Source organism: Marmota flaviventris, chromosome 2 (assembly GCF_047511675.1).
Source record: "Marmota flaviventris isolate mMarFla1 chromosome 2, mMarFla1.hap1, whole genome shotgun sequence".
NCBI classification, from domain to species: Eukaryota; Metazoa; Chordata; class Mammalia; order Rodentia; family Sciuridae; genus Marmota; species Marmota flaviventris.
Genome location: NC_092499.1, coordinates 5640699 through 5783042, shown reverse-complemented (window position 1 = coordinate 5783042; position 142344 = coordinate 5640699). Strand labels below are relative to the sequence as shown.

The window sequence follows — 142344 nt, the reverse complement described above, 5'->3', positions numbered from 1 at the left end:
CTTTGATGAGGCTCAGACATCCAAAAAGACTTACCTCCTTGCGTTCCTAGAACTGGGCCTTCATCTCTAACCTCTGGTAAAGCTCAGATATCCAGAAAAGTTAACCTCCTTGAAGTTCTAGAGCTGAGACTTCAGCTTCAGCCTTTGATGAGGCTCAGACATCCAGAAAGAGTTACCTCCTTATATTTCTAGAGCTGGGACTCTATTTCCAACCTCTGATGAACTCAGATGTCCAGAAAGAGAGGCCTCCTTGATGTTCTAGAGCTGGGACTCCAACTTCATCCCCTTATGACACTCAGATGTCCAGAAAGGGAGTCTTCCTTGATGTTCTACAGGTGGGACTCCAATTTGAGCCTCTGATGAAACTCGTATGTCCAGAAAGAGCAACTGCATTGATGTTCCAGATCAAAAATTTTATTTTAAGCCTTCAGCAAAGCCCAGAGGTCCAAAATGATAAACATTCTTGCTATTCTAGAACTGTGACTCCAGTTTCAGCCTTGGATGAAGCTCAGATGTTCAGAAAGAGGGACCTCCTTGAAGTTATAGAGCTGGGACTCCAACTTCAGCCTTCAGTGAAACTCAAATGTCCAGAAAGAGCAACCTCTTCAATGTTCCAGATCCAGGATTGCATTTCAAGCCTCTAGTGAAGGTCAGAGGTCCCAAAACACAGACCTTCTTGGTGTTCTAGAACTGAGACCCCAGTGTCAGCTTCCAGTGAAATTCAAATGTCCAGGGACAGTAACCTCCTCAAAGTTCCAGATCCAGGTTTGCATTTCAAGCCTCTAGTGAAGGTCAGAGGTCCCAAAACACAGGCTGCAGCTGGAACCTCTGGTGAAGTTCAGTTGTCCAGAAAGAGGAACCTCCTTGATGTTCTAGAGCTGAGACCCACATCCAGCCTTTGAAGCTCTGATGTCCAGAAAGAGGGAACTCTTTAATGCTTTAGAGCTAAAAGTCCATCTCAATCCTCTGATGAAGTTCAGATGTCCAGAAAGAAAACTTCTTGGTGTTCTAGAGCTGAGATACCATCTCCAGTTTCTGACAAAAGCTCAGATGTTCAAAATTGGTGAGAAAATCTGAAGGCTGTGGGCTTTCCTGGGAAGCATGAGGTGTGGCCAGAGTTTGACTTGAGACTGGTTGGGGCAGAGGACACTATGCTCCACATTGTGGCCTTTGATGTTCTTTTCTAGCGGGAGAGTTGTGGACTGAGAACAGGAAGAGTATGGAGCATAAATCATGAATTATAGATATGGTGCTTTGGACAGTGTCTACCCAAGATCAAGTGATGCTGCAGCGAAGATCTGTTTTATGGCTTTTAGTTGTACTGGACTCATGGCTGGCCACACTCCAGTCTGGACCCACAGGACTGCCAAGTTGGCCAGACCCTGGAATGTAACCCAAGCTAGTTTTTGCGGCTTAACTCTTCTCCCAGAGGAAGGTGCTAAACGCCCACTCGCCAGCTTGGTGTGAAGCTGTAACCTCGGAGCTGGTGGTCAGATCTAGTCGCCTCCTTCTACCAACAGAAGTTCACCAAGATTGGAACTGGGGACAGTGCCAGACCATCATGATGTGTGCGAAGACTACATAAGCAGCAAAGGAGACCTCTCCCGATACGTGGGGACTTGGACACTATCGTCCCAGGTAGAGCCGCCACTGTGGGTTGGTGGCCTGCTCCATGCACTCTTTCTTTATCCTCCAAAAACTTGGTTGACACAAGACCGTTTGCTGGGCTTGAGAGATGACAATTAAAGAATAAGGCCAAAACTATTGCGTTGTTCCGAAACCATGAGAGGTCATGGATGAGTCAAAGTAATGAAAAATGTAGATAATAGGAGGATGGTGTCTTGAATATTATTCTGGATGTGTGAACTTTGCAAGCTGTGGACTGGGGGCTTCGTGAGAATCTGAGCTTGTCAGTTATGCTATTCCTACATGCTTCAATAACATGTCCCAGAAAAAAAGACTTATTTTATTCAGCTTGTGTCTGGAGGAAAGGGAGCCGCTACCAAGAATTCTTAAAAAACACTCCTAATGATGCCAACATCATTTTGGTGATATTTCCTGGAAATTCATTAGAATCTGGAACTCCACGCACAAGAACTTTTTTTTTTTTTTTTTTTTAATGGCAACATGAGACCTGGGATGGAACGAAGGAGAAACGTCATCTTCAAGAACTGCCTCAGCCCACTCCTACTCTTTGTTTGGCCAAGTTATTTTGGTAGATTTCCAAGAAACGCCAATTATTAGAATCACTCGTCGCTGATTTCCTAGAAGTCCCCGCAACAGATTCTGAAGCCAGATGCAAAATGGGTGAGCTCCGCTTGTGAAGCTTGTGAAGAGCACGTGAAGTACACTCTATGAAGTCATCAGCCGCAGGGAGCAAGGGTCAAAAGGAGAGGTGTGGTAGCTCTAGGAAGAAGGCAGACTTCTAGACCAGGCAGAGCCCTTAACTTAAGGTAGAGTGGCCCCGGAGTAGGATGCAGCCTCTCCCTGTCTGAGAGTCTGGGGGCCAGGCCCAAGCCCAGTTGGCCTCTGACTCTCCCCCAGAGCCTCAGTTTCCTCACTGTTTACTCTTTTCTTCTCCAACCTGTTGGGGGAAAGGTTCTCTCACAGGTGTGGAGTCACCTGTGTTTGTTGCTCACCTGGACTCCATGAGCCATGGGATTTGGGGCCAGGTGGTGGGCTCCAGGTGATTAACTCCAGGTGAGGTGAGCTTCATTAGGGTCGTCACTCAGTAAAGTGGACTAGTGACTACAGGGGGAAGAGAAAACCACGGCTTTCCTTCTAGAAGGGGCTGAGCCAGGTCCCCAAGTTTCCCCAACATACCCAGCTCAGTTCCTGAAGGAACCAGGGAATGGAGATGCTTGGGGCCGCAATTTCTTCCAAGGACTATAATTTTCCACACTTATTCCCACTGGTGGCCGCCATGTCATAGCTGGAGCTAGAGAGAGGCAGGGGCTGGCAGGGTATGTGAAGCACTTTCTCCTCTCCCCTCCAATGGGGACTGTTTTCATGTGCTACCGCCCCAGGAGCTACTGCTTCTAATTGTGCCCCCCACTTCTCAGAGGGCACCTCAGGCTGCACGCCCGGCCTTCGTACGTTTGAGTCTGAAGTGGAAATCTGGCCTAGTCTTCAGAGAATCCAGTCTGAATGGCAGCAGCTGTTCCTTGCCAAGGCCGGGCCCATGGATGTCTGGGTGGGTGGAGGTGGGCTAGGAGGATGGTGGGTGGGGTAGTCGAGGGCAGGCCAGTGGCCAGCTGACCAGGAGAATCAGGCCCAAACCCAATATTACTCACTTAATCAGCAAAGGAAGGGGAGCCCACTCAGCCTATGGACCCAGGGCCCTCTCTCAGCATAGCCCCTGTGAATTGCCCTGGGGGAGGGAGCTTCTCCCGGTCATCTAGTTCAGCTCAGCAGGCATTTATTGAGCACCACCTGTGTGTGGCATACTGTGGCCACACTGTTGAGGGGTAGATGGGCAGCAAGGTGCATACAAGGTAGGGTGCAGGCAGTACCCCAGGGGGTGCCCCGGGCCCAGGCTCTTGGAAGAGGACTGTGGGAGGGGGAGGGAGCTATCCGGGGGTTCCGGAACATTACCTATATACCTGCACTTTACAAAGCACTTTATCTGTTTGCTTGTGTTGGTGGAGTGAATGGAGATGCTTGTGTGTGGTTGGTGCTTGCTGGTGCCCTATGTCAGAGAAAGAGGTCCCAGGCCTGGAAGGGTCATAGGCCAAGCAGGGGGTCCCGGGTGTCCCGAGGGGAAATGGGAGCCCTGTTTCAGAGACCAGGAAGGCCATTTTCTGAGACTACTGAGAGGAAAACCCCTGGTGCATCCCAGACCTGACCTGGACCTGGACTAATTAGCCAGGCTGGGACTTGTCTCCCTGTACTTAGAGCAGGGTGTGACCTTCTGAAGGGCTGGGCCTTAAAGCCCTTGCAGCCTGGTGCGCATCACCTGCAGAAGTGCTACTCTGGAAGGTTTCTGTGACCTGTGCCCCGTGTTGGGGTTAGTCCCACCCCTTTACCCAAACTCCCGAGCCCCAGCACAGAGTGGTGTCCATGAATGGGCTCCTGTGCCCTCCAGCTCCTGTTAGCTCAGGGGGTGTTCTGGGCTCCTGCCCAGGGAGGGCTCAGTGCAGAAGGGTCCTGGCCTGTGTGGATGGTGGTGGAAGAGTGCCTGTGTGTGTGTGTGTGTTGGTGCGTGTGCACGTGAGTGTGGTCTGCCCTCATGTGTTGGTGTGTGCGTGTGGGAGGCAGACCATGGAGAGTGCTGTGAGTGAGAGGGGAGAGGTTCTCCCCAGCCCCAGATGCCCCGAGAATGCATCCACCCTTGTCCACAGCCCAGCTCCCCACAGTCTCCCCTGCCACAAGCCCCCTGTGTCTTTGTCCACCAGCCCCTCTGTCCAGCTCCTCTACAGGGGATAGAAGAGTGGCGGTCTTGGCCCTCCAGCCCCTACCTTCACGCTGCTTGGTAAGGCAGTGGGAGACAGACAGACCTGCACTGCTGCCACCCCCCCACAAGCCTTGGCACCCCCGCCAGCTCTGCCCAGCCAGTTTCTCCTTCCTGAGAACTGAGCGGCCTCCCCCACCCCGCTGCCCACCACTTAGCACCTACCCCCTGGCCTGGGGTTCTGACCAGCTCCCAGCCCATAATCTCCAGTTTCTGGGGAAGCTCTCAGGACAAAAATGGGTTGAGCAAGGTGCAGGCTGGGTCCTGTGCCTGCCTCCCAGGTGCTGCCTGGGGTGTCTGCTCCTGTGTGGTGCCGGCACCAGGAACCTGAGGACCGGAGTGGCCTCCCAGACCTTGGATGCTGCATCACGCCCTCAACAGAGCCTGGGACATGGATGGCACCCGTGTCCCCACGCAGTCTGCCAGCGCGCTGCACTGTCCGCTTGGCCTCCAGGTGAGTTCCTGCACCCCGCCCGCCCCCTGACCTCACAGGTGTTGCCAGCCAGGGCCTGAGACACCAAGTCCAGGGTGAGACGTCTGTCTTCTTGATGCATGTGAGCACTGATCTGAAATGAAAAGTGTCAAGATCGACCTGAGAGTGTTTCTGAAAAAAAGTCTGTTTATGCCAGATGGCCTTGCCAGTGAGGGTTAGAGAGGACCCGTCAGTGAGCTTCTGAGGTCTTGAGAATCAGTCGCACATCATCACTGCACCTCTTTAAATTCACGCAAGTTTGGATGCCAATTTGGAAATGGGCTAGGGTGAGGGGGAGTTACGTGGCCCTCTGAATTTCCACTCTGGGATCTGCAAACAAAATAAAATCTTGGCCAAAGCTGGACGTGGTGGCGCACGCCTGTAATCCCAGCAGCTTGGGAGGCTGAGGCAGGAGGATTGAAAGTTTAAAGCCAGCCTCAACAACCTGGTGAGGCCCTGAGCAACTTATCAAGACCCTGTCTCTAAATTAAAACTAAAAAGAGCTATAGATAGTTAAGCACCCCTGGGTTCAATCTCTGATATATTAAAAAAAAAAAAAAAGATTTGCCAAGCCCTGTTTAGGGCATCTGCTGTTCCTCCCTGGCAGGACTCTCAGGCTCAGAAATTCTGCTGTCACAGTGTTGATTTCTGTCAGTGTAAGAGGGTGGGAAGGGGGTGAGCTGGATGTGTTCTACCTTGACGTTCAGAGGCTTCCAGGCCCGGTTTTTGGCCCTGGCCTCCTCCCCACCTCTCGTCTGGTGTGTGGGGGTCCATCTCACGCATGTCTGTCACCATGGACTCCATCATCACGGCTCCCATCACTCCATGTGGCCTCTGTCAACCCAGGCACAGCATCTCATCAATGGTGGTCCCAGCCTCCATCACCCACCTCACCTCCATCCTCCTCGCCTCGGGCTCATTCTGGCCTCCAGGGCCTTGTACATGGTAGGCTTTCATTCATTCGTTTGCACATTCGGTGAAGGTCTACTGTGTGCCAGGCCCTGTGCCAGGCATCGTGTAGATGGACGTGGCCCTTGGGAGTACACACCTCGGGGAGACGCACGCCAGATGGTGGACGGCAGGAGAGCCTGCACCAGGGCTGCACGGGACGTGGGTGCAGAGGAGGCCACCTGACTGTGGGGAACCGGGTTGGGGGTGTGGGCTCAGATGAGGACCTGCCCGTTGGGGCCGGCCAGGAGAGGTCCCATGGCCCCTCCTCCTGCCCTGATGGTGCCTGCTGTCCCTGCTGTGGTGCAGGAGCTCAGGCCCAGCGCCCTGGCCCTCCTGGGTTGCTGCCAGGGTTGTCGCTCCAGGCCCCTGGCAGGACTCATGCTCCCCAGGGCCTCACCCTTGTGCTCTGCACCCTGGTCTCTGGTCAGCCTCCTGGCTGTCCACTTTGTTGGGGGTCCTTGGGCTGTTAAAAATGTATTTGGGGATGTAAAATGATGGTGTGTATGATGGGAATGCTCTGTTACCATGAATGTCTTTGTTTGACACAGTGCTGGCTGTCTGTGTCCATTTTGGGGACTTTCTAGGTCTGGTGCCCGTGAAGACCTGTTGGGGAGACTGGGCTCAGATCTGTTCACGGTCCTTTAAGGGCTTGGCTGGGGGACTGTGTGGCCTCGGGGGTCCCGGGCGGCTGGTGGAAGGCACTGCTGGGGGGTGAATGTTTGTAAATTGGATTGTTTAGTCGCATGTTTACTTGATTCTGAAGCACAACTGTGTGGCATGTGGCAATGGCATGTTCTCTGTGGGCTGAGGTGGCCCCTGGGAGGGGAACCTTGGCTCTTCCTAAAGGTGACCCCACTCCCGGGCTCCTGTCCAGTCAGGTGCTGCACAACCTGCTCACGTGTGTGTCACAAGGAGCCTCTCACTCATGTCAAACTGTGTCCCTCCCACTGGGGTACACAGGGAGACCTTCCTCCACCCTGGGACACACAGCACCCTGGCTTGTGTCACACTACCTCCTCCTCCACTGGCAGGTCACTAAGAGGAGCTCCAAAACACACGTCACACTGAGACCCCCTCCACTGACATGTCACTTAGAGCCCCTCCCACACACATCACAATGAGCCCCTCTTCCCACTGGCATGTCACATAGAGACCTTCCCACGCACATCACACTGAGGCCCTCCACCACTGACATGTCACTTAGAGACCCTCCCCCACACATGACACACTGAAACTCTCTTCCACTGGCACGTCACTTAGAGCCCCTCCCTTACACATGTCACACTGAGACCCCCTTCCACTGATGTGTCACTTAGAGACCCTCCCCCATACATGTCACTCTGAGACCCCCCTCCACTGTATGTCACTTAGAGACCCTCCCCCAAACACGTCACACTGAGAACTCCTCCACTGGCATGTCACTTAGAGACCCTCCCACACACATATCACACTTAGACCCCCCTCCACTGGCATGTCACTTAGAGACCCTTCCACACACATGTCACACTGAGATACCCCTCCACTGGCATGTCACTTAGAGACTCTCCCCCTCACTTGTGACACTGAGTCCTCCTCCACTGACTTATCACTTAGAGATCCTCCCACACACATGTCACACTGAGCCCCTCTCTCACTGGCATGTCACTTAGGAACTCTCCCCTACACATGTCACACTGAAGCCCTCCTCCACTGGCATGTCACTTAGAATACCTCCGTGACACATGTAACACTGAGCCCTCCTCCACTGACATGTCACTTAGAGACCCTTCACCACTATGTCACACTGAGCCCATCCTACATTGGCATGTCAATTAGAGACCCTCCCCACACACATGTCACACTGAGCCCTCCTCCAGTGACATGTCACTTAGGAATCCTCACCCACACATATCATACTGAGCCCTTTCACCATGGAAATGCCACTTAGAGACCCTCCCACACACACTGAGCCCCTCCTCCACTGGCATGTCACTTAGAGACCCTTCACCACTATGTCACACTGAGCCCATCCTACATTGGCATGTCACTTAGAGACACTCCACACACATGTCACACTGAGCCCTCCTCCAGTGACATGTCACTTAGGAACCCTCCCCCACACATGTCATACTGAGCCCCTGTACCACGGAAATGCCACCTAGAGACACTCCACACACATGTCACATTGAGCCCCTCCTCCACTGACATGTCACTTAGAGACCCTCCCACACACATGTCACACTGAGCCCTCCTCCAGTGACATGTCACTTAGGAACCCTCCCCCACACATGTCATACTGAGCCCCTGTACCACGGAAATGCCACCTAGAGACACTCCACACACATGTCACACTGAGCCCTCCTCCACTGACATGTCACTTAGGAACTCTCCTCTACACATGTGTCACACTGAGGCCCACCTCCACTGACATGTCACTTAGAGTACCTCCATGACACATGTCATACTGAGACTCTCCACCACTGGCATTTCACTTAGAGACCCTTCACCACTATGTCACATTGAACCCCTCTTCCACTGACGTGTCACTTAGAGACCCTCCCACACACATGTCACACTGAGCCCCTCCTCCACTGGCATGTCTCTTAGAGACCCTTCACCACTATGTCACACTGAGCCCATCCTACATTGGCATGTCATTAGAGACCCTCCACACACTTGTCACACTGAGACCCTCCATCACTGGATTGTTACTTGGAGACCCTTCACCACATAGGTCACACTGAGCCCCTCCTACAGTGGCATGTCACTTAGAGACCCTCCCACACACTTGTCACACTGAGCCCTCCTCCAGTCACATGTCACTTAGGAACCCTCCCCCACACATGTCACACTGAGCCCCTCCTCCACCTGAATGTCACTTAGAGACCCTCCTCCACACATGTCACACTGAGCTCTCTCCTATTGACATGTCACTTATAGACCTTCCCACACACGTCACACCGACCTGTACTCCATTGAAATGTCATTTAGAGATTCACCCACACAGGTGTCACACCGAACCCTCCCCCACTGACATGTCACTTAGAGACCCTCCCCCACACATGTCACACTGAGCCCCTCCTCTACTGGCATGTCAGTTAGAGACCCTCCCCCATACATGTCACACTGAGCCACTTCTCCACTGATATGTCACTTAAGAGACCCTCCCACACTCTTGTCACAGGAGCCTCTTATCTACTCGTGTGTCACTTAGAGCCCATCTCCAATCATGTCACACTAAGACTCTTCTCCACTGATGTGACACTTAGAGACACTCCCCACGCATGTCACACTGAGCTCCTCATCCACTGACATGTCACTTAAAGACCCTCCCACACATGTGGCACACTGAGCCCCTCCTCCACTGGCATGTTACTTAGAGACCCTCCCCTACACATGTCACACTGAGCCCCTTCTCTCCTGGTGTGTCACTTAGAGACACTCACATACACCTGTCACTCTGAGCCCTTCCTCCACTGTCATGTCACATAGAGCTCCTCCACCACACATGTCACTGAGCCCTGCCTCCACTGACATGACACTTAGAAACCTCCAACACAATGTCACCCTGAGCCCCTCCTCCACTGACATGTCACTTAGAGACCCTCCCCCACACATGTCACACTGAACCCTTCTCCACTGACAAGTCACTTAGAGACCCTCCCCCACACATGTCACACTGACCCTTCTCCACTGACATGTGACCTAGAGACCCCCCACACGTCACACTGAATTCTCCTCCACTGACATGTCACTTAGAGAACTTACCCCACACGTCAAACTGAACCCTCCTCCACTAAGATGTCACTTAGACACCCTCCCACACACTTGTCACACTGAGTCCCTCCTCCTCTGGCATGTCACTTAGAGACCCTCACACACACATGTCTTAGTGAGACCCTCCTTCACTGTATGTCACTTAGAGACCCTTTACCACATATGTCACACTGAGCCCTTCTCCACTGACATGTCACTTAGAGACCCTCCCACACATGTACTACTGAGCCCCTCCTCCACTGACATGTCACTTAGAGACCCTCCCACACATGTCACACTGAGCCCCTCCTCCTCTGACATGTGACTTAGAGACCCTCCTTACACATGTCACACTGAGTCCTCCTCCACTGACATGTCACTTAGAGACCCTCCTCACACATGTCACACTGAGCCCCTCTCTCACTGGCATGTCACTTAGAGACCCTCCCACACCCGTGTCACACTGAGCCCTTCTCCACTGACATGTCACTTAGAGACCCTCCCCATACATGTCACACTGAGCCCCTTATCCACTCATGTGTCACTTAAAGACCCTCCGCCACACATATCACACTGAGCCCCTCCTCTCTTGGCATGTCACTTAGAGACTCTCCCCCACACATTTAACATGGAGCCCCACCCCCCCTGGTGTGTCACTTAGAGACCCACCCCTACGCATGTCACACTGAGCCCTCCTTCTCTGGCAGGTCACTTGGAGCTCCTCTCCCACACATGTCCCACTGAGCTCCTCCTGCCCTGGCATGTCACTTAGAGACCCTCCCCCACACGTCACACTGAGCCCCTTATCCACTCGTGTGTCATTTGAAGCCCCTCCCCTACACATGTGACACCACACCCCTCCTTCACTGGCATGTCATTTGGAACCCCTCCCCCAAAACATGTCACCCTGAGTCCCTCCTCCACTGGCATGTCATTTGGAACCCCTCTTCCACACGTTACACTGAGACCCTCTTCTCCACTGGAGTGTCACGTGGAGACCTTAACCCACCATGTCACACTGAGCCCTTTCTCCACTTGTGTGGCACTGTGAGCCCTTACTCTACTTTTGTGTCTCTTTGAGCCTCTCCCTCACGTGGGTCACACTGAGTCCCTCCTCCACCATATGTGCCACCGAGCACCCCTCGTGCTGGTGAGTCCGCTGAAGCCCTTACAGGATCATGTGCGCAGTCTGTGCCCTCACCAGTGTGCCTGGGCTCGTCCTGCCCTGGGCGTCACACCCAGCCCTTCCACACTCACATGGCACATTGGGGGCTTTTCTACTGTTCCTCACACTGCAGTCCCCTTTTGGGTTGGAGCTCCTGCCCCACTCAAGCCTTACCGGTGTCACTCCTGCTCCCTTCCCACTACATGGGACATGGACTCCCTTCCCCCATGGGCCACATGGACCTTGACCCCACTGTGTCCCAGGGAGCTCCTTCCATTCACATCCTCATTGGGCCCCCCACCTGGTGTCATCCTAAGTCACATGGAGCTCCTCTCCCGTATGGTGACATGCAAAGCCCTTTGCCATCAGTGTGTCACTTAGCACTCCCCTTACACATTGCACTGAGCCACCCACGAAAGTGTCACCAAGGCTTATCATCACATGGAGCTCCTTCTCTACTTGTGTGTCACACCAGCCTCGCCCCATGTCATTCTGCACCCTCCTCCACTTGTCACTTCTCTGACTCACTGACATGCTATTCCTCTTTGTACCCATGTGTCACAGGTAGAGTTCCCAGCACCCACAGGTGGCACAGATTCTCTCTGCTGTGATTGCCCCTCCCCTGCCCTTGCACCCCAGGGAGCCCCAACTCCACCCTGGCACTGTGCACCTCACCCTCATGTGTCACGGGTAGTCCCTCCTCTGTAGGGGACCACTCCTGCCCTCTCTGCCACTCTGACCTTTGCCCTGCATGTGCCACACAGAGCCATGCTGCACATCCACCAAGGGCGGAGCCCTGCTTGGGGAGTGTCCAAGGGAGACTCCATTCCCTCCCATCCACTGATGTCACTTGTGCCCTGCCCCTGGGACACGCCCAGCCCTCCCTCCCCTGCTCAGGTGTCCCACTGCATCCCACCTCCACTTTCCCATGGAGCCTCCCTTGACTGCGACACTGAGTCAGCCAGGAGTCACATGGGCTGCGCCTCCACTCACGAGTCACATAGGTGCCACCGTGAGCCCCAGTGCTGGTGTCCCACAGCACCCTCACTTGCCCTCATGCACTGTGCTGACCTTGGGAGGCCACGAGAAGCCCCTCTTCAGCAGCCTTGCACAGGGTCCCCTCAGGGTGGCACACGAGCCCTCCCCTCACATACGGGCCCTCTCCTCTCTGTGTGGCTCTCAAACGTCCTCACTTACCCATTGGCCACACTGTGACCCTCTGCCACCATGGGTCACACAGAACCCCAAGTGCCCCATGGAACCCCCTTTCCACTAATGTCACCAGTGGGTGACACTGGGCTCCTGTGAAGTTACACCGAGCACCTGAGTTGTACACCCCACCCCCACAGGAGACCCAGCTTCACTGTTTGTCCCTGGAGACCCCCTCTATCGGGCAGAGCCCCTCTTCCTCCCGTGGGTCACCCTCTTCCATCAGTATTTTTTGTCTATGTCCCTGACATGGACGCTCAGCACCTCTGCCATGTGTCCCACCAAGGGAAGTATGTCATCCTGGAGTCCCTTCTCCATCCCTGTGTCACATGGAGCACTTCCTCCCACCCATTTATCACTGAATTCCTCCACCACCCATGTGTCAAATGGAGTCCTACCCCTGCTCCGGTGTCACGTGTGTCACAGAGCTCCTCCCACACTCAGGTCACATGGAGCTCTCATGTGCAGCCTTAGCCGGGTCACACATGGGTCTCCACCATGTGACATGCAGAGCCCCAGACACGTCTCAAGCCCTCCCACTCCCATGTCCCACTCCCACCAGGTACTCCACCAAGTGCCACCTCCCCAGGTAACACTGAGCTTCTCTGTTGGTGACATGCAGGACCCCACCCAGGCAACCCTGTCTCCCGAGCTTGGATGGCACAGCCATGTCACTGGGCTCCTCCTCGAGCCGACACCAGGAGCACACACTCGTGGTTACACTGAGCTGATCACCCCCTTGGCCGTAGGTAGCACCCTGACGGGCCACACAGGACCTCACACCTCCATCTCTCACAGCGGGCTGGACGCACCCAGGTGTCACAGAAGGCTCCTCCCCAGTCCTGTGGCAGGTAGGATCTCCCACATCCAGTGTCACATCAAGTGAGTCCTCTCCCTATGTGATACCTGGAGCCCCTTCCTAGCATTGGTCATATTGAGTCCTTCCTAAATCCTGTGTCCCAGGGAGCTGTGTGACCATGAGCACCCTCAGCCCATTCAGTCACACAGAGACATCCCCAGCATGTGGCACCCGGAGAACCATCCTAACAGGTCACAGGAAATTCGCTCTTTACGATGATCACCTCACCTTCTCAGGGGTAATGCCAGGATACGGAGAAAGAGTTCCCTCCAGAATTAATGTGTCACCGGGACCCTCCCTACTCCTGAGTCACAGAGTCTCCTGGGTTACACTAAACCTCCCCCAGTGTGTCACAGGGACCCTACCTACTCCTGTGTCACACAGTCACCTATGTTATAGTAAACATGTCCCCTCATGTGTCACAGGAACCCTCCCTACTCCTGTGTCACAGTCACCAGTGTTACACTAAACCTCCCCCTAATGTGTCACAGGGACTCTACTCGACTCCTGTCACAAGTCCCCTGTGTTATATTAAACCTGTTACCTCATGTGTCATAAAGGACCCTCCTCTACTATTGTGGGCATAGTCCCCTGTGTTACACTAAACCCCAGCCCCCACCAGTGTGTCAAAAGGGACCTGCCCTACTCCTGTGTCACAGAGTCACCTGTGTGACACTAGACCTGTCCCCTTATGTGTGCCAAAGGACCCTCACTGTTCTGGTGTCAAAGAGTCCTCTAGGTTACAATGAAACTACCCTCATGTGTCACAAATGACCCTCCCCACTCATTGTGACATAGTCCCCTGTGTTACACTAAATATCCCCCTTCATGTGTCAAAAGAGACCCTTCCCTAGTCTTGTGTGACATTGTCACCTTTGTTACACTAAAACCTCCCCATGTGTCCCAAAGGGACCCTCTCTACTCCTGTGTCTCAGAGTCACCTGTTATATTAAACCTGTCACCTCTGTGTCACAGGGACCCTCCCAATTCCTGTGTCATAGAGTCAACTATATTACACTAAACCTCCCCCCTCATGTGTCACAAAGGACCCTCTCCTACTCCTGTGTCGCACAGTCACCTGTATTAAGTTCAGCCTCTCCCTTAAAGTGTCACATGGACCCTCTACTCCTGTGTCACAGTCACCTGTGTTACACTAAACCTGTCCCCTCATGTGTCACAGGGACTCTCCCTACTCCTGTGTCACACAGTCACCGTGTTACAATAAAGCTGTCTCCTCATGGGTCACATGAACCCTCTATACTCCTTCCTGTGTCACAGAGTCACCTGTGTTACAATAAACCTGTCCCCACATGTGTCACAGAGGATCCTTTATTCCTGTGTCACAAAGTCACCTGTGTTACAATAAACCTGTCCCCACATGTGTCACAGAGGATCCTTTATTCCTGTGTCACAAAGTCACCTGTGTTCCACTAAACTTCTCCCAAATGTGTCACAAAGGACCCTCCCTATTTCTGTTCACAGTATCACCTGTGTATACTAAATCCTCTCATGTGTCACAGGGACCCTCCCTACTCCTGTGTCACCGAGTCACCTGTGTGACACTAAACCTCCCCCCTAATGTGTCACAGAGACACTGTGTTATAATAAACCTGTCCCCTCATGTCACACGGACCCTCCCTACTTCTTCCTGTGTCACAGTCACCTGTGTTACACTAAAACTGTCCCCACATGTGTCACAGGGACCCTTTCTACTCCTGTGTCACAGAGTCACCTGTGTGACACTAAACCTGTCCCCTCATGTGTCACAGGGATCCTCCCTACTTCTGTGTCACAGAATCACCTGTGTTAAACTATACCTGTCCATCTAGTGTTGTGTCACAAATTCACCTATGTTAAACTAAGCCTGTCCCCTCATGTGTCATGAACCCTCTACTCCTGTGTCACAGAGCCACCTGTGTTACACTAAACCTGTCCCCTCATGTGTCACAGAGACAAAGAGTCACCTGTGTTACACTAAACCTCTGCCTAATGTATCATAGGGAGCCTCCCTACTCCTGTGTCACAGTCACCTGTGTTACACTAAACCTGTCCCCTCATGTGTCACAGGGACCCTCCCTACTCCTATGTCACAGTGTCACCTGTTACAGTAAACCTGTCCCCTCGTGTATCACAAGGGACCCTCCCTGCTCCCGTGTCACAGAGCCACCTGTGTGACACTAAACCTGCCCCTCAGGTGTCACATGCATCACATGCGTCTCCTGCCCCTGTGAGCCCCTCCCTCTCCTGTTACGGGGCAGTTTCTCACAGCACTCATGCAGCTTCCCCGTGTCACAGGAGTCTTCCCCTGTGACCAGCAGTCCTCCTTAACCGGTGTCCCCTGAGACCCTTGCACTCTTTTATTTAGCAGGTCCCCTCTTTTCCAGGGTTCAGAGTAGCCCTTCTTTCCTTTTTGTCACATTGAGTGCCTTTGCATGCCACCTGAGGCCCTCCGTTTTCATGGTGACACTGTGTCATGTTGGACCTGTTCCTCTTCCTGGGAGTGATTCTCATATCCTGTCCCCATGGCTATGGGTCCCTCTCCTTGTCACCAGACGTCCCTGCCTCATTCATGGTCCACACAGGACCCTTTCCCTTTCTAGGTGGCACACGGAGCCCCTCTGTTATTCATCTGTCCATGTTGCATCTCTGTCAACCCTTTGTCACCCTGAGCCCCCTTTCATGTGTCACACCAGTCCTCCTCCACTCACATTTCACACTTTGTCCCTTTTCCCTCCCCACGTGTCCCCTTAAGCCTTTTGTGACACTAAACCCCTCCCACATGTCATGGAGGCCCTCCCCCCCACATGACACGCCTGTCCCTCCTCTGCATGTTAGAGAGGACCTCACCTACATCATGGAGGCCCTCCCCCACACGTGTCACACCTGTCCCTCTGCATGAGAGAGGACCCCTCCCATGTTATGGAGGCCCTCCCCCACACGTGTCACACCTGTCCCCTCTGCATGAGAGAGGACCCCTCCCATGTTATGGAGACCCTCCCCCACACGTGTCACACCTGTCCCCTCTGCATGTTAGGGAGGACCCCTCCCATGTCATGGAGGCCCTCCCCCACACGTGTCACACCTGTCCCCTCTGCATGAGAGAGGACCCCTCCCATGTTATGGAGGCCCTCCCCCACACGTGTCACACCTGTCCCTCTGCATGAGAGAGGACCCCTCCCATGTCATGGAGGCCCTCCCCCACACGTGTCACACCTGTCCCCTCTGCATGTTAGGGAGGACCCCTCCCATGTCATGGAGGCCCTCCCCCACACGTGTCACACCTGTCCCCTCTGCATGTTAGGGAGGACCCCTCCCATGTCATGGAGGCCCTCCCCCACACGTGTCACACCTGTCCCCTCTGCATGTTAGGGAGGACCCCTCCCATGTCATGGAGGCCCTCCCCCACACGTGTCACACCTGTCCCCTCTGCATGTTAGGGGGGACCCCTCCCATGTCATGGAGGCCCTCCCCCACACGTGTCACACCTGTCCCCTCTGCATGTTAGGGAGGACCCCTCCCATGTCATGGAGCTCCTTTAGCACGTGTGATACTCAGAACCCCTTTTCTGTCTCCCCTCTCCATCTCCCACCCCTCCTCAAGGCCAGGAGTCCTCCCAGGGGCTCTTGCAGGTCCTGCGTCATCAGGTCATTCATCAGCATGTCACCTGTGTGGTGCTTGAGCTGTGCATGGACAGGACAGGTTCTAGTTTTGCCCACTTCACTGTCCTATACCCATGTGCACTTCAGCCACCATTCAGCCACCTTAAAATGCACAAAGCAGTGTTTTTAGTTTATTCGCAGCTGTGTGCTCCCTCGCCACGGCCAGCGTGAGAGCTTTGCACTACCTACGCTCAGGGACCCCGAGTTGTCCCCCTCACCTTCCCCTGAGCAACCACAGAGCCACTGGCCATTACTGGGACACAGTCCTGCTGGGCTCCAGGAGTCCCACGAGGTCTCTGGGAAGCCCGTCATACCCATTTCCGTTTCCCAGATGCAGACGGTGTGGGCAGGATCGAGCCCTGGACGTCCACTCAGCTCCCAGGCCAGCTCCTAACCTGCCCAGCCCCCCTCCTGGCCTGGCTCTGCGGTCTCCTGGGGCCCTGTGTGGTGCCCAGCCAAGGGAGGCTGGGGTCCCAGCTGCAGGAGGCAGGGGTGGGCATGTGCCACAGGGCCGTGGGTACCGAGCAGTGCTGCCTGGACCGCTGTCCCTTGCATCTCTGCCCTCACCACCACTGTCGGCTCCTCCCTCACCTGCTTTCCAGGTGCGCGTCCCTGCAGGAGAAGGTTGCGGCTGTTGTCAGCAGTTGGGGGGTGAGAACGGCTCCATGCAGGAGGTGACTGCTAAATTCTCCAGCTCCTAGATGGTGCCTTTCTTCATCCCCTCCAACCACTTGCCACTGGGGACCCTCCTCTGCATCCTCCGCTGCATGGGGACATGTCCTCCAGCTTGCTCCTGTCGGGCCTGCTCTGCGGACTCTTCTCCCTGTCTTCCACGGCTCTCTGAGTTCCTGGAAGGAAGGGCCTGGCCTGGGCCTTCTTTGAGGGCCCCTCCTTGGAGGAGAAGGCTGTGCCCCGAGTGGGACCCTCCTTGGGGCTGGGCCCAGGGTCACCCTCTGACTCTGCGGCCACGGGCAGACAGGGCAGAGGTGGAGTTGGGCCAGCCCTGGGGCTTCTGGGATGGTGTTCCCACAGGAGCTCTCTAAGAAGACCCAGCTCACGGGACAGAGGGGCAGATTCTGGAGAGAGGGTGCCCCTTGTCCCCAGGACTGGGGGCAGGGCTGGGACAGAGCAGGCCGCCCTTTGACCCAAGAGAAGGGTTGCCTTGAGGGGCCTCTGCCTCTAACCAGGACTTTCCATGACCAGGAGGCAGAGGCCCCTCATAGGCGGCCTCTTACTCTCTTCTTGAACAACCCTTCCAGACACGGTCCCCCTCCTCCCGGACGTTCCAATTCTGGGTGCCCTAGCGGCTGTCCGCAGCCACCCTGTTCTTGCTCTTGTGCCAGGCTGGCATGTCACCTGTGTCTTCTGCATCCCCTATTAAGAGGTGTGTGTGACCCAGGTGACCCACTCCCAGCCCCTGGGACACCAGCATCATCAATGCATTAACTAGCCACGCAGCCAGCTCAGGACACACATGCGTGCCTGTGGCAAGGCCGTGCTACTGTGTGAAGCTGCTGCTGTGGGACAGGGGCGTCCTGCCCCCTCGCCCTTCGCCTCCCACCTTCTCCCCTTTTCTTCTCTGCGCCTCCTTCACTCCCTCTCCCCACCCCCCCTCCTACCTTAGCCTCGCGTCTTCCCTGGTGTTGGGTGGACTTAATGGTCTCTAAAAGAGCCCAGGCTGGCGCACAGAGGTCCCGATGAGTCTCACTGCTTGGTCTCAGGTCACATTGGATGGCCATGAGGTGTGACTTGAGGGCCCATGGGCCCAGCTGCAGGGTTTGGGGCGGGCCCGTGGAGTGGGGTGGGCCGGATTCTGTGCGTCACTCTTTTTTCATGAAGAGAGCAGAGCTGAGCCAAACAGGTAAGTGGGGAGGTGACCTCCTTCCTCTGCTCTGGCCAGAGTTTTGGGAGCTTCCAAGGCTCCAAGCCCCTGAGTCAGGGGCTTCCCATCTGACCCCTGACCACTTGCAAGAAGGACAAGCCAATCTGGGCCTGATGGTGCGCGGGCGGGGATGGCTGGCAAGGGTGTGCCCGTGGGCTCCCAAACAGGCCCAGTGTGAGCCCAGCCTGCAGCCTGGGTGGGGGAGGCATCTCGTGGAGGGGACAGGTGGGCTGGGGATGGAGAGGGAGGGTGACAGGGCTGGGGGGCTGCCAAGCATGGGCCTTGGGGCTCTCCTTCGTCTCCTAGATGCTGTCAGCACTGGTGGGGGTGGGGGCTGCAGTGACAGCAGCCGGCCTTGAGCTTCCTCTTGTTTTTGTGGTGGCCGCAATGTTGTTGAGTAGCGTGTCCTTTAATGCCGATTTTTTTATTTTTCAGGACAGGAGAAAAAAGGTTTGTAATGCATGTTTTTTTTTTCCTCTTTCCTGGAAGATGGGGACAAAATAACCTGGTACTTTTCCTTTGTTAGTGGAGCTCTGGGCCTGGGCTGTGCCCTGTCTCTGTGAAGGAGCCATCTCGGGTTTGGGAGGCAGGGGCTGCTCCTGTGCAGGCCACCCCTGTAGCTTGTGTGTGTGTGTGTGTGTGTGTGTGTGTGTGTGTGTGTGCGTGCCTGCGCTGTCCTTGTGGACAGGCCTGAGTGGGCATCTGGTCCCTTCAGGGCACTGACTGTTTGGTGATGACTTCTGCGTGGCTTAGCCTGTGAGGTGGTCCCACTTGGTTCTCTACCTTCCAGGAGCTAAGCAGGGAGACATGGTGGTACTCACAGGTCCTCACAGCCTCTGGGTCCCCAAGGGGTCACACCAGGTGACTTGAGGTAGAGTGCCTGTGCTGGGGTGGGTTCCACACTGGGACCTCAAGCTCCACTTCTTGGTAGCAGATCTTGGGACCCTCCCCCCTCCGCCCTGCCAAGAAGAGTGTCATCTGGGAACGGTGGGGGTTTTAGGAAGCGACCTGGGTGACTGTGTCCCCTGTTTGATGATGGGAGAGCAGGTTGCAAGATACACAGCCACCCTCTGAGGTCACCCAGCATATTAGGGTCAGGGCCTTCCGTGACCAGGTTGCTAGGGCATGCTGGAGTTCTCACAGCTGAGCCTTTGACCTTGACCCATGGTGCCTGCTTGGAGCTGCTGCCTGGGCAGGGTGGACAAACAGGAGACGTGTTCTGGAGCTCTGGGGCTGTTGTGATGTGAGCTGTAGGTGGGAGTCATTTGCTTGGCTGTGACCATACGTTGCAGGGGCAGAATGGCCCAGGATGATAGGGCAAAGGCCACCAAATCTCAGTTTTAACTCTGTCCCCAACTATTTTCAGCTCTCTCTGAGCCCCACTTCTCCAAGCTTGTCCTGCATAAATGGCACTAGATGGGCAGGGGGAGTGGCATGTGGGCTGTGCCCAGGACTTTATTGGTGACCCTTCTGAATTGTTACAGAACCCTCATGGGTCTGAATGACAGGTGGGGAAACAGAGGTCAGCCAGTCCAGCAGAGCTGGGGAGGGGGCACTGGCACCTTCCTAACCAGACAGCAGAGCCTGCCTGGAGGTGAAGCTGAGCCCCTGACCTTAGGCCTGGGGATCCTGACCATGATCTCTGGGTGTTGCTGTCAGGGGTAGATTACTCAGATGAACGGGAGGTGGCAGCCAGGCACCCCAGGGATTGTGAGGGCACAGTGAGTCCAGTAAGGGGCCAGGGGAGTACGGAGGGAGTGGATGAGCTTCCAGCACTGACCTTGGGCTCCTGTGGGGTGTTGTCTCTGTCCAAGGACTCCACACGCAGGAGGGGTCGCACGTCTCGGTGCTGCAGAACTCCTTGTGCCTTGGCATTCTTCTCGGGGACAGAGTAGGGTCCCATCTGTGAGGCCGCTGAGAACTTGGCTCAGGGACAGGTGTGTCAGGCCCCTGCAGTGCTCTGACCTTTGAACTTGAGCTCTTTGGGTGGTCTCTTGGGGCTTACTTAGGGGCAGATCCCAGGTCAGGGCCTAGAGAGCAGAGCTGATGTCCCTAGAGTACCAGGGCCCTGTGCATGGAACCTGTCTTGTCCCCCTCCCAGGGCAGGTCTGGGCTTTGCTGGGAGTGGTCCCAGTTTCCTACGCCCTGCCTTCTTGCAGGGTTCCCACATGAGGAGGACCAGGGTGGGCTGGGCACCCCTAAGAGTGCAGAGGCCCCTCCTGGATCGGGGCCCTGTGCCAGGTGGTGGGGTCAGTGTGTGCTGGATGTGGAGTGGTGAGTCTGAAGCCAGTGCGTGCCACCAACCCCTGCTTTCCTGGCCCTCAGGAGCCTCTTTCCCTTTCCGGGCAGTACAGCCATTTGCCACTTTTAGGGCAGGGGTCCCTTTGAAATGGGGCTGAGGTGTGAGGCCAGGGCTTGCTGGCCCTCTGGGCTGTGGGCACTGATTACCCTCATTTCCCCTGTGGCTGAGGGGCCTTGGTTTCTGGGCATCCCCGCTCTCAGGCAGAGGCTGTACCCAGCACTCCTGTCCCTCGTGTCCCCTCCCAAGTGCACCTCCCTTCTTGGAATGAGCTTGTGGGGTGAGTAGCCATGTCCACATGGTAGGAGTAAGTGCCCAGGGCCTGGAAGGGGACACTTTTAGGAGGTAGAAGAGGGCTGCTGTTGTGTGTTTCATGGGGGCCATTTCAGGGGACCCCCTCCCCCTCACTCCACTTGCTCTTCCCCCATCCATCTGCCACCTGCAACCGCTCCTGCCCCCCTCCCCCTCCTGCCTGACTCCCCACCTGTCCCCTCCCATGCCTGTCTACCCTCCTCCCTCCCTTCCCACCCTCCACCTTTTAGAACAAACCACAAAGTCAGATCATCTTTTATTCTGCTTTATTTTGGGTTGGGAAGCCGGTGGGGTGGGAAGGTGTGGGGAGGGCGTCCTCCGTGGCAAGAAGCGGGGTCTGGTTGGAGCACTCTTGGCTCCTCGGCACAGGGGCAGGGTGTCTGGGGCCTTTCTCCGTCTCTCTCGGGTCCCCTCCCTCTACTGGGGGCCTCTGGGCCCTGCACTGTCCAGCTGTGAGCATTGGGAGGGGCAGGGAGTCCATTCAGTACGGCTGCCCGCTCCGGTGTCCCCTGAGTCTCGGGGGCCATCAAGGTGGGCAAGTCCATCTGGTAAGTAGCACTGGCACGTCAGACACTCCTCGGAGCGGCTCTGTCCAGGTAAGTCCAGAGCTCAGGGTCAGATGAAGTCTTTAGTGTCGAGGGAGCCGAACCAGACGGTGGGGGTGGGCTTGCTTGCGGGGTGGGCTGGGGTGGGGGGAGGCACCTGCAGGACCTCGGGAGGCCGGGAGGGGGTGGGGTGGGGGCCCAGGGGAGCAGGAGCACCGGTGGTGGAGGTAGAAGAAGTCAGTGGAGCACCCGAGGTCAGTGTCCCAGGATGCACAGGGGGCTGCGCGCCACTCCGGGCGGGGGTCCCTGGCATCTGCTTGCTTGGCTGCACCCGCTGTGCCTGCTTCTGCTTCTGGCCTTGGGTCACGGGTCATTTCCTGCTCGTCACTGCCCTCTCCTCTCGTGGATGTCAGTCCCAGTTGTGGCCTGGGACCTGGAGAATCTGGACGGGGTTGTGTAGCCCTGAACTGACTGGGTCACTGATGACTGATAGTCCTTTAGCACAGATGGCGTTGCTGGTTGATGAGTCGAAGGAATTTTGCCCTTCACAAGTGGGTTCCCCTTGGGTCAGGAGTGGCAGGAGGGGAGCTGGATCCGAGCAAAGCTGGCTGAGGCGCAGGGAGCCTGGTGGAGACTGCAGGGTGCTGGTTGGAGGAGAGGGGCCTCCTGGCTGGAGAGGAGGTGTTTTCAGTCGAGGTCAGCGTCCTCGAGGTCGGGTAGCTCTTCCAGGCTTGCTGGTTCCCTGGGCTGATGCCCAGAGGCTGGGGCAGGCGGGGCCTGCCTGTAGGCCATGCTCAGGAATCGGGTCAGGGCCTGGGCCACCTGCTCCCTGCTGAGCAGCGTGAGCCTCCCATCGGCACCTCGCACGTGGAGCAGGCGATTTTGGAGGAAGTCCAGGACCTCAGGGTCCATCAGGTTGCGTGGGCGGAGTGTGAGGGCACCGGCCGTCTGTGTGGGCAGGGCTTCCTGCGCGTCGTTGTCCTGCGCGTCCTGCGAGGTGTCTTGCAGGCCGTCATGCAGGCCACACTGACGGTAACGTTGCAGGTCGTCTTGCAGGGCTTCTCGCAAGACGACATCCTCATCGCCAACGACGTGCAGCTCCAAGTAGCGGTTCTGGCGTGGGGCAGGGCGGCCACCCTCAGGTGGGGTGACGCGGACACCAAAGAACTCACACAGTGTCAGCCAGAACCCCGGGGTGAATCTCAGGCCCCCGGTGGTCTGGGGGTGCAGGGCATTTCTCTGCCAGCGGCGGGGGCCCAGGAACAGCTCGGCCATCTCCTGGGCCGGGACGGTGTTGGCGCCCACCAGAGGGGGCATCTGAGTGAGCAGCTGAGCAATGGCCGTGGCCATGCTGCTGCTGGCAATGAGGGTCGAGTCCAGGATGAGCCGCAGGGAGCGCCGTGGTTGGGGCCGAGCCACCGCCATGGTGGGGGCTGGCAGCAGGGCAGGGCACTGTCTCACCCTCATGAGCACTAGGACGGCGGCCATGGCGAGCAGGTTCTTCCAGTAGAGGAGGCCTCGGAAGAAGTGCAGGATGACGGCCCTGATCTGGGCCATGCTGAAGTGGGCCAGGAAGCTGTTGAGGATCTGGTCGATGGGGATCATGGCCAGCAGCTCCTGCTGCAGGGCCTGCTCGTTGAATTCGTCTTGGTCTGGCTCGTTCTCGTTCTCCTCCTCCTCGGATTCGATGGTCTGATCCCTGGGGGATCCTCTCGTGGCATAGAGCAGGACGGGCCGTGTGGCCCTGCCGCGCAGCCCTCTGCGGCCGCGGTTTCTTACAGGTGTCAGGGGGCGGCCCCCGTCTTGTTCAGGCAGCTCCATGACGTCAAAGTTGAAGTGAGAGAAGAAGAAGACCCAATGGCCGGGGAGAAGTACGGTGAGCCTGTCATTATTCAGAGAGGCTAGATCCTCCGTGTTGAGAAGGATCATGATGGGCTCCTCGGTGTTCTCCAGGTAGCGGCACCACACCATGAAGGCAGCCCGGATGGGAAGGACTCTCATCTCCACCAGAGGGTACTCGACCTCGATGGGGGAGAGGTTTCGGGAGTAGAAAGCGCAGGTGACTCTCTTGCCAGTTTGGTCGTCGATTTGGATCAGGGAGGTGTACAGGGCCGTCCTGTAGATGCCCGTTTCCAAGTAGAACTGGTTCTGAGGCCTGGGGTGGTGGAGCATGGGCGCCTTGCGGAAAGCCCTCTTCAGGCACTCGAAGGCCTCCTGCTCCTCTTCTCCCCAGTAGAAAGGTTGGGTGCTCAGCACCTGCCGCACCAGGGGCTCTGCGATGATGGCAAAGCGCTCCACAAAGTGGCGGTAGGGGAACACGAACTCGATCAGGCTGCGCAGGGACTTCTTATTGACTGGGGTCGGGTGCCCCGTGATGATGTTCATGATGTTCTTGTTCAGTTTCACCCCTTTGGGGGACACCACGAAGCCCAGGATTTCTGCCGTCTGTCGGTGGAACTGGCTTTTGTCCAGTGAGCAGTAGACGTTGTGGTGCCGGAAGCGGACGAGGACTTGGCGGACGTGCTGGAGGTGCTCCTCCTGGCACATTGAGTAGACGAGGACTTCCTGGCCGTAGGAGAGCACAAAGAAGCCTAGCATGTCCTTCAGGATAAAGTGGATCACGCTCTGTGGTATGATAGGGTCTGGGGACAGTGCGAAGGGCTGGTAGCTCTTCATGTCTTGAAGCTCCAGACCGAACGCTGCTTTCCATGTCTCCTCTGTTCGGTGGGCGCTCATGCTCCCCTCCACTATGGTCCCACGCAGCTCTAGTTTTGTGAACCACGCGGCTCCGTGCAACTGGTCAAACAGTTCCGGAACCATCTGTATGTAGTCCTGTCTGTCGGTCAGCATGTCCTGCAGCTCCCAGAATTCCTCTTGCTGCCTGGCTTCTTCTTGCATCCTGGCACCCACAGGTTCCCAAGGCGCGGTGGAGGGACACTCGTAAAAGGTCTCGCTGTGATCACTGTCTCCAGCCTGCTGAAGCTCAGAGGGCTCTGATTCAGAAAGATCATCGGATCCGTCTGAGCTTGGCTGGTCGGAAGTCTCATCATCTGCTTCCTTCGGGTTAAACACGTCGGCCAGGTCTGAGTATGGGTGTGGCAATCCGGGCAGTAGGCTTATGCTGTGTCTCTCCAGTGCGATGCATGGCGGGGGTGGGCGGAAGCAGTTCTTCAGGCAGTAGGGAGAGTGGAAGGTGCAGCGGCCTTTGATCCAGTCGACTTCTGGGGCGTGGATTCGGAGCCAGTTGATGCCCAGGACCACGGAGAAGTTAGGTGAAGGTACGATGTCGAATTCGATGGACTCCTGGTGGTTCTGGTGAATGCATACCAGGGGTTCCGTGTAGAGCCAGATGGGCTCGTTGCCGATCAGCGAGCCGTCAACGGTCTGGATTGACTGTGGGTAGGGCTTCTCGTACAGCTCCACGTAGTGCTCTTGGGCAAACTTCTCATCCATGAAGTTGCCTTCTGCTCCGGAATCCACCAGGGCCTGGACCGCCACACTGTGGTAGGGGTTCACTCTGACCAAGAGCAGCAGGAAGAGATGGGCGCGATTGATGGCCGGATGGAATTCGCTGGGCAGCCAGCTGCTGACCATCCACTTCTCTGGAGCAGGTGAGTCGATCCAGGTCAGGTTCCGTGGGCGGGCCTCTGGGGGCAGCCTGAGCATGGCCCGTCTCTCTGCCAGCTTGTCTTCTATTTGCAGGATGACCACAATCAGGCTGTCCAGGGAATCCGGTTGTGGGACGCGGAATAGATAATGCCTGATGTCCTCGTTGAGCCCCTGGCACAGGTGGGCCTGCAGGACTTCGTCTGGCCAGCCCAAGGTAGGTACCAGGCTCTGGAACTCATTGATGTAGTCGGTGGCACAGCGATTGCCCTGCCTGATGTTGAACATGGCCTCTTCTGCCACACGTAGTGTCTGCCGGTACTCGAACACTTCTGACATGGCCTCCAGGAAGGCGGGGAAGTCTCCCATCAGGGGGCTGTTCTGCTGCAGCAGAGCTTTGGCCCACTCCAAGGCTAAGCCCGAGAGGTGGCAGATGACATACTTCACTCGCAGGCGGTCGCTGTAAAACATTCTCGGGTAGCTTTGTAAGATCAGTTGGCAGAGCACGATGAACTCATGGTATTCTCTGCGATCGCCAGAGAAGCGCTTTGGGGCGGGAAGGCGGCCGGCATTGATCCCCCGGACCAGGATCTCCTCTGCTACTCTCTGTTGTTCTTTGAGGTCTTGCATTCGGAAGTACAGTGAGATGATGGACCGCATCATGGTCATGATTTCTGCGGGAGAGCTCTCGGTCTGGTTTTCCTCTTCGGGATTCTCCTTCTTTTCTGACTCCTTCAGGTCAGTGTTGTCTGCCACTTGCTTTCCCTGGGCTCCCGATGGGTTGACTGACGCTTCTCTCATTCTCTCAGATGTTTCCTTGAGTGGATCCCCCACTGCCTGGTGTGAACCATAGCATGACTCCTCCAGGTCTTGGAGTAGGTCATTGGGTGGATCCTCTATTTCCTTATGTGGGCCACTGGATGGCTCCTCCATGTCTTGGAGTAGATCAATGGGCAGCTCTTTCATTTCCTGGAGTGAGCCACTGGGTGGCTCCTCTCTTTCCTGGGCTGGGCCACTGGATGGCCCGGCCGCCGCCGCCGCCTGCGCTCCACTGCCCGGTGTCTCCATGGTGGTGTTGGACGAGCCCTCGGAGGACTCCATTTGTTTTGATGATGGATTCTTACGCTCCATCATCGTCTCAAATGAGTCTTCAGAGGGTTCTATCATTTCGTCGGTTGGAAAGGAGTGTTTTCTGAAGATCGGTAAGGTTGGGACGCCTCCCGCCAGCGACTGGGCCTGTAGAGATCAGAACCTAGGAACAGAGGGATGGAGTGGGGAGTAAAGGCAGCAGTTTAGGGTCTCAAGAGGTCAGGGTCAGGTTCTCAAGCACAAATCAGATGCCCAAGCAATCAGAACACAGAAGAGCCAGGGAAAACCTTCCTGTGTCCAAACCAGCCTCCTTGGCTGGTCACTTGGGGCACCCCCAGGGAGAGACTCAGTCAACCCTGACCTGCCTCCCAGGCGGAGTCTGCCTGCTTGGCCCGCCTACTTCCTCTATGGGTGTGAGAAATTCACAGCCCATAAATTTTGTGGAGCAACTAGCCCAGAGCGGCTGCTGTGGCAAGCAGGCAGGCACCTGGCAGGGTACAGGGCTGCCCCATTTCTCCCTGGCACATGTGCCCGGTCAGTCTTCCTCCCCGTCTTTGATCACCCGAGTCACAGAGGTCACATCTCAGTGCCATTCCAAGCCACCCCTGGCAGGCTTGGGGCTCTGGAGCAAGCCCAGCCCGTGTGGTTGTGGAGGCGGGAAACTCCGGCAGAGACGCCCGCTGTGGCTCCACTTTGGGGGAAGAGGAGAAAACGGGCACTTGGCCACTCTCCTGCCAGCTGGGTCAGCAGCCCAAAATAGCTCTTATTTCCTCCTCCACGTTTAAAATAAAAAATACGGAGGGGAGAAATAGAAGGCTGGGTTCTGGCTTTTATTTTTAATCCTCCCCCCACCATACATGTTTCTAAAAGGCCTACTATGTGTCGGAGAACTCCACCTCGGTTACCTGATCCTAGGCCACACTTTTTGGGGATTTCTCTTTCTCGATTTGATCTCCTTCCAATGCCATGTTCTCTCCAGCTCTGAGCTGTGAAGGAGATCTTCAGGTAACCTCCCCGCCCTCCTAAGATCTGCACTGTCTCAGGATTGCCTTCTTGGTCTGCTGGGCTCCTGGAACTTCCCACATCTGGCCTCAATTCCATGCATGCAAACATATTTGCAGGCCTCACCAATCACATCTTCCCAAGTCCCCTCCTCTGTTCAAGGAGGGGCTGGCCTCGTTCTGGCAGATGCCCCTTCTCTCTGTCCCTGATCGATTTTCTCCTACTTAGGGGTGTATCTGTCAGAGATGTGACCTTGGGTGGGGAGCAGAGCATGGGATACCTTTGAAACCCAAATGTCCTGAAATTTTGGAAAGTCTAGCAGGGGTAGTTGTAGTGGGGTGAAATGGAATTTAAAGAGTTGTCTTGGTTTGGGGTTATTTGCATATTGCTTCTCCGGGGCAGAGAAAATTCAGCATTGATTATTCGATAGATAAGTCATAAAGTTATTGCTTTTTGTAAATTTAACACTTTTTGTTACTTCTTAGGGCCACTGGGCTGGTCTATTTAAAAAAAAAAAAGTGCATTCCCTTTTGTAAAAAATCCTTGCTGGCTAAAATCCAGACTTTCCAACAGGATACAAAATTCAGATCTGCTCTTTCTCAAAATTAAGTATGCCCTTGTTAGCGTGACACTTAAATTTGATCATGCAATCCTTCTGATTAAAGCCTTTCACTGTTTATTTACCGTCTGCAATATTAAATCCAAACCTTTTAGTGTAAACATATCTGACATGTAAACTCACCAAAACCATTCTCTGGATAAAATTTAAAGGTCTTAACATAATATGAAATTCTGACATGTCATTCCTCAAGGCAGGGCTCACATTTTTTTAGCATGGTGTACAAATTGGACAAAATCACCGTCATCATCATCACAGAAACATGTAGGTAGCAATTGCATAAATTAGCTCATTTCCTCCTCATGAAAGTCCTCTGAGGTCTGTACTATTGTAAAATTCCAAGTCTCTGATACAAAATTCTAATTGAAGTACAAAATTTGGCTAAGTAATTCATCTGCCGTCTCATCTATCAGAAATAAAAATCTCAGCTTGTCTCTCCCTTAAAATCCTTGATTGGCTAAAATTCAAATTCCTTAGCAAGATGATTTTAAAACCACATTATATACCTTCTTAAGAAAATCTATAACTAATAGATCAAATCTTTCAACTGTCCTGCTTTCAACCTAAAATCTAATCACAAAGACCTTTACACTCCTTAACCCTTAACATCCAAGTTTAAAACTTTTGCCAAGATAAGTAAAAATCATCCCATAATTTCTGTTTCAAACATAGGAAAGTCTCCTTTTGTTGCCTCTAACATGAAGTTCTGACCACAACAAAAAACAAAAATTTTCACCATATAATTCATTTGCCAACTGATGAATACAAAATCCTCAATCTCGCCAGGCCAATCCCTGAAATCTTTGATTGGCTTAATTCCAAACCTCTCAGCAAGATATAAAATATCGCCCGTGTTATTTCTCAACAGTTTCCAAAGGTCACATTTCTTGCAAGAAACATGGAATTTGCTCTTGTAACTTGTGCTTAAAGGTTTATAATATCTTTGAATTACCTATGAGAGAAGGTCTAAACTGTTAGCATAAAATGATACATCATTCGTCATGATTTTTGTGCAGACTGCTCCATCCCCCCCGCACCCCGCCCATTCACCATATCACTTGCTCACAGTCTCTGAATGGCTGACATCCAAATTCCTTAGCATGGCATAAAAATGTGATTCTGTCATTCCTCAAAACTGTGTCCAAGCTTCTTAGCATGCAACATAAATTTAATCATGATCTCTCTTCTCTGCCCAGCATATAGATGACCCACCCAGCTCCTCAGCAATGGCGCAGGCTGGGCTCCCTGGGCTGAGGAGTTGCCTCTGGAGGCTGAGGGGTCAGGGCTGGTTCCTTTTGTGGTTCATCCGATTCAGACACCTTAGCTAGAGCATGCTTTACCATCTGATTCCTCTAGAGACAAAATACTCATCAATTCACTCCTTGAAACCCTCTGCTGTCTCAACTCCAAATGCCTGTGCATGAGGATTCAGAAATGAGGTCATTTCCCTCCTGTAACAGTGCCTTCAGTGCGCACATAAAACCACAGCTCCTTAGCATGTTAGAAAAATTTGATCATATTATCTTAACCGTAAAAATCCACTCTGGCTATGCCGAAATGTAAAAGTTGGAACATGTAACTCCCCAATTTAAACTTTTCAAAGTTTCTTCATTTCCTGTAACATAAAGTCCCAAGTACTTAACATAAAACGCAGCATTTTACCATGTAATTTATCTCCAGACTGGTCTATAAAAAAACCCCAGTCTCACCCTGTCACTCTTTTAAGCCCTTTATTGGCTTAAATCCAAACTTATTAGCATGGTATAAAAATCTGATCATGCCATCTTCTAAAATAAAATTCACACTTCCTAGCACAATACGTTAAATCTGATCTCGTAACTCCACCTCTTAATTGCGTATGACAGAAAAGTCCAGATTCTTGGCGCGAAATGTGAATTTTATTTCTTAATTTTACTGCATCCTATTTATCCAACACAAGACTCTAACTGTGTCGCTCCCTTTGAACTTTTTATTGGATAAATAAAATTCCTAGGCATGTGCAAAAACCTCATCATGTCAGAGCCTCTAAATAAATTCCAAATTTCTTTGCATATTCACAGTGCTGATCATGTAACTCGTCTGATTAAAACCTTTCAATTTTGGTGTCAACATTAATCAGCTCTTGGCCTGCCCTGCAAATCAGACTTTGGCATTCCCTCAGCCAACATAGAAAGTCAGAATGTTTGGGCATGATCCTTAAATTTGTGGCTGTTACTTTTCTGTTTACAATTTTTCAGTGTTTCCTTATTGCTTGTAATATAGAGTCCAAAGCTGTTAGTTATAAAATAGATTTGATTGTGTTTTCTGCAGACCCATCTCCCACAAGCCCAAATCTCACCATCAATTTCTTAAAACTCAGGCAAAAATCCAAACTCCTTAGCATGAGGTAAAATTTTGATCCTGTCACCCCTCAAAATAAAGTCCAGATTTCTTTCCATGAGACCCAACTCTATTCGTGACACTCCTGCTTAGAATCTTTTCCTGTATTTTCGTCACTCCTGTAGCCCCCTTGTCTCTGAGTGGCACCCAGACTTAATGATGACATTCTCAGCTTCAAACCTTTCACATTTTGTGTCCACGACATAAAATCCAAATGCCTGAGCATGAAATAGAAATTAGAGCAAGTATGTCTCATGTTGAAAATCTTTAGGTTGCCCCTTATTCCTTAAAATACAAACCTTAAATACCTTTGCACAAAACCCAACCTTTTAAGCATCTAGGACCCGCGGCTCCGGCTCCTTCCTCCTTAGGCTTCTCTGTGGACACTGAAGCCTGGTTTCTCACTCCGCATGCATCCTGGTCTCATCGTTCCCAGGTCTTTCTGTCTTTTGAAGCTCACAATTCGTGAGTTCATACAGCAGCATACCTTCTTTCCTTTCCTGGGCCAGGCACTGTGCTAGAAAGCCCCATGCCAAGAGGTGGAGGACCCTGCCCGAGTGCGTCCCAGAAGGAAATGAAACCCTCACCCAGGTGCTGCGGGAGGTGCCTCTCTACACCTGGTGAGTGTCTCCTTGGAGGCTCAGTTCACAGGTCTGCCCCTCTGGGTGGACTTCAGGCCTCTGTCCTGTGCCCCTGCTGTGGCTGTGATAGTCACTGTGGGCTTCCTGTCTGGCTTCTGTCCTCTGCCAGTCTACCCTACCTCCACCCCGGGCTCTGCAGAAGGAATATACTCAGACCTTCAGATGTTATCTCCATAAACATTGTTCTCAAACTTCATGCACTTTCTTTGAAAAACAGCTACTGATCAGGAAATTCCCACTTTACAAAAAAAAAAAAAAAAAATCTGGATTTGCTATTGGATTCAGAACTGCCCTTCAGATCTTTGATGGGTCCCTCTGCCCCCCCAACACTCAGACAGACACCCCAGCCTCACCACTGTCAGTGCCCAAAGCCTCGGTCAGGTCAGCTCCTTGCTTGCCTCTGAGCAAGTGGCCCATGGGGTCAGGGCTGCCAACGTGCATCTATGAAGGGTTGGGATGGGGGGGGGGCGGGGGGGATCCCTCAGCGAATACCTCTCCCTGTACAGTAAAGGAAATCTGATTTTAAAAATAGAGCTTGGAAGAGGAGATGAGAGGATATTTAGGAGCAGAGTTGGGCATGGGCGGCGGGCGGGGGGGTTGGAGGAATTCGGGGAGAGGTGAGGACAGGGGAGGGGGGGCGGAGGCCCCTCAGGAGCTCAGGAGCAAGGTGAGGACAGAGGGGCGGGAAGGGAAAGGAGGGAGTGCTGTGCCTGTCCCTCTCCTTGACTCCTGGACACCTGCCCAGGGACACCTACAGCCCCAGCTCTCTGGGCTGCAAAGGGGTCTCAGGTGAAGACCCCTGTCACTTGGGCCTCCTTGTAGGCAACACTAGAGCCACTTGAATGTGAGGGACACAGCCATGAGTCTTAGGGTCTAAGTGGCCTTAGCCTGCTGGTGGCATGGGTGGGAGTCAAGCCGTGAGATGGGGCTGGACACAGAAGAACACCACGAGGGCCAAGGATTGTTGTTCATTTATTTTGTTAAACAAATGTCAAGGTCAAGATGTGCCAAGGCTTGGAATTTGTCTTAATTTCCCTAGAAGGGACCAGGGGTTTGAAGGGTCACTCTTTTTATTCAACTCCCTGGGTGGAGTGGGACAGGAGGGTGGTGGGACTCTCAGGGGAACTTCCCATAAAGTATGTGGTGAGGACCCATGGACCGGGGAGCCTGTAGGGCCAGCCAGGCTGACATGACACATGCTGGGGTCCCTCCTGCTGGGGTCTCTGCCTTGCCTGCATGACCCTGACTTGTGGCTAAGGACAGCTTGGGCCTTCACACCTTCCAGGGTCTTCTGAGAGGTCCCCCACTCCTCATCTCCTTATGCCATTGAGTGGAAGGGCAGTGCCCTTGACCCAACAGTGTTCCTGAGGCTTCAGCCCTGCCCCTCCACACTTGACTGGCAGCTCCAGGGGGCAGCTGGATCACTCTGCCCAGAATAACCCTGGGCGGGGGGAGGCAGTCATGTGTGCCCCTCCTCTGCAAGCTGCCCAAATCGCGCAGCCAATCAGCTGCTCCTGAGCCTGCGCTTGCCTTTCAAGGCAAGCGGGCAGCGACGGCCCTGTGAGCGGCAGGTCTGCATGACTTTCCTTTTGACCTTTTCCTCCCAGGCCTCAGTTTCCCCTGTTCAATGGGGAAATGGGCATTGATCTTCTCCTTTGTATCTGTAGCTCTGGGACTCCTGAGAGGTGGTTTATGGTGTCCCCTGGGGAACAGTGCAGGTGTGGGAGGGGCTGTCTGAACAGATGGGGCTCAGGGACCCCAGCCCCTGCCTCGATTCTACCAGCTACTCCAATAAATTGGGGTCCTCAGACTATTTCATTTGAACAGTGCCCTGGGCTGTGGCTGAGAGTACAGACAGCTGTTTCTGGTAGCATCTGTCTCGACTTCACAGCTGTTCTGTCTCTGGTGGGCTCCCTGCTTGGCCTGTGTCCTCCTGGCCATGTGGATGTACCTGAGTGGTAGGAGGCTTGGGGTGTGGCACTTCTCAGAATTGGAAAGTGGTGATTTCAATGCACAGAGGAGGCCCAGGCCCTTGGGACGGACAGTGGAATTAGAGCCAGGGCGGAGGCAGAGGCTGGATGACCCTGCAGAGCCTCAGTTTCCTCATTTACAAGATGCAGGAGCACCTCCTTCCCACATGTGGGCATGTTCTTATCATTAGGATTCATGACTGCTGCTTTTAGAACACCCACTGCAGTGTGAGGCCACGATTCAGAGCATTTCACGCATGGCGGGGCGGGCGTGGGCTTTGATTTTTCCCATTAGCTCCCGAGGGAAGGAGGCCCAGCTTTGAAAGTGGGTAATTGGGAGTCCAGAGGGTGGCCTAACTGCTCAGCCTGTGGACCCAGGCCACTGGACACCCCTATCCGTACTGGGGACAGTGGCCAACCTGTGCTGGTGAGGGATGGGATACGGACTTGCAGAAAACAGGTTTGCTCCTTATGGTGGGGAATGGTCCCCCATTCTGTAAAGTCAAGCTGAGGCTTAGAGGGCTTGGTGCTGCCCCCAGGCTCTAGAAAGGAGCTTCAGAGGCAGAGCTGGAGGTAGAGTTCAGAGCCAGGTCACTCCCCTGCCCCAGCAAATGGCGCAGCCCTGGGCAGACACCCAGGGTGGGGTCAGCTGCTGCCATCTGGGGAGCTGGAGGGGGCCTCGTGACTGCAGAGGCTGCCTTCATGCCATGGAGCTGATGCAGCAGCCTCGTGGCCTGACGGGCTGCCAGGTCGCAGAAGTGGGGGCCTCGGTGTCTGCCTCCATCTCCCCAAAAGGCTTGTGCTCTCATTCCCAACTCATCTTGGCTTATTTGGTATCGGCAGAGGGGCAGGACAGCTGGCTGAGGACCTTCTAATTATAGCGGCTCAAGTATTTGAACAGAGGTATTGAGTACCTTGACCCTGTCCTGCTTTTTTGTACAGACAAATAACTCTTTAACCTTTCGTCTGAAGCACGGCCACACCCCGTTTATTACCCAGGCAGCCCACCTCCTCCCTCCCAGGGCCCTGGCAGAGGCCAGCATGGGACCTCTACCCCCAGTCTTACCTTGGCTGCAAGGGTCCAAGTGGATCTCCTCTTGTCCCGCTGGCCTCGAAGCAAGCTTCTCTCTAAAAGGTGTTTGGAAAAATGCATCTTCTTAGCATTGAAGGTCCAGTCTTCTGGACACACATGCCTTTTCCACAGTAGCGGGCCAGCGGCACTTAGAGACCCAACTTTTCTCTCTAACGAATACAGTCTGCGGCCTGGGCCTTGTGGGACCCTGAGCCAATCTCTCAGGTCCTGAGCTCCCCCTTCTCTTCCTCCACCTTCTGGGCCCTGTCCCCTGGTGTCAGTCTGGGTTTGTTGTCCCTACTCTCATCCTCCCCTGCACATAGTAGGGCTGATGGCAGCAAGCAAGGCCTGGGGCAATGACTCAGGGAGGCAGGAGGGCCCTATCCATCACACCTGGTCAGCAATCTCTCTTCTTCCTCTCAGGTGGCCTGGAGGTGAGATGGCTGCTTTCTCCCCGCAGCGAGCAAATGCCTGGCCCAGGATCGGATCAAAAGGTCTGAAAAATGATTCCTGTTCCCCCCAATTTATCGGTTTAGACAATTTGCAGATTTGTAAACTTCTTAGAATGGAACTAACTTAAGCCTCCATTTTGCAGCTGGGGCTCACTGCCCCCAGTGGGCAGTGAGTCAGCGGGTTCCTGAGGCAGCTCTGTCCTGTCCCAGCATGGCCACCCTCCTGGCTGACCTTGGAGAATCAGTATTCCAGCATCCACGGCCTGCTAGGTACGTCGCCCTCCTCTCTTACACTGAAAGCTTCTTTTTGGAGGTAGAATTCTAGAGGAGTGGGAAGCAGAATAACCCTGCTAATCTTGTTATGTGTAACCCCGGGATTCCTAAAATCTATCACCACAACAGAGCAGGGGGGAGAAAGCAGTCTGCCCTTGGAGGAGCTAGGTGACCCTGGACACGTAACAGCGATCACCTTCCCCTTCTGTGTGGTGGGCAGCAATTTTCAAGTGCTGCTTTGATTCCTTAATGAAATGAAATAGAAAATGCCTGGCCCTCGGTGGCAACTCAGCTCACGTGTAGACGGCGGGCTCCTCAAGGGGATGCGTCTCCTCAGGGGTCCCTTTGAAAACACTTGTAAGTTTTTAGAATTCAGAGGGAAGATAAGGGCCAAGAGGGAGGGCAGTGTTGGTTTCCGGAGGGCATTTTCTTGAAGCAACTAACTTTTTTATTGGCATTTCCTGGATTTATGAATCAGTGAGGAATGTTTATTGTTCCCTAGGGTCATCCCGGCCTGGAAGTTGGAAGCAGGGAACTTTAGTCTGGGGACTGCATTTTATTTTTATCATAAAAATATTTGCAAAACTCTGACAGTCACTTCAAGGTATTCCCAAAGATAGAGCCTATTATCTTGTAATAAATGGCAGGGTCCCACGTTTGGGAAGGGGGTTAAGGCACAGGGCCAGATGACCTATCTCACGTCTTCTGCACAAAGTCGTGCTTGGAAGTAAGGCTCTGGGTGGCATAGGGGAGAGAAGTTCCCTGAAGGCCCCATGGACCCCCATTACTCAGAGTAGTGTCTTTCTCACCAACTCTCTACCCACGGTCCATGCAGGTGGAGGACAGGACAAAGCTGCCCGGGGCTTCAGAACTAATCTGGGTTTGCAGTTGTCTGGTTTTGTTTTTTAGGGGTCTTTAGTCTTAAGCTGCAGACAGAGTGCGATCATCCCAGCCTGGTCACAGCCTGTAGTGTTCAAGGATTTTGACAGCCTGCAGCAGCTGCAGGGGCCTGAGGGGTTTCATATGTGCAAGCAAGCCTGGGGGGGGGGGCTTGGGAAGGGGGATTTCTGATGGGGGCGGGGTGCAGTGAGGTACCCTGGACACAGAGGTGGGCAAAGGTCAGCCAGACTGCTTCCCCTTTTCACAGAGCTGACAGGATGCTAACGTCCTTTAGCTGCGGGCCCTCTGGATCCGATTGGGGAGGGGGCGTGGCAGCTGTGTGCTGTGGGGATCGAGCTGTCAGGGGCTGTGGTGTGGCCCCGGCTCCTGGCCAGCAGGCAGGCCTGGCTATTGATGCACCCGAGCTGCTGCACCCGCTGTTCTCGGGCCTGTGTCCTCCTCTCCAGGACCTATCTCATGTCACATTCCCCCTGAGTTCTCATTCCATTCTGCTAATCCCCGAGAACATGGGCCAGGGCATTAGCTTTCGGGGCCTCTTAAAGACCAAAAAGGAAAGCGCTCCCCCATGGGTGCATTGCGGACATTGCCGGGCAGCGGCTCGGAGGGATTTGGGGCTCTGGGTGGTGAAATCATAGCCACAGGCAGGCACACACCTGCTGGCTCCTGTCACTGACAGGCAGCCGGAAGGCTCCAGCTCACGCGTTAGTGCGTATAAAATTAAAAAAAAAAAAAAAAGGGGGTGGGGGAAAGAAAAGAAAAGAATGATAAAGCGTGAATCCCCTGTGTCTGTAGCGCTTGCTTTGGGCATATGTAACCAGCTTCCAGTTCATCAGCCAAGTGCTCTTTGCATTAGTAACGACAACAAAAGCAGAAAACGCCACAAGCAAGCAAACCGAACCAAACCAAAAAAACCCACACGACATGTCTATTTTAATTATACGAGAAATGCATTGATGATTAATATGCTCATTAGTAAAAAAAAAACTCAAACATGCAGATAAAGCTAAAGTTATCTTTAACCCTCCCTCTCCTCAAATTAACCTCCATGCTCAGTTTCAGGTGTATTGTTCCAGCTAGTTCTCTGTGCATTTGCATATGTATGTAAATATACCTCTACAATATATTACTTGGTTTCTATTTTACATAAACTGTATCTCAGTGTACGTTTCCCTTTGAGGTTTGCATCAGCTTGGTTTTTCTTCCCTCTAGAAACTGCTTGGAGGAAATAAAGATCAACACCCTCTGATCCATATCCCCGGGATTTATTTAACTATCTCATTGCTGCCACAAAACCTGAGGTTCTCTGCCCCCCCCCCAACCCCCGCCCCCCCGGGGATTGGATTGCAGAGGCAGGTGTAAGTAATTGCTGAGGTCTGGATTTGGGGAGTGGGCTCACGAGTGTTTATGGCATTATTACAAATGAATATATAAATGCATAAATTAGCAAAATAAAAGGGGACATGCTTGGGCCAATGATGAGAAAGTGTCTATGAACAAAGGATCGTGATTAATCCAGTTCTGCGCAAAATACTGAGGTCCATTAAAAGACAATAGGTCTCCACTGTTCCATTTTTTTAAGAGCTATTTAATATTCTGGGGTATTGGCGGGCTGGGGGGGGGGCTTTGTTTATTACACCCTCCTCATTGTGGAGAATCCCAGCTGTACCTCCTCTGGGGGGGGGGCAGGAGAATATGTGCAGAGACTCTTTGGTAAAAGTCCGAGTTGTCAAGGTGGGTCACGGGTTTGTGAGTGCCCACTATGTTATTAAAAAAAAATAAAAAAATGTGTATGTAAGTAAAAATGCTCTGCAGGAATCAGTGAGGAGGGTGTGGCACAAGCCAACATTTTAATGAACAGGGTTCTGCTCAACTGATGCCCAATAAAAAAGACCAGCTTAGGTTCCCCCCTTTTGTCATTACTAATGACACTGCAGAGAGCACTCTTTTGTAGCTACATCTGTAAACACATCCCCAACTGCGTTTACCCCACCTTCCTAGAGGTGGGACAGGTGGGTTAAACAGTTCACACAAGTTTATTTTCATTGAGCGATCTTTCTAAAATGCCGTTTTGACCTTGTTTCTGTCTTGCCTTCAGTCCTCTATCTGACTTCCCGGAGCTTCCGGGACAGGGTCCAAAACAGAAAAAAAAAAGGGGGAAAAAACAAAAAGAGAACCTTAGCCTAGTCTAGCATGAGAGCTCCTTCGGGGTCTGGCTAAAATCCCCCTCCCACCTTGTGCCCCACCCTGTTTCCCTGCTAGGCACACTTCAGCTCTGCCGATGCCACAGAGTGGTCTTTCAGCCAGCCTGTCCTTGACCTTTAAGGGCAGCCTTGAAATATCCCCAGAGTTAGACCCGGCTCCCCTCCACACGTTCAAAAGTCCCTGGAAACCTCATGCCTCATTGACACTGTTTGCAAGTGGGAGAGGGTCTTCACATTTTTCTAGAGTTGACAAAGAGTGGCCAGATGTTAATCACCCCTTTCCTTTGTCCTTTTCCAGAAGCCCCCATCTCCACCGTGTGCTGGGTCTGACTTCCCCTCCCTGAGACCACGTCATGTTCTCTTTGGGTCTGATGGGCAGTGTCAGAGGGTCGTGTTTCCTGCTCTGTGGTGCCGGGTGAGTCTGCAGATTACCATAAAGCTGCACACACATGCCAGGGGGCCATGCTTGCACCCCCTACAGTCCCTCTGCACCTCTCTGTGCAGGGCCCCGGGACCCAAGGCGCGGCATGGGACACAGGCTGAGATCCTGTGATGAGTGTTCGGGTGTAATCACAGCCTGGATACGGCTGATTGCATCTTTACAGCGTGTTCCTTGCCAGAGGCAAAGGGGTCTGGTCCCAGGATGTGGGATAGCTGGGTTAGAGTGAAGGTTCTGAGGACAGGGTACGACTGGGCTGAGAGTGGGTACTTCTGGCCGCTGGGAATGTTCTAGAAAAGCAGGGGGAGAGGGGCCGTGATGGGCATCAGCACCACCCTTGAGGACACAGGTCTTTGTCTGCATGTCAGGGGAACAAGAGCTACCAGAATGTTCTTTCCCAGGGAGCGGGGAGGGAGGGAGGCATCTTAAGGAGCTAGCCACCCTGAGCTCAGACCTAGCTACAGAGCAGCGCTGTGTGTCCTTGGCAAGTCCCCAATTGTTTCTGTGCCTTGGTTTCTTGATATTAAAAAAAAAAAAAAGAAAAGGAAGAAGAAGAAAAAAAAGAGCCATAATCTCCCTCGCACAGGGCTATTGAGATCTCAATGAGAAAATAACGCAGATAAATCATCCAGCACAGGGCGCAGCGTGCCCAGCAAAGACCCCCGGCGGTCCCCAGCTCATCCATTCCAAGTGCTTAACCCGCCCTGCGGAGCCGTAGCCGCTCCTTTTCAGAGTGAGACCAAACAGAGGAACACAAAGGCAGTCCCCAGAGAATGCCGGCCAGAAAATAAAGCTGCCCCCTGTCACCCGCACCCCTTGCAGGCTCCCCCCAGGGGACACGTGTCCTTTTTCTCAAACACCTGAGTCTAGGGAAGGGGCTGCCCCCTGTAGCTTTTAATTGGGTTCTCCTGAAAAGTTTGGTGAGAGTTTATTTTATTTTTATATAAATACATATAAAAAGTCAGACTGCTCTCAGGCAGATTTTTTAGGCTCATATTTTACAGAGTTTGGCAAGGGTGCCTCGGAAGGAACAGTGGTCGCTGTCTCCAGAGGTAGGAATTCCTGGAAAAAGCCCTGGCTAAGCCTGACTTCTCCTCAATTTCACAGGAAATTCCCCCTGGGCCGGGCCCAGTCTAAATGAGCGTTTTGTGTGTTGGACAAGGTGGCTGTGAGGCAGGACTTTCATGCTGCCTTCATGCAGAGGTGACCCTCTGCAGCCCTCTGTGGGGCACAAAGGCTCCTCTCTCCTAGATTTTCTGTTTCTTTACTCTGGAGCAAGAGCCTCGCGCGGGGGAGATTTCTCCGTGGCTATTTGTAGACTGGCTCAGGTCTCTGCAGTGTAGCCTCAGATTTTCTGCGGAGACCCCCTTTCCTACCTTCCTCGTGTGTTAGGAGGGAGCCAGGCCCTATTTGCAAAAGGAATTACAAGTGAGAGCAGAACATGGCCAGTGTTCCTTCCCTGCCCGGCAAGGGCTGGAGGGCTTGTTGCCCTGCAGTCTCTGGTCCTGCCGAGGGTCTTGGGGTAAAGGTACTTCCAGATTGACACCAAAGCTCCTCAGAGCCACACCCAGCCAGAAAGGTTTATTCACAAAATTCTGCGTGTGAGTGCCTCCTTGTTCCAGGCCCCTCCCTGTCCCCCCTCCCGTGTACTGCCGCAGGGGCTGCAACAAACACGCATACGTCACATCTCAAAACGTGTTTACATCGAGAGTTTCCAATCAATCCTTTAATAGGCGAAAACAACATCAGCAACAACAGCACAACAAAAAACAAGAGAGAGCAAACCGTTTCTCCCCGGCGCGCGGCACTCAATCAGGCGGCCGGGCAGTCTGTCTGTCCTTAGGCCCGCAGAGAGCGGACCAGCCTGCGTTCTCACCTGCAACGCGATGCTGCCCCCCCACGGCGGGCTAGAGCAGCTGTGCGACCCTGAGGCCAACAGACTGGGCTGTCAGGAGCAGGACAATCAGGCAGCGGCCCGGGGCCGCTTATCCTGAATGCTCTGCCCTGTCTGAAATCTTCCTGCCTCAGAGAGGTGCGCGTCTGCCTCCCGAGAACTCGCCAGGCCCCCTGTCAGGCCACACGTGAGGGACCCCGACTACACACACACACGCTGAGTGTCTGCCCTGGAAACAAAGAGCAGGAACTCCTTTAGACGCTGCGGAACACAGGCGTGTCGAGCAGAGGCCCTCTGATGAAGGCCCTGTCCACCCACAGCCCCTGGGAATGTGGTGAGGGGCAACTCTGGGCCCCAGCATGAGTTGCATCATGTGCATGCAGATCCCTCGTCTCCAGTGCAGGTGAGGGGGCTTTCTTGAGTCCCTCTCGAGATCCAAATCACAATCTTTCAGCCAGATGGACCTGTGGCTATGACCCAGCCTCCAAAACAGACTTTTTACATGACTGACTGGCACCTCAATTAACCAGATCCCCCAACCCCTGCTCCCTCTATAGTTAGCCACCCTACTGCCCAGAGGGGACCCTGGCCAGCATTTCTGGGTCTGGGGGTTGTGCTGGCACTTGGTCACTACAGTTGGCACAGCCTCCACAACCCCCACAGGCCCAAGCACTCACCCTCATTCTCTGTGCCCCTCCCTCACTGCCTCAGTGGGACAGAGGTGTCCCCCTCCCCGTCTCTACAATTTTGCCATTTAGCCCCGGGGGCAAATGACATGACAGAGACTGTGCATCTTTGCCCTGACCCCAGCCTGCTCCTGGCAGGTCAGCCCCACTCACTTGCTCAGCACTTAGAACTGGGGGAGCTTCTCCAAGGCCTGGATACGAGGACTGCCAGCCCAGGCAGGAAGCTGCACTGCAGCCTCCTCAGCAAGCACTGGCCTGCGTCTCTGCTTGGATGCCTCCTGTAACAGGGAGCTTCCTTCCTCCCTGAGCAGCTTGCTGACACGCTGAGATGCTGTTCTCAGCCCTCGACTGCCTGCTGCCTCTGCGGCTTGCAGCAGCCCCCAGCCCCTCTGTCCTCGGGTCTTTGCAGGCTGCCAGCTCACTTTCCTGTCAGTGTTGTGCTAAATAGAAACCCCTACCCACATCTGAACAGGTTTGGGGGCCTCTACACCTGTTTGGGCTACCTCCTCTCTGCCTCTTGGCACCTTGGACAGAGCCCTTTGCCCTGCTGTTCTGCCAGAAGCCCAGGGGAGGGCGTGATGCTTCCCAAGGGGCTGTTCCACGTATATCTTTAAGCAGCTCTGAGCCCTCTTGTTTTTTTTTTTTTTTTTTTTTTTTATGGCCCCTTCGCCAGTTGCCAGGGAGAAAGATCTCTAGGCAAAGCCCCCTGCCTTTCCTGCGGAAGCTGCTGGCTGGCCCTGGTCAGCCCTGCAGCAGCGGCAGCAGCAGCTGCGGCAGAACTGGGGGGCTCCCTGAGCAGACTGACCGACTCGACCCCAGCTCTCCAGCTATGAGGCCACGGCAATTCCCTTGACTTTTTAGAGCCTCAGTTTTTCCCCTGTGAAACGGAGATGAGAGTTTCTCTCTCACCAGCTTGAAGAAAGGACTCAATGAGATAAGAGTAGCCTAGCACACATAAGACACTTCATAAATGCTTGTGGAGTCAACGGTAGGAACCCGGGACGGAGGGATACACGTAACAAGTGTCCTAAGAGAGAAAACAATCTGGCCTTTCAAGACCCTGCACCGCATACAGACGGGAACCTCTCCTGGCAGAGTCCCCTCTGCCGGCTTAATCGCACAAATCAAGTCAGATGCAGGCAGCCCCCGGCCTGCGGGACTCACAGTAGATGCAGCAGGCAGCAGAAATGACACCAGAGCCCACGTCTGCATTTAACGGACTCAGAATTTGCATCATATATAACAGCACCGTAGGCAAAGCATGAAGGCATAAAAAAATATTCTTCCCTGCTACTTTTTGAAGGGCCAGCTTACACAGAGAGGGGTCTGGGGAGGAGAAGCCAGCAGGCTCCAGGCATCCCAGAGACTGGGGAGCTGCCATCCCTCCACTCACTCATTTCCCAAACCCCACAGTGCACCTACCTTCCCCGGGCCCAGACCTGACCCGAGAGTGAGGCTGGGGATGAGGTGATGCCGGCCGGCTTCCTGTCCCCGAAGCTCAGTCAGTCTGGTGGGGGAAACAAACAGGGAACAAGTCAGTATAAATCAAGGTGATCAAGGGGAGTGAGGGCAGTTGGCATTCATGGAACTCCATCCAAGAGCCCCGAGCTGAGCTGCCTGCACAGGACTCACTGGGCAATAATCTCATGATCCCCATTTGATTGATGAAGAAACTGAGGCACAGAAAGGGAAGTCCCATACTCACCCTCTCAGCTGGTGTGAGGTTGGGTCAGGATGGAACCCCAGGCTCTCCGAGGCTCCCCACCACACCCTGCTGCTGAAGACTGCTCAGCGAGGCTGTGCCGAGTGCTGGGGGGGTGTGGGTGGGCAGGGGATGGATTGATTAGTTATAAGCACCTCCCAGCGGTGCTTGAGATCCCAGCTCCTCTGTGGCCCAATCCGTTTGAAGGGCAGATTCAAAATTAGGTGTTAGCACCTATGGGCAGAGGCTTATGAAAATGGCATTATTAACCTGATGTGCAGAGGGCTCTGCCTGTCTGCAAGCAGATTGCAGATAGAGATGGAGGGGGCTGGGGTTTGTTTGTGTGGACAGTGAGCTAGAGAGGACAGAGAACATCTAGGGGCCCTCCAGGGCTTCTGATGGGAAGAACCAGCTTTAAGAGGCTCGGGCTTGACAGCTGGGAGCAGACGCCTCTTAGGGTAGCCCCTCGCCTTAGGGAAGTGCCCGATGCTGGGACCCCTGAGGGGGGTACCCAGCCCTAACTCTGACACAGACAGGGACCCCACGCTTCCCCTCACCTCATTTTCCCATCTCTGAGAGAGATGGAAAGCAACCTCATTGCAAGGAAAGACCCTGTTCCCACCACATCCCCTGGCCACTGCCACGATTGCCAGACACCTGTCTGCTTGTCAGAGCAGTGTTCAACAGGAGAGCGCAGGTCCCTTCCGGGAAGAAGGAGGGAGGGATGCGGCCCGGGAGGGAGAGGGAGAGGAGCCCCCCACTCAGCGCAGCAGCCAGAGGAGTTCTGCGTCGGGTAGGAGTTGGGCCACTTAAGATTTGTGCCAACTCACGGTGCGGTGGAATCAGACAGTCTGAATTCTTCAGACACCAGCCAAGAGTCTGTGGCGCCCCCAAGTGCCACAAGGGGGCTGCCTGGGCCACATTTCTGAGTCCGAAAAGTGAGGAGGGGGAGACGGTCAAAAGGGACCGGCGTTTCTGCTTTTTCAGTGGCGCTTTTAATTGCGGCAGCAGACGCCGGTGGGCGCGGGCGGGTGGACTGTGCCCTGGGCCAGGGTCCGCGAGGAGGGACGCCCCGGGCTGCGGGCTGTGCCGCAGTGCAGCAGCCTAGCTGCGGAGGGTCACAGCTGAAGCTGTCCGGCGCTGTCCGGCGGCGCGCAGCTTCCCAAAGTGGGAGCGAAAGCGCGGGGGGAGAGCTTGCCGAGTGCGCAGTGGCCGTGCGCCCAGGAAGCTGATGGGAGAAGGGAAGAAGGGGCCGGAGCCTCCGGCTGCTGCTGCAGAGGGGCCTGGGGGCGGTAGAGGGCTGTGGGTGGGCGGGCTGGGGGGTCGGGGAGTAGATGAGATGGGGCTGCAGGGTGAGTCAGTCTGCTGTGCAGTGGACCCAGGGTACTTGGCACAAGTTTTAGTGAAAAGGAAAGCACCAAATCTTGCTCTTTCAAGAAGGGGGAGAGAGGGAGTGAGAGGGAGCAGAGAGGAAGACAGGGAGAGGGAGAGGGAGGGGAACAAGCCTTTGAAAGCTGACAGCTGAATCCTCCCAGCATGGCTGAGCTGGCCACTCTGGGGGTCTTCCTTCAAAGCCTGCCTGATGGGTGACAGCGTTGTCCCAGTAACCAAACTGGCCAGCATCATCAGGTGGCTGGTTCTGTTTTGAAGGGAAGAGACACCCACTGCCCTTTTAGAGCCAAGGGAGGGCCCCCAGGGACGCTGAAGAGGCAGGAGTGGCAGGAGATGGGCGCACCTTTGCCCATTCTCCTTGGTCCACCCACCTTTGAACAGTTAGCCTCTTTCAGCCCCCTCTCCATTTTGAGGCATTTTTTCCCTGTCAGTCAGTCCCTTGATATTCCCCAAGATTTAGTTTGGACCCCAAGTGACCCTTAGTGTTTTTCAGTGTCTCCTTTGCTTAATTTTTACTTGTAGATAAAAAAAAAAAAACAAACAAACCTAAAAATCAAAAATAAAAAACGTTTTATTATGGGAAATTTCAAATGACACAAATATAGAAAAAATAATGCATTTTAAAACATCATGATTTTTAACCTTTCTATAGCCATTACCCAGATATAGTTGTCATCCAATCCAGGATTCTCCTGTTTCATCCAAACCCCAAACTGTACCTCCACTCCTAACCCCTATACCCCAACTCTTGGGACTATTTTGAACCCAAATTCTGTATAACATATATCATCTCCCCTGAGCATTTTTGAGCATATATCTCTGAAAAAGAACTCTTCTTTCATAAAAATATAAGCATGATACCATTATCACAATTAAAAAATTAGTGTATCCTTAATGCCAGCCAACCTCTCTCCAGCGCTGCAATATTCCTGATTCACCCATAAATTTCTTTTACAGCTCCTTGTTCAGATCTGTGTCCAAATGATTTCCTGTACTTGCAGGGGACAGGTGGGGTTTCAGAAGATTGGTGCAGCTATGTGTCCAGGGTTTTGTGCATCTGTCAGAGCTCAAGGCAGAAACACGACCCAGGCTAACCCCTCCGCAGGCACTGGGAAGGTTAGAGATGTCGCATATGAAGCCCTAAGTCCTGGGTCTTATACACAGTTGACATCAGCAAAGAGTAACTGTTTGAATTATTCCTTTTCCCGGAAGCCTCTGGAGGAGAATTGGGCTGGGGTAGGCAAAATAGAGTTGGCCATCATCCACAAAACAGGCTCCTGGCAGTCCAGGGCCCTCAGTGATTAAGGTAGTACGTGTTCCACATCACAAGCAGGGCAGTCTGCAGTCTGGGGGTCTGGTCCTTTTGGACCTCACAACTCGGTGCCTGACAGCAGCTTTTGAGACCTGGGATCAACAGGGGACCCCAAGGGGTGTTTATCTGCTAGGTGGCACCCTTTTCTGTGACCCCAGGATACACCAGTACCCCTCTGACCGTGGCTCCAACCCTGGGTGCTGCTGAAGTATGCACACTGCTAAAACATTGCAGATATTTTCTAAAAAACTTTTCTCAACATAACATGCAAGATGCAGTGGTTTTCTCCCTGCTTAACTCCCAGCCCAACAGCAGAAGCAGAGAGAATGAACGTTTAACGACAATTTGCTGAGGCCAGGCCCTAGAACGTCTCTCGCTCCTACATTTTTTCATCCCAGCTACATCTGATTTCTCTTTATTTTACAGATGAGAGGACTTTGAGAAGTCAGTGGCTTGTTCAAGTTCTGCTAGGACACGGGGACCCAGGGTTCCAACCCAGGTTTGTCTGAATCCTTTGCCAAAGTGAGAGGCGGAAGGATAGAGGTTTAGATGTGGACAGAGGTTTAGATCAGATGGGTGGATGGTACGTGGAAAGAGGGTTGTCTGGCTGATGAATGCTGGTAGTTCAGGTGAATGAGCAGGTGCAGAAGGAGGACTGAAAGATGAATGAGAGAATAGGCAGTCTCTCACCAAGGTCAAATGCTTACTTGATCTTCCAAGATGGGCTTCCTCTGAATGGAGTTGCTGGTGAAATTCCTCACTTGTGTGCTGCCTCTTGGTGTACTGACTAGCTCCGATGGCCGTGGGACAACAGGTGAGCTGCCAATCTTGGGATCTGCGCCTCAGCTTTGGTGCTAGAGCTGTTCCGTGGTAGTTCTCAGAGCCTGATGTTTTCACACAATGCTGGGAGCAAGAGGCAGCTGCCTTTCCACTAAGTTCTGACCCCAACCACTTGGTGAGGCCTTCCCTGGTGTTAGGCATTATTTTGTCTCCTCTTTATGATCACAGTCACTTTATGACACAACTGCCATCCTTAATTAAAAGAAAAGGAAACTGAGGATTAGGAATGGTATAGAACATACCCAAAGATGCACAGGGAACAAATGCACGCCCAGGATCTGAACCATAGTCTTTTTTCCATCCAAACACACACACCCTTAACCTATTTCCTTTTCCTAATGGCCATTCCTGAAAAAAGTTTGCACTCTTCGGAGGTTCCCTCATGTCAGGCTCACCCTGCTGTCCTGTCAGTCAGTTGAACTCCTTATTCAATCAAATTTTATTAGATTTCTCAAGTAACGACTTCCCTAGAGTACTCTACTTGAAATTATCATGGAAACAGGGGCCACACTGTGGCTCTCATGCCACAATTTAGTCAATGTACGATGCTGGCATTTCACCTTGTCACTGAATGCTAATAGAAGCAGATGTGAAAATGATTCCAGAGCCTAAAGGGGTTCAAAGCAAGGAGGGAGGGGACCAAACAGAGGATGGAAAGGTGAGTCAAATACCCCGCCACACACCAGAATTGGCTATTATTTACCAGATATGTTTTGGGAGTCTGCTTATGGGCCAAGCTCAGTTATGCACATCCAACATGTTGAGGTAACAACTCATCTCTGCCAGTTAGTGGTTTTGTGAGTTTGGGCAAGGTATTTAACTTCTGTGCCTCAGTTTCCTCAGTTGTGAAATGAAAGTACCAATACAACCATACTAATGGGTACTTGAAAATTAAATGAGTCAAACATAATCAAGTGCTTAAAGCAGTGATTCCCGCATGGTGGGCACTCAATGAACTCAATAAATATTTCATTATAATTTTATAACCATTCTCATTGAGATGTCATTTAATCCCTTTGGTAAGAATTATTACTCACATTTTATAGATACCCAAACAAGTACTCAGACAGGTGTGTGAGTTTTCTTTTGGAGAATGAATTAGTGAAATGGAAACACAAACACAGATTTAAGACTAAAATATTCTAGCTCTAGCTATGGAAGTGAGCAGATCAAATGGATGTGATCACACCAAATGCACATGATCCATTTACAGAGACTCTGCCATAGATGAGGCGAAATCCTGAGCAGTGCAGGGTGTTGCTAGAGGTTGGGTGGAAGCTGGGGAGGAGGTGAAGGGCAAGATGCATATGCCAGTTGTCCTAGTTGAAGTTTCTGGGGAACCCAGTTCTGACATGCATTCCCACCAACCTTCTTTCCCTCTTTTTATTTTTATTTATTTATTTATTTATTTTAGAAAGCAGCCAATTTGGCTGATCTTTTGAAGGTCACTTGTCAGAACAATTCTGAGTCTTATATCATGTGGGGCATGAGGGCAGGTAACCTCCTTCTATTTTGGGGCAGAAACTTTGCAACTTGAGCCTAGGTGGCATGTGAGTAAGTCAGCACCAACACAAAGCCTGTCTCCCCTACCAGACTGTAGGGTGTCCGATGGTAACTGCCCCTACCACTTCACGTACAGTCACATGCCACCTCGGCTCAAGTTGCAAAGGTTCTGCTTTGCTCCAATGTCACCATCTTCGGGAGGCTTTCTCTCCTCATCCCTTCCTGATTTATTTTTTTCCTTGGTTCTTGTTACTGTCCCCTACCACATGTATTACACCTATTTATTTTGAATATTCTCTGTTCCATTTGTCTATTTTTTCCACTAGGACCTGGATCTAGCCCCTGGGAAAGAGTGCAGGTGGGCTAAAAAGACTTTGAGGAGTAGCAGGGTGAGGGGAGCTGGTGCCATTGAATCACATCCACGCATTAGTGTCAATGTATGCAAAGCAGGCAGCAGGGTGCTGGGTCCAGAGTATGCATTCAATAAATATTGGCTAATTATGATTATTATGTCTAATTCACAGGACGGTTGTGAGGATCAAGCAGGATAATGTATGCTAACCCATGCTGTGAACGCTGCGTGCTGGGTGCAGAGGTACAATGTTAACAGTCCCTGGTGCTTGGAGGGAGTCTGCCCCTCTCTGTTGTGCCTTCTGTCTTGACACCACCTGGGAGGGAGGGAGGCTGCCTGAATTATTGCCCCCTGAAGCTCAGTGAGGGGGCAGGCCTTGTCTTGAAGGCAAAGGCAGGAGGGGGAGCCCCGCCTGGTGGTCTTTCCAGGATTTTTTTGTGGAAATCCTCAAATGGATATGTTTGTGTGTACATAACATTCTACTCAAACACGTAATTTACAGAATGACTTTCATGTCTCTCGCTTGCTCTGAGGTCAGTATGCTGCGTACCTGCCCAGGCCATTCTGGGAGGGTTGGGAGGAGACTGGCTGTGTATTGTCAGTAAGAACTGCTTTGGTTCTTGGGAAATAATTTGACCTTCAAGAATCTTGTGGCATAGACTCCCCAGAGAGCAGCCCCATTACATGCAATGAATTTTGTTTTCCCAAAAATGCATTCCTTGGGTGGGTTTCTGCTTTCCAGGGCCCTTGTTTAAGCTTTGATGCCATGTCCAAAAAAGAACAGATCCCACAGTTTCCTTTCTGAGTTTGAGGCCCATCCTCCCTGAGACCCTCAGCTTGGCCTGAGCATTGAGACCATGTGTTTCTCTAATCCAACAGGAGCCTGTTGCACTGGTGGGGTGGGGGTGTGGGGTGGGGGTGTGGGGTGTGTGGTGTGGGGCAGGGGAGGGCACGCTGTGAGCAGGTGTATGCAGGGCGGGAGCTGCGTGAGGATCGGTCCGTCCATCGCTCAGTAGTCCTTCACCCTCGCATTGGACCCAGGAGGGTATGGCTGTCCTCAATCTGCAAATCGCACAACTCGGGGCACAAGACAGAGAGGCCAGGTCACGTCTCTGCAGTTACACAGCTCATGAGTGCCTGCTGGGGTGGAACCTGGTCTGTCTGTCTGTCTAGCACCACAGCTCGGGCGCTGCTGCAGTGGGAGCACAGATTTGGATGAGGGGCTCAGAGATGTGTGGAAGGGCTTCTACCTGGCTGACTTGGCATGCACATGACAACTAACTTTGCTGGGGCACTGGTTTTGTGACTATGTTGCATGGAGAGATTAGTGAGCTTTCCTAATGTCACTTAACTTAGTCAGAGCTTGGGGCTGGGCTTAAGGGACAGGCACAGTTGTGTGGGCCTTTGTGCTCCAACCCCTGGGAGACCCTGCCTCAGGACAGTGCAGGACAAGTGGTAGAGGAAATGGGGGTGGGGTGGGGTTGAGTCCTGGAGGAAACGCAGGAGGGAGGGCGTGCTTGGAGGAGGGGCTGGAGGATTTCCTTCCCCGTTGATTCCTGCACGTTCATCAGAAACCTGTAGAGGCCCAGCAAGCCATGGACCCACAGGAAACAGATTTCAGGAACACATACGTGACCCACCAAAGACGGATTTTATGAATATACATATCTGTTAAAATTTTCTACATAAACAAGGGGAAGGGGATGGTATCCAGGAGACTTCAGAGTGGTCACAAAGGTTTACAGAGGCAGCGGGGAAGGGAAGATGGAGGTGGGGCCATGTGTGGTTTGCCACAACTATTTTTAACAATCAATAAAATGAGAGTGAGGGATGCAGGGGGCAAGGGCAGAGTGGGTCGTAAAGCAGGGACTGTGACTTATTCACCACAACTGAGGGACATGGGGAAAGAGCTCAGAATGGTTTGTGGCTGTTAATTTTATTATTAAGAATAATAAAAGAATACGAAATAATGTAATCAAGGCCTTGAATGGAACAGTTGTGAGAATCCTCTGGACAAAAGGTTGTGACTAATTCAGGCCTGCTAACCTGACATTAATGAACAAGGAGGGTCCACAGGCCTTTTTCTTCCTTTCAGAGTGGTTTTGTGTTCCCTCAAACGGGCTCGCTGGGGTTCCTCTGCCAGAGAGGAGACTGTGGACAGGTAAAAGCCAGGCTTAATGGAAGTTCTCTCAGTAGGCAAAAACGATGACGACTGTGTAAATAAAAGTGAAGAGTGCCGGAGGTGGCCAGTGACGAAAATGGGCTCTTCCCCTCCAGCTTAGTGAGGTTCAGTTGAAAATCATGATGTCTTGATGTACCTAGGTACCTCGTTGTGCATTGGTCTCCAGATCCAAGCCAATCAGCATTTCATCCACACCACAGTGACTTCTTTTGTGTCTGTGGCAAGAATACTTACAATGTACTCTTTGCAAATTTCGAGAATTATTAGCTCAAGTCACCGTGCTCCAGAATTTTTCTCACAACTGCACGCTTGTACCCCTTGACCAGCTTTGTGTGGTTTTCCCACTTGTTGACCCCTGTTAACCACGTCCTCGTCTGTGTTTCTGTAAGGCTGTTATAAAACCCCAACCCCCAAAGCTCTAGGCTGTGGTGCTATGGGCAAGAAGCTACCAACAGTGTATAGAACTGACATTGACTTTGGGCTGGAGGGGACTTCAAGTGTATTTGTTGTATATTTAAGCATGAATAAAATGAATCAATAAATAAAGTAAGAAATGCAAGATGGTCAAAAATGGACCATCAAAAATGATGTATTTTGAACTAAGGATTACGATTCATCTATTCATCTACAATTGTTGATCATTTAAAATGATTTAAAAAAAATAAGACCTCTGTGGTTAAGAAGCGTTTGGATGTACTGACTAATCAATTTGTTGTGGATTAGTACTGGGTTCATCTGTATTTATTGTATTTAAAAAAATAAATAAAAGCAATAAAAGGATGAGTAGGAAATTATGATGAGATTGTGGCGTCGAGGGTCGTGATGACTGTAACTCTGCATGCCTGTTTTTTAGGAATGATGTCTGTGGGTTCGTTTGTGGGGAAGAAACATAAGGGCAGATTCTTGTAACAGTACATATTTTTGATTTGGGTGGTAAATTAATGCATGTCTATTGTAATAATAAAAAAATGAATAAATACAAATACTGATACTCATGTTTGGGCCAGTGGGTGAGACTGTATCATTAACCAAAGATTGTGACTTGTCCTGTTCTGCTCCCCAATGGCCATTAAAAAGTGTAGGCTTTATCATGTTAATATCTTCCTTATGTCTCACAGAATGATGGAGGCCCCACTTTGGGTGTGATGCCACTTTACCAACAGCGACCTTGGAGGTGACCTCTGTGGAAAAGTGCCACGGACCAGCCAATGTGAGTTGTGGCTAGTGCTACTGTTTTGGGCTTGGGTGGTTGGTGGATGGATATTTACTGAATTATTAAACCTGAATGATATGTAAGTAAAGTCAAAGGTGACCATGCACAGGACAGTGATGAGACTGTCATGAATCTAGAGTGATAAGTCCAAGTAGGCACAACTGTCACCAAATTAAAAAGAAAAAAACATTAGGATGTTCTCTGTGTAGGAAATAGCAAAGAAAAATGGAATATGTCTACTTATAGATAAATAATATATATCAGATAATATGTGAGATGTAAGTGCTTTTTTTGTTTTGGGGTTAGATGGTGGGTTCATGTATGTTTATGGACTTATTAAAAATAATGGATACATAAATAAATAAAATCAGAGGGTCAAGGATAGAGTAATGAAGGTCATATTTAATGACTTATAAACCTTAAGTCATCTATATAATTCTCCAAAGTTGAGAGGCATCAGCACAATAATGAATGTTTTCATTTACTTTATTAGCATTTTACTATTTATGCACTATGGTTTATATAAACACTTCCTTATTAGTGAAGTCTGGGATATTATCTGTGAGAGAGGCTCAGTCAGGAAAAAGGTATCAGTAGTCTTTTGTTTGTTGGGTGTGATAATATGAGTGTTCTTTCAAGGATTTTAATTTTAATTTTTTTAGTATTGGGGATTGAACCCAGAGGTGCTTAACCACTGAGCCCCAGCCCCAGCCCTTTTTTATCTTTTATTTAGAGACTAATAAGCAACATAGTTTGCTTAATTGAAAATTAAGTTGCTTTTTAGTGCTTTGCTAAGTTCCTGAAGCTGGCTTTGAACTTGCAGTCCCCATGCCTCCGCTTTCTGAGCTGCTGAGATTATAGGCATATGCCATTGCACCTTGCTCTTTCATAATTTTTTTTTTCTTTTTTTTGCAGTGCTGGAAATTGAACCCAGGGTCTGAGTACTGCCTAGGTCAGCACTCTACCACTGAGTCAAATCCCCAGCCCTCTTTCATGATTTTTAAGGGATAAATAAATTTGAAAAGGGCTAAGCACAGACCAAGGCTTATTAATTCAACTCTACACAAGTGAGTGCCACTAAAAACAATCCAGGATGTTTAGTTTTCTAATAGATGCTTCTTGTTGGACAGAAAGGACACATACTAGTTTAATCATGCATTATTTATGAGGGCTTTGACTCTTATTTGGGTAGGTTAGGTTCGTAAAGAAAATGTAATAGTTGGTGTTTTGAAATATTTGGACAGTTGTTCAAAGGTATTCAGAAATAAGTAAATGAATGAGTGAAGAAATCAATGAAGACATCAAGAGAGAAAGAAAAATGGGATAACGATGATCAAATCTTACTTTAGTAAATTTTCTGTTGTCTTGGTATCTAGTTTGAATGTGAGTTTAACTTAGATTAGAAACAGGGCTCAGTCACGGTTATGGGTTGGATATGTGGTGTCCCCCAAAAGCTCACATGCTAAGACAATGCAGGAATGTTCAGAGGTGAAAAGATTAGATTATGAGCACTGTAACTTCATCAGTGGAATTAACCCACCTAGGTGGATTGATTGTGTGGATTAACTGTAGGCAGGTAGGGTGTAGCTGGAGGAGGTGGGTCACTGGGTGTGACTCTGGGGTATATATTTTGTCCCTGGTGACTGGAGCTCTCTTTGTTTCCTGGTTGTCATGTCCTGAGCTGCTCGCCTCTGCCTCAACAATCTGTCATGATGTCCTGCCTCACCCTGGACCTGCGGCTAAGGAGTTGTCTGACCATGGAGTGACCTTGAAAACTGTGAGCCAAAATCAACTTTTCTACCTTTAAGTGCTCTTGTCAGGTCTTTTGGGTGATGAAAAGCTGACTAAAACATTCACCCTGACAGTTTCCCATGTCCCACCTCCTTGCCATTCCTCGGGGTCTTCCCTGTACAAGTACCTCCTGGCGGCACTGCCCACCTGACTCTCCCACTCACTGACACCCTGTGTATAGACCATGAGCACATGGCGACTGCTCTCAACTGCCAGGTGAACTGTTGGCTCTCCAAGGCAGGCTGCCTTCTGGTATTTCCTGTTCTGTAGAGTTGCTACCTGCGTGTTTCACCTGACTAATGCCCGAAGCTTACTTTGGTCCATGTCGGGGCTGTCCTGGAGAATGGCTGACTTGGTAGGAATAAACTGGGTACAGAACTGAGCCACAGAGCCTCTGCTAGCATAAGGACACCTGGTCACTCCTCAGAGGCTTGGGCGTGGTGATGTCTGCCAGGAGTATTTATTTGTTTTGTTTTTTGGAGAAGATGACGTACGTGAACAAATGTCTGGTAAAGGAGAACTCTAGGAAAGAGGAGCCCGTGGCCAAGGTGGAGAGAACCAAGCAGTGAGCCAAGGCAGGGTCAGGGAACCCTGAAGTGCATCCCAAGGGTGCCCCGACTCTGTGTGGGAAGGGACTCTGCAGCTAGGGTTATGAACACCTAAGAGTCTGGCTCATGGGTATTGATTACCTTATTGTATAATCAATCAATGAGTAAATCACTAAAAATTGAATAAGTTTACAAACAAACTCATTAAATAAACATGTAAATAAGTGAATAAAGACCAATGATGAGTGCATGTAGTGAAACAAGAACTGTTATTAATATGCTTTTGAAGCACTTAAGTCCATTAAACTATGTACACAAACACACACACAAAAACTGGTGGATAGTGGCTCTTGTCTCTAAAAAGAGGAATTTTACATAGATAGGAAAGTGGAAGACACCAGTGTCGAGAATTGCAGGATAAGAATTTCTGTTAATCCAGTGACAATATAATTGATTATCTCTGTGGGTCAGGGGACACATTGGCAGATGTTAGTTGTATATGGAATTTTTGTCCTGTTTCTTTGGATTCCCAGCTATGAATTATAAAGGAAGGAAGGAATAAGTTTATGTCACAATCAGTTAAGAGAAGCAGATGATGGGTCAGTCAGGAGAATAAATTATGAAGCTCATATTAGGATCCTGGCATTCGCATGCTGCTCCTGTCCCTGTAGATGGCATCAAGTTAGGCTTCTGTGTGTTTAAGGCTCCCGTGTAGATTCATGTGAAAGGACAGTGATAGTGTCAGATTTTATATGACATTAAATTAAGCAGTAAACAAACAGTTACAGAGAGGGTCGAGTGATTTGCCAATTAACAATAAAATAGGACGTACCATTATGACCAATGTTCCATGGAACAAAATTAATATTCCTTCAATTGTGAACAGGTGGGATCAATTAAAAAAGATAGAGGAAGAAAACTGTAGCTTAATAATTCATTTGCCTTACCCCTAAGAGAAGGAGAATGTGAGGAAGGGCAGAAATATGGTTAGTGAGGTAAGACGAGAGGTTTCTGGATGTGTTTTGTTAAATATTTAACGTTTGGGCAGATTGAAGGAAGAGGGCCAGTCCATGCCCTGTTGATGAGAGGGTTGTGTAAGGGACACTGGTTCATCCTCATATGGTGGTTGTCCCCTGGGGCAAACTGTCCAGTGTGGTAGCAACTGGAGCAACCAGCGCAAAGACTGAGGTGGGTCATGTGATCTAGCTTTGTTGTGATAATTATTAGCCAATTAATGAATAAACCAATAACAAATCTGGAAATGAATATACAGCATTGCTCCCCAGTCTAAATCAGTGATCAGCACCCTAGGGTGTCTGAATCAAGGATTTCGATTGAACCCCATGACCCAAGGACCATTGTGCACACACACCTAATCCATCGTCCTGGTGGGACATGAGTTTGTAGTTCCCATGAGGGGGAAGGGCATCTTGGTTTGGGTTTTTTGTAGATCTTAGGTCTGCCCCCAGTGAGTCAGGACAATGGCGGTTACAGATTCATTAATCATGACAGTAGGTATTGGATATTAATCATTATTAAATTATCTCTGAGAAGTTGGGTGGCAGTGAGTCCGTGGGTCAAGGGTGCTGCCGTGTGGTTAGTAGCAAACATGGATATATGTGAGCTTCAGGTTCTTTCCTGCTTGGCGATAGCTAATTCTATTAAGACTTTTATCAGGGGCTTTGAGTGTAGTGCAGGTAGAACACTTGCCTAGTTGTACAGGCCCTGGGTTCCATCCCCAGCACTGAGAGAATCGTTTTTTTTTTTTTTTTAATGTATGTATTTTAGTTGTAATTGGACACAATACCTTTATTTATTTATTGACGTGTGGTGCTGGGGATTGAACCCAGTGCCTCACATGTGCTAGGTGAGCACTCTACCACTAAGCAGCCACAACTCCAGCCCCAAGAATCAGTTTTTTTTTAAGAGAAGGGAAAAAAGAAAAACATAATAAATCAGAACTTCCCAACTGATAGAAGATCAAGTCCTGACCAATAGTAAGAGGTGTTATAAGATAGGAGCAATGATCCGTCGAGGCCCGCTCAGTAAGTTTCTAGTGTATGTGTGGGTGTTGAGACCATAGGCAGGTGTTGGCATTATTTAGGGCTCTATCCCTGGGTATGCAGTTTCACAAACAGTGATGGCATTCTTATCGGTGAATGAAGGAAGGGAGTATTTAAAAGAGGGCAGACATGGACCATGGAAGACCACCTGTCATTTGAAAAGTTAATTGCAGAGCTGGGGATGCATCTCGGAGCACTTCCCTAGCATGTGTGAGGCTCTGGGTTCCATCTCTAGTACTGCAAGTAAGTAAATAAGTCATCGAATGAACTAAGGAATGAAAAGCTCAACGTTCCTCTTGTTCTGATCTACTGATGCCCATGTCAATAAAAGGAGCCTGAGATTCCGCCCAGGTTATTACCTGTAATAATACTGCAGACTGTTTTGGATTTTCTATGAAAATTTAAAAAGTTATTCTGTGGGTAAATAGAAAATAAATGAATAATTGAATGAAATCATAATGCAATCGGAGAAGATGTGGGAGGAAATGAGAAGGTAAACCGAGTTATGATCCAGGAGCACCCATGAGAGAAGACCCAGGTTCTTGCCTGTGTGTGGGGCATATCTAGACAGAATCGAAATGTGCATAGTTGTGACTTGCCTACAGGGGTGTTTAGAATTAGCAGTTTTTATTGTAACACATAAATTACTAATTGAAGTCAATAAATAAAGTGGGGGACATTTTGGGCTAGTAATGGGAATGTGATGAAAACTTGGGAAAACTTGGGTACTTAACACGTTGGGTACAGCAGGATTAAAGTCCCACAAACAAAACCTAAATCTGCAGTGCTTGAATTTTCTAACAACTGCTTTTCACTCCACAGATCCAAGATACCAAATCTGATTTATTTATTATCCATTGTTGAAAACTGTGGCTGTTGTTTCTGTGGCTGAGGAGCAAAGGGACTCAGGTACGTACCAGTGTCTGTGCTCCGGGTCTGCAGGGGCGAGTCATACTATCTGGGAGCTGCCAGCAAGGGAACTGGTGGCTGCTGCAACCAGACAGCATCACAGCTCTCGACCTGAGGGGAGGTCAGAGTTCTCACCACAGAACAACAACTGCTCCAGGTAACGCACACATTAATTAGCCAGAGTTCGTCACCCCGCCTCTCGTATACTTGAAAACATCCAGTAGTGCACATGCCTTTATCTTTCAATTAAAGAATAAAGTAAAACAAAAATAATCCAAGAACACCACACTGGGAATGTGCTAGGAATGTGCATTGAACCATGGATCAGGCCATTTCCCATAACTGGAGTCCACTGGGGACAAAGAAGAGGGTGTCACACTCATTTCCACAGGTGCTCAAAATCCCACTCTATTTTTGTCTCATGTTTTAAGAAAATATATCTGCAATTAAAGATCTGGGTTTGAGGGGCAGGGTGCACAGTGCTGTCCTTGCTGTAGCAGTGAAGGTGGCCACTGGGTTGGTCACTGTACTGTCTTCAGTTATGACGAAGTTGAATGATTGACAGGCAGACAGCAGTGAAGCGCAGGGGCTGGTGGGAAGCCGTGGATTGAACTGCACGTGCAGCACTGCGGTCCGCCTGAGAGCAGATCTCGCCTCTCAGCTCTGTGGGAAGTGGGTCCACAAGCAGCTTTCTGCAGTAGGCAAAGATCTGTCGTTGCATTTTTGTGACTCCTGGATATTAATATTTTTAATTGCTGAAGCCAGGAGTAAAATACAAGATAATATGTAAACAATACTGTATGAATAAGTAAATGAAGAAAAGGTGCTGAGCTTGGATCCGTGATAAGTTCTAGGGAAGACAAATCAAGAATTTTGATTAAACTTGAAAGTGAAGGCCATTAGAACCCAGGTGTTTCCTGTGGGGGTGTGGAGACCCCAGTCATGAGTGGCCTGGGCTCCGGTGGGTCCTGGGTGAGTACGTGAATTCACGAGTAAATGAGTGTGTAGGTAAGGATAAAGATTGCTAGGTGTGGGTCATTTATGAGGGTGTGTCCTGAAAGAAGTTTTATTAGGAATGAGTTTGTCTAATACTGAGTTCCCATGTAACACAGGTTGAAACCGTTGACTCCTTAGTGCACTCAGGAACTCCAGACACAAATAGACAGACACGGGGGCATCTACATGTTCACGCCGACATTCTGGATTTGTAGGAGTTTGCTACTTGTTGGTTTTATTAAGAAGAAAGAGAAAGCATTTCCATAGACGAAAAAAAATTACAAGACAAGAGATTTAAGTAATAGCTATAGTTTCAAGTTCTTTGTGATTAAAAGAGACCAAGCGGGGGCCAGTTGTAGAGAACATATTATATGACAACAATCATGACTAATTCATGTTCACTGAAGTTTATGAAAAACCACAACAAAAATTGACAAGAGGTATATAGTCAAGTATTCCTGTGGTCAATGAGCAGGTGGGCAGTTGTTCACATTTATGGTGTTCAAGGGTAAGGTCTGGGCTGGGTGTGGTGGAGCGTGCCTTGGCTACCTGGGAGGCTGAGGTGGAAGGATCACAAGGTAGAGGCCAGTCTCTGTAACTTAGTGAGATCCCATGTCCAAAAAGGGGTGGGGGTGTAGCTCAGTGAAAGCCTGTGCTCCCCCACCATGTGCCAGGCACTGGGCTAGAGCCCAAGTACTGGAAAAAGAAAGGTATAGAGTGCACAGGTCCTTAGGCACCAAGATAACGTAGAACATTAAGGAAGGTGCTCATCCGGTGATTACCTAAGAGAAGGCCGACTGGGCAACACGTGGCAGATGAGGAGGGCTGAGCTACTGTCTCCTCTAATTTGTAGGGGGCTTACTATATTTTTTAAAAATTTGAGAAAGGGCCAAACACGAGCCAATATTGAGAATGGGATATATAGTTAGAGTTATGATTAATCCAGATATATTCACTGAGTTTTATTTTTTAAAAAGTCCAGAGAGGGTTTACTTGGTCACATCTGTGGGTCGTGAGCATGTGGGTAGATAGTTCAACTTGTTGTCTCTTGTGTTGACTTTAACTGCTCCTAAGAGAACAAAGGAAATGTGTTCATATCTTGATCAGTTACACAAAAGAAGGGTCAAAATACCAAAGACCATGCTTATTACTGTTACACCCCAATGACTGACCAGATTAATAAATAGCACTTGAGGTTCCCACCAGCCCTTTGGGTAAAGTGCAGGAAAATGCATAATTAATTTGTTCCATGCATAATTATAGACACGGATAAATACATGAACCACTAGCCATGGAAATCAGAAAAACCTGTTCATCATTTGTGAGGCCATGCCATGAAATAAAGATTTACATTTATCCAATTTGGTACAAGTGAGGTCCATTAAAATCAATAAATTTAGTTCTCAAATTTATGGGTAGAGAGTGTGGAGACAGATGTTTATGATAGATAGGACTCTTATTCACATGGTGATATTTTATTATTCTGTTTAAAAATAAAAACTAAGTAAATCAATAGCTAAAAAGTACCCTTCAGGGAAATGATGAAATTATGAGATGACACGTTCGACTAATACTGCAAGATAAACTTCATTAAACTACCTGAGTGTAGGTTTTTTCTTTTGAAAGTTTATGTCTTACTTCACCAAATGAACATCCCCCAGTTGATTTAGTGATGCTCTCATGCTAAAGGTCTTGGTTCTCACCTCTCTAGTGAGGAAGAGAAGAGATTTATGTCAGTAATAGCTATAGTTTCATGTTCTTTGCTTGGGCGGTTGGTTTATCGTTATTGTCTGCATTTTTCAAAGTAATAAATGAATGTATTCATAAATAAGACTAACTAACATCAGCTGTGACCCCTGATGAGTTTGTGCTTAGATTTGGGATCGAGGGTTAACCGTATCCAATAAAAATGATGCCGGATGTTACATTACATTCATTGCTTCCTACTCTGTTTTATTTTTGCTTTGTGATTCACTGAAGTACTCCCCACTGGTAAAGGTTCTGACGATTAATTCCTTGAATGAGAAGCACAAAGGAAGATGGGCAATATTGTCAGTGTTCCTTATGGAGTGAGATGATGGTTCCGTGGCTATTGGTTGCATTATCTTGAAATAAAAAGGTGTGGCTGGTATGGAGCTGCTAGAATGTCAGTTTATGTGTGCAAAACATGACGTCGTCTATTAGCTCCATGGGAAATAGGCACTTAAACAGTTATAAGTAGCATTCAAGGGATGTTGATTTTTGGACTTCCGATTTATGAGAATTTATCCTGTTTTTAGTGGATCATTGGATTAAAGAATAAGGAACGTATAAACAAAGGAAGAAGATTTTTACAGCAAGCCTTGAGCAATAGGTGTTCTGAGATGTGTAAATCAAGATTTCGATTGAATTCTGTAACTTAGAGGTCTCTTGGGAAATCTCTTTCTCTTGTGTGGTGGGGAGAGTATACAAAAGTTAGAATAGTCAAAGTCCTGGGTAAAGTGTAGGGAAATGCATGATTGTTTCATTCCATGCATAATTATAGACACAGATAAATACATGAGCCACTAGCCATGGAAATCAGAAAAACCTGTTGTTATTTGTGAGGCCAACCCATGAAATAAAGATTTACATTTATCCAGTTCTTCAGGTTTGTGAATTGTATAGATCAAGATGTGTAAGTGCACAGTGCTGCTTTGCAAGTCTGCAGCAAACAAGCTATTATTCACCGTTATCATTTTCTGAAGCAATGAGTCTCATGAATGGATCAAGTCATTCTTAGTGTTTTCCCCAGAGGGCATGACTTACTCCATGGGAGTCCTTGTTGTTTTGTGGTTTGGTGCTGGGTAGCTGGTTGTTGGCTTTATTTGGAAAAGAAGCAAATCATTCATGTTAGAAATGATTGTTGGAGTAATTGCCTAATTGAAAGAAGGCCAAGAGTGGACTATAGTTGTGCATGTGATAGTTAATATTATTAATCTAATTCTGTCCACTGCCCACTATTTAAAAAGAAAAGGACCCAGTTGATGATATCTGTGAGCAATGAGATTATGGACAGATTCCGGTAATGTTAGTTGATGACATTATCTTACCTTGATTTTTATTCATTTTGTTGCATTATTAAAAGTGAAAGAATGAATGAGTTTATATCTTATTCCATTACTTAAAGTAAGGCATATGGTGAACTGGTGAGGAGCAGGGGTCTTGAAACAAAGTTATGATTAATACTTTTTTTTTTTTTGCATAGGAAGAAAAAAGAAATCTAGACTTATCCTACTTTGGAAAAAATGCCAAAAATCAGCAGTTGCATGAAGTGGTATTTCAATCCTGAACTACTGGTGGGTTTTATTCTTTCTTCTTTAAAAATTGAATAGAAGCAAATTATTATTTGAATAAAAAAATCATGAGTGAGTCAGTTAATGCATAAATTAGGGTAAATCCCGGATCAATGCTTCAAAGATACATTCTTAGCAACACACAAAAGATTAAAGAGGTTAGGGTCTTTATGTGGTTAGGGAGTATATAGGTGGATAATCGTGATAGTTTTATTTATTCTCTTGTGTTGGGTGGTAGATTTAAGTGTTTATTATATTAAAAATTAAACAGTAAATAAGCCAGTACATAAAATGTAGCACTATTCTTAAGTCAGTAATGAGAATGTGATAGGAACCAAGGCTCATGATCCATCTAATCCCTCACGACTCTAGTCTATTAAAAGGAGTTAAGTCTACCCTGTTCCATTTTTTATAAAATGTGCATTTTACTTTACAGAATAAGAAAACCATAGCTGATTTAATTATTCAGCAATAATAGAGACATTGGCTTTTTCTCTGTGGGTAAGGAGCTTAGAGACCATTACAGAGAGAACAGTCAAATTTTATGTGCTGGGTTTACGTGGTTCTTTTATCTCTAAATTATATCAAATAAGTGAATAAATGACTAAGTACATAGATAAAACTGTGTCGTGCATGAACCAATAGTGAAAACAAAACAAAGTTTGTGATGAATCCAATTTAGCACAACTTAGGGGGCTTTTATGCATTCTTAGAAGTTTTGAATATTAAAATTCAGTTTGTACCATCATTGATTTAATATTTCTTCAATCATAAATATTGAGACCATGAATTTGTTCAAGTGGGTAAAGACAAGAAGAGGGGATATGGTGTGAGTTGAGATGGGGGTTCATGTATGTTCCTGGGCTAGTTTGAGCATCTGTCACCTGAAAGTCCAAAATCTGGAAGGCTCTTGATTCTGAAACTTTTTGAGCACAGCTGACCTCCTGTGATGGGTTGCAGTCAAAATGCAGACACACTAAAAATACTATTTAAAATTATTTTCAAGCCTTGCATATAGGATGTGTATGGAATATAAAGGAATTTCATGGTTAGACTGGGGTCCTATCCCTAGAATGTCTCATTACATATATGCAGATATTCCAAAACCAGAAAAAATCCAAAATCTTGAAACATTTCTGGTCCCAAGCATTTGTGGACAAGGGACACCCTACCTGTGTTGTGTTAGCTATCTGTTGCCATATAATGAATCACCCCGTGGCTTAATGGCTTAAAACATCAAAAATATCAATAAACTTTGATCTTTCGCTCAGTTTCTGTATAACAAGAATCCAGGAGAGGCTTACTGGGCAGTTGTGGCTTGTGGTCTCTTGTGAGGTTGCAGGTGAGACGTTAGGTGGAGTCACCTCTGCTGGGGACCTGATAGTGCTGTGGGGTCAGCTTCCTGGCTCACACACATGGCTGCTTGTTGATGGGAGCCACATTCCCTCCTGCAGGGAGCTTTCCTTAGGACTCCCCTGAGCAGCCAGCCCAAGACAGAAAGGTGGAACCCTCCCTCAGAAGGTAGAGCCATCAGTCCTGCAGTGTCCTGTTTGTCAGAAAAGGCAATCAAAGATGCAGGTGGAGGATCTGACACGAGACTCTGTTCACCCCGGGGTCCCTGGTGCCATCTTGGAGGTTGCCTACTACATGTGCTATCTTTTTGGGGGGTACAAAGGGATGCTCGACCACTGAGCCACATCTCCAGTCCTGTTTTTTTTTTTTTTTTTTGTATTTTATTTAGAGACAGGGTCCAACTGAGTTGTTTAGTGCCTCACTTTTTGCTGAGGCTGGCTTTGAACTTGTGATCCTCCTATCTCAGCCTCCTGACCCGCTGGGATTACAGGTGTGTGCCACTGTGCCTGGCAGTCATGTACTGTTTTTACCATGGAGACAGGTTACATAAAAGGAGGGCGAGCACAGACGAAGTATAGATGCAGGGTGACACAAAGCAAGGAAGTCGAGTGTCGGTTAACCCAGTAGAAGTATCTTGGTAATATTTAAGGATCTTGTTCAGAGGTTTATATTTCATGGATGTTGACTTTTTCAAAATTTTTTTTAGTTATAAATTCTTCTTAGTTATGTAGGACAGTAGAATCCTTTTTGACAAAATTGTACAAGCATGGGAAAAATCGTATTCTGATTAGGACCCCCTGCTTGTGGGTGGGCACGATGGTGGGGTCCACCTAGGCATTTTCAGGGGTGTCGACTTTGTTAGCATTGACGACTAACGAGTGAAGGGCACAGGGATGGCCGAGTGAGGAAAGGTGTGCGGAGCCTGGACAATGATGAGTATTCTGGGGTGTCTGAATCAATGATTTTGATTAAACCCTGTAACTCTGAGGTCCATTATGAGAGCTGCCTTTACTAATCCCTATGTGATAAATTATCTCACAGCAGAAGGTAGGGACATTCAGGATTTTGTTCTCAGGCTACCAAGATTCATGGGTCTGGATGTTATTACTGTAAGTACATTAATGAAAGAATAACAAGGAAAATATGTAAATGAGGAAAGACAAAGGATAACCATACACAGCTTTATTATGAGACTGCGTCATATATTTATTATTATTTTACATTTGAAGTGGTCAGTTCCAACACAAATTGATTAATTCTCATGCCTGTTTGGGTAAGGAGCAGCTAGAGATTAAATACTGAGAAATTAATGTTATTGTCTTACATTATGTAGGTTGTTGGTTGCTTGTTGAAAATAAGATCTACTTGGTTATATCTGGGAATAATAAACACATGGACAGCTGTTAATGCCATTCAGATTTCTTCCTTCCTTGTTTTTATTAATTTTTTGGCTGGGGATTGAAGCCCAGGACCTCATGCATGCTAAGTACCAGCACTCAGTTCCACCCCAGACCCACTTCAGACTTCTCCTGCCCTTTAATTCCATGCTCACAGATGCTGATGAGATTGTGAGTGAATTTATAAATATCTTCATCTTTCGGCCAATTATTTTGGAGAGGGTAAAGCAGTGCTTTCTAACCTTAGCAGTATTGATATTTTGATCTGGATTTTTTTGTATGTGTGGTGTTGTTTAGTAACTCTTGGCTTTAGGATGTTAGTTTTCCCCCATCTTAATCTATACATTCAATGCAATCCCAATAAAAATCCCAGAAAATTGTTTCTGGGGATGTTAACTCATTCTAATTTTTTCATAGACAACAGACTCACAATTATCAACACAACATTGGAAGCTCAGTAGTGTTCCACTGGGTGCATGGACCATATTTCCCTTACCCATTCATCCATTGATGGACATTAGGTGGATTACATATATTGTCTATTGGGAATAGTGCTGCCAAGAATACGGAATTTTGTTAACAACCCCAAAATGATCTTGACCATCATTTTGTTGACTAAAGAGAAGATAGACAGAGGTTAGTATTTTCAGGATTCATTTTTAGTGTGTTTGCATTTGTATATTGATATATTATTATAGTCAAATAAATAAAATTTTATAAAATAAGATAAAACACAGATCAATGAGAATTAGGTTTTATGAGAAGAAGGAAAATACCTAGCTTGCTGCCATTTTCTTAAAAAAATTTTTTAGATGTAGATGGACACATACCTTTATTTTATGTATTTATTTGGTGCTGAGGATCGAACCCAGAGCCTCCCTTGTGTTAAGCAAGTACTCTTCCGCTGAGCCACAACCCAAGCCCTACTGCTATCTTTTTTTTTTAATTTTTTTTTTTTTGAGAGAGAGAGAGATTTTTAATATATATTTATTTATTTTAGTTTTCGGTGGACACAACATCTTTATTTTATTTGTATGTGGTGCTGAGGATCGAACCCAGTGCCCCGTGCACGCCAGGCGAGCGCGTTACCGCTTGAGCCACATCCCCAGCCCGCTATTGCCATTTTTGAAAAACAAAATATTTATTTTTTTAGTTGTACATTACCTATATTTCACCTATTTATTTTTATGTGGTTCTGAGGAACAAACTCAGGGTCTTGCATATGGGAGGCAGGCACTCTACCATAAGCAACCACCCTTTTTGCCACTTTTACAGAGGACTTTTTATTTTTATTTTTTTAATACCAGGGATTGAATTCAGGGGCACTAGACCACTGAGCGACATCCCCAGCCCTTTTATTGTATTTTACTTAGAGACAGGGTCTCACTGAGTTGCTTAGTGCCTCAACATTGCTAAGACTGGCTTTGAACTTGAGATCCTCCTGCCTCAGCCTCCCAAGTCACTGGGATTACAGGTGTGCATCATGGCACCTGGCCTACTGCCATTTTTTATAAGGTACATGTAGATCATTGCACAGAGACTTTTTTCAGTTGTGAATTACTGGCTCAGTTACAATTTTGGTTATTCTTTAGATCATAAACAGCGAATCATCCATGAGTAATCATCATTCCACTTTCGGTGGCCTATGCATAATTCTATCTTACAACATCTTAATTTATTGACTCATCTAATTACAGGTGGCACACACCTGTAATCCCAGCAGCTTGGGAGGCTGAGACAGAAGGATCACAAGTTAAAAGCAATGGCGAGGCACTAAGCAACTCAGAACCTGTCTCTAGATAAAATACAAAATAGGGCTGGGGATGTCAGTCAGTGGTTGAGTGTCCCTGAGTTCAATTCCCAGTACCGAAAAAAGAAAGAAAGAAGTAGGTGAATATTTACCCCACGAGGCAGTGCTTACCTGTGTGAGTTGGGTATTTACACAACAGGTGTTGGTCATAGGGGTAGATCTTGTTTTTGGGTGACAGATGCAACAGTGGTGATAACATTATTTCAAAGCAAAAATAAAATACTGAATTAATTATAAAGGACCACTGTTCACTACTATGTAGTTCCACATAACACCTTGCAGCATCTAAGTCAGGCTAAGTCTATGTTTCTCCCACAGGGACCATTGGAGAGTGGCTTATTCCCGAGAAACAAAGCCTGGGTGGTTGGCTCTGTGGGTAACGAACATAGAGAACAATGTAAGTGAGACCCCACCCTCCTGTCCTTGCCTGTGCTGCTTTTTAACTGTGTGTAGTGGTTGTGCAAAGGAACCCATGTGCACAAGAGAAAGAAACATCACCAAGAACGGACCGGTGATGGGAATATGTCCTGAACCAAAAAATAGGTTTAATCTAATTTGATGCAATGAAGGTGACTTTATTTTCATTTTTAATCTTGGAGGTGACTTTTAAAAGGTAGTAGTTGTTTCGGTTATTTTCAGAGCTGTTTAGCTTTGTAGCTTGCTTTCCACCACACATGATTGGAACATTTCCCTGTCTGTGTGGTCCTGACTGAGGTGTCTGCCCATGGCAACTGGGGAGATGGGGAAGACGTTGCGAGTAGAGCAAGATGGTGGTTTCATGGCTTTTCATTAAACCACCTTTGAAAGTGGGCAAACTGAGTCCAAGAAGGTCACGGAGGACCTGTGGCCCCTGCAGATCTTGGTGTGCAGCACAGACGCCAGTAGGTCACACATGTTCCCTGAGGTCCAATGTTAAAGGGCTCTTGTCTATGAGGAGAGGGTGGCTCCCATGGAGGTCCTGTTGCTAAAACATTGTGATTGTATTGTTGTTAATTAATTAATTAATCAATAAACAAAGGAAGAAAATGTGCTGGACCCGTGATGAGTACCATGGGGTATCTGAAACAGGATATTTTGATTAAACCCATATGTATCTCTGAGGTCCACAGAGAGAGACATAATCATTCCTCCTTTGGACGTGAGTTAAGGTAAGGTAATGTTTCCTTGGTTTGGGGGATATATTCCCCCCACACTTTTTTTAGTACAGTGCTAGTTAGATCAAGCCCAGCAACTGCTCCACCACTGAGCTACACCCTCAGTCCAGATTTTACTTTTCGTTTAAATTATAAAGTCAGCCTATTAATTTTAAAAAGTCTGAAAAAAGAAGGCAAATGATGCAATTATTATGAAGGAATGTCATGCCACATGGATTATTAAAACGTGTCTGAGTCTCCCAAAAGATTTATAGTCAAGGCTCTTGCCGTTTTGGTGAAGGTACAGGTGGTCATTTGTATACAGAAGCTTGTGATCAGTTGTGGTGATGGTTACTGATTGATTGTTTTGTTAAGGAAACAAAGTGCATATTCATATAAATTGTTGGTAAATAACCACATAATTGTCAGGCAAACAGGGTCAATGAGCCAACCATTCATCTTTTCACTTTTACTAAGTTTTATTAAAACAACGTAAAACCAAATGGATCTGTTATCCTGAGTTCAATGTCTGTGGACATGTAAATACTATTTTGTGTCATGGCCCGGTGCTGTGACATTACAGATTATAGTGTCTTGATATTTGAAAAGCAAGGCATGATTTTTTTCTTAATTTTCAGTTATACATGACAGCAGAATTTATTTTGATATGACTATACAAGCATGGGATCTATCTTATTCTAGTTAGGATCCCATTCTTATGAATATACATGATTTTATGACTTTATTTATTTTTTTTAAGTCAGCAAACTGGACCAATTAGGAACAAGTCATGAGGATTCCGATCCCTGTTTTTTTTTTTTTTTTTTTCCATGACATTAAACAGGGGCTCTTGTATTTTTTAGAAAGATGTACATGGAGTTTTAATCTGGTTCTTTAAAGCATGAGGACATTTTTAAAAGTAGGCTTTCTTTCCCCACTGTAGAACGCAAACCACAGTGGAGATGTTATTGCTCTATAATCAGTAACCATCATTGTTACTTCTCAACAAGGAGCATAAAGACCCAAGTGAGGAAGCCTCAGAATGGCTGTTCAGGGCACAGATGGCCTTCCTCCTTCAAGGGAACCCACTAAATTATTTCAGTAAAATAATTGTTGATTGGAATGTGTCATGAACCAAAAATTACAAGTAATTTAACTCATCCCCACTGAGGACCAAGACTGAAGAGATGGAGGGCACTTCACGTATTTAACTTTGTACTTTATGTCTCTTCCAACCGTGACCTAGTGTAGTCCCTTATTTACAAACGTTGCTAACTCCTTGTGGCAGGAGTGCTTTGAAAGGTAATTTTGAAGGGCATGTACTTTGTTATTAGGTCCATGGCTGCTGGTTTCACCAGCCAATCAGAAGTTAGGATTGACATGAAGCATGTTGTGCTGATTGTTCCGTATGTTGGACCAGGGGCTCACTGTGATAAGATGTCTTATCTCTTTGCTCTCAGTGAAGGGGAACAGTGAACAGATTTTGGTTTCATTAAACTCACTTGTTCTTGGTCTTCTTGTCATTATGGGGTTCTGAATGTATAATTATTATTCATGAATCAGAGAATGATTGAACTGGTTCAAGGAGGGATAAATGCTTGAAGAGATGGAACGCCAATGGATCAATGGTGATGTCCACATCAACCTTCTGATGAAGCCCTCTGTGTTAACTCGGGTTTGTTACAGAATAAGAAGCAGCTAATATGTTCTGTAGAAATTACCTAAGAGCAGAAGTTAGGAAAATTCAATAAACTTGGCCCTGGGATTTTGTGGTTTGAAGATATGGAATGTATTATACCAAGCAAATCAATACCTTCGTGAGTTGAGAAATATACATGAAAGATTTACAGACCTATTCACAGAGCAATTAGTAGAGGACAATAAAACAAATATTATTAGCATTATTACTTGCCATAAAGAAGGGCAATTATTAATCTGAAGTAAAATGAACAGACGGAGTCTATAATGCTTTATTTTAATGTGGAGCATAATACTGATAGTTATAAGACTTTTTTTTTCAATTTGCTTCTTTTTTTTTTAATTAAGAAAAGGGAAAGTGTTTGTATCAACCAGTAATCCTCTGAATACCCATCTACTTACTAGATGTTTATCTAGGCAGGTATTTGTAATTGTTCTAGATCTTTTTTGGGGGATGGGTGGTGTACTCAATAGTATTTATCACATTATTTAAAATTAAAAGTTCAATACTGACTAATGAAAAATTGCATTTTGAGTCAAAGTTTATTGCTACCTAGTTCTGCTTGAATAATCCATTAAAAATAAATCTAAATCTATTCTAAATCTTTTTCCTCCCCAGAGTGAACACCAGGCAGCTGATTTAATCATTTAATCAAGAATTATTGTCCTGAATGAGGAGCAGAGATGCTGATAAAGGTAAGCCCCTTGGTTTATAATCTCTGCTTGGCTCATTTTTTTTCATGGTTATTAGCTAAAGAATTTCAAAGTAATAAATGTCTTCATACATAAAATAAGTAAAACTCTCCAAATATGGAGCAGTAATGGAATGTGTTAGGAACATATTCCACATTAACACAACTGAAGTTATTTTAAAAAAAACAGAAATTATTTAAATTATTCTCAGAACAGTTTAATATTATTCTTCATTCTGTACCATAATTGATTTCAGCATTCCCACATGTGTGGAGATCCTGGCTGGTACTGCCTTTGGGACCGTCCACAAGAACATGGATGATCTGTGAGTGTCTCAGGTGATGGAGGACAGTAGGGTCATTAGTTTTCACTGAGCCATCTTTGCATATGGACAGATTAAATAAAATAAAACCTTTGAGTGCTGTTGAAGAACTTTAATCACAGTTTAAAGGAATAAGAGCCTAAAAACTCATAAGATCTTTTCTTGGGGATTTTGTGACTGTGTTGTTATTTGTGAGTAGAGATGGACCAGAGATGGACCCGTGATGAATGGCATGGGGTTTCTGACACGAGGACAGTGATTAAACCCATCTGCAACTCTGAGGTCCATTGCCAAGCGGTACCGGTATTTATCCCTGGGAGGGAGAAGCATCTGTGTAGTCTTCTTCTTTTGGTTTGGGCGTTTGAATGACATTATCATAACCAAGCTAGCCATGAATGTCAATGAGTGAAGAATAAGAAATATATGTATGTAATTATTTTTTAAGACATATAATGAAACACGGGCCATTATTAAAACCATTTTGAGATTCTTAGTCCCAATTAATTAATAGTTGAGGCTGTTTGCCCTCTCAGACCATATAGTCATCTGAACATAAAGAGGCGTGATTTTGTTCTGTGCCCATTGATCATTTTATTAAGAAAGAAGGAATGCATTTACATAAATGAATCGTTGATTGAATGTTTGAGTGAGAGAGCATGGAGCAATGATGAGACTTTTATTCAACTGCATGTACAATTAATGCAAATTTTCTGTGCAGTTTTACTTAAGCAAACAAATTGAACCAATTTGCTACTCTTTGGGGTAATTACACAAGAAAAATGTAAATATTATTCAGGGTACTTATCTGGTGTAGGTGGGCTCACATATAATGAATTATAATGCTAATTCATAAATTTGTGTCTTAATTTTTGAAAATGTTACTAATCAAAGTGCCAATGGAAAACATGCAGTTGTGTATAAAGATCCTGATCATCTTATTATTCAAGCTTGTATTCATATTCAAGGCAAAGATTTCTAGACCTTTCCATTTGCTATATTAGTGTTTCAGTTCTATTTTGATGGTTGTTTAAACTTCAAAGCTCTCTTAGACAATTATCACATGAGTAAATAGAGATATTAGTGAATTAATAAGTATATTAAAGGGGTTCACCTTGGACGATTGGCAAGATTGTGTCATGAATTGAATCTCCAGTGGATCCAGTTTTGCACAAAATTCAACAAAATGAGGATCTTGCTCTTGCCCATGTGGGTAGCAATAACAGACTGGCAATCCTAATAGTTATTTCTGTTGTTTTCAATGCTGGATTCAATGGTGTTCATTATATTATTTACACCAAAATACATTATATTAGTTAATAAAGTATTGTCCTCTCTTCTAAATCACAGAAGTTAATAAATATAAAGTACTCCTCTCTTCCCAAATGTTTAGTATAGAACACAAACCATGGTTTATGGTTAATTGATTACTACACAAGTATGGTCCATTTAAAACAATTTAATCCAACTATTCAATCCATTTGAATACTTGCTTTTTATCCTCCAGGTGAACACATTCACCTATTCAATCACTGTCTTCCTGTGAAGACCTGGCCTTTCCTCTCTTTGGATAAGAAGAGAAGATGTCAACGTAAGTAAAGATCGAAGTTCATGTTCTTGCTGATGGTAGGGCTTAATCATATATTCACTGAATTATTTCAAAGGGATCAGTTCAAAAAGTGGTCATGTCTTGACCAGTGGTGGAAATCATTATACATTAAGAATCATGTTTAATCCAATTCAGAACAATTGAATTTCTTAGAACAAAAAGATGAAAGGCATTTCTGTCATGTTAAGGATTTTTTAATAAGTGACTCTGTTTTTATAGCCCAGTGGATTTAACACTTCTCCAGTGATATTGTTGTAGACTCTTAATTCATTGAGGTGAGAAGAGGAGGAAATGGAGACTCTGACCTTTTCCTTAGCTGTGGTATAAGATGGCAGTTCATTGCGTCATCTTGAAAATATGGATGCACTTTAAATGAAGGTGGCCCAACCATGGACCAGTGACTAATAGCAAATTGATGTGGTGCTAGGAGGTGGATTAGTTCATATCCGCATGTCTGGAGATTGCAGAGATTTAGGTCCTCAGCTCTGTGGGGGTGTGAACTTTGACAGCCATATTTGTATCTTCAGAGCCCTTAATTCATGGCTGTTGATCATATTATTGGGGAATCAATGAATAAATCAGGAATATTAACATTGAATAAAAGCATAGAATACCAAGTCTGGATCAATGATGAGTGTGCGTGGGGCATCTGAATCAAATATTTTGATTAAACCCAGTCTGTAACTCTGAGGTCTGCTCTGTCTATAACATTACAATTCACTGTTTAAAAGAAATGTGCTTATAGACATTAGAAATATCTGAGGGAACATGTTTTTGTTTTTGTTTTGACACTGGGGATTGAACCCGGGGCACTTTACCACTGAGTTACACTCCCAGCCCTTTCTTTAAAAATGTTTTATTTTGAGGCAGGGTCTCCCTAAGTTGCTGAGGCTTCACATCCTCCTGCCTCAGCCTTCTGAGTTGCTGGGATTATAGGCACGTCCTACTGCACCTGGCAGAGGGAATGCATTTTTGCTCTTTTGTTTTTCATAGGTTTATACTGCGCTATTTTAAGTAAATCAATGCCTGAATAAAGACAAGGAGGGCCATAACTCATATAATATGAGGGGAACAAATTAATCAAGGATTGTTCATTTCTGAAATTTTGAGTTTCAGTAAAGTGGGTGTTGACAGAGTTGCTCTCTGTGTTTTTGTTTTGGGCTAGTGGTGAGTTGCTCATTGCATTTCTTATTTTTAGAAGTGGCATACAGTTTATATAATTAAATTATATATTTGACATAATAACATTTATTATGTTGTAATCATATTTACTATGTCATTTATTATTATGTCATAATAACAATATATTTATTATTATGTCAAATACATTGAATTGTTATTATGGAATATGCATATCAATTAACTAATAAAATTGGTATGTATATTCCATAATAACAATACAACTAATAGTTGTGCTGAATTCATCAATGTAATAATAACTGGATATAATTAAATAACTTGATATAATTAAAAACTGAAATACTATGACGAGATAGTTATTGAAATGTGGAAAAAGCCTAAGCAAGAAAAGTTTGAGTATGAACATAATTACTACAAATCCTCTTATTCAATGATTTGTATTTAGAAGAAAATTATAAATGCATTTTTGTATGATTTCTGGTAATAAGTGAGTGTATAAACAGACGCTTGCCCATTGCTCTCAGGGCTTATAAATACTGTTGCTATTTTTACAAATGAATAAAAGAATAACATCACAATTCACTATTTAAAAGAAGGACCACTAAAAGACATATATGGTTTGTGAAGTGGCATCTTTTATTATGTGGACCCTCTTGAAATTCAGGTGCACAAGGCTGAGGCCCCTGCACCTTGATGGAAGAGTGGTACAGACCTTACTCTTCAGATGCAACTTGCCATTCGCATGCAAATTCAAATTACTTAAAAATAAAGATTCGGTTCCTCAGTCACACCGGCCACTTTCCAAGTCACGTGTGGATAATGGTACCATATTAGATGATACTGATAGAGAACTTCTGTTATCCCTGTTCCCTTGGGGGAGAGAGGGACAGTAGAGACAAGTGGCAGGAAATGGTGCTCAGTTTTAGGTAATAAATATTATTATTCATTATTGTTAAATTAATAAACCAGTAAATATAGGAATTAAATCACAGTGTGGCCCATTGACCAGATTGTGTCATGAAACATGAATTTAAATTCATTCTATTTTGCAAAATTTTTCTTCATTAAAAAAATTCTCTGGACTTGCTGGATATGGTGGTGCACACCAGTTATCCCAGCGACTCAGGAAGTTGAGGCAGGAGGATTGTAAAAGGGAGGCCAGTCTCAGCAATTTTACAAGACCTGCAGTAACTTAGGAAGATTCTGTCTCAAAAATAAAGGTCTAGGGATGTAGCGCAGTGGTAAAGCACCCCAGAATTCAATTTCCAGCTTCCCTCCCACCCCAGTATCTGGTCTTTTTTGCTGTAAGGTAAGATTATCTAGATATATATTAATCATCTTTTTTGGGGGGGTGATAGAGTCAAAAAATTATGTGGTATCTTTTCATACTAAAGTACTTCAGTAGATGAAGATAATATCACTGTTGGATTGATGATAATTGTGTGATATAAGTCAATGATTGTGATTAATCAAATAATGCAGAACTAACCTTTATTTAAAAATATTAAAATTTTATACTTTCCATTTTCTTGGAACTCTGTCTTTTCCTCCTGAATGAGCACAGCACCTTGGATTTGGTCATTCTCCATGATGAAGACCTTGACAGTTGCTTCCATGGGTAAGGAGCCATGTTAGTAACAATCGCAGTCTCCATTCTCTGTTCATATGTGGCCACTGAAGTATAGGACCAAAGATCGTGCACAAAAATTAAACGTAGGAAGTATGGACCTGTCGTAGAGATGTGTGAAGGGACAGCTCAACTTAAAAAAAGAAACTTAAGAAATGAAGTGGAAGGAATTTAATCTCCAGAGCTGTTTGACATTCTGCATTGTTCCCGCACTGTGGTTGATTCAGGAACTTCCACAGTGGTGGAGGGCACATCACTTGTGTCCTAGTTGTTGGGGATTTTGATTATTCATTATACCCTCTTTAAGAAAAAAAAAAAAAAGAACACATTCAATGAATGTGGCCCTCATGGGCCAGATTCACTGAATAGGTCATGAGAACGGCTCTGAGCTCCTGTATGTACACCTTGTGGGGCTGAGTGTAGGGACATATCGTAGTCATATCAAGGGTCTTTTCTTTTGAGCCTGTGACTCATGAGGAAGTAAAGGAATAAGGGAATGAAGAAGGAGAGAGCCGAGTCTGGCCAGTGATGAGATTGGAGTGTGTCTGAATCAAAGATTTTGATTAAAGCCATCTGGAAATCTGAGGTCCGATGTATACACTAGTTTCCCATTTTTCTCGATATCTTGATCAGCAGAGTACACATTTTATGGAAATAGACTGGGTTTATAAGTAATTCAGTGCATGAATAAATAAAGGAATGTAGAGATAGGTAAATCTAAAGAGAGCCCAGCGTGGTTCAGTTCTGTGATGCACCGTGCATTATTATTGCATGTTTCTGGAGTACTGAACTCCAATGCTACATATGAATAAAGGTGGTTGCTTTTTTGGAAAGAAGTATGTGACAGGTGTATGTAAGACTTTATATAATATTTTGATGTAAAGGGTTTGTTTCCTAATTATTTTTGATTAGCAAAAGGAAAATTATATAAATAGTAGATGAAGTAGTAATGTAACTGGCGAAATGAATGAGCATTGTTCACCTTGAGGATATACCAATGAAAAGAATTATTATTAATCCAACTATGAATTATATTATAAATAAGCAAAACATCTTTTTTTTTTAATTCCTACTTTCATGTGCTAATTGTACACACTGTAAGTTGCCCAGGCTGATCTTGAAGTTGTGATCCTCCTGTCTCAGCCTCTAGAGTAGCTGGGTTTTAGGTATGAGCCCCCACACCTGGCTCATAGCTAAGTTTTTAAAAGTGGGCAGAACATGGCCGAGGAAGAAGTGAATCAATCAGGTGTGGGAGTGTAGGTCCTTGACCATGAAAGTCAGCTCTGTTCTGGGTTGGTCCTGAGTTGACCCCTGTGTGTATGTGTGCCTGTTGTGTGTTTGGGAATAGATGAGTGAACATTCTATCAGCAAACAAATAAAACAGTGAATGATAACATTGTAGGGTCAAATGCAGATTATTGGTGAGGACTGACAATGAATCATGAATTTAAATTCATCTATTTATTTAAAAGACTACTTAAAAAAAAGAGATTATCTGTGGGCTGGGGTCAGTAGACATATGTGTGCAAAAGTGTTAGTTCTTACTTTTGATTGATGAATTTAATAATGTTCATTCTATTATTTGAAATTAATAGGCCAGTAAATAAAATAAATGAAAAGTTCTTTTTCTATAAAGTAAATAAATAGAAGTCCTTCAATGGTGGAAACTGAACTCAAATGTAGAATGTGATTAGCCTACTGTGCAAGTCAATGTCTTTTAAAATATCTAACCCTGTACTGTTTATTCTTTTAAACATTGGTATTTGGTGCCACAGAATGAAGACCACAGCTGATTTATTTAGTCTCTGCTGTCGAAGATCTTAGCTGTTGCCTTTGTGAGTAAGAAACCTAATGACTAAAGTAAGTAAAAGCTCAAGTTTTGTCAATTTGCTTGATATTTTCATTAGTTGCTTATTGAATTGCTTGAATTAAGCCATATATGGAAAAAGGACATGTGTTATGAAACTCAGATTCGTCCGATTAAGCACAGTTGTAGTTAAAGCATAGAAGATATTCCACTCATTTTCAGAGCTAATCATTCATCTAATTTCTGCTCTACATTTAATTCAAAATTTATCCAGTCACAAAATCTAGGGTCGCCATGTCCAATAGGGTTGCCCCATCCGTCCGTGGCTGTCTGTATTTTAAATGATGGGGATTTTAGGAATTCTTGTGTTCAGTTGCTATAGTCCTCTTGGTCGCTGCCTGGGGTTGTGGGGCAGTTGGTAGCACATGTCCGTCATCATACAAACTCCCTGAGGAAGAGCACAGGGGAAGGTGAGAGACAGACAGGACAGGTTGGCCAGGAGCAGGACGCTTGCTCCATCCAGGGCCACTCCATCAAGAGGTCCTGTGGAGGGAGGAGGCCTTATCTGTAGGGAAACAACCTGTAACCAGATCCTGGTAGCAATCCAGGTTATTGTTCTTGGCTTTTTAAAAACATTCATGATTATTGATGTTTTTTACTCTAGTGAAGCCGTGCATAGATCTATAAATAAAGACAGAAATTAAGAACAAGATTGCTATCCTGAATCAATGATGAGCAGTACCCTGGGTGTCTGCATCAAGGATTTTTGACTAAACCCTATGCCTGGGAGGTTCATTGCAATAAGATTGAGATTTGTTATCTCTATAAGAAATGAGCTGATTCTAGGAGTTAAAAATAATAGGGATAGTGTTTTGGGGGCTTCTGAGTGTGGAATATATTGTTTTCAGTAGAGCAGGGCATAAATACACCAAGAAACCTATAAATGAGAGAGAATGGATGACTCCCATTTAAGCATGGGGGTTGATAAGGCAACGAGAGGACAGTTCCAGGGACATAGGTGATCAGAGCCACCCCTCTTGGTGAAGGAGCATTGAGATAGGTGGATGCTAGACACTGTTTTGTTCTAATTATGTTTTATTTTTTAAAAAGGCAAAATATTTACTTAATTTCATTATTGATTAATTGAAAGAGGGCATAGGTCGGGATCTATGTTGAGAGCCTGTCACATGGCCAGTTCTGATTAATACAGTGATCTGCACTGTGCTTAACGTCAGTTCTTGGGTTTAATTAAAAAAAATAATAAAAAAATGATCGGATCTTTTTTTTTCCGTGTCTAATGAGCATCTAGACAGGCATTAATATTGTGCAGTTCCTGTGGAGTCACAGATATATAATGGTCTCATTATGAACTTGAAAAACAGTAAGTTAATGCCGCAGTTAATCATTTAAAAGGAAGCAAATCATGGACCAAGGAGGACCCAGGTTCTAAAACAGGGAGATGGATCAGTGTAGTTCCCCACGCACTCCAGATAGTTAAAATAGACTTAGGACCTTGCATTTTTGGAATGATGGCTATATTTATGAATTTAAATAGAATTTCCCTTTTTTGGCTTGTTGATACAATGTCCTTAAATATGGAATAGCTAAATGACACCATGTGTACCTAGAGAGGTCCTGTGTGTTCATGTGCATGTGGATATAGCTGAGTGTGCTTCCATCTACATCCTGTACCAGGGTTCATTCAGAAGATTCAGCACTTCCCTGCATGGGTAGAGGCATGCAAATAGACATGTGTGATAGTTCTTATTCTTTTGTCCGTTGCTCATTATAGTATATTTAATATTCACCCAATCGGTGAGTCCACAGGGATGCCATAGGTATGTTTAAATGTATGACAAGCACTGAGTTTTATGCTGATCAAATATTGATTTGAACTGAAATAGAAAAAAAAATCCCTCTATCTATCTAATCTGCTTTTTTTCTGTTTCTATTCTGCAGAATGGATGCACAGAGATACAATCTTTCTCTAGCGAGGAAGGTTTTGGTTGTTATCCTTTTGAGTAATGAGGTTAGAAATCTATGTAAGTAACAGATTAATTGATTCTGGTTTTATGGTTTATCATGGACGTTAATTCTGTCATTGAGAGGGAATAAGTGGGTACGTATACAAGTGAAATGAATGAAGGTCAGACGTGGACTAATTCATCATATCTTTGGTCCATTAAAGAGAAAGAAGCAAGACCATTCTATTTTCATACTCAATTTATTCGTGAATTAATTAATGTAACATTCATTATTCTGTTTTATTTCTGAGTGTCAGTTGATTTATTCTCCCTCTGCTTATGAAGACATAGTTTAGTCACATTCCAAAATGTAAGATATCGTCAGCACTGTATGTGTGGAGTAAAAGGATGGGTTCATGCTCGTTTTTGTCATCTCCTTAAAAATGGGTGAAGTAACTAAAAGATGATCCAACCCTGACCTGTAAAAGAGTATGGGATTAACATAAAGCAAGTGTGCTTGCTCTTAATTACTAGTCTACAAAACTAAGTCTGTCACTCAAAGAGAACTATCTACTTTCTCTGTGAGAAATGGACTTTGGACAGGTATTAAGCACACCTTTCTTTCTTTTGTGTTACTGAAGATTGTACCCAGGGCTTTGCACATGCTAGGTAAGTACTCTACCCCTGAGCATAGCCCCAGCCCTGTAAGAAACTTCAGTTTCTTATTATTGTGTTTTGTGAACCATAAGTATTGATTATATTTTAGTGGATTCTTGAGCCGGGAGCAAATGTATGAATGAAAGATGACGAAGAATGCTAAGCAAGGAGCATGCTGGGTTTTTGTTGGCTTTGAACCAAGGGTTTTGGGTAGTCCAAATTTGGTCAGTGCCAAATCAGTATTTTCCATTCCCACGATGACCCCTCTGGCTTAGAAACATATAAACATATCCTAGTAATAGGCATTGCTCTTATTATTCTAATAGGGTAATTTGGTAGTTGTTCAATTTAATACAAAAAAAAGGAAAAGAAAAAATGTTAAATAAATAAATGAAAATAAGCAAAAAACGACCAAATGGCATAGGAAGTCTGGGTTATGTAACAAGGATGATGGTTCATCCTGTTCGATGCAACCTCTACCCAATATAGGAGACACAGGCTGCCTGTGCCTTGGACATTACACATGCAGGGAGAAGCACTCATTTATTTTACTTTTGCATTGCTGGTTTGTTTACTCTATTGATTTTTTTTAAGCAATGTGAATGCATGATCAAATTAATCCATGAGGAAGTACATATAGAATAAATACATATGTTCAGCAACTTATGCGTACATCCACAGGGGTAATCAAGGCCCATTGGTGAGGCTATCAAACAGTCATTTAAATTAATTATATTGGAGAATATTCTATTTTTAAAGTAGACATACATTGTGATCTACATAGGATGGGGCATAGAAACAGCAGCTCCTAGTAGATGTAGCACTTTTCCTTGTGTTTGCTGATCAGTTAATCATTTTCATCATACAATTAAAAAGTAAATCTGAGAAGGTCCTAAGTGAATCATAAACCACCAGTGACAAAACTCTTGTCACATCTCAAGGACTTTAATTAGTTTAGTCATACATGACATCCACAACACGGAAAACAACCACAGAGTTTCCTTCCTTCTGACATCGGTTTTCTGTTCCGCAGCCTAAACGCCTGACAGCTGGTTTCATCAGTCTCTGGTGATGGAGGCTTGGATATGTGCCAGTGTGACGTGGAGTGCAGAGGCTGACCCCAGGAACTGTCAACGTTCTCCCATCCGAACACAGGCCCCTGTCATGAGGTTCTGAGTTAGAGAGTTGTGATTTTTATCATTGTAAGTTGATTCATTTCACAACCAATAAGCAAATCTATAAATAAATTATAGAGGACGAAGCATTGTCCAACTCTGAATCCATGTGTTTAGGCAAGAAGTCTGGGGACTGATATTTAAGGATGCCTCGTTAAATATCTTTAAGGTAGTGACTAGAAGGAATAGTCCATGTTATTTTTCTGGGTTAGCTCAAGTTTGACAGCGTTATTTTTAACATAGAGGGAATATGTAGATATTATCACAGATTCATAAATACCCAAACGGAAAGGGCAATAAACAGATTAATAAAGACAGATCATCCAGTTTTATGATTTGCATTATTCTGAGTCTCCAGCCTGATTTCAGCCTTGTGCTCCCAACCTGACTCTCTCTGTTAGCATGAAGACTCTTGTGAATAGTAGTGCAACTTTCCTTTTTGGATTAGTTTGTTTAAAGTGATTCTCTGTTATAGGAAAAAGATGTTCCCAAGATGGTGTTCCCAAGATGGTGACTGAATTCTTCTGTAGTCATGAGGTTTGTGGTCACTGCCATGTTGTTCACAACATAGGAGCCAATGTAAGTTGAGTCAAATTGCTTGTCCTGGAGCGGGTGGTATTTCAAGTATATTGGTGATGTGATAAATGGATTATATACAATCTGAACATAGCAAATGTGGCTGGATGACAAATATGGCATGAACATGAAATATTATATTGGTTAATCATCATTTATACAAATAACGTTGGTTAAGGAGAGAGGCAGGCACTTTGGAGAAAGATCTTATAGTGGTCCATGCCCTATTCCTAAGGATCTTGTTCTCAGAGATTTGTGACTCATAGTTACATAAATACTTTCAGTGAGAAGATGAATTGGTCAATAAGCAGCTGTAGATATTATTGAGAAAAGAAGAGACAAAGTTGGATCAATGATGACCACTGGTGGCATATGAGTCATGGATGATGACTGCGGGTCTGGATATCTGAGGTCCAATACAGATGACACCTAGTAGATACTGGGTGATGTTTGGTATAGATGTTAGGAAGAGTCAAAGATGTTTTTCTTTGTCTCTGGATTCCTTTTTTCTTTTAAAATATTTTTAGTTGTACATGGACACGATATCTTTTTTTTTTTTAAATTTTTAATGTGGTGCTGAGAATTAAACCCAGTGCCTCACATGTGCTAGGCAAGTGCTTTACTACTGAGCCACAATCCCAACCCCTGTCTCTGGATTCTTGAATTTTGATTTTATTTTTATAATTGGTTCAAAAATCTGAATCAGTAAGCAGTATTCTCTGAAGGACAAATGATGTGTGAAGGCACAAAACACCAATGATGTATATTGAATCACAGATATCCATTAGGAAGTGAAGGATCAGAAGAGCTATAACTTTGGATGAGGATCATATATTCATGAAAAAAAATGTCCTATGTCTTTGTTCTGGGCTGAACCCCATTCAATGTTTATTTTCTCAAGGAAAAAGAATTATAGTTTAATACAAACATAAATGACTAATAAAATGAAACAAATGCATGGAGTAACAGTGTCTTTAAAATCCGTTGTACTTTGTACTCTTCGGAATGAGTGTTCCAAAGATGACCAGAGTTGCAAGGTCCATGGATCTTTCTTGTGTTCTTGGAGGAGAGACCAATGTAAGTGGAGTGAGGTTTCCTTTCCTGGATTGGGTGGTGTTTCGGGAGGCTCATTGTATCCATAAAAGCAGTATATATATAATTTCAGAAGGGCAAAAATGACCAGAAAATAAACATGTCTTGGGCATGAATTGGCCAGGTTCCATATTCTTGGTTTCTTGAGCAAAACTGTGATTTAACTCCTACGGAATGAATTATGAAATGGAAGGAGAAAGGCAAGGATCAAGGGACAGAAGGTCAACCTTTTCCTAACTCCTTGTGCTCTGTCCCCTCAGAATGGACACTCTGAGATTATGGAAGCATTCTTCTCTGGCCCTGTGATGTACAGTTCCTGTGTGTGTTAGGAGCAGGTGAGTAGCGTCAAGAGCTTTTGTGTTGGCTGGGGTGGTTTCTCCAGGCCATTCACTGTCCTAGAAAAAGCATCACACATAATCTATGAAAACAACAATGGCTGAATGATAAATATGGCCTGGCCATGGTCACATTCGTTGATCACAGTTGGTAAAATCAACATGGCGTCGGGGAAGAGATGAAGACATGATGTTAAAGATCTTGTAGATAGCTATGCTGTGTCTCTAAGGTTACTTTTTTTTTTAATGTTATTTATTTATTTATTTTTATGTGGTGCAGAGGATCGAACCCAGTGCCTCACATGTACCACATAAGCTACAACCCAGGTCATCTTTAAGGTTCTTGATCTCAGATACTTGAGAGTCATAATTATGTAGTGGCTTGAGTGACAATTCGACAATAAGCAACTGAAGATATTATTGAAGAGCAGGGTTGGTCTTGGACTAATGATGACCACTGTGATGTATGAGTCAAGGATCGTGATTATAGGTCTGGAAGTCTGAGGTCCAAAACCATAAGATAGCTAGTGTCTTCTTTGTTACCCTAGGGATAGATAATATCAAGAGTCAAGGATGCTGTTCTTGAACATTAGTTCTATTTGTTATAATTGTATCAAAAATATAAATAAGGAAAGAAGTGGGCAAGGCTTTCTCTAGTGGGAAAACCGTGTACTCTGCTTCCTCAGACCATTGATTCTTAAAACCAGAAGTCTACCTGGGAGGAAACAGATGAGCTATGTTTTTTTTTTCTGGAATGGATGCTGTGTCCAGTTTATAAAAAAAGTGTGGGGAACAGAATTCTGTTCAGTGTTTGTTGGTTTTATGAAGAAGAAAGTGTGATAATTTAATGCATGGTTCATGAAGAAGTAATGGAAGGATAAATGGACAGAATTCCAATGTCTTTAAAATCTGCTGTGCTCTGTACTCTCACAGTGGGTGCTCCCAAGATGTCGACAGCATTCTTCTCTGGCCACAAGGTCGGTGGATCCTGCTTATGTTCACAGTTTAGAGATTAATGTGAGTTGAGTGAAACTTCTCGCCCTGGGTTGTGTGGTGTTACAAGGAGGTTCACTGTAGTGGTAAGAGCAGCACATGTCATCTCAGAAGGGCAACCGTGGCCAAACAATGACCATGTCATGGCCGTGAATCATTATGTTGACTACTCAATAACGGCTATATTATTTTGAGCGAGTAAGAGTCATACTCAAAGTAGGGAAAGCTCCTGTAGAGAGCTGTAAAGTACACATCAAGAAGTTACCCTAGGGCCTTTGGACCATTGTTATAAATATTATCAGTGAAAGGATGGATAAGTCAATAAACAATGGTAGAAATTAAGGGAGGGGAAGAGCGCCAATCTGGGACCAGTGATAACCACTGGTGGCATATGAGTCAAGGATGATGACTGTCTCTGAAACTCTGAGGTCCACACCAGAAGACATCTAGCTTGTAATCCTAGGGATAGATATTAGGTATTATCTAGGATATTGTTCTCTGTCCTATGGTTCATGAATTTTCATTCTATTTTTGTAATTGAAACAATGGTGAAATCCGTACATCAATATATACAATATATAAAAAATGAAGATAAAGTGAGGGAGGCATTGTCTGGTTATGAAAGTATATGTCAAGGCCAGAAGTAGCTTGAAAATGTTTGAAAAACATGCAAGTCTATTCAGACATAAATAGTAGTGATTTTTTAGAACCTTGGACGAGGATGGCATGTGCAGAAACAATAATGGTTCTGAATCCTTGCTAGGGTCAAGGCCACATTCAATGTTGTTGGTTTCTTGAGCAAAACTGTGATTTAACTCCTACGGAATGAATTATGAAATGGAAGGAGAAAGGGAAGGATCAAGGGACAGAAGTTCAATCTTTTTCTAACCCCTTGTGCTCTGTCCCCTCAGAATGGACACTCTCAGATGATGGAAGCATTCTTCTCTGGCCCCTGTGTGTGTTAGGAGTATTGTGAGAAAGGTGAGTAGAGTCAAGAGCTCTTATCTTGACTGAGGTTGTTTCTCCAGGACATTCACTGTCCTAGAAAAAGCATTACACATCTATGAAAACAACAATGGCTGAATGATAAATATGGCCTGGCCATGATCACATTGATCGATCACAGTTTGCAAAATCAACATGGCATAGTGGAAGAGATGTAGGCCATGAACCTCAAGACCCTGTAGAAGTCCATGCTGCGTTCTTTAGGATCTTGATCTCAGATGCTTGAGAATCCGGGTTATCTAGTTGCTATGCGTGACATTACAAATTCATCAACAAGTAACATTGATAACACAGGAGGGAAAGAGGGCATGTCTTGGATCTATGGAGACCACTGGTGGCACATGAATCAAAAATGATGACTATAGGTTTGGAAGTCTGAGGTCCAACACCATAAGACATCTAGGGTTCACTCTGTTATCCTAGGGGTTGATGTTGGCAAGAGTCAAGGATGTTGCCCTTGGTCTCTGTGTTCTTGAACTTCCATTTTTTTTTGTAATTTTATCAGAAAATAAAAGTAAGGAAAGAAGTGGGCAAGGTGTTCTCCAGTGGGGAAAACCATGTGCCACTATTGATAAATATGAATCACAGAGGTCCAATTGGGAGGAAAGGTATAGGATGGAGTCTTTTTCTAGAATGGATGCTGTAAAGTTCTAATGAAAATATCAATAATTAAGTGTAAATAAATACATATGAATAAGTGAAGCATGATAGCATTTTTATAGTCTGTGGACATGTAAAATGTGCCACCAATTTTTATGGAAAATGTAAATATATTAATTATACATTCTTTTAGTATTTCTCCTGTATCTAAAGCTGATACAGATGATAAAACAAAGAGCTACTCTTCTTATTCTGAATTTCTGAAGATTAGTTAACTAGTTTTTTTAGGGTCTAAGGAAATGTGAAATGTGTTACTCCAAATCAAAACCCATATATATATCTCTCTGAAATGCAGAGTGAAGGATCAGTGTAAAAAGCATGTCAATGTTTGATCCCTGCTTTTCTCTTCTTTCTAGAACAGATGCACTCTATTTGATTGATGGATTTCTGAAGTTGCCTGTCTTATTGGGGAACTGATAGAAATGTGAGTAGTGATAATAGTTTTTTTAATGTTTTTCAGGAAAATAGCTTTTTGAATGTTTTTCAAGAAGGCATTCCATGTATTAATATAATGGGTTTAATATTGTCAAAGAAAGCCAATTGTCTCTGATGATAGTTATGTATTCATATGAAATACTGTGTGGTGCTCCACCTGGACCCTAATGATTCTTGGCCCAGCACCATTCATGATGCATGGCTGATAAACACCATGTGAGGAACTGGAAGTTCCAAACAAAGGCAATCTAGCATGCTACCTCAGTAGGAAGTGATCCTGCAGAGAGGTTGTAAGATGCGAGTATTGTGTTCTTGATCTTTGCGTTCACGGATTTTAATTCCGGTATTATAGTTGGATATATTAAAAGTATCAACAAATGAATGTGAATAAATAAATAGGTAAAGTATCATCCAATTATGAAAATGTGTGGAAGGAAGAGAGCCCATTAATACAAGTAAATTAGAAATGCTCAAGTCTATTAAGAAAGGCATCGTTTAAGAATGGTACTTTAGCTAATGATCATATAAACTGTACAAGTAATAATCATTATGATTAGTACAAATAGGGCAATGAAGAATTAATAAACTAAGATAAGCAAATATGTGAAGTATTTTCCAATTATATAAATGAACATGCATCTAAGGGCCTGAGCTGGAAAGACTGGCCAGGGTGGCCCTAGCTCGGCAGTCAGTCACATTTTTGCTTTGTGTTCCTCAGGATGGATGTGCACGTGGGCTTACAGATGCCTCCGTGTGGCACATGATGACAGTGTGAGTCCTAGCCCCAGACTCATCCTGCTAGCCCAGGCTGCTGTTGAGGTGTTTCCTCTGTATTTAAAAGGTGTGAAATGTCTTCTTTGAAAGCCGTCCCTGACATGATGATATATATATTTGTGATATGTATGTGGCAGTAAAAATTTACATGATGTATTACATGAACAAATCCATGTAGAAGCATTAATAGCAAAAGTACCTATAAGTGTAGGAAGTTAGTCTACAGAAAACTATAGCATTAATCAAGGCTCCAGCCCGTTATTTTTCTGTGCTTTTATTATTATTAGAGAATTAATGAATTCAGTCATAAGGAGGTATATATAAGAATGAAGACAGGCCTAACCAGGATCAGTGGTGATGACTGTGGCACATGAGCCAGGGATGACCGCTGCACTGGGGACTGAAGCCAGAGCAGTGTTGCCTCTGGCCACTGCTTATTCCTTCCTGTTGGCAAATGTGGGGAATACAAAAGAACCATGGTTTTGATTTTGTGTTCATGGACTTAGGTTTCATTACAAGTAGATCAGTGAGAGAATAGGCAAACCGGAATGAATAAATACGAATGAGCAAAATGTTGTCTGATATAAATCACATGAGATGAGAGAAAGGAATAATGTACGTTGAAAACAGTGAGGTCTGTAAAGAAATGAATAAAGGGTGTTATGCCATGGGATAAGGAAGACGTAGAAAAATATACATACACAAATATATGCACACATATATGTGTGCACATACATATGTATTTTAATGTTCTTGTTTTATTTGTGTCAAGATTGATATTGTTGATTTTTCTAAAAGAAAAATTAACACGTATTAATTCCGAATATTAAATACCTAAATCATTAATGATTGACAGGTGACCTGCATGGACCAGTAGAGATAAGGTGTCAATTTTGCTTTTGTTCTGCTTTTCGTTTCCCGGAAGAGACCCCTGGGCTGTGTTGCGCATTCTGCCTCCATCGTGGGTTCAAAGGTTGCCTATCTGGGTAGGAGTTTGGGCAGCAAGGTGAGTCATGGGTGATGTTCTCACTATGTTTTGCTGGTTTGCTCATGGCGTTCGCTGTAATAATTAAGAAGTACCAAAAAATAATTAAAGAAAAAGCTATCTATAACCCAGTGATAAATATAGACAGGGCAAGAAACATGTTAGTTGTTGATATTTACAACTTTGAGAATGATTAAGGAGAATATAAAATGAAGTGAATGATTCTATAAACAGATATTGAGGATGTCTAAGGATCTTCAAGGGTTTTTGGAATTGTGTATATTTTTCAGTCACACATGTTTACTTTATTGTTATTAGATTATAGATAAATGAATCATTAAGGACGCAGAAACGAGCTAGACAGGGTGACAAGCACCTGTAGCCCCAGGTACTTGGGAGGCTGAGGGAGAAAGATCATTTGCATTGAGGATTTCAAGGCCAGCCTGCTCAACTTAGTAAAACCCAGTGTCATTTTAAAAAAATGTAGAGGTAATGACTCTATAGACGGACTTAGGATTTCATAAGGATCTTCTTTTTTGGTGACTTTTGATACTTTCGTAATAAATGGATCAATAAGAGAATCAGTGTAAAATTAAAATATGTTTCACAGTTTCAATGTATAGAATTTTCGGTCAGAATATTTTAAAAATGAAAAAAATCAATGCACAATTAAAATAAGTAAAAATGAAGACACTGTAGCATTATCTAATTATCAGGAGTAGGTGAGGTGAGAGAAAATACTAATTAATAGGGATAACAATCCGGTAAGGAAAAATGGTTCTGGCTTCCGATGATGTAGATAATGCGGATAATGCCGGTGTTCTAGTTCTGCACTGATGGAAGTTTCACATTGTTTTTTCTTAATGGAATGTGAAATGTATATCAAGCCAAATTAGGTATCGCCTAAGTGACTGAATAATGACTTGTGGGTGTGAGATCAGTGGAGGGAACATCTCAGTCATGTTGTCATCTGCTCTTTCTCTCTAGAGTGGACACACCCCGACTGATCAAAGCATCTGGCCCTGACTGTGACCTCTGTGGCAGACCCTGGGTGCGGGAGCATAAAGATCAACATGTGGTCGTCAGTTACCATCTTTGGGAAGTTTGTTTATTTTGTTTGGAACATTCAAAGTTAATAAAAGAAGTATATTTAAAGTAAAAAGAACAATTGTTGTCCAAAAAAAAAAGGTGGGATTAACATGAAACGTTGTGTTGATGAATCATTTTTCTGGCGATCAGGATGATTGAAGTGGGGCCATGGATTCTGGAGACATTTCTGTGGACACTTGAATCATCATATTTAATGCATCCGTGAAACACTGAGGACCGTGTCTTGATATGCCCATGTTGACAGTGAATCTGTAGCTACATGTGGGTGTCAGGTCTTTCTTTCTTGTTTTCTCTTTGTCCCTTGGAGTTTTTGTCTCCTAGGATCTTTTTATTTCTCATAGGATTTTTAAAAAGCAATATTAATGGATTAATCAATGAAGAATTGTAGATGGGAATAAAATGCATGGGGCACGTGGACCATTGATGGGAAGGGGCGGCAGGCGAGTCCTACGTGATGCGAAGTCAGACACAGAGTAGTAGCTGCCCGAGGCTGGGGTGTGGTGGGAGAAGGGGGCAGATCAAAGCATACCAAGCATCATTCAGAGAGGCAGAGGTTTAGAGGAGCCTCGCCCATCCTGGTGAGAGTGGTTGTTAACAATGGGTAGCACTGTCTCAAAACGGCTCAAAGACTAGATTTTTAAATACAAGAATATTTACAAAAATGTACAAATATGTACAAAAATGACAAGGCTATGAATTGATAGATGTGTTTCATTAGCTTGATTTAACCATTCCACAGTGAAAACATATGTCAAAACAGCACATTGTATCCTGGAAATATATATAATTATTTGTCAATTAAAAATGGAAAAAGAAACCCTGACTAGACCGATACTCTCACATGAGAAAGATTTTAGAAGTATGAAAGAATTATTTTCGTGGATTTTGATCCTAGTGTCATTTGTGGCCCCCATGGCAGAATCGCATGCACAGTAAATGAGAGAGGGCGTGGAGGGTGGAGAGTGCCTACTCTTAGTACCCCTCTAATACTGTTAATGTAAGCTGAAACCTAAGGTCCTCGAGGGAATGTCGGTGGATCACGTGTCTTATCTCTGACCAAGGATGATATAGATAGTACGCTCAGTTTTTATTCTGGGCCTACGGCAATTTTGATATTTTTCATTTTCTTATGGAAAAATAACAAATATGAACCCAAAGTCATATAAACTTAATCGCTCACTAAACAAAAGGGGGATTGTGCAGATCAGTCTTGGTCATCGACTCTGTCCTTCTCAGGATGGGCAGAGCCAGGTGGGTAGGACGAGGCTGTGCGGTCACCTCTGGGTGTCGGACCGTGGAGACCAGTGTGGATAATGGCCAGTGTGCTCATCATTGTCTGGTGTTTTGTCCGGGATATCGAGTGTGCTATCCCAGAAAGTAAGGCTAATCAGAGAGGGCAGCTGTTGCCCCGTGATACATATGGCGTTGAAATGGAACATGGCGTTGATCCATTGATCTTTTTTTTTTTTTTCTTGTCACAGTGAGGATGAATAATGAAGGAAGAGTAGTCGATGAATGTGATTGTCTAGAAAAATATTAAGGATCTCCTGTGCAGTTTTTATGATCAGTGGCTATTTATTTTATTATTACTAGAGAATTATAAGTTAATTAGTTAACAAAAGTAGATGAGAGTGTAGAGAAATTGACCCAAGACAGGGTAATGACGATGACCCTGGGGTATGAGTTCTATGCAGTGAGTGACTACTGCGTGCTCCATTCAGTGAGACCCGATAATAACAAAACAAAGTATATCCGTTTGGGTTGGAGTGATCTTATGTACAGATTCTAGCAATGTAAAGGGACCATTTTCTTGGATTGCTTTTTCTATAGTTGTGTTCTACTGTCATAAATGATAACAACGTTACAATCATTGGAGAAATGTAAATAAGCGAAGATAAGAAGTGTCTACTCCGTAACCGTGGCGAGGCAATAAAAATACTAAAATATATTGAAAATACCGAATTTTGGGCTGGGATTGTGGCTCAGTGGTAGAGTGCTCGCCTAGCACATGTGAGGCCCTGGGTTCGATCCTCAGCACTACATAAATAAATAAAATAAAGATATTATGTCCAACTACAACTAAAAAAATAAATAAATATTAAAAAAGAAAAATACCAAATTTTATTAAAAAGAATTTTTTATTCTTAAAAATTAAAAATAGTCTATTAAAAAAAGTGTCTTACTTCTTTGAATGAGGATGATTTAGACAATTCAAATTGTCTATGGGTCAGTGGAAATTTTGATATTCTTCATTTTCTTGAGAGAAAACTTAATAGGTATCACCTCAAATTCATATGCACCTAGAGGGCTCGATGAGGGAGCACCTCCATCTGGGGTCAGTTGCTCAGCACGTGCACTGCTGAACTACCCCCAGCACTGACCACACTCTGGGTGCCCAGGCTGCCTCTCTGTGCTGAGGCACTCGGTCCACTCTGGGCTGGAGTGAAGCACATCTACTGGTTTTTGTGACAAGGGGATCAATCAGAGGCCTGATCCATCAGGCAAACGGTTCCCAAGACAGGTGGTGGGCACACAGATGGATCTTATGTGGTCTTTGAGTGTTTGTGATTCACACGTATTTAATTATTATTGGCAAAATCACAGAGTCATCAATAAACCAGTTTAGGTAGGACGGAGGAAGGCCCAACCTTCGTCCAGCGAGGGCAGCTGGTGGCACCTGAGTCACGGATAACAGGTACCGTGTCTGGACATCTGAGCCAGACCCAGCAAGGTCCTATCCTTAGGGATGCCCTTGTTCTGTTCCATGCTTTCACCTATGCAGATTAATTCATTGGTGAACAATAAATAACTAGGTGTGTCAAACAATAAATAAGTGCATGAGACCTTGTCTAGCCATGAATGTCTGTGGTGAGGCATGGAATAACGTGAATATAAACAACACATTGAAACACGTCAAGCAATCAGTGGACTGAAGATGTCACTTCTTTTCCTAAGGACCATTAGGCAGTGACACGGGTAGGCAGCATCAAGTTTTGTTATAGGTGTGCATCCAACACACCCAAACATGTTTCTGTGTGTGTATCCATGTTTATATTATGAAACAGTCGATACCTGACTGTCGGCACAAAGGAGGACAATAAGGACTCCTTAGGGACCACCTCAGCCTCTTACTCATGTTCTTTGTCTCATTGTCCTCAAGAAGGACACACGCCCCCTCATTTGTGAGTTCCTCCATGGAGCGAGCTCCGTGTTCCCTCGAGGCTGAGGGCAGAGGACCACTGTGAGGAAGGCTCACATCCTTCTGAGAGTTTTGCCATGAGGTGGTCACTGTGTCATTAAAAATGTGAAACATAATCCAAAAGGCCAACCATGGACAACAATTAAGGTGGAATTAATGAGATTTATGAATCCCCATGTGATGAAAGTTCATGGAAAAAATACATGGATACGCCGAGTGATCCCTCAGACATGCAGGACACTCATTGCCCTGCCTCTCAGGTTTTTGTGAAACCTAGTTTTAAAACTTACATCAGTAAGTTGATCAATTAGCAAATACACACGAGAATAAAGAAAAAGGGATGTAATCCTGAGTCACAGGATGAGTGTGTGTGAACCTCTGAGGTCCAATAAAAAAGTGGGTGTAGTCTACACCTCTGTTTAAAGCGCCCCCATAGACTGATATCAGGAAAGTTAAAGGCTCACTTTTTGGAATGACCCAAAGAAAGAATTAGTGTACAGATAAAATATGATGAAGATGGTCTCGCATTCCCACCAGTCCTGTACATGGGTAAGTAATTAAAACCATGAACACAGTAAATATACAGACATCTATCAAGGAATATAACTGTCTCCACCCTTGTCCTTCTCTGGACAGGAATGACATCTACAGCCAATAATCAAGTTCTGTAATGTTGGTTTTCTCCAGAGAAGAACAGTGAATGTCCTACTTCCCTGTGCAGTATAACACCGAGCAAGGGCCAAGTGAAAGGCGGGGCCCCAAAGAGGAATCACAACTTTGTGTTCATATGTTCCACATTGTACAGTTCCGAAACTTTGTGGTAAAGCAGGAAACATATCAACACATACAGATCATAGTGCAGTTCAAAGAGAAATAACTGGTGTGTGCATGTCTCCTTTTGACTAATGGTGGTGTAGACCTAATTATAGACAGTGTTCTGGGTCAATGGCAAGTTCAAATTAATGAATTGGCACAAATCAAGAATGAACAGTGAGCACACCCCATTTGTTGTCAACATCTCTGCTCTCTTCTTCTCAGAGTGGACATTGCCTTTGGACAAGAGGGCTGGCCCATGGTCAGGTGCTGTTAGCGCCCTTCTGAGGAGGAGCTGCAGACCTGTGTGAGTCATAACTAGCGTTCCTACTTCGGATGGGTAGCAGGCTTAAGACCATGTACTGATTCACAGGAAGTGTACAGCATAGGCACAAATGTGACCTTCTGTACCTCCCATAGATAACAGGAGGGACATGAAGCATTGCCTTGATTATGCATATGACACAGAGGTGTCAATGTTGAATGATTACACATACAGAGTAAAACAACCAGGCATTTCAGACTTAGTGAATCAAAGGCTTATAATTTATCAATTAATGAATGAATAACTTAGAAAGTAGCAATGGTTGGACAGATTGAAGACCCATAGTGAGTCGATGATGACTGCTGGAGGTGTCTGAGTGAGGACTGTGACTTGCCTCTGGATCTGAGTTCCTTCACTAAGTGCAATGTACAATGATCGCATTAAAGTGTGAGAGATGCCAAGGGGGGGGGCGCATCTCCATTAGTTGCCACCTTCTCTGCCCTCTGCTCCTCAGATTGGACCTGGCCTGTGGACAGGAGGATGGCTCCGTGGTCTGGTGCCCTTAGGACCCTCCTGAGGGGAGCGGCCGATCAGTGTGAGTCCTGGTCAATCTTCCTGTTTGAGATGGGTTGGCTTGCATAAGGCTTGTGTCAGTCGAGTATAAATTAATGAATCAGAAAGTAGCCATGGTCAGACAGATCAAGGATGACTGCTGGAGGTGTATGGGTGAGGACCTCTGGATCTGAGGTCCTTCCCTATCTCCCACCAAGGGTGTTTGTCTAAATGTCTCCCTGTGACAGATTAAAAGTGGGGCACTTCTCCGATTGTTGTCATCTTCTCTGCCCTCTGCTTCTCAGAACGGACCTGGCCTGTGGACAGGCGGACGGCTCCATGGTCAGGAGCCATGAGCACCCTGTTGAGAGGAGCTACAGCCCAGTGTGAGTTGTGGTTAGTCTTTCTCTTTGGGACGGGGTGACTTGCACAGGGCTTATGATCATTCAATTAATGCATGAATAATGATCCAGAAAAGGAGGTGGTCGGAGTGAGCGAGCAGCCGCTGTGGGACAATGATGATCCTGGGAGCTGTACGAGTGAGGACAGTGACTGCCTTTGAATCTGAGGTTCTTCTCCAACTCTGACCAGATCTGATTGCTTAAGGGTCTCACTGTGACAGGTGGACTCTAGGGCGCCTCTCAATTTGTTGTCATCTTCTCTGCCCTCTGCTCCCTAGAATGGATACGACCTGTGGACAGAAGGGTCTTCCATGTCCATGGTTGGAAGAAGCTGCTGACCACTGTGAGTCATAGGAGTGTTCGTGTCTTGGTTTGGATGGTTTTCTTGAGTACTTCCTGAATTATAAAAAAATGTGAAATACGATAAAAAATAGATGGTGTAGTTTTGATAGGTATACGTGCCCTATGAAGTATTGATACTGTGTCTATGAAAAATTGAGGGTTATTAATGGATTAATTCCAAGATACTAACACTGGAATGATTCCATAATAGACTAGGAATAATGTGGCTCTTCTGTGGGTTTTGTGAATCAAGGTTCTATAATTATAATTATTCCATTAATGAATTAATCAATAGGCAATGAATGGATTAATCAATAGACAAATTAGAACTCTTTGGGCAAACAGAGGATGATGACTAGTGGTGGCGTATGAGTCATAGAATATGAACGCATGTCTGGCTTTCTCTTCTTGAAATAATGTTATTAAACAGGCATTAGTGATATAGAATATATTTATTTTTGGTCAATGTATTCATTGATTTTTAGTCTATAATTATATTTGGATCAATGAAAAATCTGTATAATGGAAATACTATTATAAGAGGCCTGACCAGTCATTGTTACGTATTACAACTATTGACAGCAATGTAAGTAAATGTCACACTGCTGTGCCTTCCTTGGCTAAGAGTGTTGTACACAGTGTGATTGATAGGTATTACTCAGCATCCGGGACAAACAATATTTCTGGTTATTCATTTTTGTACAAAAAAAATGATACAAATATCCTCCAGATAATGAATTCCTAGTAGAACAAGTACAGGGAATATGAAAAGCCAGGGTCAGGGGACAGGTGTCCTGTATCAATGGTCTGCTTTGTTCTCTGTTCCGCAGACTGGATGATTTTGAGCCCATTAATGCTGCCATCATGTTGTCATGGAGTTTGGATTACGTGAGTAATAGCTGATGTTCCAGTTTTATCTGCTTTTTTTTTTTTAAAGAAGTATTGCTACTTTTAAAAAATTAAATATAACCCAAGAAGGTAAAATGTTCCCACATGAAGTATACAATGTATAATGTTACACCAGCCAGCTATACATGAGCAGAAAGCTCAGGATGTCACAGATGCTTCTTCCTGGCAAATAATATAGATGAAGCTTAGTGAGATTTAATGTTTCTTTTCTAAAAAATTTTAAACCCATAAAAACTAACCATAGCCCCAATAATGAATATGATGAGGAACTTTACATTTATTAATTGATCATGAGCCACACGGAGGTTGAATATTGAGAGATGCTGTATGTTTGACAGAGGATTCTACAGACAGATGTTGGATTTGTCCAGCAGCTTAGGTTCTGGACATCATGTTTCATTTTATTCTTATACATTAATTAATTACCTAATCAAAACAAAGGAGCAAATGAATGATCCATGAAGAGACCAAGACATGACCTTGTGCTCTTGGCTGGTGTCACATAAGCCACATATGAGGGAGGAAGCGTGTCTGGACATGATGTCCAACATGAGAGGAATAGAAGTGCTTTTGGTAGGCACCATCCTCAGGACACAGGCAGGAACATGGAAGGATCTTGGTCTTCCCCTGTGTGGTTACACTTGCAAATCCTACAACTATAGTTAGATGAGAAAATGCCAGACAATGGCGCACTGAGGCATTGTTTAATGACAGAACTCAGTGGTGGGTCAGGGAGCACATGGTGTCAGCACACAAGTCCAATCTGTGCTGGTGTTCCATGGCCAAGCCTTCGTGGCTTAGAGGACACAGTGAGTGCAGGGACCCTGCAGGGTTCCTGCTGTGGTCTGGGGCCATTTTGAGTTAGCTACTTTTGCTGAGAGCTAAAACAATACCCTTTCAGTTAACATGTAGAGGCCACATGAGTGAGTTTCTCAATGAAGAGTGAAAAGCAAGGGTCAGTGGAGAGAATGTCTCAGTGTGTTGTTTGTTTGCTTTTCTTTGCTTGGTTCTGCTGTGCGCTTGTCCCCAGTGGACCCTCTTAAGCTGGTTTGGAACTCCTCCATGGCCAGGTGCTCCATGGGTGACTCTCCAGCAGATCTGGAGGTCAGTGTGGGTCTTGGTCCTTGTTCCTGTCTTGGTTTGGGTGGTGTGCTTAGGGGAACTCCTTGTATGTTTGAAATGTGTGTGGCACCACCACATGAAGCTTAGTGTAGTCCTTTTAAATTTTGGAGTAAGATGAATCTTGATAAGAAGTAAACCAGATATAAAAAAGTGTGAATGAGTAGTGATAGATGTATATTGTGGTGAGGATCTTGCTAGATCTTTATCATGCAGAGTTATGCCCTTGTTGGGTGTTTGTGAATCACAGTCCTTGAGGAACATTATGAGTGAACTAACAGATTAACAGTGACTGTAGTTCAATAAACCTGTTATATGTTTTATGAACAATTATAAGAGCTGTGCACAAAGTTTCCAAATTTAAAGTAGTAATGGCCAGGCCCGGTGGTGCACGCCTGTAATCCTAGCTGCTTGGGAGGCTGAGGCAAGAGGATCATGAGTTCAAAGCCAGCTTCGGCAAAAGCGAGGTGCTAAGCAACTTGGTGAGACTCTGTCTCTAAATAAAATACAAAAAAAAAAAGGGCTGGGGATGTGACTCCATGGCCAAGTGCCCCTGAGTTCAGTCCCTGGAACCCCCCCGCCCCCCGAGCAAAAAGAAAGTAATGATGGTAATGTTAGTGACCTTGGTAGGAAGAGATGTGCTCTGAGATAGCACACTGTGCATAGACCTGTGTGCAGTTATTCCACACTCATCAAAGAGTCTGAAGAACGTTTCCCGTGATGCCAGTGTGAAGCTCCTCATTTAGTACTTGCCACTGCATACGTGGGTCACGTTTCCATAGTGCTTCCCATTAATTTGTACAACTGGAATAAAAATTAGTACACAGCTCAAATGGTCAAGTTGGATCTACTCGTGCAGACACTAAATGTAGAGATGAATGGTGTTGGCTGAATGAGGCGGGTCTTTCCTTGGACTTCTGATGATCACTGCCGGCGTATGAATCTCCGATCATGAATAATACGTTTCTGGAACTCTGAGGTCCAACCCCAAAGGGAATGGGATCAGCGAAGGTGGGTGGGTGGACGTCTCACTCTTGCCATCTGCTCTGCTCTCTACTCCTCAGCATGGATGCTTTCGAGGGGATGGAGCCATACCTCCCTGGTCGCCAAACCATGGGCTGCATCTCTGCGTCAGGACTTGGGACCAGTGTGAGTCATAGCTAGAGTTCTTTGGGTGGTTCTGCTGGATCATTGAAGGGTCTTTGCTTAAGTTGTAGAAAATGTGAACTGTAATACATTAGGCACACCCAAGGCCAACGATCAGATGAATGGGAAGTAGTATACCAAAATACATGTGTACAAAGCTGAGGGTGGTGGTTGGAGAAGTAGAGTGGTAAGATGGTACCTATACAGATGACCACCACCAGGGCTATCTGTGGGCTTTCTGGGAATAAGAAGGATTTCATGCATTATTAGTGAATCAATGATTAACTCAGTAGGTCACTGTTGGTATGTGACTCATGTACTATGAAAGTGTCTAGAGCCAGCACGATAGCACACAATTGCAATACCAGAAGCTCAGGAGGCTGAGGCAGGAGGTTCATAAGTGCAAAACCAGCCTCAGCAAAAGTGAGGTACTGAGCAGCTATTTTGTATAAAATACAAAATAGGGCTGGAGATTTGGCTCAGTGGTCAAGTGCCCTTGAGGGCTATCCCACAACAGATAAGATCTTTATTTTCAAGTGTTTTATGCTATTATTTTATTTGGACCAATAAACAAATCAGAGGTCCAACAGAAGCAGACCCTTGTTCATACCTGCTATGGAATGGATCCTATGTGCAATGTCAGGTGATGGTAGGATGCATGGATCTTTCTCTCCATGTATTTCATGTGTATTCTTATAACCTGATTAATGCTGGCAGAATAAACATATTAAGGGGCTGCAGCATTGTCCACTGGTAAAGTACATGAAGGGTATTTCCTCTGGGGTCAGGAAGGTATACACAGTGAAAAATTATACTTGGGCATTGTTCTTGATCTTTTGCAAGTTAGAGTTTATCCTATTTTGAGAAAAACAAATATTGCCGTAATTGATGGAAGCCAAGCGAAGGATGTGAGTGAAGGATGGGATGCATCCATCAGTGGAGAGGGTGTCCCTGGCTTAGTGTGATCTTGTCTGCTTGGTGCTTTACAGTGGCTGTCCCTGACTGGTATGAGGACCCTGCTGTATGGAGACATTCTGTGCTGTCACTGTGTTAAGGAGGTGACCACTGTGAGTGATAGCCAAGGTGTTTTTCCTTCTCTGGGGGATGGTATAGAGGTATCATAGCATCCTTAAAATTCTTAAACAAATAAAAACTAACCATGGCCAAAATAATGAATATGATGAGGAACCTTGCAGTTATTAATTGATCATGAGCCACACGGAGGTTGAATATTGAGAGATGCTGTATGTTTGACAGAGGATTCTACAGACAGATGTTGGATTTGTCCAGCAGCTTAGGTTCTGGACATCATGTTTCATTTTATTCTTATACATTAATTAATTACCTAATCAAAACAAAGGAGCAAATGAATGATCCATGAAGAGACCAAGACATGACCTTGTGCTCTTGGCTGGTGTCACATGAGCCACATATGAGGGAGAAAGCGTGTCTGGACATGATGTCCAACATGAGAGGAATCGAAGTGCTTTTGGTAGGCACCATCCTCAGGACACAGGCAGGAACATGGAAGGATCTTGGTCTTCCCCTGTGTGGTTATACTTGCAAATCCTACAACTATAGTTAGATGAGAAAATGCCAGACAATGGCGCACTGAGGCATTGTTTAATGACAGAACTCAGTGGTGGGTCAGGGAACACATGGTGTCAGCACACAAGTCCAATCTGTGCTGGTGTTCCATGGCCAAGCCTTCGTGGCTTAGAGGACACAGTGAGTGCAGGGACCCTGCAGGGTTCCTGCTGTGGTCTGGGGCCATTTTGAATTAGCTACTTTTGCTGAGAGCTAAAACAATACCCCTTTCAGTTAACATGTAGAGGCCACATGAGTGAGTTTCTCAATGAAGAGTGAAAAGCAAGGGTCAGTGGAGAGAATGTCTCAGTGTGTTGTTTGTTTGCTTTTCTTTGCTTGGTTCTGCTGTGCGCTTGTCCCCAGTGGACCCTCTTGAGCTGGTTTGGAACTCCTCCGTGGCCAGGTGCTCCATGGGTGACTCTCCAGCAGATCTGGAGGTCAGTGTGGGTCTTGGTCTTTGTTCTTGCCTTGGTTTGCGTGTTTTGAATCATAGGCTCTCATAAATATTATTGGCTAATTAATAGGTGAATGATAGTACTCTTGTGTTTTGTTATTCATGTATATTTATCGATGAATTGTCCAACAAATCAATTTCTATTAGTTTTAGTTGAAAGGGGGCTTAGCACTGGACCAATCATGACATCCGGTTGCATGTGAGTGACTTGCGATGAGCACCTGGTGTCTGAAACTCTGAGGTCCCTTCTTCATTTCTGATCTTTTATCTTTCGATATCAGTGTTGGAGGGTCTTATTTTTGATCCTTGTGTTCATGAGGTTTGAAAATAATGTAAGTGATCAAGAATGTATCATTAAAGATGTAAATTAAGAAAGATGAAGATGGTCAAGCATTGTTTATTAATAAAATATATAGTTAGCTAAATGATTGTCAACACAGATATAATATGCAGATGAAAATTCTCATGATAAGTAATAGCTAATCATTACTCTTGGCAAATTTGAGATTTTATTAAGAGGAAAAGAAATCTAATTACAATAGATTAATCAATGTCTAAATTTCTCATTTATAGTAGATAACATGGACAATGGAGAGAAGGTTTTCATCATGTCCCCTGCTCTGTACTCTTTGGAAGTGACGCAGTCACCTGATTGAAGCTTCTCTTGTGACCAAAAATGTCATGCTTCCTTTGAGTTAAGAAAGACTTAAGGTGAGTTTTTGCCAAAGTTCTTTCTTAGCTTTACTCATTTGAGTGTGTTCATGGTAAATGAAATACTATTAAGTTAATTCAATAAGGAAAATAAATTCAAAAGGTATGTTACACAATATTATGCTGTTGTTAATAATATATATTATATTTTTAAAATATATGAAAGGAGACGTTCTATGTTCTCACCTCAAAATTCATAAATATATGAGGTAATGCATATATTGATTAGCTAGATTTAGTCATTGTACAATCTGTATAGATTGTACAATGTTATACATGAGGAATACATATGTCTTTTTTTTTCTTTTTTTATTATGGATTTTATTTTTTTAAATACACGACAGTGCAATGTATTACAATTCTTATTACACATATAGAGCACAATTTTTTATATCTTTATATAAAGTATGTTCACACCAATTCATGTCTTTATACATGTACTTGTGTGTTTTTTTGCATCACAATTCTTATTACACATATATACCACAATTTTTCATATCTCTGTTTGTTTATAAAGTAGGTTGACACCGAATTCGTGTCTTCATACATGTATTTTGGATAATGATGTCCATCACATTCCACCATCCTTGCTAATCCCCTGCCTCCTCCCTTTCCCTCCCTCCCCTCTGCCCCATCTAGAATTCATCTATTCCTCCCATGTTCCCCGTCCCACCCCACTATAAGTCAGCCTCCTTATATCAGAGAAAACATTCGGCATTTGTTTTTTTTTGGGTATTGGCTAACTTCACTTAGCATTATCTTCTCCAACGCCATCCATTTGCCTGCATATGTCATGATTTTATTCTCTTTTATTGCTGAGTAAAATTCTGTTGTGTATACATGCCACATTTTTTTATCCATTCATCCACTGAAGGAATCTTATCTCTCAATTAAAAACTTAAAAAGTTTTAAGTGAATAAAATATTTACCATGACCTAATTATTAGTATCAGATTAAACATTAAGTTATTCTGTTTAATTTTACTCTTATGTTGATAATTGTTTCTTAGACTGATGTCCAAAGATCTTTTTGGTTTTTGTAAACCATGCAGTTTTGTTATTATTAATGTTATAACCTTTTTATTGATCAGAACATCAGAACAAATGCAGAAATCCAGTCAGGGACCAGTGATAACAATGATGACAATTTGTGTTACAGACTATGAATAATATGTGTCTGAAACTCTGAGGTCCAACACACTGCAGAATTAGTCCATTTTCTCTATTGGAATTGACTCTAGAAAAAAATCAGGGATGTATACACATGATGTCATTGCATTTATGGCAATAGGTTCATTATTAATGTGTCATTAAGCTAATGTAATAAATTCTTAGAAAAGAGGTGATGTATTCTTTATGAACATTTACATTGAGGCAGGAAATATTGGTTATATGTGCAGATATTGAAGTTAAAATAGAAATATTGTTTAAAATGTATAACACTTTATGGCTATTTAGAAACAATGTTACCATTTTAGGTAAGAATTGTATAGACAGTAAATAAGAGTCAGTTTTCTTATTCTGGGTCAGGCTCAAGATGGAGATATTCCTTTTGTAAGATGTATGTGCATGCACGCGTATGTGTTCATACAGAAGCACAAAATATACACATACATATGCATACACACAAACACACACAGCACAAATGAAATAGTAATAAACAGCTGAATGACTGCATGAATGAAATGAAGAACATAGACATCAGTGCACACAGAGCTTCCTTTTGACTCTTGGAATGAGGCACTGAGGTGACTTACATTCTTCCCTGGTCACTAGCTGTGGTTGCTTAAGAGTGCTGGGATTCGTGTGAGTAATGGTTAAAGTTCTCTCCCTCAGGTCAGGGTCTTTCTTCATCCTACGATTATGAATGTATTATTAAAAGTGTGATATTTTGATTTGGAGTTTGGTAGGAGATAAAAGCATTTAGTATCAATCTTCTCATAGAGAAATGTCTACATTAGGACCCAGGTAATCGATAGTGTTCAAAATTGAAAGCAAAACCTGGAAGGACAAGAAGAAAATGAGTTTGGCAGGTACAGGAAACATATTCTGTTTTCTTTTAATATTTACTTTTTAGTTTTAGGTGGACACAACATCTTTATTTTCTATGTGCTGATGATAGAGCCCAGTGCCTTATGCATGCTAGGCGAGCACTCTACCTGTAAGCCACAACCCCAGCCCTGGGAAACATATGTTTTAGAAATAGAAACAATACCTAAAAACACAGAGAAATATTTGCAATTGATTCTGTTCAGGGGTGAGATTCAGGATTACAGAAGGCTTTTAATTGTGATAATTAACTTGTACAAATAAAAATTTTAGAAATTAAATTAAGTTGCTCTTTTAAGCCCCATATAAATATAAATTCGAAAAAGAAAAAGAAAATCCTCTATTTGCTTATTTTTCAACTCTTTGCCTGCTTTAATTCTACATAAATAAAATCTTACTTTTTTCAGAAAAAGAGATTGAAGTAGTTAAAGAACACAATTGTTTCTTGTGACATCTATGGATATTGAAGCTTTGTATTAATGAATGTAGCCACAAAACAGGATAATACACACAAAGGACATAATAATAGGAGAGTACTTCTTTGTGTGCAGATCAGGGTTATAAAGCCTCTTCTAATACAAAAAGACGTTCCTAACTCTTCTGAATGGTAGCATTTAAAAATTTTTAATTTATATTCTCAAATTTTCATTACCAAATATAATCAAATGAATCATGAAAGAAGTCAGGTAACAGTGGTGGAAGATGGCAGTCTAGGCCAGTGATGACTGCAGGGGCCATATACGTCATATGTGTGGAAGAGGTGCCTGGAGCTCAGGTCAGAGTGGAAAACGCATCCCCTCCTGTGGGTGGGATCCTTAGGCAGGTGTCAGGGTTCACGGAGCCTTGGTCTCGTACCTGTGGCCATGTGTCTTCAAACTGTCATGCTTATACCTATGAAACGACCCATCAATAAATATAAATAAATAGACGTGAATGAACTAAAACATGGATGATTCCAGAAAACTGTTAAAGTAATGTGAACCCCAAGTCCAGTTTAAGGAGAGCCCCACGAGTGCTCACCTTTTTGGCAAACGATAATTTAGAGAGAGTACGTTATAGACAAGGTTCATTTTCTGTCAGGAGTATGTGCAAAATTGTTCGTTTTCATATGGAATGTATATTTCAAATTACTGATTACCTCAGTGAGTGGCTAAATGTGAGGTAAAAAACAAGGACCAGGGTACAGAATGTCCTCATTTAAAAAGCACTTGCTCTCATTCACACTCCTCAGAATGCACCCCTCCCCGGGCTGAAGGGCTCTGCTTGGGTTGCATGTTATGTTAGGAACCTGGAGAGCACTGTGTAGCTGATGTTCTTACCCCTGATTTAGGGACTTATTTAAGGACACAGTAGTTCTCCTGGTTCATCTGGGATGTGTTTCAGGACCCCCAGTGAATGCCAAGACTGGATACAGCCCTGAACCCTACACACACTTATGTTTTTCCCTGTATGCATGTACTTAAAATAGTTGAATTATAAATTAAGAGCAGTTAGTGGTCCACAATAACTGATGATAAAATAGAGCTGTTATCACATATACTGGAATAAAAGTTATTTAAAACATGATTTTTTTTTTTCCTGAAATTTTTAATTAAATATTCTTGGATCATTGCCATCCTGAGTAACTGAAACTATGGAGATTGAAAACACTGATTATTTAAAAGCGTGAAATATAATAAATAAAGGCAAATTGTTGCCTAGTGGCAAATAAGGGATTCATATGAGGTATTATTGATTAATGTATATCAGAAACACTAAGGGTAATGAGTGAGAGGGATGTAGTATAATGGGAATGATCCTAGTTGAGTATTTGGGATCTTAAGTCTCTTCTTGGACCTTTGTCATTCATAGTGTTTTAAAATTGTAATTACTGAATTAATCAATTAAATAATTCAGAAATGAATGAAGAAATTGTGGGCCTTCCCCAGGCCAACAAGACATGCTAGTGTGAGTCAAAGATTAAAAATGTATGTATGACACTCTGAGGCCCAACATAAAGACAATCTTGTCTTTGTTTTCACACACTGTCTTTCTACCATTATTATTGATCAATGAAAGAATCAGTGAACAAATAGATAAATAAGTCGACATAAAATAGATGAAGCATTGCTGAAGTACAGAATTTTCTGATGAGGCCAGAAGAATGATTAATGTACATTGGAAACATGAAAGGCAATAAGAAATGAATGGCACTTGAGTGGCAGCTCTTTGGCTGATGATGATACAGTGTGAATTACAGGCAGGGTTTGTGTTCTGGGTCAGTGGCAAGTTTGAGGTTGTTCATTTTCTTGAGAGAAAGGGAATGATGTACTCAAAATCACTGATTACAGCTCTGATGTACACATTGGAAGGAACTCCCTCGGGATGGTTCGTGCATCCTTCATGGGTTTGGAGACTGATGTGAGTCATGGTGCCCTTGTGTTGGCTTAAGGATGTTCACTGTAGCATTAAAGCTGTGCCATATGGAGAGGGCCCGCTAGGGTCCAATGACAAGCACAGGGTGCACACAGAGTACTCTATTTATTAATTCATTTATGAAAAGTGAGGATTTTTAGTAAAGGAGATACTTTTTAAAATTTTTTTTTTTAGTTGTAGATGGACAAACTATCTTTATTTGTTTAATTATTTTTATGTGGTTCTGAGGATCGAACCCCGGGCCTCACACCTGCAAGGCAAGCACTCTACCACTGAACTAGAGCCCCCGCCCAGTAAAGGAGATATTGACCAGAGAATGATTTCATGTGCAAGTTAGGGATATTAGGATTCCTCATGGGTTTTGTGGATCATAGTGCTTTAAAATTATTATTAGTGAATTTCTGAATTAATCAACAAATCATCTAGAAATAAGTCAAGAACAAATGGCCCCTTCCTGGACCGATGATGACGACTGGTGGTGTGTGAGTCAAGCATGATGACTACATGTGTCTGAAACTCTGAGGTCCAATGCCAAGGACTCTTGTCCATTCCCCATTCAGAGGGGTCCCATAGGGAGATGCTGGGCACGAAGTTATGGGCTTGGTTTTTGTGCTTAACACAGAATGAATTATAAGGTACTCTTGTGGCAATGGCAATTTCAAAGTTGTTCGCTTTCTTAAGAGAAAATGAAATGCCGACCTTTTAAGGAATGATTTTGCACGTGTGACTGGCTAGATGATAGATTCTGCACAGAGCAGGGGTCTGGGGAGGATGCCCCGGTTTTATCCCCTCCTCTGTTTTCTACTTTCCAGGATGGACATGCTCCAGTTGACTTTAGCACTCTCTCTGGGGCAGGAGCTCTGCAGCTCTCTCTGTGTGTTCGGAACATGTTGACCAAGGTGAGTCGACAGTCTGTTCCCTCCATGTGACCCATCCCAAAAAGTGTTGCCAGGAACATACAAGGATCTTGTGTTAGGCTGTTGTGTTGATGAATTCATCATGATGTTATTACAAGGAATCAATGGTATCAGTGGCCACATAAGCGAACATATGATGCATAAAGGTGGTAACCATGTTCATTGTTAAACTATATAATAAGTAAAATAATATTAATCATAAAGTGGAATGAATGATAATGGAACAAATGTACTTCCTCCTCCTGTGTATATTGTCTTTGACTAAATATAGTAATGGAAAGGGAATACATAATACTGTTTGATCTGAGATATTTATACATTTAGTGTTTGATTTGTTAAGAGAAAAATAAATATCATCACAAATAACCTGGGAGACTAGGTAATTAGAGGGAGGCCTGGGGATCAGTTGACAGAATGTCTCAGTGTTTTCAGTCTTCAGCTCTGCTCTGTGCTCCTTGGAGTGGATGTACCTGTGCTGATTCAAGGGTGATCCCTATGGTGGTGAGCTCTTGCCTCAGCAGGCTCCGAACAGAGACATCAGCATGGGTCATATTTGGTGGTTGTCTTGGTTTATGCCAGTGATTAATATTTCACATGTTAATATGAAATCTTACTTTAATGTATAAAAGAAGCCTAAGTTTCATTAATGAAAGATTTTAGGTTTTTGTAAATATAATGTGATTGACTTCTAGGGACATCAAAGAGCTTGCTCTTTTTGTGATTTGCATGTGTCTCCTTCTTGGTCTCTCTCCCCCTCTTCAACCTCTGCCCTCTGGGATCTCACAAGGTTATGTTGCCCTAGGTGATCTCAAACTCCTGGTCTCAAGGAATCTTCTCCGTCAGCCTCCTGAGTAGCTGGGACTGGGGGTGCCTCCACTTGACCCAGCTTTAAGTGGATTGGTAATTCCATAAAGAAGAGTAGATGTGCATGCTGGGAAAGAGGGCCAGTCCTGAGATGCAGAAGACAGGGGAGGCTGTGCTGTGGATGTTCCATGTGAAGCACTGGACACCACTCACACAGGATCTAGTCCTTGCCCATATTCAGTGTGATGCCATAGATGGGGACAGGAATACCCAAGGGCTGGTTCGTGGTCTTGTCCATGAGCTTTGAAAATGTCATCCAAAAAATATCAATGGTAGTATGAAAACAAACGTATAAGTGAATAAAAATGAAGAGGTGAAACATTGTTCGTGGCTAAAGCAGTAGCAAGCGGGAATGCCAGTGCGCGCTGGAGTGGATGACAGATGGAGCAGGTGGATAGCTTTGTTGACTAACAATGGTGTATGCACTAAGGAACAGTGATTGCCCCGAGTTCTGTCCATGTTTGAAGCTTTCTAAGAAGAAAAGTAAGCAAATATTACCCTAAATTAATAAATATCTAAGTGACATGTAAATTGGAGATAGAAATTATGGGTCAGTGGACAGAATGTCCCAATCTTTTTATTGTTATCTCCTTGAAGTAGCCTGCAGAGGAGATTGGCTAAGCTAAATTAAGCACTGTGCCATATCACATTCTCCTGTTACTTCTTTCTTCTGAGGAGATCATTTTTTTGTTTGTTTCTTAATGAAATCTGAATCAATCTTTCTGTTTGGAGGATGCTGCACACAGATGGTAGGAAATATAGAGTGTGTTTGGTTTTTATCTTTTGTTCATAGATTTTTATTTTACTTTCATAATTAGATTATACAAAAAGAGTCATATAGACAGTGTTCTTGTCTTGAGTTCAGTCATTTCTTTCATTTTATTTCTCTTGTTTGTATGGTTCTAGGGATATCCTAGAATCCAGGGCCTTGCACATGCTAGGCAAGTGCTCTGCACTGAGCTATATACCCATCATTGGGTACAGTCAACTTCTTGAGAGTCCACATAGCATCATTAAAAAATATCAGACAAGCCATGCACAGTGAGTGATATATGCCTGTATTCCCAACTACTCCGGAGGCTGAGGCAAGAGGACTTGAAGTTTGAGGTCAGTCTCAGAAACTTAGTGAGAACCTGTCTCAAAATAAAAGTTACTGTTTTTATTTTTGTCTAAAGTACTACATTGGTGAGTATATTTTTCTAATTAAAAAGGATTGGGAAATATATTTACCTTCTAATATTTGTCACATGTCAATATTCAGTGTTGTAATTATTTTTTCTGTTTTCGTGGAGCACTTGAGTTACACATAACAGTGTTCATTTCCCTTATCATACATGCATGGAATATCATTTGTTTCACTTCAATCCCCACCACTTACTTTTTCCCTCTCGTTTTCCCTCCCTTCCTCCCCCTGCTCCCTTCCTCAATAAAGGGTTGGATACAGCTCAGGGATGGAACTCTTACCTGCATATGTGATGCCCTCAGAGCCATCACTAGTACAACGAAGAAAAAATTAGCAAATATTTATCAAAGGCCCATCAATACAAATGGTCCATGCCCTCGATCTGGAAAATCCTACAGATAGATAAGGGAAATAGCCTGTATTTGCCTTGTACCTCATATCATGCATTTTTATTCCTTTGTAATAAGATTAATAAAAGAACCAATATTTAAGAATATAAGAATATAAAGATAGGTTATGTAAAAAAAATGCCGTATCAGTAAAACCTGGTGAGGCAATGTATACTGTTAACGTACACTAAAACAATCTAAAAAATAAAAGACACATAATAAACATCTATTTAGAAAATTCAGCATAGACATTATTCAACAATGTTTATAGCTAGTTCACTCAAAAGTTCAGACATATACATTTTCTGGAAGAGGAAAGGTAGAATAATGAATATCTAAATAAGGAACAAATAGTAGGAAAAAGCAGAGTGCAGTAGTGAACACATACAAACAGCTATCATCTCATGTGCTCTCTCCACCTCAGAGTGGACATGGCCTGCAGACAGGAAGACGATGCATTGTGAGGAGGAGTTATACACCAATGTGAGGTGTGGTAGGAATTCTTGCTTGATATGGGGTAGTATGCATAAAATTATTGACAGAATTATTAAAAGATGTAAAGCAAAATGAAAAATGTAAAGTTGGGTAATTAAAGAAATAACAGAAAGTTGAAGATTGATTGTGTATCTGTGAGAATTTTGACTAGCACTGAGGTGTCAAATTACAAAGGTTCCAATGCAGAATAAAGAAAACAAGACACATCAGACTTGATGAATAATGACATTTATAATTATCAAATTAATGAAATAATGAATTTAAATTACACTAGCAATGGGTGGAAGTAAAAAGAACATATCCTGTTGGATTATGATGCAGAGGTATATGAGTGGGGAAAGAGACAAGCATTTGGATCTGAGATTCTGCACTAAAAGAAAAGCAAGAAGATTATATAACACTCTGAATATGACAGAAAAAAAGCGGGGAGAAACTTCATTTTTTGCCCCATTTCCTGCCCTCTGCTCCTCAGATTGGACTTGGCCTGTGGACACGAGGATGGCTCCGTGGTCTGGTGCCCTTAGGACCTCCCTGAGAGGAGCTGCCCATCAGTGTGAGTCCGGTTGAATGATCGTGAGTGGGATGGTTTGGCTAGCATGGGGACTGTACCAGTCAAGTATAAATTAATGAATCTGAGAGTAACCGTTGTGGGAAAGGTGGAGGAAAGCTGTTGGATTGATGATGACATCCGGATCTGTATGAGTGAGGACTGTGAATACCTGTGGCACCTGAGATCCTTCAGTATCTCCCACCAAGGGCGATTGATGGAGAGTCTCAGTGTGCCAGAGTCAACTTAGGGCACGTGTCCATTAGTGGTGTTCTCCTGTGCCCTGTGTTTCTCAGAATGGATGTGTGCTGTGGACAGGAGGATGGTTCCATGGACTGATGCCCTAAGGATCATACTGAGGTGGAGCAGAAGGCCCATGTGAGTCCTTCTCCATGTTCCTGCATGGGACAGGGTGCGATGTGTAGAGCTTATAGTCAGTCCGTCAACACATTCTTAATGATTTAGAAAGTAGCACAGGTTGGACAAAGTGAGAACTTGTAGGGCTCGATGATGACTGCTGGAGGTGTCTGAGTGAGGACGGTGACTAACCTCTGGATCTGAGGTCCTTCCCTCACTGCAGTTGGTGGTGATGGCATAACAGTGTCTTTGTGAGTGGAGAAAACTGGGGACCACATCCATTTTTGCCCTCTTCTTTGCCCTCATGTTCTCAGATTGGAAGAGGCCGATGGACAGGAAGATGGCTCCATGCTGAGGTGTGATGAGCCCATGGCGGGCGGGGGCTGCAGAGAAGTGTGAGTCGCGGGCAGAGGTCCCCTCTTGGTGGGGGTGGCATTCTGAGGGCTTCTCCTCATTCGAGTTGTGATTTACTCAGTGAATGAATGAGAGAGTAGCCCCTTGGGGGAAAAGTGAGGACCCATAGTGTATTGATGATGACTGCTGGAGGTGTCTGAGGGAGGAAGTGACTTGCCTCTGGATCTGAGGTCCTTCCCTGAGTGCAATGCACGCGGATTGCAGAACAGTCTCAGGGTGACAGATGCCAAGGGGGGCGTATCTCTATTAGTTGCCACCTTCTCTGCCCTCTGCTCCTCAGATTAGAATTTGCCTGTGGACAGGAGGATGGCTCCATGGTCTGGTGCTCCTTGGACCCTCCTGAGAGGAGCGGCCCATCAGTGTGAGTCCTGGTGAATGATTGTGAGTGGGATGGTTTGGCTAGCATGGGGACTGTACCAGTCAAGTATAAATTAATGAATCTGAGAGTAGCCATTGTGGGAAAGGTGGAGGAAAGCTGTTGGATTGATGATGACATCCGGATCTGTATGAGTGAGGACTGTGAATACCTGTGGCACCTGAGATCCTTCAGTATCTCCCACCAAGGACGATTGACCGAGAGTCTCAGAGTGCCAGGGGCAAAGTAGGGCACGTGTCCATTTGTGGTGTTCTCCTGTGCCCTGTGTTTCTCAGAATGGATGCGTGCTGTGGACAGGAGGATGGCTGCATGGACTGGTGTCCTAAGGATCGTGCTGAGGTGGAGCAGCAGCGCCATGTGTGAGTCCTTCTCTGTGCTCCTGCTTGGGACAAGGTGGGATGTGTAGAGCTTGTAGTCAGTCCGTCAACACATTGCTTAATGAATTAGAAAGTAGCAGTGTTTAGACAAAGTGAGTACTTGTTGGGCTCGATGATGACTGCTGGAGGTGTCTGAGTGAGGACGGTGACTAACCTCTGGATCTGAGGTCCTTCCCTCACTCCAGTCGGTGGTGATGGCACAAAAGGGTCTTTGTGAGAGGACAGTAGTGGGGCCCACCTTCATTTTTGCCCTGTTCTTTGCCCGCATGTTCTCAGATTGGACGAGGCCGATGGACAGGAAGATGGCTCCATGCTGAGGTGTGATGAGCCCATGGCAGGTGGGGGCTGCAGAGAAGTGTGAGTCGCGGGCAGCGGTCCCCTCTTGGTGGGGGTGGCATTCTGCGGGCTTCTCCTCATTCGAGTTGTGATTTGCTCAGTGAATGAATGAGAGAGTAGCCCCTTGGGGGAAAAGTGAGGACCCATAGTGTATTGATGATGACTGCTGGAGGTGTCTGAGGGAGGAAGTGACTTGCCTCTGGATCTGAGGTCCTTCCCTGAGTGCAATGCACGCGGATTGCAGAACAGTCTCAGGGTGAGAGATGTCAAGGGGGAGCGTATACCGTTAGTTGCTACCTTCTCTTCCCTCTGTTCCTCAGATTGGACGTGGCCTGGGGACAGGAGGATGGCTCCATGGTCTGCTGCCCTTCAGAAACTCCAGAGAGGAGCAGCCCATCAGTGTGAGTCCGGTTGAATGATCGTGAGTGGGATGGTTTGGCTAGCATGGGGACTGTACCAGTCAAGTATAAATTAATGAATCTGAGAGTAGCCATTGTGGGAAAGGTGGAGGAAAGCTGTTGGATTGATGATGACATGTGGATCTGTATGAGTGAGGACTGTGAATACCTGTGGCGCCTGAGATCCTTCAGTATCTCCCACCAAGGGCAATTGAGTGAGAGTCTCAGAGTGCCAGAGTCAACGTAGGGCAGTGTCCATTTGTGGTGTTCTCCTGTGCCCTGTGTTTCTCAGAATGGATGTGTGCTGTGGACAGGAGGATGGCTGCATGGACTGGTGCCCTAAGGATCATGCTGAGGTGGAGCAGCAGCGCCATGTGTGAGTCCTTCTGTGTGCTCCTGCTTGGGACAAGGTGGGATTTGTAGAGCTTGTAGTCAGTCCGTCAACACATTGCTTAATGATTTAAAAAGTAGCACAGGTTGGACAAAGTGAGAACTTGTTGGGCTCGATGATGACTGCTGGAGGTGTCTGAGTGAGGACGGTGACTTGCCTCTGGATCTGAGTTCCTTCCCTGAGTGCAATGCACGAGGATTGCAGAACAGTCTCAGTGTGGGAGATTCCAAGGGGAGGGGCACGTATACGATTAGTTGCCTTCTTCTCTGCCCTCTGCTCCTCAGATTGGACCTGGCCTGTGGACAGGAGGATGACTCCGTGGTCTGGTGCCCTTAGGACCCTCCTGAGAGGAGCTGCCCATCAGTGTGAGTCCTGGTGAATGATCGTGAGTGGGACGGTTTGGCTAGCATGGGGACTGTACCAGTCAAGTATAAATTAATGAATTTGAGAGTAGCCATTGTGGGAAAGGTGGAGGAAAGCTGTTGGATTGATGATGACATGTGGATCTGTATGAGTGAGGACTGTGAATACCTGTGGCATCTGAGATCCTTCGGTATCTCCCACCAAGAGCGATTGACCGAGAGTCTCAGAGTGCCAGGGGCAAAGTAGGGCACGTGTCCATTTGTGGTGTTCTCCTGTGCCCTGTGTTTCTCAGAATGGATGTGTCCTGTGGACAGGAGGATGGCTGCATGGACTGGTGCCCTAAGGATCATGCTGAGGTGGAGCAGCAGCGCCATGTGTGAGTCCTTCTGTGTGCTCCTGCTTGGGACAAGGTGGGATTTGTAGAGCTAGTAGTCAGTCTGTCAACACATTGCTTAATGAATTAGAAAGTAGCACAGGTTGGACAAAGTGAGAACTTGTTGGGCTCGATGATGACTGCTGGAGGTGTCTGAGTGAGGACGGTGACTAACCTCTGGATCTGAGGTCCTTCCCTCACTCTAGTCGGTGGTGATGGCATAACAGTGTCTTTGTGAGAAGGGAAAAGTGGGACCCACCTTCATTTTTGCCCTCATGTTCTCAGATTGGACGAGGCCGATGGACAGGAAGATGGCTCCATGCTGAGGTGTGATGAGCCCATGGCGGGCGGGGGCTGCAGAGAAGTGTGAGTCGCGGGCAGAGGTCCCCTCTTGGTGGGGGTGGCATTCTGAGGGCTTCTCCTCATTCGAGTTGTGATTTGCTCAGTGAATGAATGAGAGAGTAGCCCCTTGGGGAAAAAGTGAGGACCCATAGTGTATTGATGATGACTGCTGGAGGTGTCTGAGGGAGGAAGTGACTTGCCTCTAGATCTGAGGTCCTTCCCTGAGTGCAATGCACGCGGATTGCAGAACAGTCTCAGGGTGACAGATGCCAAGGGGGGCGTATCTCTATTAGTTGCCACCTTCTCTGCCCTCTCCTCCGCAGATTAGAATTTGCCTGTGGACAGGAGGATGGCTCTGTCATCTGGTGACCTTAGTACCCTCCTGAAAGGAGCTGCCCATCAGTGTGAGTCCTGGTGAATGATCGTGAGTGGGATGGTTTGGCTAGCATGGGGACTGTACCAGTCAAGTATAAATTAATGAATCTGAGAGTAGCCATTGTGGGAAAGGTGGAGGAAAGCTGTTGGATTGATGATGACATCCGGATCTGTATGAGTGAGGACTGTGAATACCTGTGGCATCTGAGATCCTTCGGTATCTCCCACCAAGGGCGATTGACCGAGAGTCTCAGAGTGCCAGGGGCAAAGTAGGGAACGTGTCTATTTATGGTGTTCTCCTGTGCCCTGTGTTTCTCAGAATGGATGCGTGCTGTGGACAGGAGGATGGTTCCGTGCTGAGGTGGAGCAGAAGCCCCATGTGAGTCCTTCTCCATGTTCCTGCATGGGACAAGGTGGGATTTGTAGAGCTTGTAGTCAGTCCGTCAACACATTGCTTAATGATTTAGAAAGTAGCAGTGTTTGGACAAAGTGAGAACTTGTAGGGCTCGATGATGACTGCTGGAAGTGTCTGAGTGAGGACGGTGACTAACCTCTGGATCTGAGGTCCTTCCCTCACTCCAGTCGGTGGTGATGGCATAAAAGTATTATTGTGGGAAGACAATAGTGCGGCCCTTTTTCATTTTTGCCCTCTTCTTTGCCCTCATGTTCTCAGATTGGACGAGGCTGATGGACAGGAAGATGGCTCCATGCTGAGGTGTGATGAGCCCATGGCGGGCGGGGGCTGCAGAGAAGTGTGAGTCGCGGGCAGTGGTCCCCTCTTGGTGGGGTGGCATTCTGAGGGCTTCTCCTCATTCGAGTTGTGATTTACTCAGTGAATGAATGAGAGAGTAGCCCCTTGGGGGAAAAGTGAGGACCCATAGTGTATTGATGATGACTGCTGGAGGTGTCTGAGGGAGGAAGTGACTTGCCTCTGGATCTGAGGTCCTTCCCTCACTCCAGTCTGTGGTGATGGCATAAAAGTGTCTTTGTGAGAAGGGAAAAGTGGGACCCACCTTCATTTTTGCCCTCTACTCCACCCTCATTTTCTCAGATTGGACGAGGCCGATGGACACCAAGATGGCTCCATGCTGAGGTGTGATGAGCCCATGGCGGGCGGGGGCTGAAGAGAAGTGTGAGTCCCGTGCAGGGGTCCCCTCTTGGCGGGGGTGGCATTCTGAAAGCGTCACCTTATTCGAGTTGTGATATACTCAGCGAATGAATGAGACCGTACCCCCTTTGTGGAAAAATCAGGACCCTTAGAAATCGATGTTGACTGCTGGAGATGTATACCTGAGGACAGTGACTTGCCTCTGGATGTTATTTGCTTTTCTGAGAGCAATGCTCGACGATTGCAGAAATTTCTCAGTGTGAGAGATGGCAAGCGAGTGACGTATGTTTACTAGTTGCCACCTTCTTTGCCCTCTGTTCCTCAGATTGGACCTGGCCTGTGGACACGAGGATGGCTCCGTGGTCTGGTGCCCTTAGGACCTCCCTGAGAGGAGCGGCCCATCAGTGTGAGTCCTGGTGAATGATCGTGAGTGGGACGGTTTGGCTAGCATGGGGACTGTACCAGTCAAGTATAAATTAATGAATCTGAGAGTAGCCATTGTGGGAAAGGTGGAGGAAAGCTGTTGGATTGATGATGACATGTGGATCTGTATGAGTGAGGACTGTGAATACCTGTGGCATCTGAGATCCTTCGGTATCTCCCACCAAGGGCGATTGAACAAGAGTCTCAGGGTGCCAGAGTCACAGTAGGGCAAGTATTCATTTGTGGTGTTCTACTTTTCCTTGTGTTTCTCAGAATGGATGCGTCCTGTGGACAGGAGGATGGCTCCATATTCTGGTGGCCATAGGACTGTGCTTAGGCAGAGCAGCAGCCCTGTGTGAGTCCTTCTCCGTGTTCCTTATTGGGACAGGGTGGGATCTGTAGAACTTGTATTCCCTCCGTCAACACATTGCTTAATGAATTAGAAAGTTGCAGTGTTTAGACAAAGTGAGAACTTGTAGGGCTCGATGATGACTGCTGGAGGTGTCTGAGTGAGGACGGTGACTAACCTCTGGATCTGAGGTCCTTCCCTCACTCCAGTCGGTGTTGATGGCACAAAAGGGTCTTTGTGAGAGGACAGTAGTGGGGCCCACCTTCATTTTTGCCCTCTTCTTTGCCCGCATGTGCTCAGATTGGACGAGGCCGATGGACAGGAAGATGGCTCCATGCTGAGGTGTGATGAGCCCATGGCGGGCGGGGGCTGCAGAGAAGTGTGAGTCGCGGGCAGAGGTCCCCTCTTGGTGGGGGTGGCATTCTGAGGGCTTCTCCTCATTTGAGTTGTGATTTACTCAGTGAATGAATGAGAGAGTAGCCCCTTGGGGGAAAAGTGAGGACCCATAGTGTATTGATGATGACTGCTGGAGGTGTCTGAGGGAGGAAGACTTGCCTCTGGATCTGAGGTCCTTCCCTGAGTGCAATGCACGCGGATTGCAGAACTGTCTCAGGGTGACAGATGTCAAGGGAGTGAGTGGCTTATCTCCATTAGTTGTCACCTTCTCTGCCCTCTGCTCCTCAGATTGGACTTTGCCTGTGGACAGGAGGATGGCTCCGTGGTCTGCTGCCCTTAGGACCCTCCTGAGAGGAGCGGCCCATCAGTGTGAGTCCTGGTGAATGATCGTGAGTGGGACGGTTTGGCTAGCATGGGGACTGTACCAGTCAAGTATAAATTAATGAATCTGAGAGTAGCCGTTGTGGGAAAGGTGGAGGAAAGCTGTTGAATCGATGATGACATCCGGATCTGTATGAGTGAGGACTGGGAATACCTGCGGCATCTGAGATCCTTTGGTATCTCCCTCCAAGGGCGATTGCATCAACGTCTCCGTGTTCCTTGGGAATGTGGACTCATGTTCATTTGTTGCTATCTTCTCTGCCCTCTTCTTCTTAGAATGGAGTTTACCTCTGGATCTGAGTTCTCCTACTTATTCAAATTCTGCTGTTATTAATTATCTTTTTATATATCCGTTCAGAACAGTTAATTTGTTTGCTTCTAGGGTTCCTGTATGTTCATTCTGTTCGTGTAATTGAATCAAGAAGAGAATTATCAAATATAGGTACATTTAAATGAATAAGATTACATGTTCTTCCATTATGAAAACATCTGGAGAGGTATGAAGTACTCAAAGGTCAAAGAGCAATCACTCCCACATGCTCTCTTTGGCTTAAGATGATCCTGAGAACATTGTCAAGATTGTAGTTCTGGCTCATTATTCAGTTTGGAATTATTCACTTATTAAGAATCAGTGAAATAAATGTCCTAAATGACAGAGTGGATGAGGGTGGTAATCTGGCCTCCATGGTGACTGTGTCCCTTTCATTACCATCCTTTGCTCTCTGTTGTTAGAAGGGCTGGCTTTGCTGGTTGTAGGACTCCTCCTGGATCACTGCTGTTGGCCCAAGTTTGGAGCTTGTGGATCACGTGAGTCATGACCTTCACTGCAGTCCTCACGTGAGTGGTCTGTTTAGCAGGACACATGGGTTGCTAAATGTATCTAATTTCATCCAAGTGGGTCACTTGTTTTAGTCAACTTTTTTTACTTTCTTTTTTGCTGCTGCAACTGACATGCCCTACAAGAACAACTTAGAGGTGGAAAAGTTCATTTGGAGCTCACAGTTTCAGAGGTCTCAGTCCTTAGATGGCCAAATCCATTGCCCTGGGCCAAGGTGTGACATTATGGTGGGAGCAGCCAGTGGAGGAGGGAAGCTGCTCAGCTAGTGGAGGGGTCAGGAAGCAGCGTGGGAGTGAGAGGGGATGGACAGGAAGCACAGCCCTTCCAAGTTGTCCCCCCCTTGATTCCTCTCGTCCAACCATGACTCTACCTCCCGTCTTCTGAAATCATTCCCTCGTCCTACCACTCAGACTTGAACGAGTTGATTAGGTTTCAGCTTTTGTAATCTGATCATTTTACCTGTGACCATTTCTTAATTAATCCAGGAGTTTTGGGTAGACATCCCAAATCCAAATCATAACACCACTCGACTTCAGTCAAGGTTGTGGTAGAGACAGGAAGCATTCAATTGTTTATTAAGAACTTAGGGTAATCCATGAAACAGACACATCATTGTTACAATGATTCCATATATAGAATCATGGCTTTTTTTGTATTTTTTAATGAACAGATTTCAAATTATTGTCAGTGAATAATAAATCAATCAACAGACAGTATAGAAATGATGGGGAAAGAAGTACAAATCCAGAATTAATGATGACTATTGTTGACATGAATTGCAATTAATGAATAGGTGTTTTTGCGACTCTGAGGTCCACTACAGAAGAAATCTGGTTCATTCTTTTCTTGGGGTTGCATATTTTTATTTTATATTTAAAATTGCAACAATGTTAGAAAGAATCAAGAATTAACGTAAGAATAAAAAGAGAAAAATGGTAAAGTTCCATTGGTATGAAGTTTTCTATTGCTAATGCATATTAATGCTGAAGATAATATTAAATATAAATGAAAATTTTAATATCTGAGTGATTCTATATACTCTAGGAATAATAAGTTCTTCATATTTTATTGTTTATAGGCTTAAAGTAAGTAGTGAGTTAAAGACTGTCAATAGACAGTGTAGAAATGAATTGAGGGCCAGTTGTGGATTGATGATTACCACTAGTGGTTTATGTATCTGTAACTTTGAGGTCCATCTCAAAAGATAACAAGTCTATTCTGTCTTTCAAATGACCCTGTAGGCAGGTGTCAGAATACAGAATGTGTTTCTTTGGGGTATTGTGTTTATGCCATTAGTTTTACTTTCTTCATTGGGGTCATTTACTTTTATCATTGAGAATCAGTAAAGATGAATACATTTAGGCATTGTTCAATTTATCAAAATATGTGGTGAGACAAGAAATACTCTTGATTCATATTGAAGTCAGTGTAGCCTGACATACCTGTCACCTGCTTGGTGGAGTGGACAGTGTAAAACGTTGACAATGTTCAGTTTCTGGGTGGATCAGAAGTTTAACATTCTTCTTTTTTTCCTAATAGAAAATGAACTTCGTATACTCCACATTATTGCTCATTAAATGAGTAACTTGTGAAAGCCGAGCAGCAGGGATCCACGGGCGGAGGGCCTGAGCTTTGCTGCCATCTCTTCTGGGGCATTCCTCAGGATGGGCACCCTTGGCTGGTGTGAGTTCTCCTCGTTCACGCGCCCCTTGGTTGTGTCTGTGTGAGGAACTTGCAGACTACTGTGTGCAGGAGCCACGTGCTTGTCCCTGCTTAGGTTGTGTGTTCCTAGGTGTAAGGACAATATGAACGAGAGTGCACCGCCTTCGTGGTTAACATGGAACGGGTGTGAACATCGTGCTGAGGCACATGTGCCACGGGCAGAGGGTTGCAGTGATGGCATTCCTGTTTTGACAAGGAGTCCACACGTGTGGGTTGGTGGTATCAATGCTTTTCTTGAATTTTTGTGAATCACAGTGTTTAAGACGTACTAGTCTTTTATGCAGTGGCAACCAACGGAGAGACGCCAATCCTAGGTGAGTCGCGACTGTGGTGCAGCTCAGCCAGGCCTGGCCGTCCCTGCAGAACACCAAGGCTCACCGCAAAGCAACTGAGCTGCTTCCTCCTTTAGAATTGATGCCGCAGATGGGCGCCAGGGTCGCACAAAGAGCTTGGTTCACTCTTGTGGACACGCATTTTTGTTCTAATGTTATAACTGAGTCAATGAAAAATCCAGTAACCCAATAAATGCTTTTGAGTCGGGGTCAGCACTGTCCAACTAGAAAAGCATTTTGTGAGGCAGGAGAACCTTTTTTGTATTGGAAGCACTGACTCCCATTAGGGCCTGGACACTGTAAGGCTCTAATATCTTTAGTGGAGGGTCAGGGCCCACGTTCCATGCTGGTGGCCCAGCTGACAATTGTCCATGCGAAGGAAGACACATTAAACGGCATCCCTGAGTGCCTGATAGACTGGCTAAGTGGAAGAATGCAAAGACCAGCGCAGATGACGTCCCAGTCTTTTTTCCCTCAGCCTTTTTAAAAGACGGAGACGTCATCTGCACTGTGCTTTGCGCTCCGGAGAACGATCTGTGCGGTAACTATGGAGACCTGTGGGAGCAGTTCACAGTCATAGTTCTTCTCTTGGCGTCAGTGTTTTAAAAAAGTATAAAAAAAAAATATGATCATGGAAAGGAAACTTTGACCCCGGGATAAAAATTGGAGACAGGAAAAACACCATGCTGATGAATGCAGAGAGAAACACTAAGGCTTATTACCGAAAGAAGTGTTCGTCGCTCCGCGTGGTTATTACGTAAGAAGATGTTAGAGAGAGTCAAGGATCTGAAACTCTTGTGACTCTTAGGTAATTATTTTTACTGAGCTGATGAATTAGTCAATAAAAATACAGATGAAGAAAGTGGTCACAGAGTCCGAAATGCCCTTGCGCTGGTGGCATGGGTGACGTGGGCCACGGGTTATTGCTATCTGGCGCTGAGATCCACACAGTAGAAATCAGGTCTACCCTGGCCTGGGAAAACCCTGTAGGTCCTGAGGCATTAGAGACCATCCGGATCTCATGCTGGAATGGCAGCTGCATGAATGTCACATCAAACACACAAACAACACACCGGGGTCACTCCCGGCAAGGAGTCCAAAACTGTTGATAAGTCAGTGTCAAGGCCATTGCTCTGGGTCCACTGCATGTTTCACCTTTGTTTCGTACCAGGAAAAGTACTCAAGTAAATACGAGATGGCTTGAATCACAGAGGTGGGACCCAGGCCTGGTGGGTAGGTGGGAGTCAGGATCTCACCTCTGCCGCCCTTGATCTGGTCAGAGCGGTCCTGGGGCCCACTGGACTGAGGGCTGGGGCTCAGCTCGGCTGCGAGCTCTGCGGTGTCTCAGGTGTGAGCAGTAGTCCCAGTTCCTGGCATGGCCTGGGCCTGGAAGGGGGTCCATGCCTCGTGAGCAAGTGGGCAGAGTGACTTAGGCTGCCTTGGCCCAGTGACTGGCAGCTTGGGTCAGGATGGTGAATCCTGTTTCAGGAAGTTTAAGCTCAACATAAAATAAGCATGGTCTATTGTTCTGTTGGAAATGATCCTCTAGCCAGGGGTTCAAAACAGTCGCCGACCCAGCTCTTGTGATCTTGTGGGTCATGGCTGGTGATGGGATGAGGAGTGAGTCAGTGGCATGAAGAGCTCAAGAAGTAGGGATGACGGAGCAGAGCTGTGCCTGGGCCAGCTGTAGCTCGTGGGGTGCAGCCGGCTGCTGTGCCACGCGGCCTCCCAGCAGCTGAGACCCCTGCGTTTGTTGTTGTTGTTGATCTCTCAGAAATGTGTGAGCTTTCAGTGTTTACATTCTGGTTATCTGTGGTCGCCTGGCTATTTCATTACTAAACAGGAAAGCCATTTCTGTATGAGAGGCTGAACATTGCTTCCATGCTAACAGTCAGTGGTCAGCATTGGTCAGGAGTTGTTGGGCTCACCACCTCTGTTACCCAGACACACTGTCCCTTGCACTTGAGTGACAGGCAGTGTACCTGGAGAGCCATTATCCCTGTGGTCCTGCCAGGGTGTGATGATAGTTCAGTTCGCTAGAAGGGAGAACGCAGGGGGGCCTTGGTGGAAGTGCCATGGGATAGATGTGATGGTTTAACTGGTTCCTGAGATGATGCTTCTCTCCAGAAAGAATTCTGGTTCTTATAAGATGGTAAGGAGAATGTAGACAGGCACGATATGGCTTATTTTCAGATTTCTGAGAGTTTAAACATTGTTGTCCTTCTTTAAAAGGAATGAAATAGGTGGCCCAACTATTTTATCAATAAATGGATAAATAAAGTAGGATACAGCATTATTCATGGCCTGAAATTGCTTTGAATCTTAGCATTTAAATTAATCCGATCCTGCACGTGTGAAGTCCAGAGATTCGAGGGGTTCTGAGGGTGGAGGTGTTGAGCATGAAGCCTGCTGTAGGCCACTCTCATTGTGGATTGAGATGGTGGATTCACATGCATCCATTTTAATGCAAAATTAATAACTGAGTAAATCTGGCCAAAAGGGGGTGCTTTTTTGGCCAATTATAAAAGGGATATGACCCAAGTTTAAGACTAACACCAACCTGCTTCCCTTGCCTCCATTAGAATATTAGAGTACAGCCGCACTCTAGGGGAGTCCATTCTCTCTAACTCATGCTCTCTCTACCCTACAACAGATCCTCACAGATGATGGTCTTGGCTGCCAAATCCCCAGTCAGCAGAGGGACCTAACAAGGAGTGCTCGGAGTTCTTGCCTTGGGTGGACGGCTTGCTCCTAGGTATTCCTTGGGTTGTGAAACAAATGTTTAAATGGCTCCATGTGTCCCAGGGATGAAAGCGTGTCACACCCAAGGGTTAGAATGGGGATGGCACCATCAGTACAACTGTGGAATTCGGCCGTTTTGAATACCATCCTGGAACACTCAAGTTAATGAATAAATTAATCAATCAGGGATGATCCCTCTTTGGGTCAGGGTCATGTAGACAAAGGGAAATAATAATTAATGTTCTTACTCTGGGACAGTCGTGAGTTCAAATTTATTAACAGAAATGGAAATAAATAATTTCACTAATTAATTAATACCTGATTACAAACAGCGAAGGAAATTGAGGGGAAAACATGGATCAATGGATCAAGTGTCCTTCCTCCCTTTTTTCTAATAGTTACCTGGACATAGAGAGGACTCTTTAAAATCAGAGAATAATGCATATTCATCCCCCTTTTTAATTTTTCCTTCTCTTTCTTTCTTTGTTCTCTTTGCCATCTGTTTTCCACTCTGCAGAATGCACACAACTCCAGTCAATGACCTTTCTGTAATGATGACGTCCTTTGTGGTTCAATGTGAGTAGTAGTTCAAGATTTTATCTTTTGGGTGGTGGTCTGTTTAGGGTTCTCGGTGTGTGACATGAAAGTGTGGGATAAAATCAGGACCACGTGAAGATCAGTGATGAGATCATGTCACAGTTGAGGCTCAGATGCATCCAAATCACTACATGGAAGCCCTTTTTTAAAAAGGTTCAAGATGGTCATCATGCCTGTGAGCTGATGGCTCAGGAGGCTAAGGCAGGAGGATCACAAGTTCAAGTCAGCCTGGAAAATTTAGTAAGACCCTGTATCTAAATGAAAAGTTCAAATGGAGTAGGATGCAGCTCCTGGGTTCAATCCCCACTATCAGGTGGAAAAAAAAAATCAAAGAAGCCCTGTGCTCTTACCTTGGGTTGAGGGACAGTGCCCGAGGCCTGTAATGTTCCTAGTTCTTGATGTTGGGTGGGTGGTTCATTTAAGCATGTCCATGATATTATCAAATTGGATAACCGCCTGCATTAATTAATAAAATGAAGGCCCTTTCCTGAGTCAGAGATATAAATGTGGCATAAATCATTGTTAGTGATTAATCTCTGTGATGGGGCCTTGTGTTCACTAAATTGAGCCTGAATCTCAGATTTTCATTTGCTGGTGCCTCTTTATGTTCACAGGGTGCCTGTACCATGGCTGATTAAATTATCCTCCAGTCGTGAAGGTCTGTGCCTTTCCCTCTGGGTAAGGAGAATATCATACAATGTGAGTAATAAAGTTCTTGGTTCGGGTCATTAGTTCATGGTTTCCACTGTGTCATTATAAAAGATAATTAAATTTTAGGAGGCCACATATCGTCCTATGATAAGAATGGGTTATAAACCAAAATTAATCCAATTTAGCACAAGATGATGTACAAGGCGGAAAACACCCTCAGCTTTTCCATTAATTTTCCAAAATTTTAAATATCTTATTATTTAAACATCCCCTTCTTGATAAGAGCTGGCTGTTTCTCTCTTGGGACGTTGGAGGGTGGTCGTAGTAGGACAACATTGATGTGTTGTTCACCTTCAGTGCAGTAGGGCATCATCTGGCTCAGCGATGTGAATGGGACGCATCTGAATAAAAATTATGATCGAACATTTTTTTGAGCAACTAATATCCATTGCCAAAAAAGAATTTGGGGATTGCCTTGGGAATGATTCATGGAATCTCATGGAGTTTTTGTTGTTGTTTTGTGGCGTGGGGGCTGGAACCCAGGGCCTCACACATGCCAGGCAAGTGCTCTACCACTGAGCCACATCCCCAGCCCACCGCTTGGAGTTTGTGAGGGTTCATTGATATCATTTCTATATCATTAGTGAATAAATAAATGGATCAATAAGCAAACCTTTTCATGAGGAAAGAAAAAGAGGCCAAAACATGAGCCAATTTTGAGGATATATTATGAAGCAAAGGATATTATTAATTCAGTTCTGAAATACCATGGTCCTTTAAAAGGGGAAAAACAGGTCAACATGGTGGTTGCCCCTTCTTATAAGAAGCATCTAGATAGAGATGTTCAGCCATTGATGTTCTACTCTTAGTTGGCTGAAGGTTCCTGGGTTTTTGATTTATTGTGAATAAAAAGGTTAAAACGAAACAAACAAATAATAAATAAATGGTTAACTCCATGAGGGGGAGGTGTGAACCAGTGACAAGGGAATTCCATTCCCTTTTGTATCTGATTTGTGTGCACACAGGTGGATACACCTCAGCTGTCTTACTCGTGATTTAAGAATCACGTGTGTCACCTATGTGACAAAGGACAATATAGATGGGGGTAAGTCATAGGTTTTTATTTTACTTCATCTTTTTATTATAGTCTATCACTATTTATTCTTTTAAGAGAATAAGTGACTCCATGCAGTCACGGATTGAGAGCAGACCATGCCTAAGCCCTTGGAGAGAGCGTGTCCTAACCAACAGCGAGATCAGTTCACTTTGCAAAACAGAGACCCATGAGAAATAGGTGTAGATGACCTATTTAATAGGTTCTAGACTTAGCCAAAGATCTTGTTCTTGGTTGAATTGGGTTTTATTGTTCTACTAAAAGTTACAAATAGCCAAACAAGTCAAAATGCTAGCAAATACCGTGTCCACTTGGGTGACTGTGTCATGAAACAAGGTTTGTTGAGCAGGGGTCAAACTGTTCTACTGTCTTTAAGGAGTCCATGCAAAGACTTCGGTCAGTCACTTTTCCCTCTTATTGGCTGTAGATTCTTTGTTTTGAACTTATTTCCTAAAATGGGTAACTGACTAAATTAATAACCAGGAAAATTCATGTATGCAGAAAATTGAAATGACCAGGATTATTCCAATGATAAAATATTTTATGAAAAAAAACGTTATGATCAACTCAATATTACTTCTCTGAAATCCATTTAACCAGAAAGACTTAATCCATTATCTCTGTGTAATGGAAATAAGAGGCATGTGTCAAAATATTTGTGTTTTTTTTTTCTCATATTCTGGTGGGTTCACAGAATTATCATTGTCATTAATATTATTTATTAAATCAGTCTAGGAAAAAGTAAATTAGAAGCAATCAAATAGGACTGGTGATTAAGATGTGTTTTGGAACAAGAATTATAATTATTGTGGCTCTGTACCTCCCACATCCGTGAAAGAAAGGTTCAGTCTTTTACATCTCTGTTTTAAGAGCATGTAGTAGATTGTCCCACTCTGCATGTACTCCTGAGATATTTTGGATATTTTCTTGGTATCTACATGGGTTATCTTTGTCTGTCTCAGGCACGTATTTTAGGGACTCGTTTGTTTGCAGGTGTGGGTAGGAGGCCCTGATACCCCCTAGATCCCCACTGGGGCAGCTGGTATCTGAGAGTGCTGTGACGGGGCCCTCTGCCCTTGCTCTGCTTTCATGCCTCGCCTCCCATGCTGCAGGAGCTTGTTGAGAAATGGGCAGGTAACAGATAAATGAGGAGGACTTTTGCCTGATGAGTCCTTGAAAAGCAATGGAATCAATCAATGATGCAATGAAAGTGGGAAGGATTATGCAAATGAGCGCAGCAGCCTCAGTGAGCTGGGGACGAATGCCAGAAGTGAATGTCTGCGTGGTGTGTGGCTGAGGGTGCCTGAGCGAGCAAGCCCACGTTAAGTGGGATGCTGAGGGAAGAGGGCAAGATGAGCAGGTCCGTGGGTCCAGATGGAAAACCAGTGCTCAGGAGCGTGGGCAGCCCACAAGGCTCAGCCCCGAGGCTTCACCAGCTGGTGGATAAACAGAGGTGAGCCAGTAGCGAGGGAGTAGATGACCCAGCATGCCCGTGGGCAAATCAGGCAAGGAGGGGTGAGGTGGAGCATCCATGTGGGTGAATCCATCAATCAGTCAAGGATGAGTGAGTGAGTGAATGAAAAACCAGTGGAAGAGAAAAATATGGAACATGTTAGCTGAGTCAAAGAATGAAATGATAAATCAGCACCTGAAGAGACCAAAGGATGGATGGGTGAAGATAGAGTAGCTAATGAATACAAGAGGGGATCAGAGACTAGGTGAGTCAGTGTGGAATCAGGGGCCCAGTCAGCCGCTTTGAGAATGAATGAATGAGTAGTGACTGAGCCAGCTGCCCTTGGAGGACAGAGGCATGACCTCACTGCTCCTGCCTCCCCACAGGACTGCAAGGCACAGCCAAGCCCAGCCGCAGCAGGAACGTGGGGCAGGAGCACCCTTCTCCTCTGTCATGGGTGTCACTTTACATGTCATCACTAAACAGAAGTGCCTTGAGGGCCGGGAACTGGGTCAAATTCTTTCTGTATCCCCAGAGCCTGCCCAGCCCGGAGCCTGGTAGGCGCCCAGTAAATTACTGCTGAATGAATGAGCAAGGAACTAAAAATACACGTGCTTTTGTGGAACCAGCATGGCCTGGGTGCTGCTCTTGGGAGAAGCGTGTTGGGTATCAGAGACTCTGTGGCACCCTCCCCTTCGAGTCTAGATTCCCCCTGGAGTCCAGCTTCCTGTGCCAGACAGTGCACAGAATACTGGCAGTTCTGACTGCTCTGGCCGTTGGCCCATCCTTGGGCAACACTGGCTTGGCATGGTGGATTGGAAGCCCTGGGTCTTCCCGAAAGCCGCCCTTGTCTCTGCCAAGACAGGAGATTGAAAATAACCCAGTCTTGTTTTTATGCCTGCTGAGAGTGGGCCCACTCCTGGCCCTTCCAAGCCAACCAGATTCTTTCTTGTTTCCGATGGTAGGCTAAACGCAAGGCCCCTCTTGACCTCAGCTTTGTCTGTGGGAGGGGGCAATGGTGCCAACGTGACTGGCTTGTGGTTTTTAACAAGAGCTTCTTATAAGGGTCCTTGAATGTCCTAATATGTGTCATGTATATATCATGGTACCTGGGAGGAAAAGGATGCCTTGAAAGTGTCACATGCCACTCTTGTTCTGCACTCCTGTCATCATCCTTGGTGATGTCAGCTGTGCTGATTTAAAAGCTCCCAGACAGATATGACACCTACCTTTTCCTGTTCTAGGAGACGGGAGGGTTCAAATAGCTCTAGGAAGAATGTCAGTTGGGGCAGGCCAGGGCAGGCCAGTCCACGCACCGCTAAGGCCACGAAACACTTCCTTCTACCAGGGAGCAGACAGATGGAGGTGAGCTGCACCACTTTCTCTCTCCTGGGGCTCATGCCCAAGACCCACTTCCTTCCTTTGTCCCTTCCATGTCCAGTACCACCACATGCCTCACACTGAACATTCCTCTTCCTCCCCTGCTGGGAGCTCCTGGCCCTGGACTCCACCTGGTCTTACACTTCTCCTCGGGACTTGGTGGTCAGTGCTCGGTGTCCGGTGTGGGATCAGCCGACTCCTTTGTGAGGGTTTGATTTGGACTCAAACCATTAGCCTTCCTGCTTCAGACCAAACCAGGTAGGGTCCCCTTCCTAATTTTGGACATCTGAGACGGACTCTTCCAGTTTGGCTATTTTCCATTTGGTGAACTTTAGCCCCCCATGAGACAAGGTCAGGCCTATTTGTGGCAGGAGGGTTCTCTCAGTGCTGAGGTTGGGCTGCAACATCAGCCCTGAGGATTTGGGGCTGGATCTGGGATTCGCTTGGTAAACATGTGCAGGTATAGAGAGCCTGAGTTAGGTTCCCACCACTTCCCAGAATTCCCTGGATAAATGAAGCCTGCCAGCCTCCCAGTGTTTGACAACTTTGAGTCAATTCTAGATTTCTGCTCCTTCCTGCTCAGCCTTGCTCTGCGCTGACAAAGTCACTCCCTCTGGAACATTCACAGTGTTTTGCCCTCTCTTAACTCCTGTGTCCCTTTATGAAGTCCCTCCTCTCTTCCTCATCCATCCCTCTCCATATCCCTAGTGGAGCCTGTGGACGTTATTAGTTATGAGCTACCAATTCTTCCCAAAGGGCTATGTGCTTCTTGAGAACAGGATCTTTCTGCATCCTTAGAGCCTAAGAGAGGGGCTAGGCATCAGGCAATGTTTGATGAATTAACCATTCATGCATTCCTTCATGGATTCAAAAAATATTGGGTCTTTTCTTTGCCAGAGGCTGTGCAAAAATAGCAAGAAATAAGACAGATGCCACCTATGCCTTTGCAGAGCTCCAAGTCTTGGGTGGGAATTAGATTTCAAGTAAATATTCAGGGCAAGATTATTCAATTACACTTGTGATAAGTGCTGAGAGGCCAGGTTGGTGGGGGCATGCTTAGTGTGGCCAACTGGGCTGGCTTTGACCTGCACACGTCCCCTCTGCTTCTCTCTACCTAGTTTTGAGGAAGAATTGAAAGGACAAGATTATAGCCTTGGTTGGTGCTTGCTGGGGGCTTTGGTTCCTCGGGGTCAGGTAAGTGGGCTCTTTGCCCACTGTGGAGGAGACAGACGGGATGGATTGGGGGGTTCCTGTTGGTCATTGCCCTGGCAGCTGCGGAGCACACACTGCCCTTCACTGGAGCACCCTGCATATTAGTGAAGTCTCTGCTGAGTGTTTGGGCTTCTCCGGTCTCTGGTGAGCCTTCAAGTGCTTCTCTTAGATGCCTTCCTAGGTGACACACTGGGGTAGAAGGGACTAAGAGTTGACATTTCCTTTTCATTCTGAGCTTCTCTGAGTATTGCCAAGAAGGAGCTTGGTTGCTAATGGCATTTTAGTGGCCTCCAGCCTCCGGCTGCATCCTCCCTGGTGTCCCCCAATTCTGCCTCCACTGTTTAGTGTCCACCAAAGCACCCCTCCACCCCTTGAGCATCTCCTGTGAGCCCGTGGGCCATTCTTCTCATCTGCTCTCTGCCACCTCTGCCACCACTGTGCCAGGTCAAGCTTGTCTTGGGTGGATGTCAACCTTTGAATTGGCCTTCCTGCCCCATTCCAGCATGGCCTCCTGGAACGCACACCCAAGGGCCCCGAGCTCCCTAGAGCCCTCTCCCAGCTCCCCCAGGCCCCAGGAGAAAGCCCAGCTCCTTGGCCTGATCCCGAGGCTCTTCATGGCCAGGGCTCCAGCCTCTCTCCACTCCACCCTCTGGCCTTGGGGTCCCCGCAGAGCTCCTCTAGCCCCGTCTTGCAGTGCTGGGACCTTTCCTCTCCCTCCCCAAGGTGGGATAAGTCTACACTCTTACTCAGTCATGCCCTTGGCTCCCTGGCTGAGGGTGCCCTGAGCCCCGACTGCAGGGCAGAACCTGGTAGTGAGGGGTGGACGGAGGTGAGTGTTGGGGAGAAGGAGAGCGAGTGCACCTAGGAATGACGCAGAGCCTCCCTGGGGACAAGTGACATCCCTGGCAGGGGCCTGAGAGCCTAGCATGGGGGCAGCAGCACCTCCTCATGGCGAGGCCTGTCCCCTCCTTCCACCAGCTCCACTTTGCCTTCCGTCTGTGACTCATTAAGAGACGTGTAACCGTAATCCTTGGAATCGCCCGGGATGGGGCATGTTTCCACTCAGTGGCATGAACATGGGGATTTTGTTCCCTTCTTAAGTAAATCTCGCTCCCAGGGGTCTGGACAGGATGTGGGCAATCGGACTAGGGCTGGAAACCTGACATTTTGCAAAAGGCCTCTTTCAAAATTTGAAACTCTGTGGACCCCAGCCAGGGCTGAGTCTGGCTTGTGGGGTCCCTGGGGCCTCCTCTTGGAGAAGGGATGGGGGAGCCAAGGCAAACCCCAGCCGTGACTGGGGAGCAGCCCTTCACGGGGCAGAGTTCCAGCTTCGGTTTTGCTGTCTGATGGAACTGGAGTGTGCTCAGGCCCTTATTTGCTCCCCTTTCAGACTTTTGGCCAAAGCCACAAGTCCTCCTCAAGCCAGTGGGGGTTGGAGGAGTGAGTGACAGCAGATGGGACTTTGTTCCAGGAGAGGAGAGGGTGCTCAGGGCTGCCATGCCCCCAGGAGCAGCACTGGGTGGTACTGAGCATGAGACCCTGGTGGCCTTGACAGAGAATAGGAAGAAAGACACCGTGAGATGATGTGAGATGTGCACCAGGTGGAGCACAGCGTTCTCCCTTTAGGCTTGGTACTGTCTCTAGGAGGGGACACCAGTTCCTCCTTCTACAGACAGGACACTGAGGCTTGGGGATGGCAGTGCTGACTCAGTGTGCTCTGCTCCTGCAGGTGTCCTGGCTTTGCAGGGGCCACCTGCTACAGAGCAGCTGAGGCCGGAGCTGGGGGCCACAGAAGAGCCTGGAGGGGTGCACAGGTGAGACGTCCCTGGCCCAGCTTTCAGCATGTGTGCCCTGAAGACAGGCGGTCCCGCTGACTTTAGTGAGTGGACACTGCCCTGTCTCCTATTCTCTTTGCTTTCCCAGGGCAGATAGCGTGCATCCGGGGACATGTGGTCAGAAGGCTCAGCTGCAAAGGGAGTCCATTTCATTCTTACTCCGTAAGTCTCCATATGCTGTGGGCTTCCTTCCACAGTGAGGCCTGTGTGGGGCTCCTGCCCCCGGGGTGCATGCCCCAGCTCCAGGGCCACTATGCAGGTAGAAGACAGGGTTTGCTCCTGTCTGATGTGGAGTTTCTGTCCCTGACACCTTCTACCCTCAAAGGCCCCATTTGCCCTCTTCTGAAGGCCTGTCCTCCATGACTTTGATGAGGGGAGAGCTTTTCTTCTTCTCTTCATTTGAGTCCCGACTTCTCAGGCTAGCCTCAGAGTCCCTGGGCTATAAAGGTACAAGAGATGATGACAGGAACCCTTCCCTCGCCGTCTCAGCCTCTCTCTGCTGGACTCGTGTCCCACCTTCCTGCTCCTCGGCCCTCCAGGTCCTCCCCAATCCTCAGTCGCCATTTTGGAGCAGTTGGCAATATTGTATTTTCCCTAGGGCTCAGGGCTTCTCCGACCAGCTTGTGTTTTTGCCACATGATAAAATAAAGGCAGCTTGCTCCCTTGGCAGGGCCACACCCTTCCCCAGCTGATGTTCCTGGTGTCATCTGTGGCTGATGACCCTGGACAGCCCCCTAGTAGCAAGGGCTGTGGGTAGCCACCTAGAGAGCACAAGAGCAGGTGTGGCCACATGTTCCTGCCACAGTCTCCCCACTTAGCTGTTCCTCATCCCTAGTGCCCACCCCGGCCTGCTCACAGGGAGCCACCTCTCCTACAACTTCCCTGCAGCTGGCTGAGTGGATGGGTGTGGCCATGTTTGCCCCCTCTCAACCCTGCTTCCAGAGAAGGACACTAGGGTGGAGTGAGCCTAGGGAACCCAGCCATGCCTCCATGTCCAGGGGATGTCCCATGTCCCCTCAGCTGTGCCCTGTGCCCATCACCTTGCCTGGGATGCCTGGGTGGGGAGTTTGGAGCACAAGGGGGCTGGTGCTTCAGTCCTGGGCCAAGGCCTGTCTCTGGACAAGTTTTAGCTTGATAGACCGCGGCATGTGTTCATGGTTCGCTCATCAGGACGAGAGCATAACAGACGCTCTGGGCCAGCTTTGCCATGTGGTGACCTTTCCTAAGGCCCCGCAGCAAAGCATCTGGAAAACTCCCTCCTGCTGACAGTGGCCCCAGCAGCAGGGTCCTGCAGGCACAGGATACAGGTGCTGCATTAGCTGCAGCGTTCTGGTCAGGGCCCTGCCTGGCAGGACCCCCTCCTCTTTCCCTCATGTGATGCAGGGGCTTCCCTTGGCCTGTCCGGGCATGTCCCACCTAAGAACCTTGCCTTTGGTGCCTACTTGTCCCCAGACACCTGCTCCTGTGACCTCTGGGAGAGCTCAGAGGGGTGAGCACTGGTCACTGATGGCAGCCTCTTTCCTCCACAGCAAGGAGAGTGCTGGGCTGAGCTCAGTGCCAGACTACCCTGATCCAAATGAGAGTGGCTACACCAGAGGACCACTGCCCAGCCCAGGACTGGAGCACAGCCTGGGGTACCTCGAGCCTGAGGGAGTGCCGACCGGACCAGGGAGCAGGCCCTGTGGATGTAAGTCACAGTGGGTGTCCTCATAGTTGTGCTCAGAATCCTTAGAAGGGCAAAAGAAGGTGACAGAAGAGGCACTTGCAGACCAAGCTGATGGGTGTCCTGGATAAGACCAATGGGTTCAGTTCTAGGTGCCTTTGAGTTCTCGGGCAGCAGCAGGGATAGTGGTCATAATGATAGCATCCCCTCAACTGCGCTGATCACGAGTGCAGTGGTCTGCTCAGCCAAACCCAAGTCGCCCCCCCCCCCCCCCCCCGCACCTCCTTCTTCTCCTGGGCCATCCAGGGCCATCCAAGTCCACTGAGCCTCTCTTCATCCCTCCTTGCTTCCCCTCAGCTGACACCTTGAAGTCAGGGCTCGTTTGACAGCAGCTCTTTCCTCCTGCTGCCTCCTGTGTCTGCCGCACAGGGAGCCTGCTGCCCGCCCAGCCCCTCCGACTCCTCCCCACTGCTGTCCCCTTTGCTCCTGCCTCCCTGAGGTTCTTACAGCTGCCCAGTGCACACCTCCTGTCACTGCTCACTCTCAAGATCCCTCAGCTCCACCCACTCAGGTGACACTTGTACCTCATGTTTGATAAGAGTCCCCAGAGGGCAGGTGCTGGCTGGGTCCACTCCCCGGGCCCCCCAGCCCCAGTGAACGTTTGCAAGTTCCCCTGACCGCACAGCTGCCTGCTTGTACAGGTTGGGTCTTGACTTTCCTTCTTGCCTTGGAAGGTCCTGCAGCATGGAGCCCCTGGAGATGTGGCCGCGAGCCGCTGGCTTCCCAGAGGATGACGGCCATGGGTGTAGTAGCACCTCTGCAGGGTGAGCTGTGCTTTTCCTGACTCTTCTCTGCATGCTGTGTGCCTGTGGCAAGGGCCAGTCGAGGACATGCGGAGACTGCAGTGGTCATAGATGAGCTTTACGCAGGGCCAGAGTGTGTGTGTGAATGCCTCCGAGAGGGGCCACGATCCATGCGCCTCTCCCGGAGCCTTAGTGCGCAGAGGCTGGGCCATTTCTGGCAGCTGCTTCTCCAAGAAGAGGCCAGGGCTGGCCAGAGAAGTCCCTGATCTCTGGTCCCTCCAAGGGGTGGAGGCTCTGCATCCTTGCAGTGTCCTTTCAAACAGCTTGAGTTGGGGCTCAAGGTCACCTTCTCACCTGTGCCCGAGTCTCCAATTATGCAGACAACTGCACTCTGTTAGCTGATTACATCACAGAGAACACAAAACACAGGAGCACTGAGTTTTTCTCATCAAAGACCCTAAAGCAATTAGGGTCACATACAATAATGATTTTAAATAATATATATATATTTTCTGATTACAAAAAAAAAAAAAACGTATTTCTTGCAAAAGCTGATAAAATATTGAGAAGAGCAGTTGGAAGAATGAGAATCTTCTTGGTCCCACTACTCAAAGACAACCACTGCCAACATTTGGTGACCAGCCTCTGTTTTCTTGTTTACTTCTGAAAATTAGGAGTGTGTGTGTGTGTGTGTGTGTGTGTGTGTGTGATTGAACTCATCACTGTTATCCTGTTTCTTTACCTAACTATACTACTAAGTGGTTTCCTGTTCTGTGTTCCTTAATGGTTACAGAGCCTTCTAGCTACTGACTGTATCACAGTCAGCTTCGTGGGTTTGCTTTTGTTGGTATTAGGATGCACTTAAAATCCAAATTCTGCAGTTCAAGGTGGGCTTCTGTGTTCACCCTCATATCTCTGGTTCATTCCCCACAGTTCATTCTGAAAGCCCAGCAGCGCGAGTGCCCCCACCCTAACTTCGTGGCCACGTGTGTTCTGGAGTCAGCTTGAGCAGCACCCACTTCTCTGGGGATTGCCAAAGTCTGTGCCTTTGCAGGTCTGATGTGGGACTTCTCTTTCTTGGTCTGAGCTCCTTCTGCACCTGTGTCTGAAGAACTCCCTACTTCTTCTTTGCTTATTTGTATCTGAATTGCCAGCTCAGGCTTTGCACTTCTCGTTTCTCACTTAGTTTTTGCTTTTGTCAAAGTTATGCATACGCCTCGTTTTAAGAGTCAGATAGTTCTGTGCAATTGTCACAGAAGCATCCGCCCTCCCACCTTCCCGGCTCCACCCAGGTTTTCCGCACTGTAGCGGCAGCTTACAATTCCCTAGCTGATTCTTTTGACATTTACATCCATAATTCTAAGTAATATTCTTATTTTTCTACTTCATGATTTTCTTTTCTTATTTTTCTTAAAAGCTTAGCCATTTGTCTTGACTTAAAAAAAAAAAAAAGCTCAGGCATTGTCTTGACTTTTCTCAGAAAACAAGACTTTGACGACTTTGCATACGCCCTTGGCTTCACCCCAGTGCCTTCCTCTGTGTATCAACCTCTCCATATATTTATGGTTTGATCAATATTCAGAGTTTACATTGTTATAAGAATGTAAACACTCTTGAATACTGAATGAAGTAGCAATGTGAGTATTTTCTTCTTCACAATTTTTCCCCTCTGGAGTTAATACTCACCCTGTATGTAGGTGTGCATGTGTTCTTTTCTCTTTGATGTGTTGGGTTTTTTTTGGGGGGGGGTTGTTTTTTTTCTTGAATAGAGCTCAGGTTTATTACAAGCCTATTCATATATTCAATTGCATTTTTTTATCCAACTTAAATATGTGGAAAAAATATTTTTGAAGATATTTCTTCCTGCATCCTTCTTGCCTGTTGTGCTATGGGTCAGTGGACGTTGAGGTATCCTGGCACCATCTTGGGGAGTCCCTTGATCCTCTCTCCTTGGTTGGATCCCTGATTTCATAGATCCCACGTTATCATTCTTCTCTGGGTGATCTCCATGTTATCATTCTTCTCTTTGTTTTACTAGAGTGTACCCCCTGCAGTTTCTGGAGAAAAGTTCATGGGAGATAATTTTTAGATACCTTTCACATATGAATAGGAAATGTCCACACTGACATTCATAATTTGGCTGGGTATAAAATTCTAAGTTGGAAACCTTTTTGATATTCCTTCTCAGATCTTGAAATCATAAATTATGGTCTTCTAGCTTCTAGGGGTATTGAGAGGGGGCCAAAGCCTTTGTGATTCCTCAACCTTTCTGAATGTGTAGGATTTTCTTGTCTCCCATCATTTCCAGTTTTCACATTTGTGTCTCAATGTGGATCTGTGTTCATCCATTTTTCCAGGCCAGGCCAACATCTGCCTGCAGTCCACCAGCTGCACTGGAAATTGGGTTCCTTCTTTATTGGTGTGTTTATCTTTTTACATTTTGTGTGTTTTAATTAGTGCATTACAATTACACTCAGTGGGCTCACGGGGATGTATTCAGCTGCATACCATGATCAACTCCAACACTTCCATGCTTGATACCTTCCAGGAACAGTAGTTACTGTTGTCCCCTTTCTCCCCCCATTTTCATTTGCTCTTCAATTTTGTTTGTGGAGATTTTAATTATTTTTCATTCAATTATTAATGAACTTATTTTCATATTGGCATCTAAAAATCTATCACTTATTTTTCCTTATAGTTTCTTTGTTTGCATTTCACTTTCTGATAAGGACCCTTCCCAAATGGAACTCATATGAACAGTCAATTTTATTTCTTTCTACTTCTTTCATTTTTTTATATTTGAATTCTCAATCATCAATTTAATTATTGTGAGAATAAGCCATCTTTCCCATTTCCATATGTGCCACGTGGTAGATACTTGTATAGTTTTGGTTCTTATTCTGGCTTTTGGTTATTCTGTTGGCTTGTTAATTTTTAGGCTCGTATTGCCATTTTAATTATATTATAATGTATTATTATTCAATGGCAATGGTCTTCCTTCCTTCTTATTTTTAAAGTTTGTCTTGGGGGATGTCATTTATTTATTCTTTCAAAAGAATTTTAGATTTTCAGTGAAAAATTAATTAAAAAGAAACTGATATTTTTGATACTTGGGCTTTACACTATTTTACAGTTTTACACTTATATATAACTGATCTGTCAAATTTGACAAATTCACAACTTGTCATTAAGTTTATTTTAAGGAATGAAATGATATTTATATTGTAAATTTGATCCATCTTTCCTCATATTTTCTAACTGCTTGCAACTGGTATGTAGGGAAATGTTTAGTTACTGTCTGTTTCACTGAATTATTTTATTTATTCTACAAGCTCTTAGCTAAGTATTTTGGAATTTCTAGGTTAAAAGTCATTCATATCTACATAATGCAAATTTTCATTTTACCTAGTCAGTTTCTCTTTCTTACCTTATAGCATTGGTTAGAACTTCTAAAACACTAACCTGGTGATAACAGAAATCTTGTCTTATTTCTAGTTCATTATTAAGTTTGATTATTAAGCATTTTTTTCAGTCTAGATAAGTATTCCTAGCTCATAGATGTCTTTAAAATCAGGAATTGATTTAGAATTTTATGAAATACACTTTTGATATCTAACACATATTTGGGTTGTTTTGCATTGATCTGTTGATACAATTAATTGTAATGTTTCATAACTTTGAAACATTTTTGGATCAAATTCTATTTAATTTGGTATATCATTCTTTTAATAAGATTTGCTTTGCTAGTATTGGGTGTAGGATTTTCTAAATCTATTTGTTGATTGATTTTGGTGTTGGTGATGCTGGCTTTATAAAATCAATGAGAACATTCCATTTTTTTATTCATTCTGTACCATATTGCATCATTTGAGTGATCTTTTTTCTTGAAAACTTTAAAGAACTCATCTACGTAACTCCAGGGTATCTCTTTCATAATGTTTCCTGTTGCTTTTGTATTTATTGGATTCTTCAGATTTTCTGCATCTTTAGGACTTTTGCTTCTTTTTTTAATATAGCTCAGTGTTTAAACCTGTAGGCACTGAAATCAGATAAATTGAGTTCAGTTCTTTCCTATATGATGCTGGGAAAACTGTGATTCTCCCCGCCCCCGCCACCTGCTCCCAATTCTTAGTTTCCTTAATTGTTAAGTGACTAAAATGAGAACCTAAGAGGACCACTGTGAAGATTAATAGATAAAGTACCTTGCATGGTGTATGGCACATCATTAGTGCTCAGTAATTGTTTTTAAATATAATTAATCTTAGAAAATTATCTTTTTTAATTTAAGATTTTATTAAAAAGTTATAAATAATATTCTTTTGTAATAGAATTTTTGTCTTTCTATAATATATCAGTTTTGTCATTCTTAACTTTGTATATTCACATTCTCTCTCTTATATGATGAGCTAGAGGAATGTCTATTTTAGAGGTATTTCAAAGAATCAGTTCTGGAATGATTTATTAATTCAGTGTGTGTGTGTGTGTGTGTGTGTGTGTGTGTGTGTGTATGTTCAAATTCAGTGCTATCTGCCTTTATCTTTATTGAGTTCTTCCTACTACTTTCCTTAAGCTTGGTTTATGGTTTTGTTCATATATGCCCTATTGTTATTCTTCCTTAATAGTGAAAACAGGTATGATATGAATTTGCTTCTAATTGCAATTTTAACTACACTTCTTATGTTTTATATGTAGCCTTTTTAGAATTTTTAAATATTTATGATTTTCATTCCCTGTTCTTAGAAGACATGATTATCTGAATTAAATGTGAAAAGCTAGATCTCACTTTTAAATTAACTTATTTGTGTTGTGTATTGTTGATTATGCCTTTTATTTAAATGTGGTTATTTTTTATTGTGGTTAGAGAATGTGGACATATAAATTCTACTTTGGGGAATTGATCAATGTATCTTTTATGCATACTACAACTAATTTTGTAAATGTTTCATGGGCCTTGAAAGTAAGATATGCTCCTTGTTAATAGGGCATAGGTTCTGATGTAAAGATATTTATTTTCTTTATTAGCTTTTCCTTTGGTCCTTTTGGATATTTTTAGTAAAAAATTATGAAATATATAAATAACCATAATTTTACTCTCATTCTCTTAGTTTACAGCACTTATGGGTTTTTTTCTTTTTTCTTTTGTTGTTGTTCTTGGTTTACTACATTTGTCAGAACTTTTGGGACAGTGTAATCTATGATTGATGAAGTGAGCATCATTTCTTTTATTTCTCATTTTCTGTTAAGAATGATGTTACCTCTAGATTTGAAGTATGTTTACTATTTATTTTTTTGCCTATTTGATGTTTTCAGTGATGAGAGAATTCTGGAACTGTGTTTCTGTTATTTTTTCTCATTTGGGGATGCTGATTATCCCTAATGCGGTGTTTGTGACTGCTGTATCGCTGTTATGTACAGTCCACCTCTGAGGGGTGGTTTTGACTGACCTGTTCAATGACTCCAACCTGCAGAAACACATCTATTTGCTCTTGACTTGTCTTCCTACCTTAGGTGACCCTATTTCCCCCCATGCTTGTTTGTGAAAGCCTGTATTGGGGGCAAAGTGGTTTTGAAAGTTGGTTTGGAGAATTGCATGTTCCAAGGAATTCTGCACTTTTTCAAGGCAATTTCTAACATTCTATGGATGTTCTTTAGTTTTTTTTTTTTTTTTTTTTCCAAACACACAGTTGACTGCCTTAAATACAATTATCGAAGCTAGAGAGGGGCTGATGTGGGTGTGCCAAATGATTTCCATATTTATCTGAATTTCTTAAGTATATGTGAGACCTATATGCTCTTATTAGTGATAGCAGAAATTTTATTTTTCCATTTTCCACTTACTTATAAACCAATAAGAGCACAATGTAATTAAATACTGGCTTTCAAATGCCGCTAAACCCATTATTCAGGCCAAATGTTACCTAGAAGCCCAGTAAGTGAATAGATGAAATCAGAGCTGCTCTGGTTGGTGAGGGGAAGTGACCCTGAGTTCTGGGTTGTGGGGGCCCTCTTTCAGTGCCATGTAGGCCCGCACACCCTTGGAAAGCCTTTCCATTTAAGCATTCAAATAGTTGTTCAGCAAATTTAACAGATTGCTGTGTGTGCAAGGCCAGGGTGTGTCGGCAGGGCTTGCTTGCTGGCGGTCAGCTGCGGTGCAACCCCATGGCGTGGGAGGTTTCCGTGCATGGTTGGTTGTGTGGCTGCCTGAAAGTTAAGTGCATGAAAATGAAGGCTCTCTTTTCTGTGCCTTGGCTTGGCTTTGAAACTTTCGAGTTCCTTTAATTAAATGGTGTGTCTCAAATCGGCAACATAGTTTGGATTTGAGGCTTTTGACCCAAATTGAAAATCCTTTTTTTAAAGGGCATACAGTTCATTTGCATTTTTTCCCCTTGATTATCATGTTTTGGCTTTTTTTTTTAATTGTACCTTATGCACTTGTCTTTAAATCCCCCTTTTTCTTGCAACCTTTCATTATGTCATAGAGACGTCATTTTTTCCTCATTTCCGTTTCTGTGGTAATTCAGAAAGCACACAGCCAGCTGCCAAAGTCTGTTTCTGCGTACATGTCAGCTCCTAAAAGTCACCTTACATCTCTCTTTCTCTGAGGTGAAGATGGTGATTGCGCTCTCTGACTTGGCCCTGTGTGGGATGATTACATGTAGTTTTTATGGGTTTCCTCCCATGCCTCCTGTTGACAGGCCCCTGAGTGACAGGATCTGAGTGGGGTCTGTCACTGCCTTCTCTGCTCATTCCCCTGGCTCTGTGCCCTGCCCTTGGGAGGTGCAGTGGCCTCTCTGTGCCCTGTGTGCCTGCCCTCTGCTGCACCAGCTGAGAATCCTTCCTCCTTCTGGACTCTTGACAGGGTGGACCCCACAGGCCCCACTCATGCATCTCTGTGATGCTGTAGTGTGTAGCTTGAGTCTCCATCACCCCGGGCCCAGATGGGGAGCTCTGGGAGGGCAGGAGCTGCAGCCAGCCTGGGCCACTGGACACGGGGCCCAGGCTGGACCTGTGCATTCGGTGTGCAGGGTCTTCTGCACACGGAAGGCCATGAGAGGATGAGTGGCCAGGAAGCTGTGAGGGGGAAGGAGTGAGTGACTTCTTGAGGGAGAGGACAAGGAGGATGCAACCCCCCTCACCCCAGACTGGAGGGAGGAGGGACGGAGCAGTGGCTGGGCCTGGGGAAGTAAGAAGGTCTGGAAGGTGCTGAGCCCCCAAGTTGGTTGAGTAATTGTTGGGCCCTGGTAGGGAGAGGGGATGGCTCACCCAGTAGTGTCCTGAAGGCCAACGGGGATCTGTGCCACTTTATCCGGGAGGACAGGGCGCTCTCAGGGCTGCCATTTGGAGTCGTCTCTGTCTTTATTCCTGGTACTGTGAATGCATGCCCTGTGCTGGGTGCTGGGGATATGCACTAAAGCCCGGGGCCCCTCCCTGCCCCAGAGAGTTCCAAAGCCAAGGAGACCTGAATGTCTTCCTCTTCAGTGAGGGCTGCAGAGAAAAGAAGCCACCCAAACATCTTCCCCACCTTCCACCATTAACATCAGCCCATTGTCTCTTTGCTGATCACCAAGTGATTCCTGACTCTGTCCCAATGCCGCCAGTCTGGCCCTGAGCTTCAGCTCCATCCTGCGGGCTCCCCAGGGGTCTTACACCACCCTCCTCAGTCTCCCCTCTCTCGTGGCGTCCCCCCCTTGGCTCTCATGATGGTACAGTCCATCACGATCCACCTGGAATCCAGCTACCCTCCCTCCAGCTGATGCCCTCTGAGCAGCTTCTCCAAGGCTCAGGTGTGTTTGGCTTCTAGCCCCCCCACCGCCCCCCGAGTCCTCTGCAAGGTTTCCTGGAGGTTGCCATTGACTTTCCTCTGGTTGCCAACTCAGCATCTGCACTGGGACTGCTCCCAGAACCAAATCCTGCCTACTAAACACAATCCTCATCCAGTGCCCCCACCCAGGGTGGTGCCACTCTCCACCAGCTTCTGTGGCAGACACGTGCAAGGCTTCTTGGTGACTGATTGCTGCTCGTCATTCCTCATTCTCATCTGTGCTCTACCAAGTCTCTTTGGGCTCTTCGTCGTTCTTAAACGTATCCACTGTACCCCGTCTTCCTGACTCCTACCCGACTTGGGCTCCTGTACTCTTTCTTTCTGCACCCACCCGTGCCCCCAGGAACAATTTCTTTTCATGTTGGCAAAAGAAATTATAGCAATATGCAACTCAGTATGTCCTTTATTAACTAATAATGGCTTCTCCTTGTTCTGAAGATGAAGTCCAAAATCTTTAGCATTTGCTCTTGGCCCTGCATGATGTGCAACACCCCTGCCCCAGCTCCTCAGACTCACTTCTGGCCCCTCTCTGGTTCTCCATGTTCCATTTGCTGGGTGCTTTTTGATTGTCATGCTCCATCCAGACAATGGTTCGCTCCTGCTCCTGTTCCCTCGGAGCCTTGCCTCCTCCCGCATCGCCTGCTCGTCTCCCCACTCTTCCCGGTCAGCTGCCTCCTCCTTCAGCGTCTGCTCAAAACTTCAGAGAAGGCTTCCCTGCTGCCTGGGACCCTCTTGTTCAGAGCTCCTTGCTCCTCTACAGCCCTGGTCTCCAGTAGTCCTGAAATTGGTACTTCATAGGAGTTATTTTTGTGGGGGTTTCCCTGCTAAGCTAAAAGCTACAGGAAGGTGAAGACGCTTATCACTGCTGTAGCTCCCGCACCTCAGCGTGTTTAGTGAACACCGCTGACCGTGGGGAGCTGTGGCTGGGTGGGGGGAGCCCCAGGCAGGGTTCAGAGGGAGCAAGCCAGGCTGTGGGAGGAGTGGCCTTGGTAGAGTTTGATAGTGACGAGCAGCACAGCGTACCGCAAGGTGGAGGAACCAGTGAGCACAGGGGTGTGGATGATGTTCAGGGACCAGAGGAGGAGGATGGGGGAGAAGGAAGACCCTCTGATGTCATTCTAAGGAGCTTGGGCTTCAACATCCAGGGGTGCATCCAGGTGACACCACCTACCATGGGCTTTGGGACTTAAGAGGACAGCCATGTCCTCCGCAGGGAGCCCAGGAGCCCGTTCTTGCCCTTTCTTGGATGAACCACCGATGGCCTGGCATCTTATTCGTATAGGGCGGTGGTGTGCACAGTAGGGCTAGGAGTAGGGGTGGAGAGACACCAGGAAGGCCTCTTTGGAGAGGGAGAGACGTGGGGTGGGAGCTGGAGAGCCCATGCCCTCCTGGCTCCGTGGCTTGGGTCTGTGAGCGTAGCACGTGGCGAGGGCCTCCATAGCACAGGTGCGTGTGGGCAGGTCCAGTGACCGCCTTTCACCTGAGAAGCGCTGCCCTTAGAGTCCTGTTCTGCCATGTAGAACCAAACACTGTCCTTCACTTTGACTGACCGATGGTTGACCACAGCATGGCCCCAGCATGGTCAGCACTGCGTTCCCAGTTTTCTCAGTTGGTCTGGCCTCGCTGGAGGAGACGCCTTCTGAGTCGGGGCACCTTTTCCCTGTGGCACCAGGGTCCACAGCTGAGGAGGGCTGTTGATGTTCGCCACATGCCTGTTCTCACTTGCCAAATCAGGCCTCAGAAAGCTTTCTGGAAGTGACGCCCGCTTCAGGGACAAGGCCCCGTTTCTGGGGGTCAGCGCCATTTCATGGTTCCTGCAGAGGTGGTAGACTATGGAACGTAGGCGTTATGATTTTTGACCTATGTAACATGGTCCACTAACTCTCAGTATCCACCCATCCACGGAGGGCACCCTGGAGGTGTGCCAGCATCAGGGAAGAGAATGCTGGGTAGCTTCAGCACTGCCCGGGTGATGCCTGGTGCCTGTGCTCAGTGTCTGGCACATCAACACCTCTCTCTTCTGGGCATCCCATGCAGCCTCTGGGGCATTTTCTGGAGGTGATGCAACTTGGGGCAGGTACCCCGGCCCATCTCGGCCGTGGTGCTTGAAGAGACGGTCTCCATGAGGCAGAGGCACAAGGAGACACGGCTTCCCGGCAGCCTGGCTGGCCTGGGAGGAGCCAGCGCCACCTTGAGGGGAACCATGGGCTCAGCCTCTGATCTGCTCTGCCTTGTCGCAGAGACCGCTTCCCCGTGCCGCGCGGCACGGCTGCTTCCTCTTGGTGTGCTGATGTCCGCCTCTTACCAAGATTAAGTCCAGTGTCAAGGGTTTCCCAGAGGCAGCGCCACCTTGGCCCCTAGGGAGGCAGTTGACCCAAATGACACCTTCTTTGTTTGTGAAGATGGCATGGGGGCTACTGCTCCCAATCCAACCCAGCCTCAGGGGGCCTCCTGGAAGTGCCCCTGACTTTGAGGCAGATATGCCCATCAGCCTCTGTCTCCTTGCAGCACAATTTTTCAATGCCTAAGACTAAGGCTCACAAATAGGTAAGGCCCAGGCCTCGCGGGCTCTGAACCAGGAGCCTGGCCTTCTTGGTCTGACTAGACGGGTGCTCTTTTTGGCTGCCCATGGGCCATTTAGCCTCATTTTGCTCCTCGTCCCCCACCTGCAGTTCTGCAGCCACATGCCAGGCCCTCCCTCCCATGGTGCCCGTCTCCCTATCCCTCAGACCCAGCGTAGTGCCCAGCCCTCAGTAGCCATTTAATCAGCATTTATGGAATGATGAAATCCCTAACGTCGTCCACCTGTGCCCAGTGGGACGTCCAGCCTCAGAGGGCTTCTTGGAAAAGTTGCCGGTTTGGGGGACGAGCCACTGGTCGCAGCGCTGGTGTTGACCCGCCCGTGGAGACACGGCTCCCAGCCTGTGTGTGCGTGTGGCATGCTGCATGTGTCGTGCCCGACTGCCCCCTGGTCCCACCCAGCTCAGAGCCTCGGAGGCCTTTCTGGACGTGTCCTCGGTCCTTGTCCTCGGTCCTTGTCCTCGGCGGCGTCTCTGTGTGGTACTCGGAGAGATAGTAGACCGTATAGCGTACGCTTTATCTGTGACGTATGTAACACGGTCCACTAACCCTCAGTATCAAATCCATCCCCGAGGCTCCTGGAAACGCCGCTGTCTTCGGGGAGGCGCCATCGGACCCACCGTGGGCTTCTCCGGCACTTGAGGAGTTGGTTTCCGTATGGCATGTTCTTTTGTTTTTCCTCCTGCATGATGGGAAATGACGTAACCTCCCTCTTCTTGTGTCAAGCTCTGCCTTGGGAAGTCTCACCATCTCTGGGGAGGAGACCTTGATTCTTTCTGGGATCACTACTGTGCCATGGCCTCGATGACATGGCTGACCACACAGCTCTTGTTTAGGAGACACTGTGACCTGCTCCTCAGTGTCAAATGCAGCCTCCAAGAGGTGCCCAGAGGCAACTCGGTGGACATGAGCCACCTTACAATCTTAGTTCCATCCTGCGGTACTTGAAGAAATGGTTTACCGTCCCACATACATTTTGTGTATGTATGTGGGACGGTAAACCGCTTCTTGGTATCCAGCCCACCCATCGGGACCATCCTGCAGAAGAGCCTGAAGCTAGAAAAGAGACGCTGGTGTCGAGCCCCTCCCAAGGCCACCACACCTGGCGGGACAGTGGACGTCAGACATGCGCCGTGTCTGTTAATTCTTGAGACGCGGTCTTCTGTGTCTAATGGTCCTCTGGGGGCTTCCTCAGCACAGTGACAACCTACAGGAAGGTGTCCTGGCACCTTCCCCTGTGCGACCTGAAGACGCGGTGGT

At 46.2% G+C, this 142344-nt stretch overlaps 1 protein-coding gene, 2 long non-coding RNA genes, 15 other non-coding genes and 1 pseudogene across 23 annotated transcripts; 18 read left to right on the top strand and 1 right to left on the bottom strand.

Moving 5' to 3' along the window:
- Positions 1-22225: 22225 nt before the first annotated feature.
- Positions 22226-26311, bottom strand: Rtl1 (retrotransposon Gag like 1). The gene has a single exon (XM_027946739.3). The coding sequence runs from the start codon at positions 26309-26311 to the stop codon at positions 22226-22228; it is 4086 nt and encodes a 1361-aa protein (XP_027802540.2).
- Positions 26312-34522: 8211 nt separating this feature from the next.
- On the top strand, positions 34523-51235 carry LOC139704655 (uncharacterized). The gene is made up of 6 exons (XR_011706515.1): positions 34523-34638; positions 38041-38157; positions 45594-45666; positions 45888-45981; positions 48035-48105; positions 51163-51235. It is a non-coding gene; the product is annotated as an uncharacterized lncRNA (long non-coding RNA).
- Positions 37007-37083, top strand: LOC114101665 (small nucleolar RNA SNORD112). Its single transcript, XR_003584380.1, has one exon. It is a non-coding gene; the product is annotated as a small nucleolar RNA SNORD112 (small nucleolar RNA).
- A 945-nt stretch (positions 51236-52180) lies between the features above and the next one.
- LOC139704654 (uncharacterized) lies at positions 52181-87251 on the top strand. Of its 6 annotated transcripts, none has more exons than XR_011706511.1 (19): positions 52181-53034; positions 56482-56568; positions 60791-60881; positions 65757-65835; positions 68889-68965; positions 69219-69287; positions 70789-70872; positions 73595-73648; positions 75433-75517; positions 77424-77506; positions 79119-79287; positions 79736-80913; positions 81189-81263; positions 82197-82280; positions 83168-83237; positions 84278-84345; positions 85075-85197; positions 85987-86136; positions 87103-87251. It is a non-coding gene; the product is annotated as an uncharacterized lncRNA (long non-coding RNA). The 6 variants fall into 6 exon arrangements; XR_011706513.1 differs by having other exon boundaries at positions 77424-79287; positions 79736-79839; positions 80738-80913; XR_011706512.1 differs by having other exon boundaries at positions 77424-79287; positions 82197-82240.
- Positions 63155-63225, top strand: LOC114101656 (small nucleolar RNA SNORD113/SNORD114 family). Its single transcript, XR_003584373.1, has one exon. It is a non-coding gene; the product is annotated as a small nucleolar RNA SNORD113/SNORD114 family (small nucleolar RNA).
- LOC114101658 (small nucleolar RNA SNORD113/SNORD114 family) lies at positions 66470-66545 on the top strand. Its single transcript, XR_003584375.1, has one exon. It is a non-coding gene; the product is annotated as a small nucleolar RNA SNORD113/SNORD114 family (small nucleolar RNA).
- Positions 69498-69572, top strand: LOC114101657 (small nucleolar RNA SNORD113/SNORD114 family). Its single transcript, XR_003584374.1, has one exon. It is a non-coding gene; the product is annotated as a small nucleolar RNA SNORD113/SNORD114 family (small nucleolar RNA).
- Positions 71511-71587, top strand: LOC114101653 (small nucleolar RNA SNORD113/SNORD114 family). Its single transcript, XR_003584370.1, has one exon. It is a non-coding gene; the product is annotated as a small nucleolar RNA SNORD113/SNORD114 family (small nucleolar RNA).
- Positions 74176-74249, top strand: LOC114101655 (small nucleolar RNA SNORD113/SNORD114 family). Its single transcript, XR_003584372.2, has one exon. It is a non-coding gene; the product is annotated as a small nucleolar RNA SNORD113/SNORD114 family (small nucleolar RNA).
- LOC114101669 (small nucleolar RNA SNORD113/SNORD114 family) lies at positions 80182-80253 on the top strand. The gene has a single exon (XR_003584382.1). It is a non-coding gene; the product is annotated as a small nucleolar RNA SNORD113/SNORD114 family (small nucleolar RNA).
- On the top strand, positions 81704-81774 carry LOC114101651 (small nucleolar RNA SNORD113/SNORD114 family). Its single transcript, XR_003584368.1, has one exon. It is a non-coding gene; the product is annotated as a small nucleolar RNA SNORD113/SNORD114 family (small nucleolar RNA).
- On the top strand, positions 82621-82690 carry LOC114101648 (small nucleolar RNA SNORD113/SNORD114 family; annotated as a pseudogene).
- Positions 83576-83647, top strand: LOC114101649 (small nucleolar RNA SNORD113/SNORD114 family). Its single transcript, XR_003584367.1, has one exon. It is a non-coding gene; the product is annotated as a small nucleolar RNA SNORD113/SNORD114 family (small nucleolar RNA).
- Positions 87252-93138: 5887 nt separating the features above from the next.
- LOC114101662 (small nucleolar RNA SNORD113/SNORD114 family) lies at positions 93139-93210 on the top strand. Its single transcript, XR_003584377.1, has one exon. It is a non-coding gene; the product is annotated as a small nucleolar RNA SNORD113/SNORD114 family (small nucleolar RNA).
- Positions 93211-95735: 2525 nt separating this feature from the next.
- On the top strand, positions 95736-95810 carry LOC114082025 (small nucleolar RNA SNORD113/SNORD114 family). The gene has a single exon (XR_003580896.2). It is a non-coding gene; the product is annotated as a small nucleolar RNA SNORD113/SNORD114 family (small nucleolar RNA).
- Positions 95811-98184: 2374 nt separating this feature from the next.
- On the top strand, positions 98185-98259 carry LOC114101652 (small nucleolar RNA SNORD113/SNORD114 family). The gene has a single exon (XR_003584369.1). It is a non-coding gene; the product is annotated as a small nucleolar RNA SNORD113/SNORD114 family (small nucleolar RNA).
- Positions 98260-99843: 1584 nt separating this feature from the next.
- Positions 99844-99918, top strand: LOC114101654 (small nucleolar RNA SNORD113/SNORD114 family). Its single transcript, XR_003584371.1, has one exon. It is a non-coding gene; the product is annotated as a small nucleolar RNA SNORD113/SNORD114 family (small nucleolar RNA).
- A 3723-nt stretch (positions 99919-103641) lies between these two features.
- Positions 103642-103715, top strand: LOC114101668 (small nucleolar RNA SNORD113/SNORD114 family). Its single transcript, XR_003584381.1, has one exon. It is a non-coding gene; the product is annotated as a small nucleolar RNA SNORD113/SNORD114 family (small nucleolar RNA).
- Positions 103716-115924: 12209 nt separating this feature from the next.
- LOC114101660 (small nucleolar RNA SNORD113/SNORD114 family) lies at positions 115925-115996 on the top strand. Its single transcript, XR_003584376.1, has one exon. It is a non-coding gene; the product is annotated as a small nucleolar RNA SNORD113/SNORD114 family (small nucleolar RNA).
- The last annotated feature ends 26348 nt before the right edge of the window (positions 115997-142344 follow it).

Coding starts and splice junctions, on each gene's coding strand:
- Rtl1 (XM_027946739.3), bottom strand. CDS start 26,311: ATGATAGAACCCTCTGAAGACTCATTTGAGACGATGATGGAGCGTAAG.